The 104775-nt window shown below is 45.3% G+C and overlaps 7 protein-coding genes across 7 annotated transcripts; 3 read left to right on the top strand and 4 right to left on the bottom strand.

Moving 5' to 3' along the window:
- The first annotated feature begins 16223 nt into the window (after positions 1–16223).
- Positions 16224–22360, top strand: LOC142218711 (pentraxin fusion protein-like). Its single transcript, XM_075287599.1, has 9 exons — positions 16224–16287; positions 17739–17783; positions 17888–17929; positions 18012–18270; positions 19465–19619; positions 19715–19762; positions 20586–20871; positions 21309–21479; positions 21739–22360. The coding sequence occupies exons 1-9, from the start codon at positions 16251–16253 to the stop codon at positions 22355–22357; spliced, it is 1662 nt and encodes a 553-aa protein (XP_075143700.1). The 5' UTR covers positions 16224–16250; the 3' UTR covers positions 22358–22360.
- A 1828-nt stretch (positions 22361–24188) lies between these two features.
- On the bottom strand, positions 24189–35363 carry LOC142217894 (C-reactive protein-like). Its single transcript, XM_075286216.1, has 3 exons — positions 35222–35363; positions 25296–25325; positions 24189–24904 (listed from the first exon to the last, which is right to left on the bottom strand). Exons 1-3 carry the CDS (start codon positions 35361–35363, stop codon positions 24288–24290), a joined length of 789 nt encoding a protein of 262 aa, XP_075142317.1. The 3' UTR covers positions 24189–24287.
- Positions 35364–35397: 34 nt separating this feature from the next.
- LOC142217893 (uncharacterized) lies at positions 35398–39479 on the bottom strand. Its single transcript, XM_075286215.1, has 7 exons — positions 39421–39479; positions 39059–39225; positions 36818–37106; positions 36467–36619; positions 35868–35916; positions 35695–35824; positions 35398–35537 (listed from the first exon to the last, which is right to left on the bottom strand). Exons 1-7 carry the CDS (start codon positions 39477–39479, stop codon positions 35398–35400), a joined length of 987 nt encoding a protein of 328 aa, XP_075142316.1.
- A 1816-nt stretch (positions 39480–41295) lies between these two features.
- Positions 41296–56457, bottom strand: LOC142217892 (uncharacterized). Its single transcript, XM_075286214.1, has 11 exons — positions 56294–56457; positions 55354–55581; positions 52793–52887; positions 47208–47255; positions 46042–46300; positions 44008–44162; positions 43816–43863; positions 43260–43536; positions 42937–43094; positions 41843–41917; positions 41296–41351 (listed from the first exon to the last, which is right to left on the bottom strand). Exons 1-11 carry the CDS (start codon positions 56455–56457, stop codon positions 41296–41298), a joined length of 1563 nt encoding a protein of 520 aa, XP_075142315.1.
- A 4624-nt stretch (positions 56458–61081) lies between these two features.
- On the top strand, positions 61082–71900 carry LOC142217890 (olfactory receptor 5V1-like). The gene is made up of 2 exons (XM_075286213.1): positions 61082–61103; positions 70972–71900. The coding sequence occupies exons 1-2, from the start codon at positions 61082–61084 to the stop codon at positions 71898–71900; spliced, it is 951 nt and encodes a 316-aa protein (XP_075142314.1).
- A 3364-nt stretch (positions 71901–75264) lies between these two features.
- Positions 75265–81384, top strand: JOSD2 (Josephin domain containing 2). The gene is given in 5 exon segments (XM_075287695.1): positions 75265–75446; positions 78009–78134; positions 78288–78373; positions 78376–78481; positions 81035–81384. Coding segments are annotated over 5 exon segments (552 nt in total). The 5' UTR covers positions 75265–75324; the 3' UTR covers positions 81147–81384.
- Positions 81385–81940: 556 nt separating this feature from the next.
- On the bottom strand, positions 81941–92201 carry LOC142218066 (waprin-Phi1-like). The gene is made up of 4 exons (XM_075286484.1): positions 92114–92201; positions 86580–86717; positions 86362–86501; positions 81941–81960 (listed from the first exon to the last, which is right to left on the bottom strand). The coding sequence occupies exons 1-4, from the start codon at positions 92196–92198 to the stop codon at positions 81955–81957; spliced, it is 369 nt and encodes a 122-aa protein (XP_075142585.1). The 5' UTR covers positions 92199–92201; the 3' UTR covers positions 81941–81954.
- Positions 92202–104775: the final 12574 nt, after the last annotated feature.

The following is a 104775-nucleotide window of genomic DNA, read 5'->3' as shown; positions in this document are numbered from 1 at the left end:
TTATCTATCTATCTCTCTATCTATCTATCTATCTCCTATCTATCTATCTATCTCCTATCTATCTATCTATCTCCTATCTATCTATCTATCTATCTCTATCTATCCTATCTATCTATCTCTATCTATCTATCTATCTCCTATCTATCTATCTATCTCTATCGATCTATCTATCTATCTCCTATCTATCTATCTATCTATCTATCTATCTATCTATCTATCTATCTATCTCCTATCTATCTATCTATCTATCTATCTATCTATCTATCTATCTATCTCTATCTATCTATCTATCTATCTATCTATCTATCTATCTATTCTATCTATCTATCTATCTATCTATCTATCTCCTATCTATCTATCTATCTATCTATCTATCTATCTCTATCTATCTATCTATCTTCTATCTATCTATCTATCTCCTATCTATCTATCTATCTCCTATCTATCTATCTATCTATCTATCTCCTATCTATCTATCTATCTATCTATCTATCTATCTATCTATCTATCTATCTATCTATCTATCTATCTCCTATCTATCTATCTATCTCCTATCTATCTATCTATCTCCTATCTATCTATCTATCTCCTATCTCTATCTATCTATCTCCTATCTATCTATCTATCTATCTATCTATCTATCTATCTATCTCTATCTATCTATCTATCTCTATCTATCTATCTATCTATCTCCTATCTATCTATCTATCTATCTATCTATCTATCTATCCTATCTATCTATCTATCTATCTATCTATCTATCTATCTATCTATCTATCTATCTATCTATCTATCTATCTATCTATCTATCTATCTATCTCCTATCTATCTATCTATCTATCTATCTATCTCCTATCTATCTATCTATCTATCTATCTATCTATCCTATCTATCTATCTATCTATCTATCTATCTATCTATCTATCTATCTATCTATCTATCTATCTCTATCTATCTATCTATCTATCTATCTATCTCTATCTATCTATCTATCTCTATCTATCTATCTATCTCCTATCTATCTATCTATCTATCTATCTATCTATCTATCTCCTATCTATCTATCTATCTATCTATCTATCTATCTATCTCCTATCTATCTATCTATCTCTATCTATCTATCTATCTCCTATCTATCTATCTATCTATCTATCTATCTATCTATCTATCTCTATCTATCTATCTATCTATCTATCTATCTCCTATCTATCTATCTATCTATCTATCTATCTATCTATCTCTATCTATCTATCTATCTATCTATCTATCTATCTATCTATCTCCTATCTATCTATCTATCTATCTATCTCCTATCTATCTATCTATCTATCTATCTATCTATCTATCTATCTATCTATCTATCTATCTATCTATCTATCTATCTATCTATCTCCTATCTATCTATCTATCTATCTATCTATCTATCTCCTATCTATCTATCTATCTATCTATCTATCTATCTATCTATCTCCTATCTATCTATCTATCTATCTATCTCTATCTATCTATCTATCTATCTATCTATCTCCTATCTATCTATCTATCTATCTATCTATCTATCTATCTATCTATCTATCTATCTATCTATCTATCTATCTATCTATCTCCTATCTATCTATCTATCTATCTATCTATCTATCTCCTATCTATCTATCTATCTATCTATCTATCTATCTATCTCCTATCTATCTATCTATCTATCTCCTATCTATCTATCTATCTATCTATCTATCTATCTATCTATCTATCTATCTATCTATCTATCTCCTATCTATCTATCTCCTATCTATCTATCTATCTATCTATCTATCTATCTATCTATCTATCTATCTATCTATCTATCTATCTATCTATCTATCTATCTATCTATCTCTATCTATCTATCTCCTATCTATCTATCTATCTATCTATCTATCTATCTCTATCTATCTATCTATCTATCTATCTCCTATCTATCTATCTATCTATCTATCTATCTATCTCCTATCTATCTATCTATCTATCTATCTATCTATCTATCTATCTATCTATCTCCTATCTATCTATCTATCTATCTATCTATCTATCTATCTATCTATCTATCTATCTATCTATCTATCTCCTATCTATCTATCTATCTATCTATCTATCTATCTATCTATCTCCTATCTATCTATCTCCTATCTATCTATCTATCTATCTATCTATCTATCTATCTATCTCCTATCTATCTATCTATCTATCTATCTATCTATCTATCTATCTATCTATCTCCTATCTATCTATCTATCTATCTATCTATCTATCTCCTATCTATCTATCTCCTATCTATCTATCTATCTATCTATCTATCTATCTCCTATCTATCTATCTATCTATCTATCTATCTCCTATCTATCTATCTCCTATCTATCTATCTATCTATCTATCTATCTATCTATCTATCTATCTATCTATCTATCTCTATCTATCTATCTATCTCCTATCTATCTATCTCTATCTATCTATCTATCTATCTATCTATCTCCTATCTATCTATCTATCTCCTATCTATCTATCTATCTATCTATCTATCTATCTCCTATCTATCTATCTATCTCCTATCTATCTATCTATCTATCTATCTATCTATCTCCTATCTATCTATCTATCTCCTATCTATCTATCTATCTATCTATCTATCTATCTCCTATCTATCTATCTATCTATCTATCTCTATCTATCTATCTATCTATCTCCTATCTATCTATCTCCTATCTATCTATCTATCTATCTATCTATCTATCTATCTATCTATCTATCTATCTATCTATCTATCTATCTATCTATCTCCTATCTATCTATCTATCTATCTATCTATCTATCTATCTATCTATCTCCTATCTATCTATCTATCTATCTCCTATCTATCTATCTATCTATCTCCTATCTATCTATCTATCTCCTATCTATCTATCTCCTATCTATCTATCTCCTATCTATCTATCTATCTATCTATCTATCTATCTATCTCCTATCTATCTATCTATCTATCTATCTATCTATCTCCTATCTATCTATCTATCTATCTATCTCCTATCTATCTATCTCCTATCTATCTATCTATCTATCTATCTATCTATCTATCTATCTATCTATCTATCTATCTCCTATCTATCTATCTCCTATCTATCTATCTATCTCCTATCTATCTATCTATCTCCTATCTATCTATCTATCTATCTCCTATCTATTTCTATCTATCTATCTCCTATCTATCTATCTATCTCCTATCTATCTATCTATCTCCTATCGTATCTATCTATCTCCTATCTATCTATCTATCTCCTATCTATCTATCTATCTATCTATCTATCTCTATCTATCTATCTATCTCCTATCTATCTATCTATCTATCTATCTATCTATCTATCTATCTATCTCCTATCTATCTATCTATCTATCTATCTATCTCCTATCTATCTATCTATCTATCTATCTCCTATCTATCTATCTATCTATCTCCTATCTATCTATCTATCTATCTATCTATCTATCTATCTATCTCCTATCTATCTATCTATCTCCTATCTATCTATCTATCTATCTATCTATCTCCTATCTATCTATCTCCTATCTATCTATCTATCTATCTATCTATCTATCTATCTATCTCCTATCTATCTATCTATCTATCTCCTATCTATCTATCTCCTATCTATCTATCTCCTATCTATCTATCTATCTATCTATCTCTATCTATCTATCTATCTCCTATCTATCTATCTATCTATCTATCTATCTATCTATCTCCTATCTATCTATCTATCTATCTATCTCCTATCTATCTATCTCCTATCTATCTATCTATCTATCTATCTATCTATCTATCTATCTATCTATCTATCTATCTATCTCCTATCTATCTATCTCCTATCTATCTATCTATCTCCTATCTATCTATCTATCTCTATCTATCTATCTATCTATCTATCTATCTATCTATCTATCTATCTATCTATCTATCTATCTATCTCCTATCTATCTATCTATCTCCTATCTATCTATCTATCTATCTCCTATCTATCTATCTATCTCCTATCTATCTATCTATCTATCTATCTATCTATCTATCTATCTATCTCCTATCTATCTATCTATCTATCTATCTATCTATCTATCTATCTATCTCCTATCTATCTATCTATCTATCTATCTATCTCCTATCTATCTATCTATCTATCTATCTCCTATCTATCTATCTATCTATCTCCTATCTATCTATCTATCTATCTATCTATCTATCTATCTCCTATCTATCTATCTATCTCCTATCTATCTATCTATCTATCTATCTCCTATCTATCTATCTCCTATCTATCTATCTATCTATCTATCTATCTATCTATCTATCTCCTATCTATCTATCTATCTATCTATCTCCTATCTATCTATCTATCTCCTATCTATCTATCTATCTCTATCTATCTATCTCTATCTATCTATCTCCTATCTATCTATCTATCTATCTATCTATCTATCTATCTATCTATCTATCTCCTATCTATCTATCTATCTATCTCTATCTATCTATCTATCTCCTATCTATCTATCTATCTATCTATCTATCTATCTATCTATCTATCTATCTCCTATCTATCTATCTATCTATCTATCTATCTATCTATCTATCTCCTATCTATCTATCTATCTCTATCTATCTATCTATCTCCTATCTATCTATCTATCTATCTATCTATCTATCTATCTATCTATCTATCTCCTATCTATCTATCTATCTCCTATCTATCTATCTATCTCCTATCTATCTATCTATCTCCTATCTATCTATCTATCTATCTCCTATCTATCTCCTATCTATCTATCTCCTATCTATCTATCTATCTCCTATCTATCTATCTATCTCCTATCTATCTATCTATCTATCTCCTATCTATCTATCTATCTCCTATCTATCTATCTATCTATCTATCTATCTATCTATCTATCTCCTATCTATCTATCTATCTATCTATCTCCTATCTATCTATCTATCTCCTATCTATCTATCTATCTATCTATCTATCTATCTATCTCCTATCTATCTATCTATCTATCTATCTATCTCCTATCTATCTATCTATCTATCTCCTATCTATCTATCTATCTATCTATCTATCTATCTATCTATCTCCTATCTATCTATCTATCTCCTATCTATCTATCTATCTATCTCCTATCTATCTATCTATCTATCTATCTCCTATCTATCTATCTATCTATCTATCTATCTATCTATCTCCTATCTATCTATCTATCTCCTATCTATCTATCTATCTCCTATCTATCTATCTATCTATCTCCTATCTATCTATCTATCTATCTCCTATCTATCTATCTATCTATCTATCTCCTATCTATCTATCTATCTATCTATCTATCTATCTATCTATCTCCTATCTATCTATCTATCTATCTATCTATCTATCTCCTATCTATCTATCTATCTATCTATCTATCTCCTATCTATCTATCTATCTCTATCTATCTATCTATCTCCTATCTATCTATCTATCTATCTATCTATCTATCTATCTATCTCCTATCTATCTATCTATCTATCTCCTATCTATCTATCTATCTCCTATCTATCTATCTATCTCCTATCTATCTATCTATCTCCTATCTATCTATCTATCTCCTATCTATCTATCTATCTATCTCTATCTATCTATCTATCTATCTATCTATCTATCTATCTCCTATCTATCTATCTATCTCCTATCTATCTATCTATCTCCTATCTATCTATCTATCTATCTCCTATCTATCTATCTATCTATCTCCTATCTATCTATCTATCTATCTATCTATCTATCTCCTATCTATCTATCTATCTATCTATCTATCTATCTATCTCCTATCTATCTATCTATCTATCTCTATCTATCTATCTATCTATCTATCTATCTCCTATCTATCTATCTATCTATCTCCTATCTATCTATCTATCTATCTATCTATCTATCTATCTCCTATCTATCTATCTATCTATCTATCTATCTATCTATCTATCTCCTATCTATCTATCTATCTATCTATCTATCTCCTATCTATCTATCTATCTATCTATCTATCTATCTATCTATCTATCTATCTCCTATCTATCTATCTATCTATCTCCTATCTATCTATCTATCTCCTATCTATCTATCTATCTATCTATCTATCTATCTATCTATCTATCTCCTATCTATCTATCTATCTATCTATCTATCTATCTATCTCCTATCTATCTATCTCCTATCTATCTATCTATCTCTATCTATCTATCTATCTATCTATCTATCTATCTATCTATCTATCTCCTATCTATCTATCTATCTATCTATCTCCTATCTATCTATCTATCTATCTCCTATCTATCTATCTATCTATCTCCTATCTATCTATCTATCTATCTATCTATCTATCTCCTATCTATCTATCTATCTATCTATCTCCTATCTATCTATCTATCTATCTCCTATCTATCTATCTATCTATCTATCTATCTATCTATCTATCTATCTATCTATCTATCTCCTATCTATCTATCTCCTATCTATCTATCTATCTATCTATCTCTATCTATCTATCTATCTCCTATCTATCTATCTATCTATATATCTATCTCCTATCTATCTATCTCCTATCTATCTATCTATCTATCTATCTATCTCCTATCTATCTATCTATCTATCTATCTATCTCCTATCTATCTATCTATCTATCTATCTATCTCCTATCTATCTATCTATCTATCTATCTCCTATCTATCTATCTATCTATCTATCTATCTATCTATCTATCTCCTATCTATCTATCTATCTATCTATCTATCTATCTATCTCCTATCTATCTATCTCCTATCTATCTATCTATCTATCTATCTATCTATCTATCTCCTATCTATCTATCTATCTATCTATCTATCTATCTCCTATCTATCTATCTATCTATCTATCTATCTATCTATCTATCTCCTATCTATCTATCTATCTATCTCCTATCTATCTATCTATCTATCTATCTATCTATCTATCTCCTATCTATCTATCTATCTATCCTATCTATCTATCTATCTATCTATCTATCTCCTATCTATCTATCTATCTATCTCCTATCTATCTATCTATCTATCTATCTATCTATCTCCTATCTATCTATCTATCTATCTCCTATCTATCTATCTATCTATCTATCTATCTCTTCTATCTATCTATCTATCTCCTATCTATCTATCTATCTCCTATCTATCTATCTATCTATCTATCTATCTCCTATCTATCTATCTCCTATCTATCTATCTATCCTATCTATCTATCTATCTATCTATCTATCTATCTATCTCCTATCTATCTATCTATCTATCTATCTATCTCTATCTATCATCTCCTATCTATCTATCTATCTATCTATCTATCTCCTATCTATCTATCTATCTATCTATCTATCTCCTATCTATCTATCTATCTATCTCCTATCTATCTATCTATCTATCTATCTATCTATCTCCTATCTATCTATCTATCTCCTATCTATCTATCTATCTATCTCTATCTATCTATCTATCTATCTATCTATCTATCTATCTCCTATCTATCTATCTCCTATCTATCTATCTATCTATCTATCTATCCTATCTATCTATCTCCTATCTATCTATCTATCTATCTATCTCCTATCTATCTATCTATCTATCTATCTATCTCCTATCTATCTATCTATCTATCTCCTATCTATCTATCTATCTATCTATCTATCTATCTATCTATCTATCTCTATCTATCTATCTCCTATCTATCTATCTATCTATCTATCTATCTATCTATCTCCTATCTATCTATCTATCTATCTCCTATCTATCTATCTATCTATCTATCTCCTATCTATCTATCTATCTATCTATCTCCTATCTATCTATCTATCTATCTATCTATCTATCTATCTATCTATCTATCTATCTCCTATCTATCTATCTCCTATCTATCTATCTATCTATCTATCTATCTATCTATCTATCTATCTATCTATCTATCTATCTATCTCCTATCTATCTATCTATCTATCTATCTATCTATCTATCTCCTATCTATCTATCTATCTCCTATCTATCTATCTATCTATCTATCTATCTATCTCCTATCTATCTATCTATCTCCTATCTATCTATCTATCTATCTATCTATCTCCTATCTATCTATCTATCTATCTATCTATCTACTATCTATCTCTATCTATCTATCTCCTATCTATCTATCTATCTATCTATCTATCTATCTATCTATCTCCTATCTATCTATCTATCTATCTATCTCCTATCTATCTATCTCCTATCTATCTATCTATCTATCTATCTATCTATCTATCTCCTATCTATCTATCTATCTATCTATCTATCTCCTATCTATCTATCTATCTCCTATCTATCTATCTATCTATCTATCTATCTCCTATCTATCTATCTATCTATCTATCTATCTATCTATCTATCTCCTATCTATCTATCTCCTATCTATCTATCTATCTATCTATCTATCTATCTCCTATCTATCTATCTATCTATCTATCTATCTCCTATCTATCTATCTCCTATCTATCTATCTATCTATCTATCTATCTATCTATCTATCTCCTATCTATCTATCTATCTATCTCCTATCTATCTATCTATCTATCTCCTATCTATCTATCTATCTCCTATCTATCTATCTCCTATCTATCTATCTCCTATCTATCTCTATCTATCTATCTATCTATCTATCTATCTCCTATCTATCTATCTATCCTATCTATCTATCTCTATCTATCTATCTATATATCTCCTATCTATCTATCTATCTATCTATCTCCTATCTATCTATCTCCTATCTATCTATCTCCTATCTATCTATCTATCTATCTATCTATCTATCTCCTATCTATCTATCTATCTCCTATCTATCTATCTCCTATCTATCTATCTATCTATCTATCTATCTATCTATCTATCTCCTATCTATCTATCTATCTCCTATCTATCTATCTATCTATCTATCTATCTATCTCCTATCTATCTATCTATCTCCTATCTATCTATCTATCTATCTATCTATCTATCTCCTATCTATCTATCTATCTCCTATCTATCTATCTATCTATCTATCTCCTATCTATCTATCTATCTATCTATCTATCTATCTATCTATCTCCTATCTATCTATCTCCTATCTATCTATCTATCTATCTATCTATCTATCTCCTATCTATCTATCTATCTATCTATCTATCTATCTCCTATCTATCTATCTCCTATCTATCTATCTATCTATCTATCTATCTATCTATCTATCTATCTATCTATCTATCTATCTATCTATCTATCTATCTCCTATCTATCTATCTATCTATCTCCTATCTATCTATCTATCTCCTATCTATCTATCTCCTATCTATCTATCTCCTATCTATCTATCTATCTATCTATCTATCTCCTATCTATCTATCTATATTATCTCCTATCTATCTATCTATCTATCTATCTATCTATCTCCTATCTATCTATCTCCTATCTATCTATCTATCTATCTATCTATCTATCTATCTATCTATCTCCTATCTATCTATCTATCTATCTATCTATCTATCTCCTATCTATCTATCCTATCTATCTATCTATCTATCTATCTATCTATCTATCTCCTATCTATCTATCTATCTATCTCCTATCTATCTATCTATCTATCTCCTATCTATCTATCTATCTCCTATCTATCTATCTCCTATCTATCTATCTCCTATCTATCTATCTATCTATCTATCTATCTCCTATCTATCTATCTATATATCTCCTATCTATCTATCTATCTATCTATCTCCTATCTATCTATCTCCTATCTATCTATCTCCTATCTATCTATCTATCTATCTATCTATCCATCTATCTCCTATCTATCTATCTATCTCCTATCTATCTATCTCCTATCTATCTATCTATCTATCTATCTATCTATCTCCTATCTATCTATCTATCTCCTATCTATCTATCTATCTATCTATCTATCTATCTATCTATCTCCTATCTATCTATCTATCTCCTATCTATCTATCTATCTATCTATCTATCTATCTCCTATCTATCTATCTATCTCCTATCTATCTATCTATCTATCTATCTATCTCCTATCTATCTATCTATCTATCTATCTATCTATCTATCTCCTATCTATCTATCTCCTATCTATCTATCTATCTATCTATCTATCTATCTCCTATCTATCTATCTATCTCCTATCTATCTATCTCCTATCTATCTATCTATCTATCTATCTATCTATCTATCTATCTCCTATCTATCTATCTATCTATCTCCTATCTATCTATCTATCTATCTCCTATCTATCTATCTATCTCCTATCTATCTATCTCCTATCTATCTATCTCCTATCTATCTATCTATCTATCTATCTATCTATCTATCTATCTATCTATCTCCTATCTATCTATCTATCTATCTATCTATCTATCTCCTATCTATCTATCTATCTATCTATCTATCTCCTATCTATCTATCTCCTATCTATCTATCTATCTATCTATCTATCTATCTATCTATCTCCTATCTATCTATCTATCTATCTATCTATCTCCTATCTATCTATCTATCTCCTATCTATCTATCTATCTCCTATCTATCTATCTATCTCCTATCTATCTATCTATCTATCTATCTATCTATCTATCTATCTATCTATCTATCTCCTATCTATCTATCTATCTCCTATCTATCTATCTATCTCCTATCTATCTATCTATCTCCTATCTATCTATCTATCTATCTCCTATCTATTTCCTATCTATCTATCTCCTATCTATCTATCTATCTATCTATCTCCTATCTATCTATCTCCTATCTATCTATCTCCTATCTATCTATCTATCTATCTATCTATCTATCTATCTATCTCCTATCTATCTATCTATCTCCTATCTATCTATCTATCTATCTATCTATCTATCTATCTATCTATCTCCTATCTATCTATCTATCTATCTCCTATCGATCTATCTATCTATCTCCTATCTATCTATCTATCTATCTATCTATCTATCTATCTCCTATCTATCTATCTATCTATCTATCTATCTATCTATCTATCTCCTATCTATCTATCTATCTATCTCCTATCTATCTATCTATCTCCTATCTATCTATCTATCTATCTATCTATCTATCTATCTATCTCCTATCTATCTATCTATCTATCTATCTCCTATCTATCTATCTATCTATCTATCTCCTATCTATCTATCTATCTATCTATCTATCTCCTATCTATCTATCTATCTATCTATCTATCTATCTATCTATCTCCTATCTATCTATCTATCTATCTATCTCCTATCTATCTATCTATCTCCTATCTATCTATCTATCTATCTATCTATCTATCTATCTATCTCCTATCTATCTATCTATCTATCTATCTCCTATCTATCTATCTATCTATCTATCTATCTATCTATCTATCTCCTATCTATCTATCTATCTATCTATCTATCTATCTATCTATCTCCTATCTATCTATCTATCTCCTATCTATCTATCTATCTATCTATCTATCTATCTCCTATCTATCTATCTATCTATCTATCTATCTATCTATCTCCTATCTATCTATCTATCTATCTATCTATCTATCTATCTATCTCCTATCTATCTATCTATCTATCTATCTATCTATCTCCTATCTATCTATCTCCTATCTATCTATCTATCTCCTATCTATCTATCTATCTATCTCCTATCTATCTATCTATCTATCTATCTATCTATCTCCTATCTATCTATCTGTCTATCTGTCTGTCTGTGTTAATCTCCTTCTTCTTGTGTTTACTACAGAGGATCAGACTTCTGTTACAGATGGTAAGTCCTGTATTATATACTGGGGAAGATTGATTCTGATTTCTATTATCTATTCTCTATCTATCTTCTGGTGTTGGTTGTTACTTGTTTTTTTAATGTAGATTGTAAGCCCCATATACACCCCACATGGAGCTCACAATGTACATTTTTCCCTATCAGTATGTCTTTTTTGGAATATGGGATGGAAATCCATGCAAACACAGGGAGAACATACAAACTCCTTACAGATGGTTTTTTGCTCTTGGCGGGATTTGAACACCAGGACCCCAGCGCTGCAGTGCTAACCACTGAGCCACCGTGTGGCCCCAGTGTTGGTTGTTTTTATCACATGGCTCATGAGTAAGAGTCTAATTTTTCTGTGGCCCTTATAGCAGCTATATGGGTCATGTGTATGGTATATAGTATGTTGAGAGAAGAATAAAGGGGCCAAGTTAAGTGTTAATCTCCTTCTTCTTGTGTTTACTACAGAGGAGCAGACTTCTGTTACAGATGGTAAGTCCTGTATTATATACTGTCCACTTATATACTGGGGAAGAAATGATTCATTCCTATTCATATATCTAGTCTGTACAAGAGATCCTTCTAGTGATAGGAATTGTCCTATATGTGATATACTGTCCTATATGTGATATAATATCCTATATGTGATATCAGTGGCGTAACTAGGAATGGCGGGGCCCCATGGCGAACTTTTGACATGGGCCCCCCCCCCCCATCCCAACTGACGCCGAAGACCTCGACCGACCCCCTCCTTTGCACTCTATTATGTCCCTTACTTGCCCCTGCACACAGTATTAACCCAATAGTGTCCCCTGTACACAGTATTAACCCCAATAGTGTCCCCTGCACACACAGTATTAACCCAATAGTGTCCCCTGTACACAGTATTAACCCCAATAGTGTCCCCTGCACACACAGTATTAACCCAATAGTGTCCCCTGTACACAGTATTAACCCCAATAGTGTCCCCTGTACACAGTATTAACCCCAATAGTGTCCCCTGCACACACAGTATTAACCCAATAGTGTCCCCTGTACACAGTATTAACCCCAATAGTGTCCCCTGCACACACAGTATTAACCCCAATAGTGTCCCCTGTACACAGTATTATGTTCCTCTGTGGACACCCATAAACAATTATTATACTCTGGGGTCTTTTCAGACCCCAGAGTATAATAATCGGAGACCCGGGAAATAAAAACATAAAAAAAAAAACACTGTTGCTTCTTACCTGTTCCCCGGCTCCTGTGCTGTGCTGTCCTCCTCTCGCGTCCTTCGTTAATGACGTCGGACGTCACATGACCCGGGAAGCATGCCGGGTTCATGTGACGTCAGAGACGTCAAACAGCAGTAGGACAGAGGCCTGGCAGGATCGCGGAGAGGTAAGTAACAGTTTTTTATGTTCCCTTACCTCTCCGGTCCGCCGATCATTATACTCGGGGGTCTGCAAAGACCCCCGAGTATAATGATAGCCCTTGTGGGGCCCGCGGTGTCACTTGCCGATCCCGGCCCAGCCAGGATCGGCAAGTGAATAGGGCCCGTAACTGCCTATTGAAAAAAAAACCGCAGCGGTAGCGGCTGTCACCGGGCCCCCTAATGGCCCGGGCCCTGTGGCAGCTGCTACTGCTGCTACCACGGTAGTTACGCCACTGTGTGATATACTGTCCTATATGTGATATACTGTCCTATATGTGATATAATGTCCTATATGTGATATACTGTCCTATATGTGATATAATGTCCTGTCTGTGATATAATGTCCTATATGTGATATACTGTCCTATATGTGATATGATGTCCTATATGTGATATGATACCGCAGCACTATCCTGCGGAGCTGTAATCCTGCCACCATATGGACATATAATAACTACAGTGCGGCCATGTAATAGTAATGGTCCCGGACATTTCTGGCTGTGGCCCCAGATCCGGAGCCCGCACTTATACAATATTTACGACCCCGCGTTGCGCAGACCCGGCTTTTTCTGTTGCAGATTTTGCTGTGGTTTTTTGAGCTGAAGCCAGAAGTGAATTGTGCAGAAGGAGAAGAATCAGAAGTTTCCAAGATCTTTCCTATTCCCTTAGGAATAGTCACAGATTCTTCTTCCTGATTTTAGTTTCTTCTGACATTTCACGCCGTGATCTTTTCCGTTTCTTTTATCTCACAGATTCCTTCAGTTTTCCTTCGTTTGATGGGACATGTAAGAGACATTTTCTATATGATAATCTTCCTGTAATGTTTGCGCTGATGTTATGTACAGTGTATTCTGATACCAGGCCATATGTCCGCCATATTGGCTCCAGTGGAGAGCTCTGTCTGCTCACACGGTCACAAGTCTACACACAGGTATACAGGAGTCTACACACAGGTATACAGGAGTCTACACACAGGTATACAGGAGTCTACACACAGGTATACAGGAGTCTACACACAGGTATACAGGAGTCTACACACAGGTATACAGGAGTCTACACACAGGTATACAGGAGTCTACACACGGGTATACAGGAGTCTACACACGGGTATACAGGAGTCTACACACAGGTATACAGGAGTCTACACACAGGTATACAGGAGTCTACACACAGGTATACAGGAGTCTACACACAGGTATACACGAGTCTACACACAGGTATACACAGACGTGTCCAGCACCCGGGCAGTGAGGAGTGTTCATTGTACTTTCAGGCTATGCCACTGGAGGGCGCCATCTGATAGACAATGGCTATGGGCTAGGGACCTCACCTTATTGTAGCTGAGAGGTTTGGGGTGATTGAGTGATTCCCACAGGACACCCAGCTCTACCACAGGTGTGAAATCCCCCCGATATTCTCCCCGACTCCCCAGTAATTCATTATTTTATAGTCTCAGGCCTAAGAATGTTCCTCTAAGTTCCTATCCAATGGGAATGATGCCTCAAGTCCTTGCTTCCAATCAGAATCGTCCTATCACATGAAGCCTGCAGACATTATACATACTGTACCGATGTATGGAGTGAACTGTGAGCAGAAATAGACAAGCAATGGACAACACGTGGAGATGACCGGATTACTGGGGAATCCTTTAACCCTTTCATGCCCTGTGCTCTGCAAACTACCCAATCAGAATATAGTAAAAGATTTATAAATCTCTCCCTTTTACTCCTTTTAGTTCCGAACATCTGGCAGCTTCTCTCTGACTACTTTGCTGAAGGTAAGTTGTCAGGTCTCCGATGTTACTGCACAAAGCCAAACTTGCTTCATTGCAGGGAACATTATTAAAGGCTAAAAATCCTGAGCACCTGAAGCTAGGTCATCGGTATTAGATGGAGGAGTCTGATCCCGGCACCCCCGCCGATCAGCGTATACACAGAGAATACAGCAGACAGCTTAGGACCGGTCTTATTACTTTTAGCCAAGAACACCCCTATAATTACCCTCCATATTGGATTCAGTGCTGATAATCCTTCTGTCTTCCAGATTCAGAGGAAGTAGAAGCTCCAGAACCTGAAGGTGCGTAAGTAAGGAGTCGCCTGTGACTGTAACCGGGTAGAATTATTTAGATGTCACATATTCACATCCTCACTATAGTAACACAGTCTTATGAGGGGTCCGTCTTATTTATGGACATGTCCCATGGCCGGGGTCACACGGGGACGACCTTCAGCAGATTATCTACTGCGGACTTGTGACAGTCTATTAATGCAGAGCCTTCACTATTTGCAGCCTTGGTTTACAAGGGTTGAAAGAATTGGGAGACCCGCGGTGACCTGAAGGCCCCAATGAGACTGCTCTGTGTGACCCCCTCTGATCAGCAGGCTATCCCGTGGGTGGAGAGGGCCAGCCCCTTTATGATCCATTCTGCTTGGTCTTAGGAGACAACTTGGCATTCAGAGGGGTCACTTCCCAGTCCAGCACTTACGATAAATTCGGAGCATCCGAAAATGCCATAGACGGCTCCCGCAGCGCCATCTACATGACCGGTCACTGCTCGCACACGGACATGGATGTCGAGCCCTGGTGGAGGGTGGACCTCACAAACGTCTACAACGTCACCAAAGTCAAGATTAGAAATCGAGGCGACTGCTGTCCAGAGAGGATCAACGGGGCAGAAATTAGAATCGGAAATTCTCCAGAAGAAGGCGGAAAGCAAAATCCAAGGTAAAAGGCAATGACCTAGAAGAAGGTAAAATCAATAGGAGGGGCCAAATATTCGGATAATGTCAGCTCCGCCTTTCTCGCAGATGTGCTAAAATCGAATCACTGGGTCTTGGAAAAGAAATGGAATTTGTCTGCGGGATGGTGGGTCAGTATATCACCGTCACCATCCCGGGGAAAGCTGGATATCTGACATTGTGCGAGGTGATGGCCTACGGCAAGAACGTTACAAAAGACTACACAAGTAAGAGAATAACTGGAGGCAACACAGGGACTGGAATCCGACCACAGACTGATTATATACACCCACCACTAGAGGGAGCTCAGGAGCTGACCGCAGACTGATTATATACAGTCACCACTAGATGGAGCTCAGGAGCTGACTGCAGACTGATTATATACAGTCACCACTAGAGGGAGCTCAGGAGCTGACCGCAGACTGATTATATACAGTCACCACTAGAGGGAGCTCAGGAGCCTGATTATATACAGTCACCACTAGAGGGAGCTCAGGAGCTGACTGCAGACTGATTATATACAGTCACCACTAGAGGGAGCTCAGGAGCTGACCGCAGGCTGCTTATATACAGTCACCACTAGAGGGAGCTCAGGAGCCTGATTATATACAGTCACCACTAGAGGGAGCTCAGGAGCCTGATTATATACAGTCACCACTAGAGGGAGCTCAGGAGCTGACCACAGACTGATTATATACAGTCACCACTAGAGGGAGCTCAGGAGCTGACCGCAGACTGATTATATATAGTCAACACTAGAGGGAGCTCAGGAGCTGACTGCAGACTGATTATATACAGTCACCACTAGAGGGAGCTCAGGAGCTGACCGCAGACTGATTATATATAGTCAACACTAGAGGGAGCTCAGGAACTGACCGCAGACTGATTATATACAGTCACCACTAGAGGGAGCTCAGGAGCTGACTGCAGACTGATTATATACAGTCACCACTAGAGGGAGCTCAGGAGCTGACCGCAGACTGATTATATATAGTCAACACTAGAGGGAGCTCAGGAACTGACCGCAGACTGATTATATACAGTCACCACTAGAGGGAGCTCAGGAGCTGACCACAGACTGATTATATACAGCCACCACTAGAGGGAGCTCAGGAGCTGACTGCAGACTGATTATATACAGTCACCACTAGAGGGAGCTCAGGAGCTGACCGCAGACTGATTATATATAGTCAACACTAGAGGGAGCTCAGGAGCTGACCGCAGACTGATTATATACAGTCACCACTAGAGGGAGCTCAGGAGCTGACTGCAGACTGATTATATACAGTCACCACTAGAGGGAGCTCAGGAACTGACCGCAGACTGATTATATACAGTCACCACTAGAGGGAGCTCAGGAGCTGACCACAGACTGATTATATACAGTCACCACTAGAGGGAGCTCAGGAGCTGACCGCAGAAAATGTTTATTAAAAACTTAATCTGCAAAGGATTTTCAGCCTATTTAGTTGGATAAAGGTGGTGGTGGCCCTTTAATGACATGAACACTCTTGTATGGCAGCGGTCACTCCGGGTTCTGTCGCTTATCTACATATATTACATCCTGAGATTCTGCAGATTATTATTTTTTCTTTCCCTATTAAAGAACACAATCATCAAACATACAGAATAACGGGAGGAATCGTCTGAAGTAAACTAATATTCTGATTCCTTTCAGCTTCTCCATCTAAGGAGGACTCCTTCGAGAGTGAAGAACGTATGGGTACGTCTGGTCACTTTGTATCACTGACAATTCCCAATGATGGAGACCTCGTGAGTTGTGACACTTGGTCGCTCCATGTTCTGACCTTGTTTCCATTTCCACAGTTGCAACTGAGCTGAGAAACCTCCTGAAACACTCGAATGCTGGTGAGAGTCTCCACCACCGATAATCCATCCCGTCTTCCAGACCTTCCCCTTCTCCAGGTAATACAGTTTCTATGTTCCTTAGCATCCAATGTGGCGCTGACTGCAAAGGCAACTCAGTCCAGCACGGATGAAGGAGAAGCGAGTAATGCTATTGATGGCGACCTGAAGAAATGCACCAGGACGACCGTGGAGAAGAATCCTTGGTTGACCGTAGATCTGGGGTCGGTTCACAAAGTCTTCTCCATCGCGGTGACGAACCAGAATGTCTCCAGTGATCAAGATCTTCATGGAGCTGAGATTCACGTGGGATCTTCTGCTACTGGTTGGAAGAAGAACCCCATGTAGGCCTCACATCCTTCTTCTACAGTCTAAATGTTTGTCCTGTCTCTTGTTCTCCAGTCTGTATATAAGGCGGATCGGCACCATGTTTATATTAATCTCTACTTTGTCCCCAATCGTAACCAAAAACTAACGAATCCCCGTGACATGCTGAGTTGCCTCGCCCTTCGGGTGGGAGAGCTCTGCTTCTGCCGAGTCTTATGGCATGGTGCCTGGTCTCTGCATGGTGCCTGGTCTCTGCATGGTGCCTGGTCTCTGCATGTACCTGGTCTCTGCATGTGCCTGGTCTCTGCATGTGCCTGGTCTCTGCATGGTGCCTGGTCTCTGCATGGTGCCTGGTCTCTGCGTGGTGCCTGGTCTCTGCATGGTGCCTGGTCTCTGCATGTACCTGGTCTCTGCATGTGCCTGGTCTCTGCATGGTGCCTGGTCTCTGCATGGTGCCTGGTCTCTGCATGTGCCTGGTCTCTGCGTGGTGCCTGGTCTCTGCGTGGTGCCTGGTCTCTGCATGTGCCTGGTCTCTGCGTGGTGCCTGGTCTCTGCATGTGCCTGGTCTCTGCATGGTGCCTGGTCTCTGCATGGTGCCTGGTCTCTGCATGTGCCTGGTCTCTGCATGTGCCTGGTCTCTGCATGGTGCCTGGTCTCTGCATGGTGCCTGGTCTCTGCATGGTGCCTGGTCTCTGCATGGTGCCTGGTCTCTGCATGGTGCCTGGTCTCTGCATGTGCCTGGTCTCTGCATGTGCCTGGTCTCTGCATGTACCTGGTCTCTGCATGTACCTGGTCTCTGCATGTACCTGGTCTCTGCATGTACCTGGTCTCTGCATGTACCTGGTCTCTGCGTGGTGCCTGGTCTCTGCGTGGTGCCTGGTCTCTGCGTGGTGCCTGGTCTCTGCGTGGTGCCTGGTCTCTGCGTGGTGCCTGGTCTCTGCATGGTGCCTGGTCTCTGCATGTGCCTGGTCTCTGCGTGGTGCCTGGTCTCTGCGTGGTGCCTGGTCTCTGCGTGGTGCCTGGTCTCTGCGTGGTGCCTGGTCTCTGCGTGGTGCCTGGTCTCTGCCTGGTGCCTGGTCTCTGCATGGTGCCTGGTCTCTGCATGGTGCCTGGTCTCTGCATGTGCCTGGTCTCTGCATGTGAATCCTCTGACACGAGCTCAGAAATACTGATGTTATTACTCCCCATGATCTCCATGTCATATTTCACAGATGTGGCACATTGTCCTCTATTGGGCCCAAAGAGACCTTCTCATTCAACTGCGATGGGTTAGAGGGCCAGTTTGTGACCATTGTTATCCCAGACAAGGAAACTTCCCTCGGCTTGTGTGAAGTCCAAGTGTTTGCCCTCTCGGTGGACACTCCAAGTAGGTTACTAAGTAGCACATATACCTCAGCTGTCCTAGGTCAGACCTGGTGGACCTCACACTATTACATTGTGAACATCGCATTTCTATCGCAGGTGGAGACTGGAATGGAGATCTTGACGTTCAGAGGAACCATCATGGAGGTAACGTTGTTCATTCTGTAGTTGTAGTCCCATGAACAGATTGTAGACGTGTGTCCATGCCAATGCCTGACCCTGAGTGTAGCGTCACATCTAAGCCGTCCTCTTCTACAAGGTGGCAAAATTATATTCGACCATTACAACTTTATCTGGATTGTTCAGTGTCCGGTATGTCCGCCATTGCACTAGGATGCTCTGAAGGCCCCAGGACATGTCCCTGCATTACTAGAAGATGAGTCTCCAGGTATAGGCAGCGCTAGAGCAGCGCCGATCGCTCCGCAGGGTGCGCAGGTCATTGGAGCCAATCTTTTTGGTTTGGGAATGTTGAGATGATCATTTTATTGTGAGAGGCTCTAAGATCTAACAAGATGCACTTAAAGGAGTCTTCCAGTGATTAGCAGTCATCTCCTATCCAGTGGCATCTGCTAGATTAGTGGGGTCTCCAAGTATTGTGAGATTGTGAGTCCTGGGTCTCACTAAATGGGACCTTTCACCACCTTCACCAAATGGTTGCACCCTACAGTAGGTTCTGCTCCAATTCTTGGTGATCAGTTGGAAATTTTTCTCTAGCCCTCACCATTGCCGAGCTGTTATAGTTCTTAATATGCTAATTAGACTCTCTACTGTCAAGTGGGCGGTCCTGGCCTGGAGAAGATAATCTGAGGCCTCCCAGCTGACAGTACAGATTGTAATTGATAAGAAATGGTAGTGGCTAGAGAAAAAAATCCAAGTGACCCAGAATCAGCGGAACGGAGCCTTGTACGCAGCTTGTCTTTGCCCGTCACATAGACAAAGAAATAATGATCTGTTTCCACTCAATTTCAAGCCAAGAACGTGGCTCCTCAAGGCATTGCCACCCAGTCGTCCTACTATGGAAGCCGATCTGAGGTCAGAACCGCCATAGATGGCTCCTTGTCCGCCAATTACTTGGCGGGTGAGTGCACACACACCCGAAACCAGATGAGCCCCTGGTGGAGCCTGGACCTGAAGAGCAGCCATCGTGTAGCCTCTGTGGCCATCACCAATCGGCAGGACTGCTGCAGAGAAAGGATCAATGGTGCGGAGATTCGTATAGGGGACTCGGCGGAGGACGGTGGAATTCGCAACCCCAGGTAAGAGGTTTAGGGTTATTGATCAATGGCAGAGCGGAGAGATCCCGGGGTGGACGTTAATCCCAAGCCCAGCGGAGAGGAGGCCGTAAGTCAATGCCAACTATGGAAACAGGCAAGTGCACTGAATCCGCTGTAATGGAGGCCGATCATGTGTGTTCTTCTCCTAATTCATTGGCAGTCCGGTCTGATGAAGGCCCTTAGTGGGCCGAAACGTTCACAACATGTACGATTACGTAACACTGAAGTGTGAGACTAAAGCATTGGCCTAAAGCTCCGATATCGAGGGCCTGAATTGATTATTGCCTCATTACCATTTCCATCTTCTGGAGTGCCGTGATTAACCTCCAGTGTGAATAGAGCCTTACGTCTCGTGTTCTTCCAGTCTTTTCTTGCGCCCAGTCGCTGCGGACACTTGAGGACAATGTCATTTCTTCCAGGTGTGGAGTTGTATTCCGAATGAATTATGGGGAGACGTTGTCTTTCAACTGCAGAGGGATGATGGGGAGATACGTGACCGTCGTGATCCCCGACCAAAAACAGTACCTGTCAGTGTGTGAGGTGCAAGTGTTTGCTGTCCCCATCAGAGTGTCTGTAACTCCAGAAGGTGAGTGGAGTGGACTATGGAGGGACTCGATTGCAGAAACCTAGCTGGGGGGTGAAAGTTGTCAGGGGTGGCCGGTGGTGCTGGTTGTCAGGGGGAGAGATGACTTCAGCAGCACAGAGGATTTCAGGTTCACTTATCTTCCTTCCCCTTATTCTTACAGTTCATACTCAAGTAGATGAAAGTCTCCCTGCGGTGACAAGTAAGTGACACAAGTCTCAGACTGAGCTCCTTAGTTCTGCGCACTTCTGCTGAGCGTCTCACAGCCATTCCTTTCTTTTCTTAGATCTTGAAGGGCGATCCTTCCTTTTCCCGGAGCAGAGCGTTACAGATTACGTTCTCCTGACCCCGGCTCAGCCCATGAGGTTGACCTCCTTTACGCTCTGCATGAAGCTGTCCTTGAACGTCTCGGAGAACAGAGAGACCATCTTGTTTTCCTATCGTACCTTATATTACGATGAGCTGAATCTCTGGCTGGAGTCCGATGGAAACGTTGGATTCTACATGAGCGGCGAAGGGTTAATGTTCCCGAAACTCGACTATAGCAAGGAATGGAACCATCTCTGTCTTACTTGGGAGTCGAAGAATGGCCGCTGTGAACTGTGGGTCAACGGCAAAAGACACGGAAACAAGATTTACCGCAAGAGGCACACGGTGCGGGCCGGCGGCATGGTCATTCTGGGGCAAGATCAGGACGGCCTTGGCGATGGATTCGAGAAATCCCAGAGCTACGTTGGGAAGATTAAAGATCTGAACATGTGGAACAAAGTCCTGTCGCTCAGGTCCCTCCGATCTATGTTTAAAGGCAAAGTAACACGAAAGGGCGAGATTTTTGATTGGAGTAACTTGTCCTACTCCTTAAAGGGAAAGGTAGAAGTGGTTTAGAGGTCAGTGATTATAATACCGCCTGTAATACCCCGAGACCATCGTATTCCGGTCACAGATGTATAAGCCAGACAATAAAGTCATCACATGACACACCAGAGTCTAATTCATGTCCTAATAATCTGTAAGAACCGAGAGCCAGCCTGGAAGAGTCGCTTAGGCCTTGTTCACATGAGCCATCAGAGAAGTGGATGTATGTCTACCGTCTTATAGGAGTCTGTGCGTTACTGTGTGTTACAACAATGGAGGAGGAAATCAGTGTGAAGAAGTCGAGGGTTTCATTTTTTGTCCAAGTGTGACCTTCTGGACTCCCAGGAGGGCTCACAAACCTCACTAACTGTTATGTTATACACAATGTCACATCAGCACTATATTAACTACTCTCTCCTGACTCATACTGCCTGTCTATACTATCTCTGTGTGCTGTGTGCAGAGTCTCCTGTGTATCTTATGAGATACAGCATCAAACTACTCTCTTGAATCACATTTCCTGACGATACTATGTGTTTGCTGTGTGCAGAGTCTCCGGTGTATCTTATAAGATTCAGGGTCACACTACTCTCTTCTAATTAACGCTGCCTATATATACCATCTGTGTTTGCTGTGTGCAGAATCTCCCATGTGTCTGATCAACATCACACCGCTCTCCTGACCCACATTTCCTGTCTATGTGTTCTATGTGCAGAGTCTCCTGTATATCATATGAGATGCATAGTCACAGTATTCTCTTCTGACTCACATTGTCCATCTATACTATCTGTGTATTCTGTGTCTAGAATCTCCTGTGTATCTTATGAGATACAGCATCACACTATACACAATAAACTCTTCTGACTCACACTGTCTATACTATCTGTGTGTTCTGTGTGCAGATCCTCCTGTGTATCGTATGACATACATTACCACACTACTCTCTTCTGACTCACACTATCTGTCTATACTATCTGTGTGTTCTGTGTGCAGATCCTCCTGTGTATCGTATGACATACATTACCACACTACTCTCTTCTGACTCACACTGTCTATACTATCTGTGTGTTCTGTGTGCAGATCCTCCTGTGTATCTTATGAGATACATCACCACACTTCTCTCTTCTGACTCACACTATCGGTGTATACGATCTGTGTGTTCTGTGTTCAGATCCTCCTGTGTATCGTATGACATACATTACCACACTTCTCTCTTCTGACTCACACTGTCTATACTATCTGTGTGTTCTATGTGCAGATCCTCCTGTGTATCGTATGACATACATCACCACACTACTCTCTTCTGACTCACACTATCTGTCTATACTATCTGTGTGTTCTGTGTGCAGATCCTCCTGTGTATCGTATGACATACATCACCACACTACTCTCTTCTGACTCACACTATCTGTCTATACTATCTGTGTGTTCTGTGTGCAGATCCTCCTGTGTATCGTATGACATACATCACCACACTTCTCTCTTCTGACTCACACTATCGGTGTATACGATCTGTGTGTTCTGTGTGCAGATCCTCCTGTGTATCGTATGACATACATCACCACACTACTCTCTCCTGACTCACACTGTCTATACTATTCGCAGACTCTCTAGTGTATCCTAGGAGCTGCAGCTTCACACTATGGGATATGTTCTGGGTAGATGAAGTAAAGGGGATTGAGGATAATCAGTTTTCCTAAAAAAATTTAACAAAACCCCCCATGCCAATGATCAAAATAATAGAGAAAAATAAAATAATAATGAAGAATTTAATTTCATAAGAAGACATTATAAATCATTGATAAATGTGATAAGGCTTCACTGTAGCCACCAACAGGGGAAGAATAAAGACGAGTCCACATTATGGATTCCTTGTAAAGCTACAGAGGTGACGATAAATCGTCCAGTGACAGAAGCAAATGCCCGCGCCATCTAGGCTGCATGGATTAGACGACTCTTCTCAGACGTCCACTGACTGAATCACGGCATTCCCGTACAGCCTGTAATGGACGGAGCTCCAGTCGATGATGTTCCCTCCAGCGCTTTGCCTTTTTTCATGGACATCTTTGATGGTGCTAGAAGGTAGAAGATAATTCCACAGATGGACATCTGAAATCTCTCCTACAAGACTTTGCTTGGCGTCAAACCTTCCCCCGCAAGTATCTTGGTCCTGCCCCAAGATCACGATACCCCCTGGAGACACGTGGTGCCCCTTCCTATAGACTTGTCTGGCAGACCTTTTACCATCAACCCAAAAGCTTGTTACTCCAGAAGAAGACTCCCAGGTCACACAGACGTGTGTTCCAAATGTGCTGAGAGCGGGCAAGGAGAAAATGGTGGGCTCGCTACTGGTGCGGAGATACAAGGAGAGGCGGCCATCGAACTCCCTCCAAACGTTCAGCTCATCTGCGCCGTTATTGCAGTAGGAGAATAATATAACTTCACGATGGCCGGAGAGAGCGGTGGCCACACGGAAGCAAAGGGTGAATTCTGTCAGGTCTATTGGCTCTCGTGGCTGGAGAATGGCAAACGTCTGGTTCCCTTCTTCTGGAAATATTAAAGCTGATCCATCGAGACCTACAGGGAGAAAGGACAATATAATATTCTCCAGTGGTGGCCACTAGAGGGAGCTCCAGCTGCTACTGTGACAATGCACCAGGTGATACACAGATGATTTCTAGTTGCCAGAGGATCTTTGATGATGGCGGCCGCTCACTGACTGCCCCTGTTTGGACACCTTTAGGTAGGTATTAACCCCTGCATGTCCCACAAGACTTGACAATTCAGAGACTTGTAATAACATCGCCTCGTCTTAGCTGCCCAGATCCTTACACTTCCCATATTAGCAGCTTCTAGAACTGACTGTCCACTTGCCTGATATACCCCCAGCCTGCCTGATATATACTTGGTCCTACTGACAAGAAGGGGGAGGGGCCACGTGGCATTAAAGATCATACAATGATAATACCTTCTCCTTCGATGACACTTGGAATGTTTCCTGAGAAGACAAATCAAAAAGTTCAATGTATCAGAATAAACTTATAGTGTGAACATCACATCCATTGTAGAATGAAACATTGTATCAGTGCAAACCTATCGCCATAATGTGCACAAGGCCTATACGCTTACAAAGCAGACACACGCAGAATCCCACAGACCCTATAGACCAGTGATGGCGAACCTTTTTGAGACCGAGTGCCTAAACTGCAACCCAAAACCAAATAAATTATCACAGAGTGCCAACACGGCAATTTAACCTTAAAACTCTGTGGGTCCACAATTGCGGACCCACAAATTACAGTCATGTGACTGGGGCTTTACAGATCTTGTACTGAAAGGTAAAGGTCTCTGCATTCTGTACTTTTAAACAATTAATTTTCACTATTTACATCGCACAGGATCTGTTTTATAGTTACCGTGCAATGTTATTACATCCTGTACTAATTTCACGTCTGCTATAAAACAGATACTGTGTGATATAAATAGTGAGGGGACCCCACACAGTACAATCTGCCCCTCAGTGGCCCCCCCACACAGTACAATCTGCCCCTCAGTGGCCCCCCACACAGTACAATCTGCCCCTCAGTGGCCCCCCACACAGTAAAATCTGCCCCTCAGTGGCCCCCCACACAGTACAATCTGCCCCTCAGTGGCCCCCCCACACAGTACAATCTGCCCCTCAGTGGCCCCCACACAGGATTATACCTGTATACTCCACAGTAGCCCCCTCCCACACAGCATGAACTGGTCCACAGTAGCCCCCTCCCACACAGCATGAACTGGTCCACAGTAGCCCCCTCCCACACAGCATGAACTGGTCCACAGTAGCCCCCTCCCACACAACATGAACTGGTCCACAGTAGCCCCCTCCCACACAACATGAACTGGTCCACAGTAGCCCCCTCCCACACAACATGAACTGGTCCACAGTAGCCCCCTCCCACACAACATGAACTGGTCCACAGTAGCCCCCTCCCACACAACATGAACTGGTCCACAGTAGCCCCCTCCCACACAGCATGAACTGGTCCACAGTAGCCCCCTCCCACACAGCATGAACTGGTCCACAGTAGCCCCCTCCCACACAACATGAACTGGTCCACAGTAGCCCCCTCCCACACAACATGAACTGGTCCACAATAGCCCCCTCCCACACAACATGAACTGGTCCACAGTAGCCCCCTCCCACAGAGCATGAAAGATCCACAGTAGCCCCCTCCTACACAACATGAACTGGTCCACAGTAGCCCCCTCCCACACAACATGAACTAGTCCACAGTAGCCCCCTCCTACACAACATGAAATGGTCCACAGTAGCCCCCTCCCACACAGCATGAACTGGTCCACAGTAGCCCCCTCCCACACAACATGAAATGGTCCACAGTAGCCCCCTCCCACACAACATGAACTGGTCCACAATAGCCCCCTCCCACACAACATGAAATGGTCCACAGTAGCCCCCTCCCACAGAGCATGAAAGATCCACAGTAGCCCCCTCCTACACAACATGAAATGGTCCACAGTAGCCCCCTCCCACACAGCATGAAATGGTCCAGAGTAGCCCCCTCCCACACAGCATGAACTGGTCCACAGTAGCCCCCTCCCACACAGCATGAACTGGTCCACAGTAGCCCCCTCCCACACAGCATGAACTGGTCCACAGTAGCCCCCTCCCACACAGCATGAACTGGTCCACAGTAGCCCCCTCCCACACAGCATGAACTGGTCCAGAGTAGCCCCCTCCCACACAGCATGAACTGGTCCACAGTAGCCCCCTCCCACACAGCATGAACTGGTCCACAGTAGCCCCCTCCCACACAGCATGAACTGGTCCACAGTAGCCCCCTCCCACACAGCATGAACTGGTCCAGAGTAGCCCCCTCCCACACAGCATGAACTGGTCCACAGTAGCCCCCTCCCACACAGCATGAACTGGTCCACAGTAGCCCCCTCCCACACAGCATGAACTGGTCCACAGTAGCCCCCTCCCACAGAGCATGAAATGGTCCAGAGTAGCCCCCTCCTACACAACATGAAATGGTCCAGAGTAGCCCCCTCCCACACAGCATGAAAGATCCACAGTAGCAGCATAAAATGGTCCACAGTAGCCCCCTACCCGCACAGCATGAAAGTCTACAGTAGCCCCCTCCCACACAACATGAAAGGTCCACCGTTGCCCCCCTCCCATACAGCATAAAATGGTCCACAGTAGCCCCCTACCCACACAGCATGAAAGTCTACAGTAGCCCCCTCCCACACAACATGAAATGTCCACCGTTGCCCCCCTCCCCTGACAGTGCAAACAAACACAATATAGTTACCTGAAGAGCTGCCGGGTGTTCTCTCTTCTGTTCACTGCGCGCGCTGATGACTTACGTCATCACGCCCGCGCTTGTTCAGAGGTCACACTCTGTAGTCAGTGTAGGCCGCGTAGTACGCGTGGCCTACACTGAGCTACACTGACAGCTTTCAGCTGGATGCGCATTTGCACAACCAGCTGAAGGCAGCGATCGCTCACTAACGGGGAATCCTGCATCGGATTCGCCGTTAGTGAGCGATCAGGGCGACAGCACGCGTGCCAGCAGAGGGGGCTCTGCGTGCCCTCTCTGGCACGCGTGCCATAGGTTCGCCATCACTGCTATAGACTATAATATTCTACAAGACTGATGTCTATAGGTGGAATAATACTATACAAGGCTGATGTCTATAGGTGGAATAATACCATACAAGGCTGATGTCTATAGGTGTAATAATACTATACAAGACTGATGTCTATAGGTGGAATAATACCATACAAGGCTGATGTCTATAGGTGTAATAATACTATACAAGACTGATGTCTATAGGTGTAATAATACTATACAAGGCTGATGTCTATAGGTGTAATAATACTATACAAGACTGATGTCTATAGGTGTAATAATACTATACAAGACTGATGTCTATAGGTGTAATAATACTATACAAGACTGATGTCTATAGGTGGAATAATATTCTACAAGGCTGATGTCTATAGGTGGAATAATACTATACAAGGCTGATGTCTATAGGTGGAATAATACTATACAAGGCTGATGTCTATAGGTGTAATAATACTATACAAGGCTGATGTCTATAGGTGTAATAATACTATACAAGACTGATGTCTATAGGTGGAATAATACTATACAAGACTGATGTCTATAGGTGTAATAATACTATACAAGGCTGATGTCTATAGGTGGAATAATACTATACAAGACTGATGTCTATAGGTGGAATAATACTATACAAGACTGATGTCTATAGGTGGAATAATACTATACAAGGCTGATGTCTATAGGTGGAATAATACTATACAAGGCTGATGTCTATAGGTGGAATAATACTATGCAAGGCTGATGTCTATAGGTGGAATAATACTATACAAGGCTGATGTCTATAGGTGGAATAATACTATACAAGACTGATGTCTATAGGTGTAATAATACTATACAAGGCTGATGTCTATAGGTGGAATAATACTATACAAGACTGATGTCTATAGGTGGAATAATACTATACAAGACTGATGTCTATAGGTGGAATAATACTATACAAGACTGATGTCTATAGGTGTAATAATACTATACAAGGCTGATGTCTATAGGTGGAATAATACTATACAAGGCTGATGTCTATAGGTGGAATAATACTATACAAGACTGATGTCTATAGGTGGAATAATACTATACAAGGCTGATGTCTATAGGTGGAATAATACTATACAAGACTGATGTCTATAGGTGGAATAATACTATACAAGACTGATGTCTATAGGTGGAATAATACTATACAAGGCTGATGTCTATAGGTGGAATAATACTATACAAGACTGATGTCTATAGGTGGAATAATACTATACAAGGCTGATGTCTATAGGTGGAATAATACTATACAAGACTGATGTCTATAGGTGGAATAATACTATACAAGGCTGATGTCTATAGGTGGAATAATACTATACAAGACTGATGTCTATAGGTGGAATAATACTATACAAGACTGATGTCTATAGGTGGAATAATACTATACAAGACTGATGTCTATAGGTGTAATAATACTATACAAGGCTGATGTCTATAGGTGGAATAATACTATACAAGGCTGATGTCTATAGGTGGAATAATACTATACAAGACTGATGTCTATAGGTGGAATAATACTATACAAGACTGATGTCTATAGGTGTAATAATACTATACAAGACTGATGTCTATAGGTGTAATAATACTATACAAGGCTGATGTCTATAGGTGGAATAATACTATACAAGACTGATGTCTATAGGTGGAATAATACTATACAAGGCTGATGTCTATAGGTGGAATAATACTATACAAGACTGATGTCTATAGGTGGAATAATACTATACAAGGCTGATGTCTATAGGTGGAATAATACTATACAAGACTGATGTCTATAGGTGTAATAATACTATACAAGGCTGATGTCTATAGGTGGAATAATACTATACAAGGCTGATGTCTATAGGTGGAATAATACTATAAAAGACTGATGTCTATAGGTGGAATAATACTATACAAGGCTGATGTCTATAGGTGGAATAATACTATACAAGGCTGATGTCTATAGGTGGAATAATACTATACAAGACTGATGTCTATAGGTGGAATAATACGATACAAGGCTGATGTCTATAGGTGGAATAATACTATACAAGACTGATGTCTATAGGTGGAATAATACTATACAAGACTGATGTCTATAGGTGGAATAATACTATACAAGGCTGATGTCTATAGGTGGAATAATACTATACAAGGCTGATGTCTATAGGTGTAATAATACTATACAAGGCTGATGTCTATAGGTGTAATAATACTATACAAGGCTGATGTCTATAGGTGTAATAATACTATACAAGGCTGATGTCTATAGGTGTAATAATACGATACAAGACTGATGTCTATAGGTGTAATAATACGATACAAGGCTGATGTCTATAGGTGGAATAATACGATACAAGGCTGATGTCTATAGGTGGAATAATACTATACAAGACTGATGTCTATAGGTGTAATAATACCATACAAGGCTGATGTCTATAGGTGGAATAATACCATACAAGGCTGATGTCTATAGGTGGAATAATACGATACAAGGCTGATGTCTATAGGTGTAATAATACGATACAAGGCTGATGTCTATAGGTGGAATAATACTATACAAGGCTGATGTCTATAGGTGTAATAATACGATACAAGGCTGATGTCTATAGGTGTAATAATACTATACAAGACTGATGTCTATAGGTGTAATAATACCATACAAGGCTGATGTCTATAGGTGGAATAATACCATACAAGGCTGATGTCTATAGGTGTAATAATACGATACAAGGCTGATGTCTATAGGTGGAATAATACTATACAAGGCTGATGTCTATAGGTGGAATAATACTATACAAGACTGATGTCTATAGGTGGAATAATACTATACAAGACTGATGTCTATAGGTGGAATAATACTATACAAGGCTGATGTCTATAGGTGGAATAATACTATACAAGACTGATGTCTATAGGTGGAATAATACTATACAAGGCTGATGTCTATAGGTGGAATAATACTATACAAGGCTGATGTCTATAGGTGGAATAATACCATACAAGGCTGATGTCTATAGGTGGAATAATACCATACAAGACTGATGTCTATAGGTGGAATAATACTATACAAGACTGATGTCTATAGGTGTAATAATAGTATACAAGACTGATGTCTATAGGTGGAATAATACTATACAAGGCTGATGTCTATAGGTGGAATAATACTATACAAGACTGATGTCTATAGGTGGAATAATACTATACAAGGCTGATGTCTATAGGTGGAATAATACCATACAAGGCTGATGTCTATAGGTGGAATAATACTATACAAGGCTGATGTCTATAGGTGTAATAATACTATACAAGGCTGATGTCTATAGGTGGAATAATACTATACAAGGCTGATGTCTATAGGTGGAATAATACTATACAAGGCTGATGTCTATAGGTGGAATAATACTATACAAGGCTGATGTCTATAGGTGGAATAATACCATACAAGGCTGATGTCTATAGGTGGAATAATACTATACAAGACTGATGTCTATAGGTGGAATAATACTATACAAGACTGATGTCTATAGGTGTAATAATACTATACAAGACTGATGTCTATAGGTGGAATAATACTATACAAGGCTGATGTCTATAGGTGGAATAATACTATACAAGACTGATGTCTATAGGTGGAATAATACTATACAAGGCTGATGTCTATAGGTGGAATAATACCATACAAGGCTGATGTCTATAGGTGGAATAATACTATACAAGGCTGATGTCTATAGGTGGAATAATACCATACAAGGCTGATGTCTATAGGTGGAATAATACTATACAAGGCTGATGTCTATAGGTGGAATAATACCATACAAGGCTGATGTCTATAGGTGGAATAATACCATACAAGACTGATGTCTATAGGTGGAATAATACTATACAAGGCTGATGTCTATAGGTGGAATAATACTATACAAGGCTGATGTCTATAGGTGTAATAATACTATACAAGGCTGATGTCTATAGGTGGAATAATACTATACAAGGCTGATGTCTATAGGTGGAATAATACTATACAAGACTGATGTCTATAGGTGGAATAATACTATACAAGACTGATGTCTATAGGTGTAATAATACTATACAAGGCTGATGTCTATAGGTGGAATAATACTATACAAGGCTGATGTCTATAGGTGTAACAATACTATACAAGGCTGATGTCTATAGGTGTAATAATACTATACAAGGCTGATGTCTATAGGTGTAATAATACTATACAAGGCTGATGTCTATAGGTGTAATAATACTATACAAGGCTGATGTCTATAGGTGTAATAATACTATACAAGGCTGATGTCTATAGGTGTAATAATACTATACAAGGCTGATGTCTATAGGTGTAATAATACGATACAAGGCTGATGTCTATAGGTGGAATAATACTATACAAGACTGATGTCTATAGGTGGAATAATACTATACAAGGCTGATGTCTATAGGTGGAATAATACTATACAAGACTGATGTCTATAGGTGTAATAATACTATACAAGGCTGATGTCTATAGGTGTAATAATACTATACAAGGCTGATGTCTATAGGTGTAATAATACTATACAAGGCTGATGTCTATAGGTGTAATAATACGATACAAGACTGATGTCTATAGGTGTAATAATACGATACAAGGCTGATGTCTATAGGTGGAATAATACGATACAAGGCTGATGTCTATAGGTGGAATAATACTATACAAGACTGATGTCTATAGGTGTAATAATACCATACAAGGCTGATGTCTATAGGTGGAATAATACTATACAAGGCTGATGTCTATAGGTGGAATAATACGATACAAGGCTGATGTCTATAGGTGTAATAATACGATACAAGGCTGATGTCTATAGGTGTAATAATACTATACAAGGCTGATGTCTATAGGTGTAATAATACGATACAAGGCTGATGTCTATAGGTGTAATAATACGATACAAGGCTGATGTCTATAGGTGTAATAATACTATACAAGACTGATGTCTATAGGTGTAATAATACCATACAAGGCTGATGTCTATAGGTGGAATAATACTATACAAGGCTGATGTCTATAGGTGTAATAATACGATACAAGGCTGATGTCTATAGGTGGAATAATACTATACAAGGCTGATGTCTATAGGTGGAATAATACTATACAAGGCTGATGTCTATAGGTGGAATAATACTATACAAGACTGATGTCTATAGGTGTAATAATACTATACAAGGCTGATGTCTATAGGTGGAATAATACTATACAAGACTGATGTCTATAGGTGGAATAATACTATACAAGGCTGATGTCTATAGGTGGAATAATACTATACAAGGCTGATGTCTATAGGTGGAATAATACTATACAAGGCTGATGTCTATAGGTGGAATAATACCATACAAGGCTGATGTCTATAGGTGGAATAATACTATACAAGACTGATGTCTATAGGTGGAATAATACTATACAAGACTGATGTCTATAGGTGTAATAATACTATACAAGACTGATGTCTATAGGTGGAATAATACTATACAAGGCTGATGTCTATAGGTGGAATAATACTATACAAGACTGATGTCTATAGGTGGAATAATACTATACAAGGCTGATGTCTATAGGTGGAATAATACCATACAAGGCTGATGTCTATAGGTGGAATAATACTATACAAGGCTGATGTCTATAGGTGGAATAATACCATACAAGGCTGATGTCTATAGGTGGAATAATACCATACAAGGCTGATGTCTATAGGTGGAATAATACCATACAAGGCTGATGTCTATAGGTGGAATAATACCATACAAGACTGATGTCTATAGGTGGAATAATACTATACAAGGCTGATGTCTATAGGTGTAATAATACGATACAAGGCTGATGTCTATAGGTGGAATAATACTATACAAGGCTGATGTCTATAGGTGTAATAATACTATACAAGGCTGATGTCTATAGGTGGAATAATACTATACAAGGCTGATGTCTATAGGTGGAATAATACTATACAAGGCTGATGTCTATAGGTGGAATAATACCATACAAGGCTGATGTCTATAGGTGGAATAATACCATACAAGACTGATGTCTATAGGTGGAATAATACCATACAAGGCTGATGTCTATAGGTGTAATAATACGATACAAGGCTGATGTCTATAGGTGGAATAATACTATACAAGGCTGATGTCTATAGGTGTAATAATACTATACAAGGCTGATGTCTATAGGTGGAATAATACTATACAAGACTGATGTCTATAGGTGGAATAATACTATACAAGGCTGATGTCTATAGGTGGAATAATACTATACAAGGCTGATGTCTATAGGTGGAATAATACTATACAAGGCTGATGTCTATAGGTGGAATAATACCATACAAGGCTGATGTCTATAGGTGGAATAATACCATACAAGGCTGATGTCTATAGGTGGAATAATACTATACAAGGCTGATGTCTATAGGTGGAATAATACCATACAAGGCTGATGTCTATAGGTGGAATAATACTATACAAGGCTGATGTCTATAGGTGGAATAATACCATACAAGGCTGATGTCTATAGGTGGAATAATACCATACAAGACTGATGTCTATAGGTGGAATAATACTATACAAGGCTGATGTCTATAGGTGTAATAATACGATACAAGGCTGATGTCTATAGGTGGAATAATACTATACAAGGCTGATGTCTATAGGTGTAATAATACTATACAAGGCTGATGTCTATAGGTGGAATAATACTATACAAGGCTGATGTCTATAGGTGGAATAATACTACTGTATAACAAGAAACAATATGATGAATGGCTCTCAGTCCCGTCTCCGATGACTCAGTAGGATTTTTGTATCTTACAATTGTCGGCCATTGTGACTCTCATGACTTTGATTACAGAAATTCTTTAAAAACTTCCATTTTTTTTTTTCATTGTTACAATCAGTTTATCCAGCGACATATAAAACATAGTAGAGATCAGGAGATGAGGTCTTACCAGCGGGGGTGAGGGGAGGCCGAATACTTGGACCTCGCAGAGGGAGAGTTTCTCGATCTTGTCTGGCAGCACCACAGTGACGTATCTCCCCTCCATCCCGTTACAGTTGTACAGGCCGGTGTCACCCGGGGCCCAGGGAATATATGACACCGCGCACCTGATAAGATAATGTGCAATAACATCAGCACCGTCTCCTTCAGGTCCATTGTCTGCAGTAACAAGTGACATTAGAGGAACCTGAAAGAAATGACCCCAAATACCCCGAGTGACTTCTAGAATTTCCTTCCCCTTCACCTGGGGTTCTGTATCCAGTCTTTGGAGTTCCTCGATCCTGATCTCTGCGTTGCTGAGTCTTTCCCAGCTGCCGTCCTGTCGATTAGTCACAGCCACAGAGAGGACCATGAAGACGTCCTTGAGATCTACAGTCCACCAAGGGTTAATCTCCTGCAGCGTCTGGCTGCACTGCCTCTGAGAGTAGTCGCTCGATTAAGGAGCCATCGATGGCGTTCTTGGATTCACCAAAAAAGTTGTAGAGACTGGACTGGGATGAAAGTCCGCTTAATGCTAGGTTTGGAACTGGAAGAAAATCACAGACAAGAATGATGATAAAATCCTCCAAGAACATGGAATTATTTACAAGACAAGATGCCGCCTAAGAAGGAGCGCTAAGAGATTGTGCTGAGTATTTTACGTCTTCTATGGTCTGGGATTCATTGTTGTGTAAGAGACGGACGATTAGACCTGAGCCAATATGGCCGAAACTCATAACTGATGGACAACAAATCATCTCCAAGCAACGGAATAGACAAATGTTCAATAACATCATCATCATCATCATCACTATCATCATCACTATCATCCACCTGGGATAAGATTAATATCTTGGCCTAGAAGGCTCCGCATTACCTCCTCGGGAGAGTTCTGTGTATAAATTGCTTCACATCTGAAATCTCTCCTGGAAAACAAAGAAAGTTAGTAGAGAATAAATGGTGACAGATAATATAACATATAAGATACAATATAGCACATATAAGATACAAAATAACACATATAACATATAATATATATAGCATATATAATATAACATACTGTAATATAACATATAATATATAATATAACACATATAACACATATAAGATACAATATAACACATAATATAACATATAACATAATATAATACATATAAGATATAATATAACACATATAACATACAATATAACAATATAATATAACACATAATATAATATATATAACATATAATATAACATATATATACAAGGTATCCTTGTGCACTCCCTGTTGTACAATCGCTGTCATTTAACCAATTGAGTTGAGGTCTTGAGGGTAGACATAAGTGAGTGTCGCCCCCAGTGGCCGCCATACAACCGACACCACTGCCACTTAGTGCACCGCATCTGTATACAGTACATAGCCATAGGCGCTCGTCCATATCTGCTCCATTCATCGCTCCCTTCTGTCAATCACTGACAAACCACATCACTCACCTCCAGAAAAATCCTGACCCCGAAAACCTGAACCTCACATAAGATGAGGTGCTCGGCTCGTCTGGGATTGTCACTGTCACATATTGTCCAGCCATGCCATTACAGGCGAAGTACAAGGACTCTCCGGACTCCATGGATGTGATGACTCCGCACCTGCCGTGGGTTACATACATTGTATTATCACCTATGTAGTATATAGGCCCCTATGTCCGGTCATGGTGTATATATGGTCACTGTATATCTGTCTGATCATCACCATCACTGCAGGCGTTACGTCTGTGTCTAGGGTGGTCACCCAGCTCTCCGGGTCTCCTGCATGGCAGAGCTGTCTGATCCATCAGATCTATTCACCTTGGATTCAGGGTTCCTCCGGCCTCCGATGAGTTTCCGATGCGAATCTCTGCGGCGCTGATCCTGTGCTTGCAGCACTCCAATACGCGATTAGTGATGACCACAGCAAAGACCTTGTACGTAGCCTGCAGGTCCACCATCCACCATGGCGACGGCTCCCGCTGGGTGATGGAGCACTGCGACATGATGTGATTGTTGGCCAAGGATCCGTCGTTGGCATTCCGAGCATCTCCCGACGATGAGAACGTGCTGGACTGCGAGGCGACGCCATTAAGAGCCACATTATGATCTGGAAATAGGAAAAAAAACAAACTGTGGTAATGAAGCATGGACAGCTGGTGTGCTGCAGTGGTGAACAGGCTCCTACGTGCAGGTATCACTGGGAGGGGGGGGAGTCGTCACAGGACCTTCCAGTGTGAACAGGCTCCTACGTGCAGGTATCACTGGGGGGGGGAGTCGTCACAGGACCTTCCAGTGTGAACAGGCTCCTACGTGCAGGTATCACTGGGGGGGGGAGTCGTCACAGGACCTTCCAGTGTGAACAGGCTCCTACGTGCAGGTATCACTGGAGGGGGGGAGTCGTCACAGGACCTTCCAGTGTGAACAGGCTCCTACGTGCAGGTATCACTGGGGGGAGGGGGGGGAGTCGTCACAGGACCTTCCAGTGTGAACAGGCTCCTACGTGCAGGTATCACTGGGGGGAATCGTCACAGGACCTTCCAGTGTGAATAGGCTCCTACATGCAGGTATCACTGGGGGGGGGAGTCGTCACAGGACCTTCCAGTGTGAATAGGCTCCTACGTGCAGGTATCACTGGGGGGAGGGGGGGAGTCGTCACAGGACCTTCCAGTGTGAACAGGCTCCTACATGCAGGTATCACTGGGGGGGGAGTCGTCACAGGACCTTCCAGTGTGAATAGGCTCCTACGTGCAAGGTATCACTGGGGGGGGGAGTCGTCACAGGACCTTCCAGTGTGAACAGGCTCCTACGTGCAGGTATCACTGGGGGGGGAGTCGTCACAGGACCTTCCAGTGTGAACAGGCTCCTACGTGCAGGTATCACTGGGGGGGGGGGAGTCGTCACAGGACCTTCCAGTGTGAACAGGCTCCTACGTGCAGGTATCACTGGGGGGGGGGGAGTCGTCACAGGACCTTCCAGTGTGAACAGGCTCCTACGTGCAGGTATCACTGGGGGGGGGGGAGTCGTCACAGGACCTTCCAGTGTGAACAGGCTCCTACGTGCAGGTATCACTGGGGGGGGGGGGAGTCGTCACAGGACCTTCCAGTGTGAACAGGCTCCTACGTGCAGGTATCACTGGGGGGGGGGGGGGGGGAGTCGTCACAGGACCTTCCAGTGTGAACAGGCTCCTACGTGCAGGTATCACTGAGGGGGAGGGGGGGATCGTCACAGGACCTTCCAGTGTGAATAGGCTCCTACGTGCAGGTATCACTGGGGGGAGGGGGGGATCGTCACAGGACCTTCCAGTGTGAACAGGCTCCTACGTGCAGGTATCACTGGGGGGAGGGGGGATCGTCACAGGACCTTCCAGTGTGAACAGGCTCCTACGTGCAGGTATCACTGGGGGGGGGAGGGGAGTCGTCACAGGACCTTCCAGTGTGAATAGGCTCCTACGTGCAGGTATCACTGGGGGGGGAGGGGGAGTCGTCACAGGACCTTCCAGTGTGAACAGGCTCCTACGTGCAGGTATCACTGGGGGGGGGGGGAATCGTCACAGGACCTTCCAGTGTGAACAGGCTCCTACGTGCAGGTATTACTGGGGGGGGGGGGAAATCGTCACAGGACCTTCCAGTGTGAACAGGCTCCTACGTGCAGGTATCACTGGGGGGGGTGGGGGGGGGGAATCGTCACAGGACCTTCCAGTGTGAATAGGCTCCTACGTGCAGGTATCACTGGGGCGGGAGTCGTCACAGGACCTTCCAGTGTGAACAGGCTCCTACATGCAGGTATCACTGGGGGGGGGAGTCGTCACAGGACCTTCCAGTGTGAATAGGCTCCTACGTGCAGGTATCACTGGGGGGCGAGTCGTCACAGGACCTTCCAGTGTGAACAGGCTCCTACATGCAGGTATCACTGGGGGGGAGTCGTCACAGGACCTGTCCAGTGTGAACAGGCTCCTACGTGCAGGTATCACTGGGGGGAGGGGAGTCGTCACAGGACCTTCCAGCTCTGCAGGTAAGAGATTAGATCTAATATAAAGCGACGGATCCCGGCCTTCCTTACACATGGCGTCCTTTGTTTCCTCCAGTAAGTCGGCAAATACTTGAACTTCACATAACTGCAGATATTCTTTACGCCCCGGAATAATAATAGTGACAAAGCGTCCCTCCATCCCGCCGCAGTCATAGAGAAGAGTCTCCCCGGAACCAATGCTGGCGATACGCGCACATCTGGAAACAAAGTAACAAAACTGAAGATTATTGTGGTGTTATCTACAAGATGGCGGACGGTTCATCATTACTATACTGTGGTGTTATCTACAAGATGGCGGACGGTTCATTACTATACTGTGGTGTTATCTACAAGATATTATCGGACCATCCCCAGGACCCCGCTCCATTTCTTTCAGCCATGTTTTTTAGTACCTGGGATTATTTCGACCTCCTCGTACTTCAGAGTTTCCGATGCGAATCTCGAGCCCCATCCAAGCGACGGGCGCAGCAGTCTCCTCGGTTGGTGATGGCTACAGACCATTACGCTCATTCTAGACAACATGTCGACGCGCCACCACGGCTCCTGGTCGTGCAAGGTATGAGCGCAGCTTTCTCGAGGCGTAACTTGTCGCCAGGTTCCCATCGACCGTCACGGAGCCGAGTCGCTGTTTGTCAAATAACTGCGACTGGAGTATGAGGGCCTGCGCGGAGCGACGTTCAGAGCTGGAAGGGTACGGGTGACAGATCAGAGGAGCTCAGGAAATCCTTCACCATTGTAAGGAATCAACGACAAGACGTTACATAGAAGGATGGAGACAAAGCCTCATACAACGGGGCTGAGAGCCGGCAGGGGCACCAGGCGCTCCCACTAGGGGGCTCCACTTATATGTATCATTATATATCTACATCTCCTGGGGTTATTGATGCCTCCTGCTCTGTAGAGATCACTTCTCATTACATGGCCAGGATCGGACCCTGATGGCAGCGAGGTCACGAGGAAGGGATTCACATCACAGGAGTCAATGACTTACATCCGCCATTGTTCGGCTTCTTTTCGGCGTCTCCGTTCCGAGCTGGGACTTTTTTCTGTGAGGAATAAACAAAAGCGAGTGATACAAGTGTCAGAGCTCCACCGTATGCTGGGACTTATGTGAGGACTAAGGCCTGCGAGGAGACGATTCCCGTCTGGGATTGTAGCAAATCTAGAAACTTAACGAAATATTAAGAAAAAGAACACACTAAGACTCTGATATAAGCCGCAACGTCGCTCCGCAGTACAGTCCAGGTTACACAACCATGTCTACCCTCATCTGGCCAGGGTCCAGATGGCTTGTGCGGGGCTACTAGAGTGTAAGCTGTGCGTCCAGCTCAGCCCATGGACTTACCGGGTCTTCGGCCAAACACCTGCACTTGACACAAGGCGAGGGATCCCGTCTTATTGGGCATCACAATGGTCACCAATTTCCCGACCATCCAATTGCAGTAAAATGAGACAGTTTCACCAAGTCCTACAGAGGAGACTGTGGCACAGCTGTCAGAGGGAGGAAAGATGGATCCGCTTGTATATCATCTATATACCGTATCTATCCATATATATGAGGGGCTGCAATATATATATAGCTACAGGGGGTGCAGGTATATAAGGGGGCTGCACTATCTATAGCTACAGGGGGTGCAGGTAAGTGAGGGGGCTGCACTATCTATAACTACAGGGGGTGCAAGTATGTGAGGGGCTGCACTATCTATAGCTACAGGGGGTGCAGGTAAGTGAGGGGGCTGCACTATCTATAGCTACAGGGGGTGCAGGTATGTGAGGGGGCTGCACTATCTATGCGGTGAGCCCCTCATACCCTGTGACTTACATATTGTGATGCGTCCAGTCGGAGTCGTTGTTTCCTATGCGGATCTCTGCGCCGTCCAGGTGTGAGGAGCAGCAATCCTTCCTGCTGGTGATGGCGATGGAGTGGATTTGATGTTGGCGCTCCATGTCCACCATCCACCAGGGCTCATACTGCTCCTCGGTGACGGCACATTGTGCTCCGGGGTCTTGTGGGGTTAATAGCCCATCCACGGCTTTCCTGGCCGATCCCTCGCCCTTGGTGCTTGACTGGGACACTTTGTAGGTTGGTAATTTTTTTGCTGACACAGTAGTTTCTGAAATGGAGTTAGAGAACGAGATGAGTCTGAGGGAGCGGAGACGGGAACTTCAAGGTGAGACTGATTGGAGACTGGTTTCCACATTGCATTTCAGCCGCAGAGCCCTCTGCTACCCCCGGCCATCAGACCCCAGACCCTATACCCATATCCTTATGTACCTGCGTCTACAGCTTTGCCTTCCTTTTTATCTTCAGTTTTCTGTTTATCTGGAAAAAAAAATTTCTCATCATCTTATAATCAAACAATCGACAATCCCAGGACACAGACATGACAAGACGTTGTAGATTAGTCTAAGATCTAAGTGTTTCCAGCAACTGCTCGAGACTTCTGACCTCAGTCATTAGAACTGACATCTGCAATACCGGTCACAGCCAGGAGAGGCGCTATCCCTGAGAGGACAGAAGACCCTTTCACCACCTCTATTATCCATGAGCTGCTCTGGTTGCAAAAGTCTCCACAAGAGCCCAAACTAAGAGTCCGAATCTTATCTGCCCTGACCTGCCCTGCCCTGCCCTGGCCTGACCTTCTCTATAGGATAATTGTACTGTATAGATGGGATGCTATAGGGGAGCCCTTACAGATCACACCACAGAAACTGGAATTGTAGCTATAGGGTACATAACGCTGCAAAGGTATCAAAATGAACTGAGTTATGCAATAACCCCCCCACCCCGCACACCTCCCCTCCCCCACACACCCGCTATGACCGCCATGTGTAAGCTGGTACCTCTTGGATCTTTCGTTGGCTGCAGCTCCGGGAATATTATTATTTCTGCAATTAAAGTGAGTGATAAATAGTTAGCAAAAATTATATCCAGATTCTATAGAAAGCAACCTGCAAAAAGAGTGGTGAGAGGAGTCTGGAGAGAGACAGAGGGGTCTGGAGGGGAACGGAGGGGTCTGGAGGGGGACAGAGGGGTCTGGAGAGGGACAGAGGGGTCTGGAGGGGGACAGAGGGGTCTGGGGGAGGACAGAGGGGTCTGGAGAGAGAGGGGGGTCTGGAGGGGAACGGAGGGGTCTGGGGGAGGACAGAGGGGTCTGGAGAGGGACAGAGGGGTCTGGAGAGGGACAGGGGTCTGGAGGGGAACGGAGGGGTCTGGAGAGAGACAGAGGGGTCTGGAGGGGGACAGAGGGGTCTGGAGAGGGACAGAGGGGTCTGGAGGGGGACAGAGGGGTCTGGTGGGGGACAGAGGGGTCTGGGGGAGGACAGAGGGGTCTGGAGGGGAACGGAGGGGTCTGGGGGAGGACAGAGGGGTCTGGAGAGGGACAGAGGGGTCTGGAGGGGAACAGAGGGGTCTGGAGAGGGACAGAGGGGTCTGGAGGGGAACGGAGGGGTCTGGAGGGGAACGGAGGGGTCTAGAGGGGAATGGAGGGGTCTGGAGAGGGACAGAGGGGTCTGGAGGGGGACAGAGGGGTCTGGAGGGGAACGGAGGGGTCTGGAGAGAGACAGAGGGGTCTGGGGGAGGACAGAGGGGTCTGGAGGGGAACGGAGGGGTCTGGGGAGGACAGAGGGGTCTGGAGAGGGACAGAGGGGTCTGGAGGGGAACAGAGGGGTCTGGAGGGGAACGGAGGGGTCTGGAGGGGAACGGAGGGGTCTAGAGGGGAATGGAGGGGTCTGGAGAGGGACAGAGGGTTCTGGAGGGGAATGGAGGGGTCTGGAGGGGGACGGAGAGGTCTGGAGGGGAACGGAGGGGTCTAGAGGGGAATGGAGGGGTCTGGAGAGGGACAGAGGGGTCTGGAGGGGAATGGAGGGTTCTGGAGGGGGACAGAGGGGAACGGAGGGCTCCTTACCTTCCTTCTTCTCCGCTGGTAGAGCAAACACTTGCACCTCACACAGGGTCAGATATTCTTTGCGACCTTCTATAATAATAGACACATACTGGCCCTCCATCCCGTGACAATTTACAGCTAGAGTTTTCCCCTTGGCAATGCTGGAGATAATGGCGCACCTGGGGAGAGGATTATTAGCTGTATACAGATGTAGCAGAGCTGGATTTGTTCTATGGCTCTTTATTTTCTGGAAGGTGATAAAACACTGCCGTATCTCCATGACTTGTACCAAATAACCAAATCAGCTCTGCTACATCTGTCTGTAACTATCTCACGCCTCTTACCTTGGATTGCTCTGTCCATCTCCTTTGGCATCCCCTATGCGGACCTCCACCCCATTCATTCTCTCTTCACAGCAATCTGCCCGGTTAGTTATGGCGACAGAAAAAACCCTCATTTTAGATCGCAGGTCCAGGGTCCACCAGGGGTCTTGGTCGTAATCGGTGTGGGTGCATTGTGGGTAATTGTTACTGAATGAACCATCAATGGCGAGCCTGGCTGGGGTGGCGGGGGCGTAGTCACTGGATTGGGAAGCCGTCCCCCGCTGAGCGACATTCGGGGCTACAAGAAAACAAGTTCATTGGTTTGTAAGAAAAATAATCTGCAGATTAAAAAGAATAAAATAATAATAATAATAATAATATAATAAGAATAATAATAACAACAATAATAATAATAATAATAATAATAATAATATAATAATAATAATATAATAACAATAATAATAATTAATAATAATAATAATAATAATTAATAATAATACATTTGTAACCATATTAATAACAGTAATTGCAGAGTAATAATACAATAGTAATAATAGTAATATAATAAGAATGTCACCTCCATGCAGAAGATTCTCGGATTCTTTCGATGTGTTTATTTCATTCTCTGTAGTGGAAAGATACAAGACATGAAGACAATGTCAGTGGTGTCTCGGTTATGGCGGCTGCTCCAGACCGTCACTCTCGCCTTCTTACATAATAATGGCTATTTGTACATTTGGGGGATTTAGAGAGAAGTTGAGTTTGTTACCGGAGGGTTCGTGACGGTGGCCGAACACTTGGACTTCACATAAGGAGAGGGATGTGTTCTTGTTTGGCAGGGCAATGGTCACATAGCGGCCCTGTAAACCACCACAGGGGAACGAGAAGGTTTCTCCAAGTCCAATGGAAGAGACGACGCCACATCTGTGCAGCAGCCATAGACAAACATACAGATCATTATATACTCGTGACTGGTCCTACTGACATAGCAGACATTCATGGAGGTGACGTTGTGGGATCCTCATCCAGGACTGATGGGATGTCCAGGAGGGTGAGATGTCAGGGGCTGTTTGGTAGGATTGGACATATTCCACCAGGATTCTATAACCCACTTTCCGGCTCATTCTGCCCTTTAGGTTATTTGGCTACAACAATCGTTACATAAAGCTCAGACTATAAGGCAGGCGGAGGCGAAGTGTAAGCGGAGGAGTCACAGGAGAGAGGCGAGATACAGTCTGATCTGCCATGTTATCACCTTAATATCACTAATATACTTGTCACATAGTAACCCAGAGCCTAAATGTCATCTATATACACGGAGACTTCCTTCCTGTATACTCATGTATAGATAATACATGTCACCTATATACCTACAGATAATACATGTCATCTATATACCTACAGATGATACATGGCACCTATATACCTACAGATAATACGTCACCTATATACCTACAGATGATACATGTCACCTATATACCTACAGATGATACATGTCACCTATATACCTACAGATAATACATGTCACCTATATACCTACAGATAATACATGTCACCTATATACCTACAGATAATACATGACACCTATATACCTACAGATAATACATGTCACCTATATACCTACAGATGATACATGTCACCTACAGTATATACCAACAGATAATACATGTCACCTATATACCTACAGATAGTACATGTCATCTACAGTATATACCTACAGATAATACATGTTACCTATATACCTACAGATGATACATGTCACCTATATACCTACAGATAATACATGGCACCTATATACCTACAGATGATACATGTCACCTATATACCTACAAATGATACATGTCACCTATATACCTACAGATAATACATGTCACCTATATACCTACAGATGATACATGTCACCTATATACCTACAGATGATACATGTCACCTATATACCTACAGATAATACATGACACCTATATACCTACAGATAATACATGACACCTATATACCTACAGATAATACATGACACCTATATACCTACAGATGATACATGTCACCTACAGTATATACCTACAGATAATACATGTCACCTATATACCTACAGATAGTACATGTCACCTACAGTATATACCTACAGATAATACATGTTACCTATATACCTACAGATGATACATGGCACCTCTATACCTACAGATAATACATGGCACCTATATACCTACAGATAATACATGTCACCTATATACCTACAGATAGTACATGTCACCTACAGTATATACCTACAGATAATACATGTTACCTATATACCTACAGATGATACATGTCACCTATATACCTACAGATAATACATGTCACCTATATACCTACAGATAGTACATGTCACCTACAGTATATACCTACAGATAATACATGTTACCTATATACCTACAGATGATACATGGCACCTATATACCTACAGATAATACATGTCACCTATATACCTACAGATGATACATGGCACCTATATACCTACAGATAATACATGGCACCTATATACCTACAGATGATACATGGCACCTCTATACCTACAGATAATACATGTCACCTATATACCTACAGATAGTACATGTCACCTACAGTATATACCTACAGATAATACATGTTACCTATATACCTACAGATGATACATGGCACCTCTATACCTACAGATGATACATGGCACCTCTATACCTACAGATGATACATGGCACCTATATACCTACAGATGATACATGTCACCTATATACCTACAGATAATACATGTCACCTATATACCTACAGATAATACATGTCCCCTATATACCTGGGGTTCTCCTTCCAGTCTGCATTGTTTCCTATGTGTATTTCGGCTCCATCCAGTTTCTCGGCACAACAATCTCTTCTATTTGTGACAGCGACAAAGCTGATGATGTGATTGGACCTCAGATCCAGAGACCACCAGGGCTCGTCCTCCACCTCTGTCATGGTGCACGTAGAGACCCAGCTGTCTATGGCGTATCTGGACGGGCTGCTCTTCTTGGTGCTGGATTGGGAACTTTGTCCATTTGGTGCCACATTGTGATCTAAACAAACACATCAAAGAGTCTTCTATAGAAAAATGTCACATGTAATAATATAACATAATATAGTAATAATAATAATAATAATAACAACAATATATATAATAATAAAAATGTCACATGTAATAATATAACATAATATAGTAATAATAATAATAATAATAATAACAACAACAATATATATAATAATAAAAATGTCACATGTAATAATATAACATAATAATATAATAATAATAATAATAACAATATATATAATAATAAAAATGTAACATGTAATAATATAATATAATGTATAATAATAATAATAATAAAAAATAATAATATATATAATAATAATAATAATAATAATATATAACAATAAAAATGTCACATGTAATAATATAATATATAATAATTAGAGATGAGCGAGTACTCTTCGGATCAGCCAATCCGAACAGCACGCTCACATAGAAGCGTAATAATAATAATAATAATAATAGCGTAGTAATAATAATAAGAATAAGAATAATAACAATATATATAATAATAAAAATGTAACATGTAATAATATAATAATAATAATAATATAATAACAAATAATAATAATAATAATAATAATAATAATAATAATAATATATAATAATATAAAAAAGTCCCATATAATAATATGTATATACTGCATAATGGTAAACTGGCGTCTACTGTCTGAGAGGAGGAACAAAGTGCTAGAGCTCTCAGCCTCTGAAACCCCAAAGTGGCTGCACCGTCCTGTGGGGTAAATGTACGGGGTAGGATGGGGTTAAGGGGTCTGCCTTGTAGTCATAGACAGGGATATAACAAACAGGATGAGTACAAAGCCAGGACATAAGGAATAAGACACACAATAGGGATTTCTTGTGGATTGGACGAGATCTTACACATTTATAGTTACCTGGAAATGAACTCTTCTTAAAGCTGCCGATCTCTGACTCCCAAAGTCCTGAAATAACAGAATCAATAAATTGTAAGAAATCTCATAATAATAATAATAATAATAATAATAATAATAATAATAATTAATAATGATATAATAATAATAAATAATAATAATTAATCATAATAATAATAATAATATAATAATAACACTCAGAATAAAACAATCACTAATAATACTATTTACCACCACACATAATAACAAGTAGACGCCGTCAGTCTCCACTGAGATCTCACATATCACCATATATATATGTCCTTGCGAGACAAAAAGGTTTGGTGATTCCAGCTAAGAAAACAGACACGTTATGGACCAACAGCAGTGATATCCGGGCTCAGAGCCAGGCTGCACTACTGACCAGCGGTGATCTCAGGGCTCAGAGCCAGGCTGCACTACTGACCAGCGGTGATCTCATGGCTCAGAGCCAGGCTGCACTACTGACCAGCGGTGATCTCAGGGCTCAGAGCCAGGCTGCACTACTGACCAGCGGTGATCTCATGGCTCAGAGCCAGGCTGCACTACTGACCAGCGGTGATCTCATGGCTCAGAGCCAGGCTGCACTACTGACCAGCGGTGATCTCAGGGCTCAGAGCCAGGCTGCACTACTGACCAGCGGTGATCTCATGGCTCAGAGCCAGGCTGCACTACTGACCAGCGGTGATCTCAGGGCTCAGAGCCAGGCTGCACTACTGACCAGCAGTGATCTCAGGGCTCAGAGCCAGGCTGCACTACTGACCAGCGGTGATCTCAGGGCTCAGAGCCAGGCTGCACTACTGGCCAGCGGTGATCTCAGGGCTCAGAGCCAGGCTGCACTACTGACCAGCGGTGATCTCAGGGCTCAGAGCCAGGCTGCACTACTGACCAGCAGTGATCTCCGGGCTCAGAGCCAGGCTGCACTACTGACCAGCGGTGATCTCAGGGCTCAGAGCCAGGCTGCACTACTGACCAGCGGTGATCTCCGGGCTCAGAGCCAGGCTGCACTACTGACCAGCGGTGATCTCAGGGCTCAGAGCCAGGCTGCACTACTGACCAGCGGTGATCTCCGGGCTCAGAGCCAGGCTGCACTACTGACCAGCGGTGATCTCAGGGCTCAGAGCCAGGCTGCACTACTGACCAGCGGTGATCTCAGGGCTCAGAGCCAGGCTGCACTACTGACCAGCGGTGATCTCATGGCTCAGAGCCAGGCTGCACTACTGACCAGCGGTGATCTCATGGCTCAGAGCCAGGCTGCACTACTGACCAGCGGTGATCTCAGGGCTCAGAGCCAGGCTGCACTACTGACCAGCGGTGATCTCAGGGCTCAGAGCCAGGCTGCACTACTGACCAGCGGTGATCTCAGGGCTCAGAGCCAGGCTGCACTACTGACCAGCGGTGATCTCAGGGCTCAGAGCCAGGCTGCACTACTGACCAGCGGTGATCTCCGGGCTCAGAGCCAGGCTGCACTACTGACCAGCGGTGATCTCAGGGCTCAGAGCCAGGCTGCACTACTGACCAGCGGTGATCTCAGGGCTCAGAGCCAGGCTGCACTACTGACCAGCGGTGATCTCAGGGCTCAGAGCCAGGCTGCACTACTGACCAGCGGTGATCTCCGGGTTCAGAGCCAGGCTGCACTACTGACCAGCGGTGATCTCCGGGCTCAGAGCCAGGCTGCACTACTGACCAGCGGTGATCTCAGGGCTCAGAGCCAGGCTGCACTACTGACCAGCGGTGATCTCAGGGCTCAGAGCCAGGCTGCACTACTGACCAGCGGTGATCTCAGGGCTCAGAGCCAGGCTGCACTACTGGCCAGCGGTGATCTCAGGGCTCAGAGCCAGGCTGCACTACTGACCAGCGGTGATCTCAGGGCTCAGAGCCAGGCTGCACTACTGACCAGCAGTGATCTCCGGGCTCAGAGCCAGGCTGCACTACTGACCAGCGGTGATCTCAGGGCTCAGAGCCAGGCTGCACTACTGACCAGCAGTGATCTCCGGGCTCAGAGCCAGGCTGCACTACTGGCCAGCGGTGATCTCAGGGCTCAGAGCCAGGCTGCACTACTGACCAGCGGTGATCTCAGGGCTCAGAGCCAGGCTGCACTACTGACCAGCGGTGATCTCCGGGCTCAGAGCCAGGCTGCACTACTGACCAGCGGTGATCTCAGGGCTCAGAGCCAGGCTGCACTACTGACCAGCGGTGATCTCCGGGCTCAGAGCCAGGCTGCACTACTGGCCAGCGGTGATCTCAGGGCTCAGAGCCAGGCTGCACTACTGACCAGCGGTGATCTCAGGGCTCAGAGCCAGGCTGCACTACTGACCAGCGGTGATCTCCGGGCTCAGAGCCAGGCTGCACTACTGACCAGCGGTGATCTCAGGGCTCAGAGCCAGGCTGCACTACTGACCAGCGGTGATCTCATGGCTCAGAGCCAGGCTGCACTACTGACCAGCGGTGATCTCAGGGCTCAGAGCCAGGCTGCACTACTGACCAGCGGTGATCTCAGGGCTCAGAGCCAGGCTGCACTACTGACCAGCGGTGATCTCCGGGCTCAGAGCCAGGCTGCACTACTGACCAGCGGTGATCTCAGGGCTCAGAGCCAGGCTGCACTACTGACCAGCGGTGATCTCCGGGCTCAGAGCCAGGCTGCACTACTGACCAGCGGTGATCTCAGGGCTCAGAGCCAGGCTGCACTACTGACCAGCGGTGATCTCATGGCTCAGAGCCAGGCTGCACTACTGACCAGCGGTGATCTCAGGGCTCAGAGCCAGGCTGCACTACTGACCAGCGGTGATCTCAGGGCTCAGAGCCAGGCTGCACTACTGACCAGCGGTGATCTCAGGGCTCAGAGCCAGGCTGCACTACTGACCAGCGGTGATCTCCGGGCTCAGAGCCAGGCTGCACTACTGACCAGCGGTGATCTCAGGGCTCAGAGCCAGGCTGCACTACTGACCAGCGGTGATCTCAGGGCTCAGAGCCAGGCTGCACTACTGACCAGCGGTGATCTCAGGGCTCAGAGCCAGGCTGCACTACTGACCAGCGGTGATCTCCGGGTTCAGAGCCAGGCTGCACTACTGACCAGCGGTGATCTCCGGGCTCAGAGCCAGGCTGCACTACTGACCAGCGGTGATCTCAGGGCTCAGAGCCAGGCTGCACTACTGACCAGCGGTGATCTCAGGGCTCAGAGCCAGGCTGCACTACTGACCAGCGGTGATCTCAGGGCTCAGAGCCAGGCTGCACTACTGACCAGCGGTGATCTCAGGGCTCAGAGCCAGGCTGCACTACTGACCAGCGGTGATCTCAGGGCTCAGAGCCAGGCTGCAATACTGACCAGCGGTGATCTCATGGCTCAGAGCCAGGCTGCACTACTGACCAGCGGTGATCTCCGGGCTCAGAGCCAGGCTGCACTACTGACCAGCGGTGATCTCAGGGCTCAGAGCCAGGCTGCACTACTGACCAGCGGTGATCTCCGGGCTCAGAGCCAGGCTGCACTACTGACCAGCAGTGATCTCCGGGCTCAGAGCCAGGCTGCACTACTGACCAGCGGTGATCTCAGGGCTCAGAGCCAGGCTGCAATACTGACCAGCGGTGATCTCATGGCTCAGAGCCAGGCTGCACTACTGACCAGCGGTGATCTCAGGGCTCAGAGCCAGGCTGCACTACTGACCAGCGGTGATCTCCGGGCTCAGAGCCAGGCTGCACTACTGACCAGCAGTGATCTCCGGGCTCAGAGCCAGGCTGCACTACTGACCAGCGGTGATCTCAGGGCTCAGAGCCAGGCTGCACTACTGACCAGCGGTGATCTCCGGGCTCAGAGCCAGGCTGCACTACTGACCAGCGGTGATCTCAGGGCTCAGAGCCAGGCTGCACTACTGACCAGCGGTGATCTCCGGGCTCAGAGCCAGGCTGCACTACTGACCAGCGGTGATCTCAGGGCTCAGAGCCAGGCTGCACTACTGACCAGCGGTGATCTCCGGGCTCAGAGCCAGGCTGCACTACTGACCAGCAGTGATCTCAGGGCTCAGAGCCAGGCTGCACTACTGACCAGCGGTGATCTCAGGGCTCAGAGCCAGGCTGCACTACTGACCAGCAGTGATCTCCGGGCTCAGAGCCAGGCTGCACTACTGACCAGCGGTGATCTCAGGGCTCAGAGCCAGGCTGCACTACTGACCAGCGGTGATCTCCGGGCTCAGAGCCAGGCTGCACTACTGACCAGCAGTGATCTCCGGGCTCAGAGCCAGGCTGCACTACTGACCAGCGGTGATCTCAGGGCTCAGAGCCAGGCTGCACTACTGACCAGCGGTGATCTCCGGGCTCAGAGCCAGGCTGCACTACTGACCAGCGGTGATCTCAGGGCTCAGAGCCAGGCTGCACTACTGACCAGCAGTGATCTCCGGGCTCAGAGCCAGGCTGCACTACTGACCAGCGGTGATCTCAGGGCTCAGAGCCAGGCTGCACTACTGACCAGCGGTGATCTCCGGGCTCAGAGCCAGGCTGCACTACTGACCAGCAGTGATCTCCGGGCTCAGAGCCAGGCTGCACTACTGACCAGCGGTGATCTCAGGGCTCAGAGCCAGGCTGCACTACTGACCAGCGGTGATCTCCGGGCTCAGAGCCAGGCTGCACTACTGACCAGCGGTGATCTCCGGGCTCAGAGCCAGGCTGCACTACTGACCAGCGGTGATCTCCGGGCTCAGAGCCAGGCTGCACTACTGACCAGCGGTGATCTCAGGGCTCAGAGCCAGGCTGCACTACTGACCAGCGGTGATCTCAGGGCTCAGAGCCAGGCTGCACTACTGACCAGCGGTGATCTCCGGGCTCAGAGCCAGGCTGCACTACTGACCAGCGGTGATCTCAGGGCTCAGAGCCAGGCTGCACTACTGACCAGCGGTGATCTCAGGGCTCAGAGCCAGGCTGCACTACTGACCAGCGGTGATCTCAGGGCTCAGAGCCAGGCTGCACTACTGACCAGCGGTGATCTCCGGGCTCAGAGCCAGGCTGCACTACTGACCAGCAGTGATCTCCGGGCTCAGAGCCAGGCTGCACTACTGACCAGCGGTGATCTCAGGGCTCAGAGCCAGGCTGCACTACTGACATGCAGACGATCCCTGTCTACCACCGCAGGCTGTACCACTGAGTAACACTGTAATGATAGGCTTTGCAGTTTTTCTTAGATTTTGACCTGAGATGAGTTTTGAGATATTTTAGTATTAGACTATTTTGGGTCCTTTGTGCCCTCCTATGAGCAGGGGGCGGGGCTGTGACACCCACCTACTACTCTACATGATAGAGACATTTCCTGCCACATCTGAGATGAATTGGTGCAAACAGTTTTTGGGGTTCAGCGACACACAAGTCCACCACAACTATTACAGTCAGGTATTGGCGACCATCGTGTGTTTCAGATTTCGCACTTTGCACGGTCTCCAGGTTTTATATTCTGAGACTCCTCATGACACAAATCCTGTGAGATGAAGTCTCGTGTTACTGAAGATGGATTCATGGCTCACCTGGACACAGAAGGAGCCGTGTAAGAGGAGGATTGTGGGATGTCAGGTAATGTAATGGCCACTTACCTCCGATATCAGGGATTGTCTCTACCGCGAAGGCAGAACCTGCAGCAATCGGAGGCAAGATGGAGAAAGAAGATGTATATAAGAGAGCAGCACATCTATAAGAGACAGATATACAACAGTGTCCTCCTAACAGTGATATATACTGTCCTCATTACACTGCTATATACTGTCCTCATAACACTGCTATATACTGTCCTCATAACACTGCCATATACTGTCCTCATAACAGTGCTATATACTGTCCTCATAACTGTTCTACACTGTCCTCATAATAGTAACATATACTGTCCTCATAACAGTGTCCTATACTGTCCTCGTAGCAGTGCTATATACTGTCCTCATAACAGTGCCATATACTGTCCTCATAATAGTGCCTTATACTGTCCTCATTACAGTGCTATATACTGTCCTCATTACAGTGCTATATACTGTCCTCATAATCCTGTCCTATACTGTTCTCATAACAGTGCCCTATATGGTCCTTGTAATAGTGTTATATACTGTTCTCATAACTGTTCTACACTGTCTTTATAATAGTGCTATATAGTTTCCTAATAATAGTGCCATATACTGTCCTCATAACAGAGCCATAAACTGCCCTTATAACATTGCCATATAGTGTCGTCATAATAGTGCCAAATAGTGTCCTCATGACACTGCTATATACTGTCCTCATGACACTGCTATATACTGTCCTCATGACACTGCTATATAGTGTCCTCATAACACTGCTATATAGTGTCCTCATTACACTGCTATATACTGTCCTCATTACACTGCCATATACTGTCCTCATTACACTGCCATATACTGTCCTCATGACACTGCTATATAGTGTCCTCATTACACTGCTATATACTGTCCTCATGACACTGCTATATAGTGTCCTCATAACACTGCTATATAGTGTCCTCATTACACTGTTATATAGTGTCCTCATTACACTGCTATATACTGTCCTCATGACACTGCTATATACTGTCCTCATGACACTGCTATATAGTGTCCTCATAACACTGCTATATAGTGTCCTCATTACACTGCTATATAGTGTCCTCATTACACTACTATATACTGTCCTCATTACACTGCTATATGTTTCCCATGACTTCCATTCAGTAACCAAATAATGCCACAAAAAATGCTGAAATAACGTTAGTTGGTAAATGTCACCTGTTAGCGGAGTAGTCCTCAGATCTCACCAGCTTTTGTCTAATGTGTATGGGCACATAACATGAGCACGGTTTTATTTATTGGTCACCTGAATATGCAGTGAGCACTACAGTGACATACCCGGAACGTTCTGCACCGAAACAGAAGACAGATCTTCATACCATGAGAAGGAAGAAACAGCATCATATGACACAGGACTGAGAAAGAGAAGAAACATTTATAACCAGGCCGGGACTGGAGACCGCACCGGAGCAACAGAGTGCCCCCATAACCAACAGGGAGCAACGCAAGAGCAACCTCACCTTCTCTCATAGGAGAGGCCATAGACATGGTGACCTGAAACACCAGAAATACACAACAGTCAGACACAGCTATCTATCATCTATCTCCTATCTATCTATCTATCTATCTATCTATCTATCTATCTATCTATCTATCTATCTCCTATCTATCTATCTCCTATCTATCTATCTATCTATCTATCTATCTATCATCTATCTCCTATCTATCTATCTATCTATCTATCTATCTATCTATCTCCTATCTATCTATCTATCTATCTATCTATCTATCTATCTATCTCCTATCTATCTATCTATCTATCTATCTATCTATCTTCTATCTATCTTCTATCTATCTATCTATCTATCTATCTATCTATCTATCTCCTATCTATCTATCTATCTCCTATCTATCTATCTATCTATCTATCTCCTATCTATCTATCTATCTATCTATCTATCTATCTATCTATCTAGCTATCTATCTCCTATCTATCTATCTATCTATCTATCTCCTATCTATCTATCTATCTATCTATCTATCTATCTATCTATCTATCTATCTCCTATCTATCTATCTATCTATCTATCTATCTATCTATCTCCTATCTATCTATCTATCTATCTTCTATCTATCTATCTATCTATCTATCTATCTATCTCCTATCTATCTATCTATCTATCTATCTATCTATCTCCTATCTATCTATCTATCTATCTATCTATCTATCTATCTATCTCCTATCTATCTATCTATCTATCTATCTATCTATCTCCTATCTATCTATCTATCTATCTATCTATCTATCTATCTATCTATCTCCTATCTATCTATCTATCTATCTATCTCCTATCTATCTATCTATCTATCTATCTATCTATCTATGTCCTATCTATCTATCTATCTATCTATCTATCTATCTATCTATCTCCTATCTATCTATCTCCTATCTATCTATCTATCTATCTATCTATCTATCTCCTATCTATCTATCTATCTATCTATCTATCTCCTATCTATCTATCTATCTATCTATCTATCTATCTATCTATCTATCTATCTATCTATCTATCTATCCATTAGCTATTGTCAGTTTTGTAACTCACGGAATGTTCTGCGGATTGGATTGGATACTTTTTTCAGCATCACATCTTGGGTCAGGGTCAGTAGCAGAATGATCCATAGAAGCTTCATGGCGGAGGTTTCTATGTGCGCACTGGTGCAGAGCTTTATATTCTGGTCTATCAGGTTGTGAAATATTGGGGGTTGGAGTTCTCAGGAAGGAATCACAGTTATTAGTCAATACGAGGACAGTGGAATTCTGGAGAATTGGGCTGAAGAGGGAGGAGGGAAAAGAGAAAGATGAAAGTCTAGAGTATGAGGCTTCCCAGCAGAGCGAAGATGGAAAGAGCGTAACATACCCGAAATACCGCAGCGCTACCGCTATATCATGTAATGTCTGCTCTATTATATACCTGTAATACCGCTATATAATGTAATGTCTGCTCCATAATACCTAATATACTGCAAAATCACGGCTGCAAAATAGCGCTGCGTATACGATCCCGGCTCCCATTGAAATCAATGGGAGCGTATATGGCCCACAAAATCTCACACAGCATATACGTGCCACATCACGCGGCACTTTACTCCATGTGAACTCACCCTAATACCGCAGCACTACCGCTATATCATATAATGTCTGCTCTATTATATACCTGTAATACCGCAGCACTACCGCTATATCATATAATGTCTGCTCTATTATATACCTGTAATACCGCAGCACTACCGCTATATCATATAATGTCTGCTCTATTATATACCTGTAATACCGCAGCACTACCGCTATATCATGTAATGTGTAATGTCTGCTTTATAATATAGATAGAGCAGATCTGCATGCTGGGAGTTGTAGTGTGACATTAGTTCTGGTGCAGAAGGTCGCCTACCCCTGTGGTAGATACTAAGCGCCACATCCCAGGAGCGCCATCGTCCCCTGTATTAAGTCTCACTGTAGATTATACCGTCAGCCAAATTATTAACCAGAACGGACCTAAATCTGCCATGAAAGGGTTAAGCTTTCCACTATTATCGCCTGTGCAGCGGTTTAGCATCGTTTCATTTGCCGCCGCCCTGATCTTGGCTGATAATCTCGATATCTTCTTGGAAAGTCCGTCCCAAATATCGCCATCCTGACAAGGTGCCATGTGTAACGTACCGCGGCTCCGGGAAGGTTATTCTTATTATTTAGATGATATGAGTGTTCCCTTATGTTACATATGGCGGCGCTCTCGGTGGGGGTTCTGGGCGCCGTGGTGCGCACGTGTCTCACTTTACTGCAGCTGCCATATGACCCCGGGACATATGACATCAACCAGAAGGTCAGAAGAGGCCAAAGGAGACTCCAGAGGGAGCGCCGGACGCTGAGAAGACGTCTACATACAATAGATATCAGATACTGAGAAACATCTTCATACAATTCACCAACCTGACCAAAGACGTCTTCCACACAAGACGCCTTCTCTCAGCCCAGCTTCCTCAGATGTCTTTATACTCCGATATAGATCATGACTTGGGTTTGGACGTCGTTCCTGGACAATCTATTGTGTCCTGACAGTTATTACATGGAGGGGGGGATATACAGTCAGTATGAGGGACGGCCATGGGGTCCGCCGTCACCCCAAGTCATGGCAATCTGTTTATTATAACAATGGAGATGAGGAGACAAGACACTGGCCATGTCCAAGCTCCAGAACCTGCTGCACGTTATACTCGGCCTTCTCGTACATTATAGGAGATCTGCGCTATCAGTTTATTTCTCCTCAACAACAATGTAATAAAATCCAGAGAGTGACGGAGACTGTCGGGAGCGGCGCTGCACACGGCACCTCATCAGGGTAACAAATATTTGGGAAGGACTTTCCTGGAAGCAGCCGCGGTTAGAAGCCAAGATGGGGGTGACGGCAAACATACAGATACTACACAGCTGCCATCAGATGCCTCATCGTAACCCTTCCATGGCCAGGCCTTCACCATAGACCAGCTCTGATAGATAATACATGGGCTAGAAGCCGCTGACATTAACCCATTAGGCACAGGGACAGTTTGGGGCTTAATGACCATACGACTATATCAGACATTCACTCCTGGAGGGGGATCAGGACGGTAAAATGTGCATGGAGGAAAGAGGGGAGCGCCAAACCTAAGAAGTAACAATACGGCGGGCTCCAGGTGACGACAAGTCATTGCAGCGCCCCTGACAAATGGAGGCCCCTGTCAGCCAGGAGATGTCACAAAAACAAACTCATGTATCTTATTGAGATTTTCAGCGATAACAATTCACAGGATCAGATAATTGTGACGTGGAAGGAAAATGAATCCAATAAAAATCTGACAAGTATAACATGCAAAAGTCTTCACCCCCTGTAGTCTGATCCCCCTAATACAATCCGGGGCACACAATTGTCGTCAGAAGTCACTGAAGGAGTTAATAGATGAGTCCGGCTGTGCAATGTAGTCTCAGTATATATATATATCTGTTCTGTGGAACCCTCAGTGGTTTGTTAGAGATCACTAGTGACCAAACTGCATCATGAAGACCAAGGAACTCACCAGACAGATCAGAGATAGAGTTATAGAGAAGTGTAAAGCAGGGTCAGGGTATAAGAACATCTCCCGAGGAGCCCGGGACAATCCATCATCCAAACCTGGAGAAAGTACCAAGACATGGCCGCCCACCTAACAGATCACTGACAAGGAGAGCGCTGGTCAGAGAAGCCACCAAGAGGTCCATGGTCAGTGCAGAGGAGCCGCAGAAATCCTCAGGTACAGGAGAATCTGTCCACAAGACAACTAGAGGTCACTGCGCACCCCACAAATCTGACCATCTATATGGAAGAGCGGCAAGAAGGAAACCATTGTCATAGGAAGACATAAGAAGGGGCGTCTGCAGTCTATGACCACAAGACATATAGGGGGACCCCGCAAACATGTGGGAGACGGTGAAAGGAGACCAAAGGGGAACGGACTAAATGTAACCCTGCCCATCCCCCTGAACACCCCATCATCCCCCCCACTGTGACACATAGGGGGCAGCATCATGCTGGGGGGGGGGGGGTTAGCAGGGACAGGGGAGCCGCTCAGAGGTGATGGAAAGATGGAGCGAAATACAGGGCAATCCTGGAAGAAAACCGGAGACTGGAGGCTGCAAAAGACCTGAGACTGGGAAGGAGATTCCAGCAATGACCCGAAACCTCCGGCCCGAGCCCCAGTCACTGGTTCAGATCCCAGAATATTCCGGGGTTAGAGCGGCCCCGTCACAGGCCGGACCCAAATCCCTCTGAGATTACTGATCACAGATGCTGCATCCAATCTGACTGCAAAGAAGGGGCCGAAATGTCATCTCTAGGGGGGCAAAGACCGAGCCCAAAGGACTTGCAGATGGGATTGTACCAAAGTATTGGGACAGGGGGTGAGGACTTTTACACCTCACTGTATATGGTACATGAATGAGGGGAAATATAATACAGTATGAGGAGTATACGGGGGGTGAAGACTTCTGCAAGGCTCTGTATACAGGAGCAGTAGGTTGTATATTAGTACTAGGTGTATATACAGGGGGGTGAGGACTTCTACACCTCACTTGTCAGATGTTTATTGGATTACCATACTGAGAACCTTCCAGCATTTTCCTTCCACCTCACAATTCTCTGATACTTTGTGTTATTATCACCGAAAATCTCCAGAAAATCCATTGAAGTTTGTGCAAAGGTCAAGGGGTGTGAAGACTTCTGCAAGCCCCTGTATATCACTAAGGACTGTAGAAGCTTCTTATAAGGCTCAGATTTCCCTCCTTATTTATAAGAATTTCTGAATACTTAGTATCTCGATCAGTCTTGTCAGCAGATCTGCCCAGATGTCTTGTGTAATACATTGTTACAAAATCTCCACATAAACAATGTAACAATCTGCAGGGTCAACACATCTAAACATTGAAGTTAAAGGGGCTCTATCAGCAAAATCCTGCTGCTAGAGCCCCACATATGTGTGAAGTCTTTATAAAAGCTATTCAGGCCCCGTAAATGTTATATTACACTACCCCCCCCCGTTTTAAAATAATAACCTAAAAAGAATGTGCTCTACTTACGCATCGTGCACACTGGGCGGGCATTCAGGGTGTGTCTTCATCTTCGTCCACGCCTCTTCTTCCTCCGATGTCTTCAGGTCCCGTCCTCCTCCGGCGCTCGCGAGCGGACACTGATAAAAAAAAAATATCCTGGGCTCATGCACAGTAGCACGCGGCTTCTACTACGGCTACGGCGCATGCGCCCAGGCCATTTTTTTTTATCAGTGTCCGCTCGCGAGCGCCGGAGGAGGACGGGACCTGAAGACATCGGAGGAAGAAGAGGCGTGGACGAATGCCCGCCCAGAGTGCACGTTCGGTAAGTAGATCACATTCTTTTTAGGTTATTATTTTAAAATGGAGGGGGGGGGGGGGGGTAGTGTAATATAACATTTACGGGGCCTGAATGGCCTTTTTAAAGACTTCACGCATATGTGGGGCTCTAGCAGCAGGATTTTGCTGATAGAGCCCCTTTAAAGCCGAGACTTGTAACAAGGTCATTCTTGGTTCACATCGGTGCAGGGGTCTCTGTCGTTGGGGACCACAAGGGGACTTGAATGATGGAGAACCAGACTGCTAAAATAGTGGCTACCCGCGGACCCCAGAAGGTTATAATGAGGCGCGTCGGGGGTCCGCCATTTTATACTGAGTCCTCCGTCCAGGATATTTCTCTCTCGCTGAGTCTCCATTGGTTGTGACCCTAGCCTTAGGTGAAGGGTCATTGTAGCTGCATAGTACGCTTTATCAGTGATTATATGTATAAGGTCATGTATAAGTGATTATATGTATATGTCATTGACCCCGTGTGGGCGATACAAGATGTCACCTGACCTCTTTTGTTTATTTAGTGATCAGACGCCCCGAGGATTTTATTGTCTATTGTTTCTGTGCTTTTTGAAGCACTAATAAAGTTGGTTGTGGCCATTGCACCGAACATGGCTGGAGCCGGCTCTTATTGTCGTGCCCTACGTGCGGAGATGACGACCTCGAGCTGATCCTGTTACTGTATCTATGTCTATGCACTGTGCTGAGTCTGGGTGTGCTGGGACATGTGGTGTCACTCATCATGGACGTCATTGGTCACTATCATATTTAAGGACACAATCTCACCAGTCTTACCTGTACATAGGATTTACAGCTATACATTGCAATAAGTGACAGGAGATAAGATCACAAATCCTCCCTGCCCTGTATCTTGTCATTTATTGGAAATGTCCTTGGCACAGGGTTAGAATTTGGACTCAACTGAAATACATGGGAGTTACAGGAGGTCCCAGAAATACTCAAGTCATTGTCCGATGTCAGGGTAGTTTTATTCCGTCTACAGATGTAATGACTATAAGTGTCTGCTGACAGGTATATATATATATACCACAATCTACATTTGGAGGTGTCCTCTAGTCCGTCAGTCACATTTGAAGCAGCTTTTCCCTAGTCCTTCCAAAGCTCCCAGGACCTGCTTGTTCTTCAGACTGTAGACGAGAGGGTTCACCATTGGGACCAGAGCGGTGTACAGCAGGGACATGACCTTATCCTGCTCCTGGGAATGCAGCGTATCTGGGACCATGTAGGAGCTGATCGACACCCCACAAAATAACACCACTATGGTGAGATGGGACGAGCAGCTGGAGAAGGCTTTGGCTCTTCCCGCTGAGCTGTGAATCTTTAGAATGGTGGAAATTATAAAGGCGTAAGACATTAATATCATAATGAACGGGACCAATCCCAAAAGTACGCTCTGCAAAGACACCAACATCTCAAGGCCGGCGGTGTCATCCGTGGAGAGCGCGATAATGGTCTTCAGGTCGCAGAAGAAATGGTTAATATTGTGGGAATTGCAGAAGGACAACTTTAAAACCAACACAACGTTCATCAGCGCATTTAGGAGTCCGACTAACCAGGGGACGGAGAATAACGTAACACACACGTTCATGTTCATGATGGCCGTATAGCGCAGAGGGACGCAGATGGCCACATAGCGGTCGTAAGCCATGGAGCCTAAGAGAAGAAATTCTGTCACCGCACAAGACAGGAACAGGAACATCTGCGCAATGCATTCTGGGAACAATATCCTGGTGTCAAAGCTTATTAGAATGGCTAGAAGTTTGGGCAGAGTAGCGGAAACATAAAGGACGTCCTCGGCGGAGAGGTTACATAGGAAATAGTACATAGGAGTGCGCAGCTGAGAGGTCACATACACCAGACCACAAATCAGCAGGTTCCCCAGTACGGTCAATGAAAACATCATTAATATCAGACTGAAAAACACGGGCTGGAAACCGTCAGCAATCAGGAACACCGAGAGGTGGAATTCATAACCAGGCGTGCAGTTTGTCAAATATTCCTTCATTCTGCGGGAGAAAATCAAACACATCATAACCAGAATCAATGAGAAGAAACTGATGAGAACGCAGTGTTACTATGCGGAATTATCCAGGGATCTGGCAGGACGCACCTAAAGATAAGGAGATGACTCTGCCGACTCTGCTCCAGTCTCAACAGCAAAGCTGAAAAGTGAGCGGCAGGGAGCGGCAGAGGATTGTCTCTGCTGCACTGGATGGAGGAGTCAACACTGAAGATTGCAGAATGATTTTTGTATGGATAGAAGCAATAAAATAATAATAATATACTGCATATAATGTAACCATTAGGGTTCAGCGATGGGAAAGATGGGATTACGATTGATGATCGAGCAAATTTCATGAGCGGGATCGACTGGAAAATGATTGGAAATTGGATTTTGAAATCTCAAGATCAGCTCAACCCTGTAGGGACTTTTCCCATAGAGAAGCATTGACTAGGGTTGAGCAATTGGGATCGGGAAAGATCGGATTCCAATTGGCAATCAAGCAAATTTCGTGATCACGATCCGGATTGGCTCCTAAATGATCAGAAATTGGATTTTAAAATCGATCCTGAAATCTCAAGATCTGCTCAGTCCTAGCAAGCATTGGTCACAAGCCTCGATGCCCTAAAGTAAGAGTGTAAAAAAGTCATCCAGAATCCCTCCCGAATGATGTGGTGATTGTTGTACAAAAAAGATGTTGTCAGGATGATTCTAGAAGATATTAATTCATGGGGGTCACTTAGTTTTCCACCCTTGGCACATATGTAATAGTACGGTGGATGACGGGTGGTAAACATGGCGGCCGTACAGGAGTTGAGCCGCCACCATAACAGTCTGGTCTCTGCTCTATTACACAGCAAAGGCCCAGCAGCAGCGCCCACACTTATCCCGGGCATTAACCCTCCTCCTCATTTTCCAAATCACGCCACCATTTTGGGATACAACATCGGCCCCCCGGAATGAAACCCGAGACCGCCGAACCATGGTCTATAGAAGGTTCCCAGACCTGTGTGCATACACTTCTATTACAGGCTGCTCTAGAAAGCTTTTAATAGAAGTGCCATGATCTTTTAATGCATTCGTGATCAGACCCCCTGCAGTTCGAGACCCCCCCCCCCCTCCTCAGGGACAGTAAAAAATAAATACAAATTCTAATCCCATTTCCCTAGAACATGTTTATAAACACATAAAGTCCAACACATACATGTTAGTCATCCCCGTGTCCGAAATGCCACAAACTACTACAAATATTCTTCCCATACAGTGAAATAAAAATTTACAAGATTCGAGTTAGGGTTTCAAAAAGCAACAAAATCAATAGACGTTCCCCAAATTGGTAAAAATAAGAAGTAAATGTGTCTGTGAATAGAAAGACGCCGTGTGCAGGTGCGGAAACATGAGAAACTTATATGTCTCAGAATACGGCGAGTCCGAGAAATGTTTGGATTATTTTTATGGGGTTAATATGTAACAAAAAACCAAAGCATGAATTTAGTATCCCCGGGCGCCCCCATAGGGTACAGATGACGTATGATTTCGGATGCCCAGTGAAAGCTGAAGAAGCCGACCCCAAGATAAAGTCGCACAAAGGAAGTTTCTCTCCAATTCCACCTCATTCAGGATTTGTCTTCAGCTTCCCAATATATTGTACAGAATATGAAACGGTAAAAGGTGTGAAGATGATCAGTCCTGCAAAATGTAAAGGGGCTCTATCAGCAAAATGTTGCTGTATGAGCCCACATATGTGTGAATAGACATCATTATTATTATTCTATTATTATTATATTATTCTATTATTTCGAGTTTCCTAGCACGCTGTACAGAATATTGTGTCATCTGCCCCAAAAATCAACCCTGATACGGAAATTCAGGATGAAAATTTGCTCGATCCTAAAAGGGTTAATAAATGAAATCGTCGTATAAAACCGGCATGTTAGTTCACTTGGATTATTTTTGTTGAATTCCTTGTGTGAAGCTTATTGGGAAGGGGCAAATACTATTTTTACAGCTTTGTAGGTCTTTATTCAATCACAATAAGTCTAAGCCATTGGTGCATGAACGTTACGAGACCCCGGGGTAACAATCTCATCTGTAATGGAATATCTGTTATACCTTTGTAGAGATTATTGTGCTCAGAAGCAGCGGAGAGATCGGAATCCCGAGTCCGGAAACCTCAGACAGAGAATGAGAGGGCGACTGGTTTGGGGCGATATTCTGGCTCCTATAAGTAACATAAAGAGGTCCCGGACTCCAGAGGGATTATTAGGGATTATTACCCCGGGGATTCGCGGCTTCTGTCAGTTTCTTCATTATCCCGGTCCCGTAACAATTAGGTTTTATTTGTTTTGTTAGGAATTTGTTTTGCAGATGAATAATGGCGACCTCGGTATCCTCGTCTGCTTCTCATGCCTGTAGTCTGCTGCTGCAGAGAGTTTCATAAACCAATTCATATACATTACAGTATAAAAGGGAGAATGTGGAGACTGATTGTTCTGCGCTAACGGCAGCCGTAGTAACATGTATATACGGAGGATGGAAGCGTTATATCCGCAACATTAAAGGGGTTGTTGTAGAATTACAGCTGTGGAAAGTGGGTAAGAAAACAAGCAAAACATGGACACCCATCCCCGGGCTCTCCGCTGTCTCCAGCCATTGTCAGGGACGACTTGTTCCAGCAGAAGTCCCCACTATAGATGAGAGAACAGTAAAAATATTCTATATTCAACATTCGTTTCGAATAGCCGCTCAATATTCAACTATTGGAATGAATATGGAACCCCATTATAGTCTATGCGGAAAAATGCTTCGCTACAGGGGATCCCACCATTCCACTCAGGAGGGTCACCAAGTCCACTATGACACCCCAGCAAATGATGCCAACACCCTGGAATGCAACTGGGACAGCAGGGGAAGCATGTCTGGGAGCATCAATACCTTTATTATGTCGGGATCCCTGGCAGCTTGTGATATGCGGGAGCTGACTTTTTCCCATAGGAATGCATTGACCAGCGTTGATTGGCCAAATGCAGAGTACAGCATTCGACCAATCAAAGCTGGTTCTGCCGGAGGCTCGTTTGTGAGGAGGTGGAGTCTAATATCGGACCAGAATGGAGACTGCTGTGGACCGATCTTAGACTCCGCCTCCTCCAGCAGAACCAGCATTGATTGGCCAAATGCTGTACTCTGTATGGCATTCGGCCAATCAACGCTGGTCAATGCATTCCTATACCGAGATGTAGCAGTGCTGGCTGTGTGCTGAGTTCGGCTACTCCGGAGATGAAGCAGAGCTGAGTGTGCAGCAGGGTTCAACACACACTCAGCTCTGCTGCATCTCTTAGTGTGCTGAGCTCTGCCGCTTCTCCGTGTAGCAGAGCTGTGTCAGCACTGCTACATCTAAGTTCGGACCACAATAGAAACTTCTGTGGGACGGATCTTACACCCTGGTCAATGCATTCCTATGGGAAAAAGTCAGCTCCGGCATATCACAAGCTGACAGGGATCCTGACCAGATAGAGCCCCAAAGAGCTGTGTGAGTGACATTCCCCCCTAAATAAAGGTAACCCCTAGCTAACCCTACTGTACATCTGTCCCTGTCTCACAGTCACATAGGTCACAGTCCCAAATTAGTCGAATATTAAATCCACCACTCGTCTAAATTGGAGGTTATCTGATTTCGACAGCCAATGACTTTTTCCAATTTTTCTCCGATGCCTCCGTTGTCCTAGTTCCTGTCCCACCTCCCAGGCGCAGTTATTGGTGCAAAAAAAGCGCCAGGGAAGGTGGGAGGGAATACCAATTTTTACTGCATTTGCCTCATGGTATTCGATTGTAATCTAACACCTCGAACAGCCTGATATTCCATCAAACAGTGTTCGCTCATCTCTAGTCCCCACCACACGTGACCAGTAAGACCAACCAGTGGCCTAAGGCAAGGAGCCAGGACCTGAGCGGTGACGTATGTGGTGACATCCCGGGTCCTCTCCTTAGTCACATATGGCAAGAACTTCCCCTGGATCAAATGCTCAGGCAATGCTGGAGCGGATGGCGGCGGTGGATATCAGTGGAGAGCCGGGGACAGGTGAGTATGGGGGGGGGGGGGGGGTTGGCTTCCTGGCAGAAATCTATAATTTGTGGGGAAAGAGCTGCATTTTCTGCAGTGTATTTTCCAGTGTGGGGATGAGAATAAATAAAATCTCATTGCAGTGTACACCCGAGGGTTATCTGTTCTCATGGATCCCTCATAGACACGAGTATATCGGGGGATCATTTACATGGACCGTGAAAACAACTGTCTCGTGTACAGATCCATGAAGGTCTATAGGGCTGTGTTGGCTGTTAAAGGGATCCTATCATTAAAAAGCTATTTTTTGCCACTAACATGTAGGAATGGCCTTATGAAAGTCTCTTCTTCTCCTCCCTTTAGATGTCTTCTCTGCGCCGCCATTCTGTAGAAATGCCAGTTTTCATCGGTATGCAAATGAGTTCTCTCACAGCACTGGGGGCGGGCCAAGCACTCAAACAGCACTGGGGGCGGCCCCAATGCTGTGAGAGAACTCTCCAGCACCGCCTCCATCTTCTTCAGGAATGGGCTCTTCACGCGTCTTTTTCCGGAGCTGGCAGTAAAACCTCTAGATCTCGGGCAGATATTTGCGGGGAATTAATATGGAATGTCAAAAAGCCAATAATAAAACTGACTTCCTTATGGAGCCCCGCCCAGTCTGAGGAGTGACCCCTCCCTAACCCCAGATGTTATGTCCTGCTCACACCATTGTAATATTTCTTCTGATGCCATGAGATTGGTTGTAACACTTATTTACTGGATAGAGGTAACATTGGGGGGTCTCCAGACTGTCTTGGGGTTCTTGGGTTAAGGTACAAGCAGGGGATTGTGTCACATAAATGTCTTATTACATCTTACTGAATTTATTACTAGTCTTATGGATAAAAACAAATGGGATTAGAAATAATTCACAAGTCTTCATTTCGGGTCAGTTTGTTGGATTTGATATTCTCTGGCTTTTGTTCGGTCTGAAATGTGAAGATTATTTCTATTATCTTTTTAAATTGGTGTCAGACACGAAAAGTTCCCCTTAGGCCCCGTTCCCATAGAGTAACGCTCCGCTCATTCTGACACGTAAACATGTGTCAGAGGGAGCGCTGTAAAACAGAATCCCATTGACTTCAATGTGTGCCGGTCTTACATGTGCTACACTTTGAAATCAATGGGTTAAAAAGCCTCCCACTGATTTCAATGTGTAGAGCATGTAAGACCGGCACCCATTGAAGTCAATAGGATTCTGATTTACAGCGCTCACTCTGACACGTGTTTATGTGTCAGAATGAGCGGAGCGTTACTCCATGGGAACGGAGCCTAACACAAAGATTCAGTTTTGATATTTACTCTGTCAGCGACAAGGAGAGAAGGGGATTATATCTCTGTATAGGGTAAGGTCTCACATACATGACTGAGTGTGCAGCCAGAGGGGGGCGCTACAGTGGTCAGATCCAAGGGTTATTGTTACAGCTCCATAAAACACCTCAGAATGGAACCCCCATTAAAATCAATGTAACTCGGAAGGCGCCTGGATGTTGTTAAATTTGGAATCCCCTCGGCTGTCACACTGGTTCATGTCGTTACCCTCGGGGGGGTTCGGGGATATTTGTAATGTACAAGCAATCCAGAGAGAGATTATTAGTGACTCTCACCCCCGGGACTCTGTGATATTCTGCATCATGGTGATCCCACGACAATCCTGTTACATTTGTTTTGTTAATTGTGAAAAGTTTGTTGAAGTTGATTCCGTCGTCTGATAGAAGGAACTTCTCCGATATCTGGAAACTCTGCTGCTGTATGTAACAATGTCTGACAACGCGTTCCGTCTTACACGCGTATCACATTGAAAGCAATAGGTAAAAAAGTCTCCCATTGATTTCAATGCATAGCGCACGTATGCGAGCACCCATAGAAGTCAATGGCATCTGTTTTTTTACGCGTTTACGTTCAGAATGAGTGGAGCGTAAACTCCATGTGAAGGCTCCATAACACTTAGGAATAGCCTTAAGAAAAGTTATTCTCCTCCTACCTTTAGATGTCTTCACCGCAAAGCCATTTGGTAGAAATCCCAGTTTTCTTCTGTATGCAAATGAGTTCTCTCGCAGCACTGGGGGCGGGACCAATGCTGCGAGAGAACTCTCCAGCCCCGCCTCCATCTTCACCTGGAACAGCCTCTCCCTGCATCGTCTTCCGGCACTGGCTTCAAACTTCTGGGCGTGCGCAGTCGGCTCCGCTGTCAGACCTCTGGCCCAGCCAACTGCGCACGCCCAGAATTTGGAGCTAGTGCTGGGAGAAGAAATGTCATTTTAATGATTGGATCCCTTTAATATCTGATTTTGAGTTTTCTTGGATTCACAAAGGACCAGAAGGAGGCAAAAAAGTCAATTCTCCGTCTTCATGTTCCCAATCTTTGGAGAGTCCAGTAGCCGCAGCCATCAGCGCCGATCATATTCCCAGGTCATAGAACCAGTCACGTCATCCATTACCAATCTTGTGTCACCTTCTACCACTTCATGGACGTCACTGGCATTGCTGAATGATCAGATCCTTGTTGTTATTGCTGTTTCACCACATGGGATGACGGTGCGGTGTTACTGAGCCCCGGTGATGGGTTCTGCTCCTGTAACCGATGTTCTGACAAACTCTTCTCCTCCTCATAGTCAGGACATGAAAGCTCTGAGGTTCTGTCTGACGTCCTGACTCTGCGGCGGACACCTCACATGGCTGACAGATCTGCGGCCGGTCATGGACACAAACAGTCAGTAACTGATGGCACTTAGTGTCCGTTATATGTCCGCTGCTCATAAACCTCAATGGTAAAAGAAAATTTTAAAAAAGTTCTGCATGGAGCATTTTTTTGTCTGGTTGAAAAAACGGACCTGGTTTAACCGGACACAAAGGACACGAGATAAAATCCCATGGAAATGAATGGAAATTGCAAACGGAGCAGCGAGTGTCTGCTGCTAAAATCATGTACGGACAATACCCCGGACACAAGGTTAGTGTGAGCGCCCCCTGAGCTGTAATATAATAATACCGCCATATCTAACAATCCTGGATTATTTGGTAACTACAGACCCCGCACTCTTACACCGCAGCCCGAACAGATCTGAATCCAAGATTTCCGAATTGACGCTGTAATACTTATCATATAAAATATGATCCTATCGCCATCCCAACTGGAATTTTGGCACAGATGACCCTGATATATTATATTATACAGTCCCCCCCATATATTATATTATACAGTCACTCCCCCCATATATTATATTATACAGTCACCTCCCCCCATATATTATATTATACAGTCACTCCCCCCATATATTATATTATACAGTCACCCCATCTATTATATTGTATTATATTACTACCTGTATTATATATAACTATATATTCTAACCTGCCGGGGTCGGACTGTGCGGTTTATCTCTTGTCGTATCCGTTACACTACAATCAGGATATGAGCTCATGTAATCACTTTTCATTCCTTAGACTATAATAGTAGTGATTGTATTTTATAACCTAACGATATACAATTAGCGGCTCATTGTGCGTTACCACCTAGTGATTATACAATGGCAATAACATCAGTCACATTGTAATCGCCAGGTCATTGCTTTATGTGTCTGAGCGATGATATAAAGTGAATGTCCGCCATTAAACATCATCCTGTTTATATAAATGGGTTTAACCCCTTCCTGACATCTGCTGTAATACTAATAGATCCTGGGGGGGGGTGTAATAAATACAAAAAGAAATGAAACAGAGGCGTCAAACACAAGGCCAGGGGTCATATCCAGATGACGGACTTTTTTGACCCATGACCCAGGACTGCGTCTGCCATGAAGCCACCTGAGGTCACAAACTTCTTCCTGAGCGACCCCCCAATATTACCCCCAACTCCACAGGCCATAACTCCGACCCCCGGTCTGACCGGACTTCACTGGAGATTGTCACATCATGTTCTGTTCTAATTCACATCAATAATAATGGCTGAATCTTACATAAGTTTCTTTTGCTGTTCTTAATGTGGTGAAAAGTTTCACTTGTTCTGAACGATTCTTTCTTTGGCTGGGTTACAGATATCGGTCGCAGCGCGCAGTAATATCCCCCGAGACGCTCATGAAGTAAGAACTTAGAAAGAAAACTTAAAGCTGCCGGGAACAAAGTGAGGGCGGGCGAGACCGAGGAAAAGGACTTATAAGAAATGTGCGCGGCCGGGCCTGAGCCTTCCAGACGGATCCAGCGTTACACAGGTATACGGGGATGGAGGCCTTGTAACCAGTAAGACCAGTATATAGCGGCAGCAGCGTGTTGTCAGATTCGTCTGTCCCATTGCTGGTTTGTATATATCCGCAGTATGTCTATGGTAAGCCGCGCCAAAATCTGCATGTTCTGTGGATAAACTCATTGTCTGCAACTGAAAGTAGTACGTTGTGAGATATGGCGCATAGACGTGTCAGCAGCACTTTGTACGTAATGTAATACACGACTATTAGATGAGTCAGGAACGTGCAATGTGGACAGGACTGACTACCTGGATGTGACTAGTGGCCAAGGAGCGCTGGCCCTGTGACTTATATGAATGCTCTTGTATACTTGTTTCTTGCACACTTAGATGTGTAATAGTAATCTGCCTGATACAATCATCTCCGGTGTATCATCAATGTATCAGTCATGGCTCCGGCTCTACCAGTATAGTGTTATGTGTGACAGAGACCCATTACAGATGTCATTGTCATAGCGGCTTGTATACGATTAAGAAAACTACACCAAGGGGCAACATGGAGGCTCAGTGGTTAGCATTGCAGCGCTGGAGACCTGGCTTTGAATCCCGCAGGAACAACATCTGCAAGGAGTCTGCATGTTCTCCCTGTGTTTGCCTGGATTTCCTCCCATTCTACAAAGACTTTGTGATCCCTATATACAGTATATATATATATATCCCTATATGGGGCTCACAATCTACATTAAAAAAAAAGCTGCACCTTGCTATTTACATTAGAGCCAATGGGCAGGACACGGGCGGCGGGGGCTGCTCCTGCATCCATCACCTTATTGCCACTGATGTCCATTGCTCTCATCCTATTTCTGATGGGGTCACTCTGAGGTCTCTGCTCTCCATCTCTTTTCACTTTCTGATCTTATACATTTCTTATTACAGGAGATGAATCTACAAACTGATAATTGTTCTGGAGATTTTCGCCTCCTCTCATTCCCCGTCTCGGCAGATTTCCAGCTGGTGCTTTTCATTGGGATCCTCTTATTGTATTCCCTAATTCTTCTGGGGAACCTGGTTATCATTGCGCTGATTTCTCTGACTCCTCAGCTTCGCACCCCCATGTACTACTTCCTATGTAACCTCTCAGTCCAAGACGTTGTCTACGTTTCGGCCATTCTTCCAAAATTCCTGACCATTACGATCACCAAAGATTCCCGGATATCGTTCCCAGGATGCATCGCACAGATGTTTCTCTTTACGTTTTGTGTAGGGACGGAGTTCTTACTCCTGACGTCAATGGCGTATGACCGATACGTGGCCGTTTGCGCCCCTCTGCACTACCCGAATATCATGAGCAGAGTGACGTGCGTCCTCCTTGCCTTGGCCTCCTGGCTGCTCGGCTTCCTGACGGCTCTCGTACATTCTCTCATGGTCTCTTTTGCTTCCTTCTGCAGTTCTCAGGATATTAACCATTTTTATTGTGATCTGAAGACGGTGATCGGTGTGGCGAGCAGCGACACCACGCACATCAAGACCTTGTTATTTGCGGTGTGCGTGCTCTTGGGGTTGTTCCCCTTTTTGCTGATCCTGACCTCTTACATATTTATTATCATGACGGTGATTAGAATCCGCAGCTCGGAGGGTAAGGTGAAGGCCTTCTCCAGCTGCTCGTCCCATCTCACCGTCGTCATCTTATTCTACGGGACGCCGCTCAGCTCCTACATGATCCCAGAGAGTCCACACTCCCAGGAAAAGGACAAGACGCTCTCACTGCTGTACACCGCCGTCGTCCCTCTGCTAAACCCTCTGGTTTATTCTTTAAGGAACAAGGACATTTTGGCCGCCCTAAAGAGCGTGACAGATAAATATTTCAGGTTTTCAATAAATGTGATGAGCCGTAAATGATAGGGCCACGGGGTGTGCGGGATTATAGTATTGGTGACATCTCTTCTCCTGTTATTGGTGATCTGTCCTCAGCATACACCGGCAATGTTTCACATACAGGGCTTAGAGCAGACCTCCCAACCGTCCTGATTTCTGTGGGACATTCACGAATTCGGTGTCCTGTCCCGCGGTCCCGGTCGGCGGGAGGTATGTCCCGATTTCAATTCATTGGCGTTCTGCTTTAACGCTGCGCTCTGGCTCCTGCATGTGTAGGGGCAATGTGATGACGTCACATCGAGCCTACAAGTACGTGAGTGGAGTGAGAGAGCGGAGAGAGCGGCGGGGGAAGGTGAGTGTAAGTATTTGTTTGTGTTAAACATTGAGGGGAACATAATGTAGGGGGCTCACGAAACTGGGGTCAGAGATGGGGGAAAAGAACGACATGAAACTGGGGGCAGAGATGGGGGACATGAAACTGGGGGCAGAGATGGGGGACATGAAACTGGGGGCAGAGATGGGGGACATGAAACTGGGGGCAGAAATGGGGAGGACATGAAAATGGGGGCAGAGATGGGGGGACATGAAACTGGGGCAGAGATGGAGGGACATGAATCTGGGGGCAGAGATGGGAGGACATGAATCTGGGGGCAGAGATTGAGGGGACATGAATCTGGGGGCAGAGATGGGGGGACATGAAACTGGGGCAGAGATTGAGGGGACATGAATCTGGGGGCAGAGATTGAGGGGACATGAATCTGGGGGCAGAGATGTAGGGGACATGAATCTGAGGGCAGAGATGGGGGGGTCATGAATCTGGGGGCAGAGATGGAGGGGACATGAAACTGGGGACAGAGATGGAGAGACATGAATCTGGGGGCAGAGATGGAGGGGACATGAATCTGGGGGCAGAGATGGAGAGGACATGAATCTGGGGGCAGAGATGGAGGGGACATGAATCTGGGGGCAGAGATGGAGAGGACATGAATCTGGGGGCAGAGATGGAGGGATATGAATCTGGGGGCAGAGATGGGGGACATGAATCTGGGGGCAGAGATGGAGAGGACATGAATCTGGGGGCAGAGACGGAGGGGACATGAAACTGGGGGCAGAGATGGAGGGATATGAATCTGGGGGCAGAGATGGGAGGACATGAATCTGGGGGCAGAGATGGAGGGATATGAATCTGGGGGCAGAGATGGGAGGACATGAATCTGGGGGCAGAGATGGAGGGACATGAATCTGGGGGCAGATGAAGGAGTTATATGAAACTGGGGGCAGAGATGGAGGGGGGGACATATAATTTACAGGTGACTGTAGGAGGATTATACTGTGGGGGGGGGGGCACATGAAAAATGAATGAGAATGGGCGGAGTCAGCATAAGAGTGGGTGGAGCTAAGTTTGCCCCTATTTTGTCTCTCTTTTGGCTCTGGCTTAGAGACATTCAGGACCAGGATCGACCAGCTGGAGAATCTGCCATGACAGTGTGTTATACCCGGCACACAGATGTCTGCTCAGAACCAAGTGTCACTGATACCCCTACACGCACAGCGCCTGCAAACCTCCCAATTATTTCCATGGCCTCCTCTTCTCTCCGCCCCCGCTGTGTTAGGTGTCGCTGTGCTCCGCACATGTATATACTGATCTTCTTCTCGTGTTACTCACATGAGGTTTTTGTTGGTTTTGACTATTTCCTTTATAGAACCTCTGAGGAGTCTGTATATACCGTATGTAAGGAGGCCGCTGGGGGGGGGGGGGTGTTATTGTTTACGGGACAAATTGTTCTTCATGACGGTAATATTTATTATGGGAGGCTGGAAAATCATTCAGAATGGGGAAGAATCGGAGAACACGGCGTCTCTGCATCTTTCTCACAGGCTTTGTTTTCCCGGGTTCAGTCTGCAGCCACTTTCTGTATTCTATAAGTCGCTACAATATCATTTTAGTTACATTTTAACCCCTTAACAAAATCCAAATCTTCGCCAATTTATTTATTTTTTTCTAAAAGTCACCACATTCTGACATCTGTAACTTTTAATATTTGAGTGTACGGGGATGCAGAGGGCGCCTTTTTTTGGCGGGGCCGGGGGCACTTTTTAGTTTTACGATTTTGAGAATTGTCTTTTGAATTTATGACTTTTTATTCAAGTTTTTATCAGAGGCAAAATATTAGGCCTAGGGGGTCTAATAAATGCAAAAAAAAAAAAAGTAAAAAAAATATAAAAAAATTAAAAAGTATCAAAAATTCTAATCTGCCCCCCCCCCCCCCCTAGAACACATATAAAGGTAGTTATATACTGTGACACCCCTACAAGTTAGGTCTCCCTGTGTCCGAGAACCGCCGCTCTACAAATCTATATATTTTTCCCGTACGGTAAACGCCATAGCAGGAAAAAAAAGTCGAACCGCTGTTTTTTCACTGTTTTGCCTCTGATTAAAAATTTTAATTAAAAAAAAATGATCAAACCAATAAACAGTCCCCAAAATGGTAGAAGTGAAGAGCACACCCGGCCCCGCCAAAAGAGACGCCCTATGCATCCCCGTACACAGAAGTATAAAATAGTTACGGGGGTCAGAATACGGCGACTTTTAGAAAAAAAAAAAAAAAATGGGCCAGTTTTGGATTTTTGTTAAAGGGGTTGTCCTATATAAAGCATCCCATCTATACTGCTAGGTTAAGTGGATTTAAGACTTTTTCTCAATACATTGCTTTATCAAAACTGCTTTGTTTGTCGCTGTCCTAATTTTATTCACTTCATTGTTGACACTGCGTTTCCATGGTGCTGAGCGAGGGGGGAGGGGCTGAGTGCTGGGCGCAGCTCTGAGCTGTGTATGTCTCTGCCACAGACAAGTAACAGAGCTCCTCAGAGAGGGGAGGGGGGAGGTGAGAGATAGGGAGCCCGGTACCTCTGTATGTATGACTTCATCCTGTGCTAATGCATCTACAACCAATCCCTCATTACTGACTGCAGACATAGCAGAGCAAGGGAAACCCCGCCCACCAATGTGCCGAGAAATCCAGGAAGTGAAGAGAGCGCAGAGACTGCAGGTGGGTGAATGAGCGAGATGGGAATACTCCTGTAAGGGGTTAAAATGTAAATAAAACCTTACAGGTGACGTCACACACACGCCCAGTAGGACACAGTACACACGATGCGGCTCACTGCTCTGCTATGACTGGAATGCCGGTGATAATGGCGGTGACGGATTGTTAGCGCTCTCCGGGTCACGTGGTGTCATTCTGTCTCTCCGGGTCACGTGGTGTCATTCTGTCTCTCCGGGTCACGTGGTGCCGCTGTTTACACGGGGTGACAGCTGTACCAGGCGCCGCCCATATCACCAGCACGTGACCTCAGGTAGCAGCCAGTGGTTGGCCGGCCTGCGGTCACATGACTCGGGGTTACATTATGAGCCGCTGCTCCAGGTTCCGGTGTTTCCGGTCCGGGGATGGGGGAATGTCCGGTGTATCACGAGCGGCAGCGGCTGGAGCTGTGCGCGATCCATGCCCTGAATAACCTGCTGCAGAAAGCCGAGATCACACAGCGCCGGGCCGAGGAGATCTGCTGGGGGTGAGAGACTGCCAGAGACAGGGGAGAGAGACAGAGGGGGGAGAGACAGAGACTGCCAGAGACAGGAGAGAGAGAGGGGACAGAGAGAGGAGAGACTGCAGAGACAGGAGAGAGAGAGGGGACAGAGAGAGGAGAGACTGCAGAGACAGGGGAGAGACACAGAGGGGGGAGAGAGAGAGGGGGGGGAGAGACAGAGACTGCCAGAGACAGGAGAGAGAGAGGGGACAGAGAGAGGAGAGACTGCAGAGACAGGAGAGAGAGAGGGGACAGAGAGAGGAGAGACTGCAGAGACAGGGGAGAGACACAGAGGGGGGAGAGAGAGAGGGGGGGGAGAGACAGAGACTGCCAGAGACAGGAGAGAGAGAGGGGACAGAGAGAGGAGAGACTGCAGAGACAGGAGAGAGAGAGGGGACAGAGAGAGGAGAGACTGCAGAGACAGGAGAGAGAGAGGGGACAGAGAGAGGAGAGACTGCAGAGACAGGGGAGAGACACAGAGGGGGGAGAGAGAGAGGGGGGGAGAGACAGAGACTGCCAGAGACAGGAGAGAGAGAGGGGACAGAGAGAGGAGAGACTGCAGAGACAGGAGAGAGAGAGGGGACAGAGAGAGGAGAGACTGCAGAGACAGGGGAGAGACACAGAGGGGGGATGAGAGAGAGGGGGGGGAGAGACAGAGACTGCCAGAGACAGGAGAGAGAGAGGGGACAGAGAGAGGAGAGACTGCCAGAGACAGGAGAGAGAGAGGGGACAGAGAGAGGAGAGACTGCAGAGACAGGGGAGAGACACAGAGGGGGGAGAGAGAGAGGGGGGGAGAGACAGAGACTGCCAGAGACAGGAGAGAGAGAGGGGACAGAGAGAGGAGAGACTGCAGAGACAGGAGAGAGAGAGGGGACAGAGAGAGGAGAGACTGCAGAGACAGGAGAGAGAGAGGGGACAGAGAGAGGAGAGACTGCAGAGACAGGGGAGAGACACAGAGGGGGGGAGAGAGAGAGGGGGGGGAGAGACAGAGACTGCCAGAGACAGGAGAGAGAGAGGGGACAGAGAGAGGAGAGACTGCAGAGACAGGGGAGAGACACAGAGGGGGGAGAGAGAGAGGGGGGGGGAGAGACAGAGACTGCCAGAGACAGGAGAGAGAGAGGGGACAGAGAGAGGAGAGAGAGAGGGGACAGAGAGAGGAGAGACTGCAGAGACAGGGGAGAGACACAGAGGGGGGGAGAGAGAGAGGGGGGAGAGACAGAGACTGCCAGAGACAGGAGAGAGAGAGGGGACAGAGAGAGGAGAGACTGCAGAGAGAGGAGAGAGAGAGGGGACAGAGAGAGGAGAGACTGCAGAGAGAGGAGAGAGAGAGGGGACAGAGAGAGGAGAGACTGCAGAGAGAGGAGAGAGAGAGGGGACAGAGAGAGGAGAGACTGCAGAGAGAGGAGAGAGAGAGGGGACAGAGAGAGAGAGACTGCAGAGACAGGGGAGAGACACAGAGGGGGTGAGAGAGAGAGGAGGAGACTGCAGAGAGAGGAGATCACACAGCGCCGGGCCGAGGAGATCTGCTGGGGGTGAGAGGGGAGAGAGCGCAGGAGAGAGAGAGAGAGGAGAGAGACAGGGGAGAGAGAGAGAGGAGGGGGAGAGACAGAGAGAGGAGAGACTGCAGAGAGAGGAGATCACACAGCGCCAGGCCGAGGAGATCTGCTGGGGGTGAGAGACAGAGAGAAAGAGAGAGAGAGGGGGGAGAGACAGAGACTGCCAGAGACAGGAGAGAGAGAGGGGACAGAGAGAGGAGAGACTGCAGAGACAGGGGAGAGACACAGAGGGGGTGAGAGAGAGAGGAGAGACTGCAGAGAGAGGAGATCACACAGCGCCGGGCTGAGGAGATCTGCTGGGGGTGAGAGACTGCCAGAGACAGGGGACAGAGAGAGGAGAGACTGCCAGAGGGAGAGAGAAAAAGACTACAGAGAGACAGAGGGGGAGAGAGAGAGAGGAGATCACACAGGGGCCGAGGAGATCTGCTCGGGGTGAGAGGGGAGAGAGCGCAGGCTAGAGAGAAGAGAGAGAGGAGAGAGACAGGGGAGAGAGAGAGACTGCCAGAGAGAGGGGGGGAGAGAGAAAGAGACTACAGAGAGACAGGGGGGGGGGGGGACGGAGAGAGAGGAGATCACACAGCGCCGGGCCGAGGAGATCTGCTGGGGGTGAGAGACGGAGTGAGACAGGGGGGAGAGAGAATGAGGGGAGAGACTGCTAGAGAGACAGAGGGGGGAGAGAGAGGAGACACTGCCAGAGAGAGAGACTGCAGAGACAGGGGGGGAGAGAGAGAGACTGCAGAGAGCGGAGATCACACAGCGCCGGGCCGAGGAGATCTGCTGGGGGTGAGAGACGGAGTGAGACGGGAGAGAGACAGGGGAGAGACACAGAGAGAGAGAGACTGCAGAGACAGAGGGGGGAGAGAGAGAGGAGAGACACAGAGAGAGAGAGGAGATCTGCTGGAGGTGAGAGACTGCAGAGAGAGGAGATCTGCTGGGAGAGACTGCAGAGAGAGAGCCGGATTTTCTGAGACTCCATCTTCTGTATTTGCAGGCTGTCTCCTAATTCGGTGATAAACCCCCATCGCAGCTTCTTGGGCACCGGTAACTATGACGTCAATGTCATCATGGCGGTGCTGCAGACCCTGGATTACGCGGCAGTCTGGTGGGATAAGAGGAGGTGAGGAGGAGGCTGTGACCCCCGACCTCCAGAACCCTGAGCGCGGAGGGTCGGGGGAGGGGACATTAGATTTATGCGCCAGTCTGTAAGGTGCGAGGTAAGATGGCGGCCGCGCGTCTCATTAGGCTCCTCCTCTTCTTCTTGTTTTCGCAGATCTCTGGAGAGTTTAGTCCTAAATGAGATTTTTGGATTTATCCTGAACATCCCCTCCCCCATCTCTCTGGGATTCCTGTCTCTTCCATCACCCGCAAACACTGGATCGCCGTTCGCCAAATTAACGGAATTTACTACAACCTGGACTCCAAGCTGAAGTCTCCGGTGCGGCTCGGGGGTCCCCGGGAGCTGAAGTGAGTAATGGCGGCCTCCGTGTCTGTGCACCTCAGAAGCTCACGCCGTGGGGGAGGGGTCTGCCTCGCACTGGTCGGTGGAGTTCCCCTTTAGGTTCAGTCTCTTCCAGTAATGGCAGTGACCTGTGTGAGGTGTAGTGACGGTGACATCGCCGGTATAGTCAGGTTGTGGCGACATTCCTGGAGCTCGTCACGTTTCGTGTTATTGGGCGTGTCACATGACTGACATTCCTGCAGCGTGCGAGGACACATGCGCCAATTTACAACTTGTGAGCGCTGAGGTTATTTGTGGGCGGGGAACTCTACAGGGGGCGGAGTCTGACACAGGGGAGGGGTCGGCTGATCATTACACTTTATTAGGGTGTGATAGGCTGCATTAACCATTTGTGTGCCAGACATGTAGACTGAGGCCCCCAGTGCGGAAAAGCTGCGCGCGCTCTGTCTCCCTCTCGCGCGCTCTGTCTCGCTCTCTCTTGCTCGCTCTTGCTCGTCCGCTCTGTCCTGCTCTCTCTTGCTCGCCTTCTCTCTCTTGCTCGCCTGCTCTGTCCTGCTCTCTCTCGCTCGCTCTGTCTTGCTCTCTCTTGCTCGCCTGCTCTGTCCTGCTCTCTCTTGCTCGCCCGCTCTGTCCTGCTCTCTCTTGCTCGCCCGCTCTGTCCTGCTCTCTCTTGCTCGCCCGCTCTGTCCTGCTCTCTCTTGCTCGCCCGCTCTGTCCTGCTCTCTCTTGCTCGCCCGCTCTGTCCTGCTCTCTCTTGCTCGCCCGCTCTGTCCTGCTCTCTCTTGCTCGCCCGCTCTGTCCTGCTCTCTCTTGCTCGCCCGCTCTGTCCTGCTCTCTCTTGCTCGCCCGCTCTGTCCTGCTCTCTCTTGCTCGCCCGCTCTGTCCTGCTCTCTCTTGCTCGCCCGCTCTGTCCTGCTCTCTCTTGCTCGCCCGCTCTGTCCTGCTCTCTCTTGCTCGCCCGCTCTGTCCCTGCTCTCTCTTGCTCGCCCGCTCTGCCCTGCTCTCTCTTGCTCGCCCGCTCTGCCCTGCTCTCTCTTGCTCGCCCGCTCTGTCCTGCTCTCTCTTGCTCGCCCGCTCTGTCCTGCTCTCTCTTGCTCGCCCGCTCTGTCCTGCTCTCTCTTGCTCGCCCGCTCTGTCCTGCTCTCTCTTGCTCGCCCGCTCTGTCCTGCTCTCTCTTGCTCGCCCGCTCTGTCCTGCTCTCTCTTGCTCGCCCGCTCTGTCCTGCTCTCTCTTGCTCGCCCGCTCTCTTCAGACTTTCACTTCCAACTTTTGCTCAAAAAACACAGCAAACTCTACAACAGATATCGCAGCTTTTCCGTGATGTGGCGCCTCCGCCTTAGAGATTTTCCAGGCTTTGTGAATTGATCTCTCCCTAGTTCAGGGGGTTTCACACCCGGCACCCTCACGGATCAGCTGTTTGCAGCAGTATTGTTCACAGGCCCCGTGACATCACCTGTATTGGTTACGTGGCCTGATCACGGTCACTCTGTAGTGTTTGGCGCTGTCCTGGCCGCACTGCTCACCCGCATACAGTGATCTCCTCACGGCTGATCCGCAGGGGCCTCGCTATCTGACCTCCAATCATCTTCTACTGGTAACCTATCGTCTAGCCCCGTCCTGATCTCCAGGTACACACTCCAGTCACATCCAGAGCTGCAGACTATCTATCCCGAGCATCCCCTAAGGCTGAGCATGCTGGGAGTTGTAGTCTTTGTGCAGGCGAGGGGGGTTATAGGGCATCATGGGATTTTAGGTGTAGTATGTGACAGTAGTAGAATTGTGATTGCAGCTCTGGATGTGACTGGAGTGATGATTATTTAGTATCCTCAGTGCAGCCGCCCCTGTGTCCCCCCTCCCTTTCCTTCTGCTTTAGGTTTCCCATAATCCCTCGGGGCAGATTAGCCAAGACTCTAGATTATCAGATTCTGGATGAAGAGATTGTGTGCGAACATTTCGGGGTGCAGGGTGTTGCCTGCTGCGCCCTGGTGTGGATCCAGTAGGTGGCGCTGGCTGTGTTACCGGTGTGGTCCGGCAGGCTCCGCCCTGTTGGGTCGGGGTCCATGTTTTAACTAAATCTGCCTCTCCTCATCCTAAATGTAACCCTAACCCTCCTGGCTGGGGCTGAACCTCAGGGGCGGTGCCTAATTCTAACACTCAAAAGGGGCGGGGTTTTGGGTGTGGACACTGGAGCAGAGGCAGCACCACCTACTGGCCCCCCATGAGACCCACAGGACCAACCTCTGCCCCCTCCTGTGGGTCCCTGCACTGCTGAGCAGAGGGGTCTCGGGCTGCGCCAGTGCTGTGTGGAGGAGATTTTGGATTACATGGAGAAGTGGGAGGGATTTCCTTGGCTCCGCCCCTCACCTGGTTGAATGTGGCCATGTCCTGGTACGGGCAGCAGGTGGCGATGTTGGTCATAATAGAATATTGCAATAACCTAGTACAGAGGTTGTCGCCCTCCAGACGTGGCTGTGAGTGGAGCATGCTGGGAGTTGTAGTCTCACAGTGTCTGAAGGGCTTACTCTGCCTTTACATTAACCTCTTCTCTGCCTCCACAGAGACTTCCTGCAGGGCTGCATCTCGCGGGGCAGTTGTGAGATCCTCCTGGTCGTGACCAAGGACGTGGAGGACGCTCGGCTCTGGATCAATGAAGGTGACAGAACCACATGAGCCCGGACACATGCACCCTCAGCTGGGCTGAGCCCCCACCCAAAGACTTTCCGTCTATTTATTGGGGTCCCCCGCCCCGTCTTCCTGATGGACCTGATATGCACTACTCCGCTCCTTCGATGCCTTAATGCTTGTCCTTTGTTTTTTTTACACCAGATGCCGAATATTAATCTATGACTCGGATGTCGCCACTTTTCTGCTAATTCCATTAAAGATTTTTTATATACAGTCTGCAGGCTCCGCCCCTGTGACTCTGTAAGTGTTGTACTCTCTGCCCGCCACCAGGGGTCACTATAAGAGCTGTAATCCCAGGTAGCCATACAAGGCTGCCCAGAACATCCATAGTTGGGAATCTGTTCCTTTTGGGACAGAAATACTGATTTAGCAATTAAATCCACATTATGATTAAAAGACTTTATAACTGAGTCGTTCATGATGTTAAGGATGCCGCCCTCTATAGGGTGGTGTACAGAGTGCACTCTGTTCTCCTAATTCCATCCAGGAGACTAGATTTGCATATTTTTTACCCATAATCCCTAGCGGAGCAAGAATGACTTGTAAGTCTCCGTACTGCCTATGTAGGCACACACTCTCCCTAATGTGGACGAGTGCCCCCATACCCCAGAACATTCCAGTAAGTTCTCGCGTTCGGCTCCTCGCACAGAACACATTCTTCTTTTAATAATATTTTAAAAATTTTTCAATGTACATAAAATTCTAAAAGTAAATACAAGTCATGGCGGAAAATTAGAGGAAATGTTCGGTGGTCCCGCAGGTCATCGCGGTCTTCTCTTCCTTCCATTGCGCTTCATACCTAGTAAAATAGAAGATGCAAAGGTGAGCACGGGCGCAGCCTAGTCACGTGACCCCTCTGATAACAGAGACTAGTACCCTGCACCCCATTGCTCCCATACCAGCTTACACATTGCACCGGATCAGCATCTTATACCCAAGCGATGGTTTGTTTTTTTGCATAGTCTCTACTTTTCTGGGTTTATTCAGAGGGTTCAATTGGGTTTAAAAAGTACCCAAAAATCTGTAGCGGAGCCGACGTCTGGTGCAGGAGGAGCCGAGGCTGCGACACCATCTATCTAACATACTAACCGTTTGGTAACCAGCCATGGAAAAATGGTGCAAATAACATCAGAATCACCTGCTTGCACATTACATCACTGCCTGGACTGAAAGGATCACCAAGATTACTAATCCCATAATCCACAGGAAAGATCCAGGGATAGAAAAAGTACTGGCAGTGCGAGAGTAACCCCCTCACTACACCACCACACAGCAGAGCTGGACGAGAGCAGTCAGAGTAGGGTTAGCAGTCATATCCGACCGAGAAACAGAATATAAACACCCCCCCCCCCAAAAAAAAAAAAAAAAAAAAAAACCTACAAAACATATCAGAGTTGTACAAATAGTATGTAGTGAGCGCCCCTATGTGGTGACTGTATAATCTATATGTAGTGAGCTCCTCCTAGTGGTGACTGTATAATCTGTATGTAGTGAGCTCCCCCTAGTGGTGACTGTATAATCTGTATGTAGTGAGCTCCCCCTAGTGGTGACTGTATAATCTGTATGTAGTGAGCTCCTCCTAGTGGTGACTGTATAATCTGTATGTAGTGAGCTCCCTCTAGTGGTGTCTGTATAATCTGTATGTAGTGAGCTCCCCCTAGTGGTGACTGTATAATCTGTATGTAGTGAGCTCCTCCTAGTGGCGACTGTATAATCTGTATGTAGTGAGCTCCCCCTAGTGGTGACTGTATAATCTGTATGTAGTGAGCTCCCCCTAGTGGTGACTGTATAATCTGTACGTAGTGAGCTCTTCCTAGTGGTGACTGTATAATCTGTATGTAGTGAGCTCCTCCTAGTGGTGACTGTATAATCTGTATGTAGTGAGCTCCCCCTAGTGGTGACTGTATAATCTGTATGTAGTGAGCTCCTCCTAGTGGTGACTGTATAATCTGTATGTAGTGAGCTCCCCCTTGTGGTGACTGTATAATCTGTATGTAGTGAGCGCCCCTATGTGGTGACTGTATAATCTGTATGTAGTGAGCTCCCTCTAGTGGTGACAGTATAATCTGTATGTAGTGAGCTCCCCCTAGTGGTCACTGTATAATCTGTATGTAGTGAGCTCCTCCTAGTGGTGACTGTATAATCTGTATGTAGTGAGCTCCCCCTAGTGGTGACTGTATAATCTGTATGTAGTGAGCTCCCCCTAGTGGTGACTGTATAATCTGTATGTAGTGAGCTCCTCCTAGTGGTGACTGTATAATCTGTATGTAGTGAGCTCCCCCTAGTGGTGACTGTATAATCTGTATGTAGTGAGCTCCTCCTAGTGGCGACTGTATAATCTGTATGTAGTGAGCTCCTCCTAGTGGTGACTGTATAATCTGTATGTAGTGAGCTCCCTCTAGTGGTGACTGTATAATCTGTATGTACTGAGCTCCTCCTAGTGGCGACTGTATAATCTGTATGTAGTGAGCTCCCCCTAGTGGTGACTGTATAATCTGTATGTAGTGAGCTCCCTCTAGTGGCGACTGTATAATCTGTATGTAGTGAGCTCCTCCTGGTGGCGACTGTATAATCTGTATGTAGTGAGCTCCCTCTAGTGGCGACTGTATAATCTGTATGTAGTGAGCTCCCTCTAGTGGCGACTGTATAATCTGTATGTAGTGAGCTCCCTCTAGTGGCGACTGTATAATCTGTATGTAGTGAGCTCCTCCTAGTGGCGACTGTATAATCTGTATGTAGTGAGCTCCCTCTAGTGGCGACTGTATAATCTGTATGTAGTGAGCTCCTCCTAGTGGCGACTGTATAATCTGTATGTAGTGAGCTCCCTCTAGTGGCGACTGTGTAATCTGTATGTAGTGAGCTCCCCCTAGTGGTGACTGTGTAATCTGTATGTAGTGAGCTCCCTCTAGTGGTGACTGTGTAATCTGTATGTAGTGAGCTCCCCCTAGTGGTGACTGTACAATCTGTATGTAGTGAGCTCCCCCTAGTGGTGACTGTACAATCTGTATGTAGTGAGCTCCCCCTAGTGGTGACTGTATAATCTGTATGTAGTGAGCTCCCCCTAGTGGTGACTGTATAATCTGTATGTAGTGAGCTCCCCCTAGTGGTGACTGTACAATCTGTATGTAGTGAGCTCCCCCTAGTGGTGACTGTACAATCTGTATGTAGTGAGCTCCCCCTAGTGGTGACTGTATAATCTGTATGTAGTGAGCTCCCCCTAGTGGTGACTGTATAATCTGTATGTAGTGAGCTCCCCCTAGTGGTGACTGTATAATCTGTATGTAGTGAGCTCCCCCTAGTGGTGACTGTATAATCTGTATGTAGTGAGCTCCCCCTAGTGGTGACTGTATAATCTGTATGTAGTGAGCTCCTCCTAGAGGTGACTGTATAATCTGTATGTAGTGAGCTCCCCCTAGTGGTGACTGTATAATCTGTATGTAGTGAGCTCCTCCTAGAGGTGACTGTATAATCTGTATGTAGTGAGCTCCTCCTAGTGGTGACTGTATAATCTGTATGTAGTGAGCTCCTCCTAGTGGTGGCTGTATAATCTGTATGTAGTGGGCTCCCTCTAGTGGTGACTGTATAATCTGTATGTAGTGAGCTCCCTCTAGTGGTGACTGTATAATCTGTATGTAGTGAGTTCCTCCTAGTGGTGACTGTATAATCTGTATGTAGTGAGCTCCCCCTAGTGGTGACTGTATAATCTGTATGTAGTGAGCTCCCCCTAGTGGTGACTGTATAATCTGTATGTAGTGAGCTCCTCCTAGTGGTGACTGTATAATCTGTATGTAGTGAGCTCCTCCTAGTGGAGACTGTATAATTTGTATGTAGTGAGCTCCTCCTAGTGGTGACTGTATAATCTGTATGTAGTGAGCTCCCCCTAGTGGTGAGTGTATAATCTGTATGTAGTGAGCTCCCCCTAGTGGTGACTGTATAATCTGTATGTAGTGAGCTCCCCCTAGTGGTGACTGTATAATCTGTATGTAGTGAGCTCCCCCTAGTGGTGACTGTATAATCTGTATGTAGTGAGCTCCTCCTAGTGGTGACTGTATAATCTGTATGTAGTGAGCTCCTCCTAGTGGAGACTGTATAATTTGTATGTAGTGAGCTCCTCCTAGTGGTGACTGTATAATCTGTATGTAGTGAGCTCCCCCTAGTGGTGAGTGTATAATCTGTATGTAGTGAGCTCCCCCTAGTGGTGACTGTATAATCTGTATGTAGTGAGCTCCTCCTAGTGGTGACTGTATAATCTGTATGTAGTGAGCTCCTCCTAGTGGAGACTGTATAATTTGTATGTAGTGAGCTCCTCCTAGTGGTGACTGTATAATCTGTATGTAGTGAGCTCCCCCTAGTGGTGAGTGTATAATCTGTATGTAGTGAGCTCCCCCTAGTGGTGACCGGTACAGGTGAATATGAGAAACTTTGTGACAGATCTTGTTTAGGATTTCTGTTTCCTTTCACATCCTCACCAATGTGCGGTATTATATACTGCTACAAAGCTGACACTGCCTTATCTGGTGTGTGTCCTGGTGCCGCAAGACAAGGCTATTGAAGAGGGCATTAAGGCCCATCCTTCTGACTGTGGGAGATATTGGGGCTTAAACAAACATACCGCAGACAATATGAACTCAGTGCAGTGTCGGATTTCTAGCAATATGTAAAACCGCATATCTGTGAGGACATGAAAGGTCATCTCTAAGATCTTCTCCTGCTCCTTTGGAGAATATCAGCCTCTCCTACCGCTCTAGGGGAGCGGTGGATTAGATTCTCCTGCTGGTGACTACATTAATTTCTTGCCTCGTTCTGTGCACTAGCAGCCTCCTATCTACAACCTGTGTAGGTGTAACAGCAGGAAGGAGTGGAGCGGTTTTTCTATCCCCCTCTTCATAGGCTGATATTACAGAGATTCTTATATTACCTTTTACTATTCATTTATGACTCGCTTTTTGTAACTGTCCGGTGCTCTCAGTGGGGGTGTGGCCTAGGTATTATTGTCTCCACCCCTGCTTACTACTATTTGCTGTTGTAGAGGGGGGGGGGGGGGCGCTATACAGACTCCACAACTATGACTGGAGCCAATAGACTTGATCTCTCTTCTCAGGGCCGTTTAGTTGTTGCCTGTGTGTCTTTGCTTCAGCCCCCATAGATGCCCCCCCCCCAATCGTTGCCCCCGAGGTATCTGCCCTATCTGTGTACGTACCGGGGCCTGGCAGGACAAGGTGTTGCAGGCATTGGGGCAGCACTTCTGTTCCTCTGAACAGTTTGTATCAGAGGTGCAGGTCGTGCTCGTTGCGCAGTTCGCCGTATTGTCCTCCAGAGGGGGGCAAGAGCCGGGTTTATCTGGAGGGACATAATAATAGAGAGGTCACAAAGTGTCGCACGGGGCAAGTGGCACCTGATTGTCCGATCTGTACTCACCGTTTGGGAGTTGGCACATGTACCCATTACATGGTGTCTCGCAACATTTTCGAACCCCAACGCAGTCTGAGTCGTTGTTGCACCTTCGGAAGCAAATCCCTAGAATTAACTCTGATTTCGGGCACTCCCCAGGCTTCACTGAAAGGGTTAAAATAAAGAAGCACAAGTCTCAGCAGAGTCTGGACAAAAAGGAGCTCACTACATACAGATTATACAGTCACCACTAGGGGGCGCTCACTACATACAGATTATACAGTCACCACTAGGGGGAGCTCACTACATACAGATTATACAGTCACCACTAGAGGGAGCTCACTACATATAGATTATACAGTCACCACTAGGAGGAGCTCACTACATACAGATTATACAGTCACCACTAGGAGGAGCTCACTACATACAGATTATACAGTCACCACTAGAGGGAGCTCACTACATAGAGATTATACAGTCACCACTAGAGGGAGCTCACTACATAGAGATTATACAGTCACCACTAGGAGGAGCTCACTACATACAGATTATACAGTCACCACTAGGAGGAGCTCACTGCTTACAGATTATACAGTCACCACTAGGAGGAGCTCACTACATACAGATTATACAGTCACCACTAGGGGGAGCTCACTACATACAGATTATACAGTCACCACTAGGAGGAGCTCACTACATACAGATTATACAGTCACCACTAGGAGGAGCTCACTACATACAGATTATACAGTCACCACTAGGGGGAGCTCACTACATACAGATTATACAGTCACCACTAGGAGGAGCTCACTACATACAGATTATACAGTCACCACTAGGGGGAGCTCACTACATACAGATTATACAGTCACCACTAGAGGGAGCTCACTACATACAGAATATACAGTCATCACTAGAGGGAGCTCACTACATACAGATTATACAGTCACCACTAGAGGGAGCTCACTACATACAGATTATACAGTCACCACTAGAGGGAGCTCACTACATACAGATTATACAGTCACCACTAGGAGGAGCTCACTACATACAGATTATACAGTCACCACATAGGGGCGCTCACTACATACAGATTATACAGTCACCACTAGGGGGAGCTCACTACATACAGATTATACAGTCACCACTAGGAGGAGCTCACTACATACAGATTATACAGTCACCACTAGGAGGAGCTCACTGCTTACAGATTATACAGTCACCACTAGGAGGAGCTCACTACATACAGATTATACAGTCACCACTAGGGGGAGCTCACTACATACAGATTATACAGTCACCACTAGGAGGAGCTCACTACATACAGATTATACAGTCACCACTAGGAGGAGCTCACTACATACAGATTATACAGTCACCACTAGGGGGAGCTCACTACATACAGATTATACAGTCACCACTAGGAGGAGCTCACTACATACAGATTATACAGTCACCACTAGGGGGAGCTCACTACATACAGATTATACAGTCACCACTAGAGGGAGCTCACTACATACAGAATATACAGTCATCACTAGAGGGAGCTCACTACATACAGATTATACAGTCACCACTAGAGGGAGCTCACTACATACAGATTATACAGTCACCACTAGAGGGAGCTCACTACATACAGATTATACAGTCACCACTAGGAGGAGCTCACTACATACAGATTATACAGTCACCACATAGGGGCGCTCACTACATACAGATTATACAGTCACCACTAGGAGGAGCTCACTACATACAGATTATACAGTCACCACTAGGGGGAGCTCACTACATACAGATTATACAGCCACCACTAGGAGGAGCTCACTACATACAGATTATACAGTCACCACTAGGGGGAGCTCACTACATACAGATTATACAGTCACCACTAGGGGGAGCTCACTACATACAGATTATACAGTCACCACTAGGGGGAGCTCACTACATACAGATTATACAGTCACCACTAGGGGGAGCTCACTACATACAGATTATACAGTCACCACTAGGAGGAGCTCACTACATACAGATTATACAGTCACCACTAGAGGGAGCTCACTACATACAGATTATACAGTCACCACTAGGGGGAGCTCACTACCTACAGATTATACAGTCACCACTAGAGGGAGCTCCCTACATACAGATTATACAGTCACCACTAGGGAGAGCTCACTACATACAGATTATACAGTCACCACTAGGAGGAGCTCACTACATACAGATTATACAGTCACCACTAGGGGGCGCTCAGTACATACAGATTATACAGTCACCACTAGGAGGAGCTCACTACATACAGATTATACAGTCACCACTAGGGGGCGCTCACTACATACAGATTATACAGTCACCACTAGAGGGAGCTCACTACATACAGATTATACAGCCACCACTAGGAGGAGCTCACTACATACAGATTATACAGTCACCACTAGGAGGAGCTCACTACATATAGATTATACAGTCACCACTAGGAGGAGCTCACTACATACAGATTATACAGTCACCACTAGGAGGAGCTCACTACATACAGATTATACAGTCACCACTAGAGGGAGCTCACTACATACAGATTATACAGTCACCACTAGGGGGAGCTCACTACATACAGATTATACAGTCACCACTAGGAGGAGCTCACTACATACAGATTATACAGTCACCACTAGGGGGAGCTCACTACATACAGATTATACAGTCACCACTAAAGGGAGCTCACTACATACAGATTATACAGTCACCACTAGGGGGAGCTCACTACATACAGATTATACAGTCACCACTAGGGGGTGCTCACTACATACAGATTATACAGTCACCACTAAAGGGAGCTCACTACATACAGATTATACAGTCACCACTAGGAGGAGCTCACTACATACAGATTATACAGTCACCACTAGAGGGAGCTCACTACATACAGATTATACAGTCACCACTAGGGGGAGCTCACTACATACAGATTATACAGCCACCACTAGGAGGAGCTCACTACATACAGATTATACAGTCACCACTAGGGGGAGCTCACTACATACAGATTATACAGTCACCACTAGGAGGAGCTCACTACATACAGATTATACAGTCACCACTAGGAGGAGCGCACTACATACAGATTATACAGTCACCACTAGGAGGAGCTCACTACATACAGATTATACAGTCACCACTAGGGGGAGCTCACTACATACAGATTATACAGTCACCACTAAAGGGAGCTCACTACATACAGATTATACAGTCACCACTAGGGGGAGCTCACTACATACAGATTATACAGTCACCACTAGGGGGTGCTCAGTACATACAGATTATACAGTCACCACTAGGAGGAGCTCACTACATACAGATTATACAGTCACCACTAGGGGGCGCTCACTACATACAGATTATACAGTCACCACTAGAGGGAGCTCACTACATACAGATTATACAGTCACCACTAGGAGGAGCTCACTACATACAGATTATACAGTCACCACTAGGAGGAGCTCACTACATACAGATCATACAGTCACCACTAGGGGGAGCTCACTACATACAGATTATACAGTCACCACTACGGGGAGCCACTACATACAGATTATACAGTCACCACTAGGGGGAGCTCACTACATACAGATTATACAGTCACCACTAGGGGGAGCTCACTACATACAGATTATACAGTCACCACTAGGGGGAGCTCACTACATACAGATTATACAGTCACCACTAGGGGGAGCTCACTACATACAGATTATATAGTCACCACTAGGGGGAGCTCACTACATACAGATTATACAGTCACCACTAGGAGGAGCTCACTACATACAGATTATACAGTCACCACTAGGGGGAGCTCACTACATACAGATTATACAGTCACCACTAGGAGGAGCTCACTACATACAGATTATACAGTCACCACTAGGAGGAGCTCACTACATACAGATTATACAGTCACCACTAGGGGGAGCTCACTACATACAGATTATACAGTCACCACTAGGGGGAGCTCACTACATACAGATTATACAGTCACCACTAGGGGGAGCTCACTACATACAGATTATACAGTCACCACTAGGGGGAGCTCACTACATACAGATTATACAGTCACCACTAGGGGGAGCTCACTACATACAGATTATACAGTCACCACTAGGGGGAGCTCACTACATACAGATTATACAGTCACCACTAGGGGGAGCTCACTACATACAGATTATACAGTCACCACTAGGGGGAGCTCACTACATACAGATTATACAGTCACCACTAGGGGGAGCTCACTACATACAGATTATACAGTCACCACTAGGGGGAGCTCACTACATACAGATTATACAGTGACCACTAGGAGGAGCTCACTACATACAGATTATACAGTGACCACTAGGAGGAGCTCACTACATACAGATTATACAGTCACCACTAGAGGGAGATCACTACATACAGATTATACAGCCACCACTAGGGGGAGCTCACTACATACAGATTATACAGTCACCACTGGGAGGAGCTCACTACATACAGATTATACAGTCACCACTAGGGGGCGCTCACTACATACAGATTATACAGTCACCACTAGGGGGAGCTCACTACATACAGATTATACAGTCACCACTAGGGGGAGCTCACTACATACAGATTATACAGTCACCACTAGGGGGAGCTCACTACATACAGATTATACAGTCACCACTGGGAGGAGCTCACTACATACAGATTATACAGTCACCACTAGGGGGCGCTCACTACATACAGATTATACAGTCACCACTAGGAGGAGCTCACTACATACAGATTATACAACCACCACTAGGGGGAGCTCACTACATACAGATTATACAGTCACCACTAGGAGGAGCTCACTACATACAGATTATACAGTCACCACTAGGGGGCGCTCAGTACATATATATACATATTATAGGAATAACTCATCCTTGTTTTTGTTTTTTACTTATATTAGCGTGCGTCAGATCTTCTGCTTGCTTTCACATATAGCAGGGTATTACACAGGGTCTTAAAGAGTGGGCGGGTCTTCCCACATATTATTGCCCCTTATGCATCCCTAAACATTATAACGCCCCCCATCCCTGGCACACTGTAACGGCCTCACATGGTGATTGGTGACTATGCTCCTCACTACTCGTAGGATTGTGCGCACTTTTTCTGCCCCTGGCACCTGTACTCACTAGGTCAGATCACTGCGGCATCCTAAGTGCGGTGAGTACTGACGGTTATACTCACTGCTCTCCCCATCATCATCTAGGAGAACTGGCCAGGGCCTGCCCCCTTGTGTACACCCCTGATACAGAGTTATATTATAAAATACAGACTGCCCGCCATCACCACTAGGGGGTGCTCACTGCATACAGGAGGCCCAGCTCTGTCGTCAGAGTTGCAAGAGTTAAACTGGTTCTTGGATCAGCTGGAAAATGAACTTGTAAGAACGGAGAGCTCAGACACATTGTAGGCAGACAGGACACACGACAGGTAACGTTCCCACCAGCAGTGATACAAGTGATGATGATGGGGACAATGTGGCCCCTGTAAGGTCTCACCTGAGGTATCAGAAGACGCTGTCACCGCTTCCCCATGGACCGCCGTCAGCCCCAGCAGACATGCCAGCAGTAGGTAGAGCTTCATGGCTGCTCCTGGTAGACGTCAGTCCCTGCAGATCCTCCACATACTATTTAAATGTAAGGTGGTGGGGGTGGAGCGGGGGCGGGGTCTGCGGAGGGGACGACCCAACCACCTGTTACCTGCCGCCCACAACAAGTGCACGAAAGATTCTTACCTGAGGCGAAATATTCACTAATGTCACAGAGGGTGAAAGGAGAAGACGGGAGACAATGTGTTACCTGGCAGAGCCTCGGAAAGAGCAAGGGGATGGGGCTCCGACTGTACAGGGGGGCCCAGTCAGCCCCAAACTGCTCGGTTCATGCAGGAGATCTGGGCTTACAGTCCCATAGTCAGGCCAGGGTGGCCCTAAATCAGCGCAGTGTTCACCACCTCAGGGTGCAGGGCCCTCATAGGGGTCTCTCATGGGATCCAGAGAATTTAGGGCGATAGAGAATTCAGATTCCCAGTAGGGGTCACAATGGAATTCCAAGAGTACCCGGGGGAAACCACACATAAACAGGGGGGAGAACATACAAACGCCCCGGACCCCAGCAATGCTGAGCACTGAGCCTCAGGGCTGCCCTAAACTCCAACAGGTTACTTAATTGGGGGGGGGGGGGGGGACTTGGCTGATTTATACTTGTTATAATTGTCACCTATTTAGGACAGAGGGGTCTGGGGGAGGACAGAGGGGTCTAGGGGAGGAAAGAGGGGTCTGGGGGAGTACAGAGGGGTCTGGGGGAGGAAAGAGGGGTCTGGGGGAGGACAGAGGGGTCTGGAGGAGGACAGAGGGGTCTGGAGGAGGACAGAGGGGTCTAGGGGAGGAAAGAGGGGTCTGGGGGAGTACAGAGGAGTCTGGGGGAGGACAGAGGGGTCTGGGGGAGGACAGAGGAGTCTGGGGGAGGACAGAGGGGTCTGGGGAAGTACAGAGGAGTCTGGGGGAGGACAGAGGGGTCTGGGGGAGGACAGAGGAGTCTGGGGGAGGACAGAGGGGTCTGGGGAAGTACAGAGGAGTCTGGGGGAGGACAGAGGGGTCTGGGGGAGGACAGAGGAGTCTGGGGGAGGACAGAGGGGTCTGGGGAGGACAGAGGGGTCTGGAGGAGGACAGAGGGGTCTGGGGAGGACAGAGGGGTCTGGAGGAGGACAAAGGGGTCTGGGGGGGGGACAGAGGGGTCTGGGGGAGGACAGAGGGGTCTGGAGAGGAGTCTGGAGGAGGACAGAGGGGTCTGGGGAGGACAGAGGGGTCTGGAGGAGGACAAAGGGGTCTGGGGGAGGACAGAGGGGTCTGGGGGAGGACAAAGGGGTCTGGGGGAGGACAGAGGGGTCTGGGGGAGGACAGAGGGGTCTGGGGGAGGACAGGGAGGTCTGGGGGAGGACAGAGGGGTCTGGGGGAGGACAGAGGGGTCTGGAGGAGGACAGAGGAGTCTGGAGGGGGACAGAGGGGTCTGGAGGAAGACAGAGGGGTCTGGGGGAGGACAGAGGGGTCTGGGGGAGGACAGAGGGGTCTGGAGGAGGACAGAGGGGTCTGGAGGAAGACAGAGGGGTCTGGGGGAGGACAGAGGGGTCTGGAGAAGGACAGAGGAGTCTGGAGGAGGACAGAGGGGTCTGGGGGAGGACAGAGGAATCTGGGGGAGGACAGAGGGGTCTGGAGGAAGACAGAGGGGTCTGGAGAGGGACAGAGGGGTCTGGAGGAGGACAGAGGGGTCTGGAGGAAGACAGAGGGGTCTGGGGGAGGACAGAGGGGTCTGGGGGAGGACAGAGGGGTCTGGAGGAGGACAGAGGGGTCTGGAGGAGGACAGAGGGGTCTGGGGAAAGAGAGAGAGGTCTGGGGAAGGACAGGGGGGTCTGTGGGAGGACAGAGGGGTCTAGAGGAGAACAGAGGGGTCTGGGGGAGGACAGAGGGGTCTGGAGGAGGACAGAGGGGTCTGGGGGAGGACAGAGGGGTCTGGGGGAGGACAGAGGGGTCTGGGGGAGGACAGAGGGGTCTGGGGGAGGACAGAGGGGTCTGGAGGAGGACAGAGGGGTCTGGAGGAGGACAGAGGGGTCTGGAGGAGGACAGAGGGGTCTGGAGGAGGACAGAGGGGTCTGGGGGAGGACAGAGGGGTCTGGAGGAGGACAGAGGGGTCTGGAGGAGGACAGAGGGGTCTGGGGGAGGACAGAGGGGTCTGGAGGAGGACAGAGGGGTCTGGAGGAGGACAGAGGGGTCTGGAGGAGGACAGAGGGGTCTGGAGGGGGACAGAGGGGTCTGGGGGAGGACAGAGGGGTCTGGGGGAGGACAGAGGGGTCTGGAGGAGGACAGAGGGGTCTGGAGGAGGACAGAGGGGTCTGGAGGAGGACAGAGGGGTCTGGAGGAGGACAGAGGGGTCTGGAGGAGGACAGAGGGGTCTGGAGGAGGACAGAGGGGTCTGGGGGAGGACAGAGGGGTCTGGGGGAGGACAGAGGGGTCTGGAGGAGGACAGAGGGGTCTGGAGGAGGACAGAGGGGTCTGGAGGAGGACAGAGGGGTCTGGAGGGGGACAGAGGGGTCTGGGGGAGGACAGAGGGGTCTGGAGGAGAACAGAGGGGTCTGGGGGAGGACAGAGGGGTCTGGGGGAGGACAGAGGGGTCTGGGGAAAGAGAGAGAGGTCTGGGGAAGGAATATGGTGGGGACAGAGGCATCTGGCAATCACTTCATTCCTCTCAGCCCAGAAGACATGACTACCCAGCTGAGCCCAGCATGCATGTGTATGGGGAGGTCAGCAGGAATAGCTGTTGTACAGCCGACTGTATTGAAGGTGTATGGGGACCATGGAACAGTCCGCTCTGATATACAGCAGCCTGGAGGTCGCCGCACCCATCATACATGTCAGGCATAATCTGCTTACAATTGAGGAGTCTGCGGGGGGTCCTGGGGGGGGGGTGGCGGTAGAGTCACATGACTGCCACTTTACATACAGATTTATTGATGCAACTTTGGGGCGTTTTACAAGAGATTGTGAAACTTTCTCATTGTCTACTTCTGGACAATGACTCGAACCGATGCAATTTAAATAATCACGTAACGATTGCATCATGTGACCTGAGTCACGGCGAGATAGTCCCGGCACGGGATCCTGTATGACGTCACACAGCTGAAGATCTGCTACAGTTGTTTCCACCCCAGACATTCTTCAGGGTGATACAATTGAGGTTTCTTTCACATTCACTACATGATGGCTCCCATTGCCCGTATTGGGGTCATGTACTGGGGTCCTGTATTGGGGTCCTGTACTGGGGTCCTGTATTGGGGTCATGTACTGGGGTCCTGTATTGGGGTCATGTACTGGGGTCCTGTATTGGGGTCATGTACTGGGGTCATGTATTGGTGTCATGTACTGGGGTCCTGTATTGGGGTCATGTATTGGGGTCATGTACTGAAGTCATGTATTGGGGTCATGTACTGGGGTCATGTATTGGGGTCATGTATTGGTGTCATGTACTGGGGTCCTGTATTGGGGTCATGTATTGGGGTCATGTACTGGGGTCATGTATTGGGGTCATGTATTGGGGTCATGTACTGAAGTCATGTATTGGGGTCATGTACTGGGGTCATGTACTGGAGTCATGTATTGGGGTCATGTACTGGGGTCATGTATTGGGGTCATGTATTGGGGTCATATATTGGGGTCATGGGGTTTCCTCGCGGGGTTTTGTCCTTTACTTTGGTATTTTAATAGAATCTGCAATGGAGACTCCCGAGGAAAAGCTCTACAAGTCTTGGCGCCTGTTCACATGGACATTGTTTTTTCCATGCTTCTGGTTTGTCACAGGATCATCTAATGGAGAGTGGACGCCCAGGACACCCCTGACTATATTGGGGTCCAGCGGTGTCTGCTACTTTATCCTTAACATTGCGGGGTGGAAATGTCAGATTAGAGATGAGCGAGAAGGTTCAGATCAAACCAGATTCAACCCGAACCTGAAACTTTGGGGGTTTGTCACCCATAAAACACAACGGGATCTCATCAGACCCCAGAATATGAACGGCGGTCCAGAAACATAATAATCAGGTATACTCCCCTCCTCCACCTCTCCTGTGCATCCGCCTGCAGACCCCCCCCCCTATCTGATATTACACGCCCTGGGGTCACCACTGATGCCTGCGATTGGGCCTCAGCAGTCACATGGGGCACACTGATGTCATGGGGCACGCAGAATCAGACACCGGGGGAACGCTGGATGCCCAGCGTTCTCCCCTCTCTAGTTTGGGACAGACTCTGCGCCAGGCGGGCACCGTCCCATGTGAATGTAGTCTAACCTGCACGGTGCGCAGCACTTGAAGGAATGCAATGTGACGAGTCCATCAGCTGTGGGCGCAGGAATATGTCAGGCTCTCGGCTGCACTGGTGTCAGTCGGGCAGTTTTCAGCCCCTGGATGTTCCCATTCACAGACCACATGCAGAGTTCCCCTTTAAGTGCGGACTCTCCACACCTTTTTGGGGTTGTGCGCAGTTTTTGGCGCCGTCTCCTCTACATTCGAGCCTCGGGTAACACAAGGTGTCAGGGTGTTGACGTTCTTACAAGTCTCAGGTTTCTCCATTGTCGTCTTGTAATGACATTGGCTCCGCTGCCCGAACACTCCGGTAATCGTCTCGGCCAACGCCTGGGCTTTGTCACTGCGGTTGTTGTTACGGTCACGTCTGTTCCTCTGGCAGGAGGCGGCGGGCAGTAATGGTGAGGCCTCCGCCCGCTGGCACCTGTTTAAACACCCGACCCTGCCATCAGAATACATGTTTGCGTGTCATGCCAATACGAGGCACTTCAGTCCACTTCACCTGCCAGGGCTTTCTGTGAATACAGGACAATGTGTCACGCACTCCGCCCGCTTTCTTCATCTCTTTGTGGTTATAATATCGACATAGCAGAAATAACACGTGACGTCTACAGGGGCAAGTGGGGCAATGGCAGCCGCCACTACCTCAGGATCTGCCTCAGGGGGTGCTGCAGACGGGGCACTATAAAGCCGGCCATAGACATAGATAACAGCTATTCCTCCATACACACTGCACCCCGGGCTCAGCTGAGCATGCAGGTGCTCTCAGTAGGGAGCGGAGAGTAAGTCACTGCCAGACCCCTCTGTCCACCCCCAAATCACTCCATCCTAATCCAGACCCCTCTGTCCACCCCCAAATCACTCCATCCTAATCCAGACTCCTCTGTCATCCTATAGACTGTTCCCACACATTTCTTCCAGACCCCTCTGTCCTACTCCAGAATCTTGTCCTCCTCCAGACCTTTCAGTCTTCCTCCAGACTCTTCCATCCTACTCCAGACGCTTCAGTCTTCCTCCAGACTCTTCCATCCTACTCCATAGTCTTCAGTCTCCTTGCAGACTCCTCTATCCTCCTCCAGACGCTTCAGTCTTCCTCCAGACTCCTCTATCCTCCTCCAGACGCTTCAGTCCTCCTCCAGACTCCTCTATCCTACTCCAGACGCTTCAGTCTCCTTGCAGACTCCTCTATCCTCCTCCAGACGCTTCAGTCTCCTTGCAGACTCTTCCATCCTACTCCAGACGCTTCAGTCTCCTTGCAGACTCCTCTATCCTCCTCCAGACGCTTCAGTCTTCCTCCAGACTCTTCCATCCTACTCCAGACTCTTCAGTCTTCCTCCAGACTCTTCCATCCTACTCCAGACGCTTCAGTCTTCCTCCAGACTCTTCCATCCTACTCCAGACTCTTCAGTCTTCCTCCAGACTCTTCCATCCTACTCCAGACTCTTCAGTCTTCCTCCAGACTCTTCCATCCTACTCCAGACGCTTCAGTCTTCCTCCAGACTCTTCCATCCTACTCCAGACTCTTCAGTCTTCCTCCAGACTCTTCCATCCTACTCCAGACGCTTCAGTCTTCCTCCAGACTCTTCCATCCTACTCCAGACGCTTCAGTCTTCCTCCAGACTCTTCCATCCTACTCCAGACTCTTCAGTCTTCCTCCAGACTCTTCCATCCTACTCCAGACTCTTCAGTCTTCCTCCAGACTCCTCTTTCTCTCCTTAGACACCTCCAACAGTGGTTAATTTTTTGTAATAGCAAAGACCTGAGCATATTGAAATCCAACATGCCTGACCTATCTTTACCCTGACATCTGCTGTTGGGGGAAAGTTAAGACACCCCCATACATTAGAGGGTCAGCAAGTCCCCCTAAAATCAGCAGGTTCATCTTGTGTATGGTCAGCTTTTGTCTGCAGTCACACTCTGGTCGTGGTGTTGCATGGTTGTGCATCCTATTAGCTCCTATATACAGCAGCAGCCTATGTGTCCTGCACGATGCACCAGTAATACACCAGTAATACACCAGTAGTACACCAGTAATACACCAGTAATACACCAGTAATACACCAGTAGTACACCAGTAATACACCAGTAATACACCAGTAATACACCAGTAGTACACCAGTAGTACACCAGTAGTACACCAGTAGTACACCAGTAATACACCAGTAATATGCCAGTATACACCAGTAATACACCAGTAATACACCAGTAGTACACCAGTAATATGCCAGTATACACCAGTAATACACCAGTAGTACACCAGTAATACACCAGTAATATGCCAGTAGTACACCAGTAATACGCCAGTAGTACACCAGTAATACGCCAGTAGTACACCAGTAATACACCAGTAATACACCAGTAGTACACCAGTAATACACCAGTAGTACACCAGTAATACGCCAGTAGTACACCAGTAATACGCCAGTAGTACACCAGTAATACACCAGTAATACACCAGTAGTACACCAGTAATACGCCAGTAGTACACCAGTAATACACCAGTAATACACCAGTAATATGCCAGTAGTACACCAGTAATACACCAGTAATATGCCAGTAGTAGACCAGTAATACACCAGTAGTACACCAGTAATACACCAGTAATACACCAGTAGTACACCAGTAATATGCCAGTAGTACACCAGTAATATGCCAGCAGTAGACCAGTAATACACCAGTAGTACACCAGTAATACACCAGTAATATGCCAGTAGTACACCAGTAATACACCAGTAATACACCAGTAATACGCCAGTAGTACACCAGTAATACACCAGTAATACACCAGTAGTACACCAGTAATACACCAGTAATATGCCAGTAGTACACCAGTAATACACCAGTAATACACCAGTAATACACCAGTAATACGCCAGTAGTACACCAGTAATACACCAGTAATACACCAGTAGTACACCAGTAATACACCAGTAATACACCAGTAGTACACCAGTAATACACCAGTAATACACCAGTAATACACCAGTAGTACACCAGTAATACGCCAGTAGTACACCAGTAATACGCCAGTAGTACACCAGTAATACACCAGTAATACACCAGTAATATGCCAGTAGTACACCAGTAATACACCAGTAATACACCAGTAGTACGCCAGTAATATGCCAGTAGTACACCAGTAATACACCAGTAGAACACCAGTAATACACCAGTAGTACACCAGTAATACACCAGTAGTACACCAGTAATACACCAGTAATACACCAGTAGTACACCAGTAATACACCAGTAGTACACCAGTAATACACCAGTAGTACACCAGTAATATGCCAGTAGTACACCAGTAATACACCAGTAGTACACCAGTAGTACACCAGTAATACACCAGTAATATGCCAGTAGTACACCAGTAATACACCAGTAATACACCAGTAATATGCCAGTAGTAGACCAGTAATACACCAGTAGTACACCAGTAATACACCAGTAATACACCAGTAATATGCCAGTAGTACACCAGTAATACACCAGTAATACACCAGTAGTACGCCAGTAATATGCCAGTAGTACACCAGTAATACACCAGTAGAACACCAGTAATACACCAGTAGTACACCAGTAATACACCAGTAGTACACCAGTAATACACCAGTAATACACCAGTAGTACACCAGTAATACACCAGTAGTACACCAGTAATACACCAGTAGTACACCAGTAATATGCCAGTAGTACACCAGTAATACACCAGTAGTACACCAGTAGTACACCAGTAATACACCAGTAATATGCCAGTAGTACACCAGTAATACACCAGTAATACACCAGTAATATGCCAGTAGTAGACCAGTAATACACCAGTAGTACACCAGTAATACACCAGTAATATGCCAGTAGTACACCAGTAATACACCAGTAATACACCAGTAATACGCCAGTAGTACAGCAGTAATATGCCAGTAGTACACCAGTAATACACCAGTAGTACACCAGTAATACACCAGTAGTACACCAGTAATATGCCAGTAGTACACCAGTAATACACCAGTAATACACCAGTAATATGCCAGTAGTACACCAGTAATACACCAGTAATACACCAGTAGTACACCAGTAATATGCCAGTAGTACACCAGTAATACACCAGTAATACACCAGTAGTACACCAGTAATATGCCAGTAGTACACCAGTAATACACCAGTAATACACCAGTAGTACACCAGTAATACACCAGTAGTACACCAGTAATACACCAGTAATATGCCAGTAGTACACCAGTAATACACCAGTAATATGCCAGTAGTACACCAGTAATACACCAGTAATACACCAGTAGTACACCAGTAATACGCCAGTAGTACACCAGTAATACACCAGTAATACACCAGTAGTACACCAGTAATACACCAGTAGTACACCAGTAATACACCAGTAGTACACCAGTAATACACCAGTAATATGCCAGTAGTACACCAGTAATACACCAGTAATACACCAGTAGTACACCAGTAATATGCCAGTAGTACACCAGTAATACACCAGTAATACACCAGTAATATGCCAGTAGTACACCAGTAATACACCAGTAATACACCAGTAATATGCCAGTAGTACACCAGTAATACACCAGTAGTACACCAGTAATACACCAGTAATACACCAGTAATACACCAGTAGTACACCAGTAATACACCAGTAATACACCAGTAGTAAACCAGTAATATGCCAGTATACACCAGTAATACACCAGTAGTACACCAGTAATACACCAGTAATATGCCAGTAGTACACCAGTAATACGCCAGTAGTACACCAGTAATACGCCAGTAGTACACCAGTAATACACCAGTAATACACCAGTAGTACACCAGTAATACGCCAGTAGTACACCAGTAATACACCAGTAATACACCAGTAATATGCCAGTAGTACACCAGTAATACACCAGTAATATGCCAGTAGTAGACCAGTAATACACCAGTAGTACACCAGTAATACACCAGTAATACACCAGTAATACACCAGTAGTACACCAGTAGTACACCAGTAATATGCCAGTAGTACACCAGTAATACACCAGTAATATGCCAGTAGTAGACCAGTAATACACCAGTAGTACACCAGTAATACACCAGTAATATGCCAGTAGTACACCAGTAATACACCAGTAATACACCAGTAATACGCCAGTAGTACACCAGTAATACACCAGTAATACACCAGTAGTACACCAGTAATACACCAGTAATATGCCAGTAGTACACCAGTAATACACCAGTAATACACCAGTAATACGCCAGTAGTACACCAGTAATACACCAGTAATACACCAGTAGTACACCAGTAATACACCAGTAATACACCAGTAGTACACCAGTAATACACCAGTAGTACACCAGTAATACACCAGTAATACACCAGTAGTACACCAGTAATATGCCAGTAGTACACCAGTAATACACCAGTAATACACCAGTAGTACACCAGTAATACACCAGTAATATGCCAGTAGTACACCAGTAATACACCAGTAATACACCAGTAATACACCAGTAATATGCCAGTAGTAGACCAGTAATACACCAGTAGTACACCAGTAATACACCAGTAATATGCCAGTAGTACACCAGTAATACACCAGTAATACACCAGTAATACGCCAGTAGTACAGCAGTAATATGCCAGTAGTACACCAGTAATACACCAGTAGTACACCAGTAATACACCAGTAATATGCCAGTAGTACACCAGTAATACACCAGTAATACACCAGTAGTACACCAGTAATATGCCAGTAGTACACCAGTAATACACCAGTAATACACCAGTAGTACACCAGTAATATGCCAGTAGTACACCAGTAATACACCAGTAATACACCAGTAGTACACCAGTAATACACCAGTAATACACCAGTAGTACACCAGTAATACACCAGTAGTACACCAGTAATACACCAGTAATACACCAGTAGTACACCAGTAATACGCCAGTAGTACACCAGTAATACGCCAGTAGTACACCAGTAATACACCAGTAATACACCAGTAATATGCCAGTAGTACACCAGTAATACACCAGTAATACACCAGTAGTACGCCAGTAATATGCCAGTAGTACACCAGTAATACACCAGTAGAACACCAGTAATACACCAGTAGTACACCAGTAATACACCAGTAGTACACCAGTAATACACCAGTAATACACCAGTAGTACACCAGTAATACACCAGTAGTACACCAGTAATACACCAGTAATATGCCAGTAGTACACCAGTAATACACCAGTAATACACCAGTAGTACACCAGTAATACACCAGTAATATGCCAGTAGTACACCAGTAATACACCAGTAATACACCAGTAATACACCAGTAATATGCCAGTAGTAGACCAGTAATACACCAGTAGTACACCAGTAATACACCAGTAATATGCCAGTAGTACACCAGTAATACACCAGTAATACACCAGTAATACGCCAGTAGTACAGCAGTAATATGCCAGTAGTACACCAGTAATACACCAGTAGTACACCAGTAATACACCAGTAGTACACCAGTAATATGCCAGTAGTACACCAGTAATACACCAGTAATACACCAGTAATATGCCAGTAGTACACCAGTAATACACCAGTAATACACCAGTAGTACACCAGTAATATGCCAGTAGTACACCAGTAATACACCAGTAATACACCAGTAGTACACCAGTAATATGCCAGTAGTACACCAGTAATACACCAGTAATACACCAGTAGTACAGCAGTAATATGCCAGTAGTACACCAGTAATACACCAGTAGTACACCAGTAATACACCAGTAGTACACCAGTAATATGCCAGTAGTACACCAGTAATACACCAGTAATACACCAGTAATATGCCAGTAGTACACCAGTAATACACCAGTAATATGCCAGTAGTAGACCAGTAATACACCAGTAGTACACCAGTAATACACCAGTAATACACCAGTAGTACACCAGTAGTACACCAGTAGTACACCAGTAATATGCCAGTAGTACACCAGTAATACACCAGTAATATGCCAGTAGTAGACCAGTAATACACCAGTAGTACACCAGTAATACACCAGTAATATGCCAGTAGTACACCAGTAATACACCAGTAATACACCAGTAATACGCCAGTAGTACACCAGTAATACACCAGTAATACACCAGTAGTACACCAGTAATACACCAGTAATATGCCAGTAGTACACCAGTAATACACCAGTAATACACCAGTAATACGCCAGTAGTACACCAGTAATACACCAGTAATACACCAGTAGTACACCAGTAATACACCAGTAATACACCAGTAGTACACCAGTAATACACCAGTAGTACACCAGTAATACACCAGTAATACACCAGTAGTACACCAGTAATATGCCAGTAGTACACCAGTAATACACCAGTAATACACCAGTAGTACACCAGTAATACACCAGTAATATGCCAGTAGTACACCAGTAATACACCAGTAATACACCAGTAATACACCAGTAATATGCCAGTAGTAGACCAGTAATACACCAGTAGTACACCAGTAATACACCAGTAATATGCCAGTAGTACACCAGTAATACACCAGTAATACACCAGTAATACGCCAGTAGTACAGCAGTAATATGCCAGTAGTACACCAGTAATACACCAGTAGTACACCAGTAATACACCAGTAATATGCCAGTAGTACACCAGTAATACACCAGTAATACACCAGTAGTACACCAGTAATATGCCAGTAGTACACCAGTAATACACCAGTAATACACCAGTAGTACACCAGTAATATGCCAGTAGTACACCAGTAATACACCAGTAATACACCAGTAGTACACCAGTAATACACCAGTAATACACCAGTAGTACACCAGTAATACACCAGTAGTACACCAGTAATACACCAGTAATACACCAGTAGTACACCAGTAATACGCCAGTAGTACACCAGTAATACGCCAGTAGTACACCAGTAATACACCAGTAATACACCAGTAATATGCCAGTAGTACACCAGTAATACACCAGTAATACACCAGTAGTACGCCAGTAATATGCCAGTAGTACACCAGTAATACACCAGTAGAACACCAGTAATACACCAGTAGTACACCAGTAATACACCAGTAGTACACCAGTAATACACCAGTAATACACCAGTAGTACACCAGTAATACACCAGTAGTACACCAGTAATACACCAGTAATATGCCAGTAGTACACCAGTAATACACCAGTAATACACCAGTAGTACACCAGTAATACACCAGTAATATGCCAGTAGTACACCAGTAATACACCAGTAATACACCAGTAATACACCAGTA

The sequence above is a fragment of the Leptodactylus fuscus genome, chromosome 9, assembly GCF_031893055.1.
Source record: "Leptodactylus fuscus isolate aLepFus1 chromosome 9, aLepFus1.hap2, whole genome shotgun sequence".
Classification (NCBI taxonomy): domain Eukaryota; kingdom Metazoa; phylum Chordata; class Amphibia; order Anura; family Leptodactylidae; genus Leptodactylus; species Leptodactylus fuscus.
Note: the sequence above shows the minus strand (reverse complement) of the source record. Positions and strands in the feature narration are given on the sequence as shown.

What these genes read in the sequence shown, in the direction of transcription:
- LOC142218711 (XM_075287599.1), top strand. Translation starts at nt 16,251, where the DNA reads ATGGCCTACGGCAAGAACGTTACAAAAGACTACACAA. An exon ending in CCTGAAACACTCGAATGCTG is followed by an intron (nt 17,930 to 18,011) that starts GTGAGAGTCTCC and finishes TATGTTCCTTAG; the next exon opens with CATCCAATGTGGCGCTGACT. An exon ending in GGTTGGAAGAAGAACCCCAT is followed by an intron (nt 18,271 to 19,464) that starts GTAGGCCTCACA and finishes CATATTTCACAG; the next exon opens with ATGTGGCACATTGTCCTCTA.
- LOC142217894 (XM_075286216.1), bottom strand. Translation starts at nt 35,363, where the DNA reads ATGGTCCTCTCTGTGGCTGTGACTAATCGACAGGACGGCAGCTGGGAA. An exon ending in AATTCTAGAAGTCACTCGGG is followed by an intron (nt 25,326 to 35,221) that starts GTATTTGGGGTC and finishes TTGTCTTCTCAG; the next exon opens with GAAACATTCCAAGTGTCATC. An exon ending in AAGTGTCATCGAAGGAGAAG is followed by an intron (nt 24,905 to 25,295) that starts GTATTATCATTG and finishes TTCTCCCTGTAG; the next exon opens with GTCTCGATGGATCAGCTTTA.
- LOC142217893 (XM_075286215.1), bottom strand. Translation starts at nt 39,479, where the DNA reads ATGGGGCTCGAGATTCGCATCGGAAACTCTGAAGTACGAGGAGGTCGA. An exon ending in GGGTCAGGATTTTTCTGGAG is followed by an intron (nt 35,917 to 36,466) that starts GTGAGTGATGTG and finishes TTTGTTTTCCAG; the next exon opens with GAGAGATTTCAGATGTGAAG. An exon ending in CACAGAACTCTCCCGAGGAG is followed by an intron (nt 35,825 to 35,867) that starts GTAATGCGGAGC and finishes ATCTTATCCCAG; the next exon opens with GTGGATGATAGTGATGATGA.
- LOC142217892 (XM_075286214.1), bottom strand. Translation starts at nt 56,457, where the DNA reads ATGGCACCTTGTCAGGATGGCGATATTTGGGACGGACTTTCCAAGAAG. An exon ending in GACAATCCCTGATATCGGAG is followed by an intron (nt 47,256 to 52,792) that starts GTAAGTGGCCAT and finishes CTGTTATTTCAG; the next exon opens with GACTTTGGGAGTCAGAGATC. An exon ending in ACACATGGCGGTCATAGCGG is followed by an intron (nt 41,352 to 41,842) that starts GTGTGTGGGGGA and finishes TTTTTTTTCCAG; the next exon opens with ATAAACAGAAAACTGAAGAT.
- LOC142217890 (XM_075286213.1), top strand. Translation starts at nt 61,082, where the DNA reads ATGAACGGGACCAATCCCAAAA. An exon ending in GAACGGGACCAATCCCAAAA is followed by an intron (nt 61,104 to 70,971) that starts GTACGCTCTGCA and finishes ATTGTTCTGGAG; the next exon opens with ATTTTCGCCTCCTCTCATTC.
- LOC142218066 (XM_075286484.1), bottom strand. Translation starts at nt 92,198, where the DNA reads ATGAAGCTCTACCTACTGCTGGCATGTCTGCTGGGGCTGACGGCGGTC. An exon ending in AGCGTCTTCTGATACCTCAG is followed by an intron (nt 86,718 to 92,113) that starts GTGAGACCTTAC and finishes TAACCCTTTCAG; the next exon opens with TGAAGCCTGGGGAGTGCCCG. An exon ending in CATGTGCCAACTCCCAAACG is followed by an intron (nt 86,502 to 86,579) that starts GTGAGTACAGAT and finishes ATGTCCCTCCAG; the next exon opens with ATAAACCCGGCTCTTGCCCC.